The 144,179-nt window shown below is 38.8% G+C and overlaps 1 protein-coding gene and 1 long non-coding RNA gene across 3 annotated transcripts; both read right to left on the bottom strand.

The window, feature by feature from the left end:
* Positions 1 to 45,431: 45,431 nt before the first annotated feature.
* Positions 45,432 to 70,518, bottom strand: LOC118494984. Of its 2 annotated transcripts, XM_036000981.1 has the most exons (6): positions 70,231 to 70,518; positions 67,055 to 67,272; positions 66,455 to 66,542; positions 65,927 to 66,356; positions 65,611 to 65,770; positions 45,432 to 45,644 (listed from the first exon to the last, which is right to left on the bottom strand). In XM_036000981.1, exons 2-6 carry the CDS (start codon positions 67,065 to 67,067, stop codon positions 45,514 to 45,516), a joined length of 822 nt encoding a protein of 273 aa, XP_035856874.1. In that variant the 5' UTR covers positions 67,068 to 67,272; positions 70,231 to 70,518; the 3' UTR covers positions 45,432 to 45,513. The 2 variants fall into 2 exon arrangements, 1 of the variants encoding a protein (XP_035856874.1); XR_004897216.1 differs by lacking the exons at positions 65,611 to 65,770; positions 65,927 to 66,356; positions 66,455 to 66,542; positions 70,231 to 70,518 and having other exon boundaries at positions 45,544 to 45,644; positions 67,055 to 68,877.
* Positions 70,519 to 72,834: 2,316 nt separating this feature from the next.
* LOC118494985 lies at positions 72,835 to 89,262 on the bottom strand. The gene is made up of 3 exons (XR_004897217.1): positions 88,969 to 89,262; positions 84,224 to 84,228; positions 72,835 to 72,845 (listed from the first exon to the last, which is right to left on the bottom strand). It is a non-coding gene; the product is annotated as an uncharacterized LOC118494985 (long non-coding RNA).
* Between the last annotated feature and the right edge of the window lie 54,917 nt (positions 89,263 to 144,179).

Here is a 144,179-nt window from a genome sequence, read left to right as displayed (position 1 = left end):
TTAGAGGTCCAAAGCAACGAATCATTTGTGGATAGTGCTCCAAATAGTGATGTTTTGGTAGGAGCTTAATGTGTGGAAAGAGTTCAATATAGCGCTGTCTGTGATCATAGATTCTGGCCTCAAGATATGCAACAGTCTCCTCTGTATGAACAGGAGCCACAATCAACTCAACTATGTCCTTAAGATCTATAATTACCTGCCATGCTGGCTCACCTTCTGGCAAAATGTGTCCAATCAGCAAGGGAAGAAATCTGAGCAAGGCCCAATTTTCATGTGCGTTGCCACCTATAGTGTTGCTAGTTTTGAAAAAGCGTGATACTGGATGGGGGCGATTGGTTTTGTCCCCCCATTTGTATGGAAATGTCTGGATCAATTTGTTAAGGCCCTCAAGAGTGAAGTATTTTTTGGAAATCAATAAACTGATACAGCGTGCTAGTTCGACTGGAACAACACCCTCAAAGAGGTCGTGCACAATATCGGGAGGATAGCCAGTGCTTACATGAAAATGGGAAAGGTGGTCTGTTAAAACACACTGTTTTTTGACACCACAGCAAATAGTTGCATTTTTCTGAGCAGACTGGACATGAACATCATGGAGGTCTCGGGTTCTCAGTTTGAAAGCACCTGATTTGACATCTTTAGTCTGAAACTCCGATTTGTCTCCAGTACAAAACCTGCATATGGACCCACCAGAAAAACTCTCAACAAATCCACCTATTCCATGGGCTCCAAGATTGTCAGCGCTTACACACTGAACAGTACCTTTGACAAACTGACCAAGCTGAGAAATAAAGACACCATGCTGTTCTAATGTACCCAAATCTTGCAAGAGAGGCTCTAAAACTTTTTCATAGCCATAGGCCTTGACATCATCTGATTTGCATAGAACAGCCAAATAGATTGAGGTTAGTGTTGAATGGGAACCTGGTGGCAAATTACCTAAAACCCAGTAGACACCACAGAGTTTGTGTTTCTTTCGAGATGTCCCGAGAGGGTTACAAATCTCAAAATCATCCACATAAAGATTGACTGCTATTCTCAAACCTTCAGCCGACAGAAAATGATTTTGTTTATAGTACTCACCATCTCTTATGGTTCTGTACTCTTGGTGAACAGATAATAGCTGGTTTTGTTGAGTTTTAAGGTGTTCAAGGACAGCTTTATGAGAGAGCAAATGCTGCAAAGATTGTAATATAGGGATGTATTGAAATGTCCTATTCCTCTGGGCATCTAATATGTGCTCAATTGGCTCTAAAACACCAAAATGAGAGGTATAGTACTGTGCACGTTTATACGCAGTAGCAAGAGGGCCATCCTTTGCAATAGCTATGCCCAATGGATTGGATTTGCATAGAACAGTGGAAACCTCATCCACTACTGACTCTTCAACTTGTAATTTATGACTCTGGAATACATCAGAAACAATAGATTTTGTGACAGGCAAAGATGCTGTACTTAAAATGTAGTGAAGTTCAGAAAGAACCTCATCAATAACCGCCTTTGGAATGTGTACAATATTTTCCAACTTCAATAAAATGCAACCAATTTTCTCATCAATACAATTTGGCCTGTACAATTCTGCAGCATCACCACAACTTAATGTTTCATTTTCATTATCTGCATCCACAGACTCTGTAGGCCCATCTGCACAATTGATTGATTGACGCAACTGACTTGTACTGATGACATTGGCTTTAAAATCTTTCAATGAATGTTGGTTATGTTTCCTGTTTTTGTGTGTGTTGAATGTACTATAAACATTAGTTTTAAATGTGCATCCTACAAACATACAAGGAACCGTTTCATCATGCCTGAGATGTCCATTTATGTGTTGGAAAAAAGCTCTTTCAGTTGCTAGTTCTCTGCATGAACACACATGACACTGGAATGTAGACCCTTCTACTGGGTTTGGAAATTGATGTTTTCCATGACTTTTGTATGTGTGATTTAATAGCTTACTCCATGTATTAAAGGTACAGGGTCAATCTGTGTATGGACATGGATAGCGATAACTGCCCCTAAAGTGCCAATGAGCCTGCCTAAAATGTTGCAACAACAAATACCTGCTAGCTAATTCCAAACTGCATTCTTTGCACTGCCACATTCATAATCCTAAAAAGGAGAATAAAGAGAATTAGCACATACCACATTGAACAAATTACAATGATGCAAATCAGCTTGTGCTAGCATTGAGAAAGTAGTCTTTTACTTACCATCCCTAGGAGGTTGCCACAAGCTGCTTTACAACGTAAACTGCAAAAGATAAGATACATACATTAGAGGTGTGAGCAATGGAGAAAATACTCAGGCAATGTATCCAAATAAAAGTAATTATTAATTATGGTCAAACACAGTTCATAGGTGCTATACTTCAACCTACAATATGGTCCTATGATTTCTGTGATGCAGAAAACTCAGATGGAATCTGAGAATTTAATAATAAAAATAGAATCAACTGTTAAGACTCAATATTGTGGAATGCCAAAATGTAGCAGAAATTGTTAAATAATACAACTGTAAATGTAAGCCGACTGACAGACTAACAATTTCACAGCTACACTTTTCTTCTGCTCCAACCGCCTGCCCATCAGCACAGAGGCAAAGTGCAGAGCAAGCTTATCATTGTGCCTTTAAAAAAGGTCAGCACCAACAAGGTCAAAGTTGAAATAATTTGAATTTTAAGCGCAGCGCTTGGCGGCAGTTCTAAACGGTGTGCGACACAAAGGGTAGCGCTTCCTCACCGCTCTCCCCATAGGAAACTTAACCCTTGTGTTGTCTTCCCGTCAACCTTGAAAAAAAAATACGTTTTTCACAGTTTGTTTCTGCTTTTTCCAACGTTTCAAATTGTTAAATTTTTCTTCTACACATTTTCAGCGCTTATTTCTACGTCCCATATGTTCTGATATAAAACAAACATTGAAAACTTGTCAGTGTGACCCGAAGTCAACACTAGAGTTAAGACACAGACACCGGATCAACTGTAGGCGAGCCACTTAACTGCACCTGCCGAGCCACAAACCCCTATGACGCACACTTTCGTTGCCGCCGTAAATGACACGCCAGAAAATACGCAGCTGCCCAGTGTGCAGCCCGGGCTCGGCAGGCTACCATAACTAGTATACCTACAGCCTAAATGCATAATCACACGTAGGAGCCATAGACATTAAACTAACGTTACGTGGCATTGACCGCTTCAGTCCGTGGCTGCTTGACGCCGCCATATTGGACACACACACACACACACTCACTCACTCCCTTTTACTTTTGTCTACAGGCCAGTTTTGCCCGGTCCAATATTGCGGCGACGAAGAGCAACAAATAGCTTAACCAAAGCAGTCAATGTGTGGCCTCTAACGCTATATGTCAATAAACAGTAACATTAAAAGTCTAAAATTAGCACTACCTAGCTAGCCACCAACTCCCTTCAACTTTGAAGAGTGAAATTCGGCTCGCTTAACTGTTCCACACATTTCGGTCAGTAATACGAAATTAACGTTATTTGACAGTTAGATACTTTCTAATCTACTACAGAAAACGAACACTTACCAAGTAGTGGATTTTCTCCTTTTATTTTGCAGCGTCCTCCAAACGTTACCTTCGCGTTGCAGCCGGAGGATGAAGAGATGGGCGGAAATTGAAAGAGCGCGCTGTTTTGCACATGCGCAAAGGGCTCGCTGTCTCGCACATGCGCAAAGGGCGGTCCCGTATGACACTTTTTTTTTGGCGATCTAACGTAAATCAATCTCTTAGGTGGAGCTATTAATACATTTTTAGTTAAACCACTTAAATGTGTATACATATGATCTTAAATAGATATATTTAAATAAAGCAAATTATATTTAAATGTGTCACCTCTAAGAAGGGCTTGAATCATTTTTTTGAGTGCAATGCCAAAAATAGTACTTGTCAAAAAGCCAATCAAATTGCAGCAGGGCAACAGGCAATCAGAATCACTTGGCATCAAATTTGTGCCATCAGCTTTCATGCCAAAGGCTTTGGGCATGCGTATTGATGTTTGCCCACACTCGGGGAATTGGACACAGTGAGCATGGGGCTATCACCACATAGCAGCCTCTCAACTAAGTACAACTAAAACACCATTTTAAAACTTCTTTCAAGCCACAGACGTGACATTTTTGAATAATGATAAACAATAGCAGCAACCGAGGATTTTGTATGTCATGCATTAATCCAGAATTATATTGATTTCTATGTAACGCAGTTCCATTAAAACCATGCCTGCCTCTACAATCACATAAGCATAAAATAACGTCACATTTTTTAAATCCAAACTTTAGTGGTAGTCTGAATGAGGCCTCATACATCTTAAACACTCCATCTGGCACCAAAAGTAGCAGTATTAGTTAAGAAAAGGCCCTAGGAATTAAAAACGTTCAGACTGTGTCCCCAAAGCTTTGGAATGACAATGAAAAAGTCATAAAGTCATACAATTTTAAAGGTGCTGAAGTCACAGATTACAAAATAATTGTTCCTAAAGTTCAGCTTATATGAATTTAAACGTTTGTCAGAATGTGTGTGTCGGCCTGTTGCGCACATTCATTTCCATTTCATGAGAGGATTCTTAGGAGTAGGAATTTATATTAGACTTGGCGTTTGTCCAACACTGTAAATTTGGAATGGCTTCTGGTTTTATGAATTTAGTTTATTATTATTCAATATATATATACACACACACACGCACGCACGCACGCACGCACGCACGCACGCACGCACACACACACACACACACACACACACACACACACACACACACACAGTGTATGAACCCAGATGACATTAGAATTCCTCTCACCAGCATATGGTCTGATGACGTGCTCCATAAACTGTAACATGCAGGTCATAAAAAACATAAAACATTTACACGTGTTGTTGATGACGTAGAAAAAAATGAGCGATGAAGCAACATTATTTAAATATGGCCATTTATCATCTATGACTCCTGGCTATATGCTGACACTCTGTCCAGATTATTGGTTGCAACATAGAAGCTTATCCTCAGCTTCGCCACGTTTGTTTCAACATTTCAACATGTTCCTGTCAGCAGGATACATGGCTTCTCCAAAGAGAGAAAGGACAACCAGCAATCCAGGTGCTGATGACGGTGCTGATGACAGAACAGTACAGTTATTTTCCCTGTCCCCCTCCATTAGAAGACATCATCTCTCTAAGCCCAGTTCAGACCAAAGATTTGCGACGAGACAAGTTGAAACTTGCAACTACTTGCAAAGTTGCCAGTTCACACCAATGCGACCAGACGAGATGGTGTATCATCTCCATAGCAACGACTCTTTGTACTTCCGTTCTAACTTCCGACTTCCAGGCTTTTTTGTACCTGGATATATCATTTGTTTCGTCTAAATATGAATGTGGATAACGTTAATGATATTGAGATGGTTGCATTTCTAGTGATGAAAACACGTTTTATTTCTCTGATTCACGGCTTTGTTCTAACACCGCTGGGCGCTCTCTCTCTTCAGTCTTTCTCTAGCTCACTTGACGTTACCGTGCTTTCGGTCGGTCGTTGAGGCTCCGTCTAAAACTCTGCCATTTCGACTAGCTGACTAACATAAAAACAAAATGGATTATGGGTCATTTTATTACTATAGTTGATAGCTGACTTTACCAACAGACTTCTCTATTGGCTGTTGAAACAGGAGACGTCTCTTATGTTCTAAAACCGGCCTCTGGAGACTTTACCAGCTGACTTCTCCATTCTAAAACCAGCCTCTGGAGACTTTACCAGCTGACTTCTCCATTATCTGTTAAAACAGGAGACGTCTCTTATGTTCTAAAACCAGCCTCTGGAGACTCCACCAGCTGACTTCTCTATTATCTGTTAAAACAGGTGACGTCTCTTACGTTCTAAAACCAGCCTCTGGAGACTTTACCAGCTGACTTCTCCATTATCTGTTGAAACAGGTGACATCTCTTACATTCTAAAGCCAGCCTCTGGAGACTCCACCAGCTGACTTCTCTGTTGGCTGTTGAAACAGGAGACGTCTCTTACATTCTAAAACCAGCCTCTGGAGACTCCACCAGCTGACTTCTCTGTTGGCTGTTGAAACAGGTGACATCTCTTACATTCTAAAAACCAGCCTCTGGAGACTCCACCAGCTGACTTCTCTGTTGGCTGTTGAAACAGGAGACGTCTCTTACATTCTAAAACCAGCCTCTGGAGACTCCACCAGCTGACTTCTCTGTTGGCTGTTGAAACAGCTGTGTGGTATTACAGTTTTTCATGATCGCTATGACAATTTTTTCAATACTTTTAACAACTTTCCTAAACTCTTAACGCACCAACACACCTACAACACACGATTGGCAAAACATTAAATTTCATGCTCAAAATCACACATTGTAAACTAAATTCCAACACTGATTTTCAAAATACAATAATGCACTAACACAATACACTGTGTTTACCAAAACAATGCAATCATGTGTCTAAGTCAAAAAATTCTTCCAAAACACTAACACATGTCCCAACAGGAACATTTAGTCAATCATAGAACAATGTCATACAAAACACTAACATCACATGGAATTACAGAAACTGCATTATTTTAAATGTGTCAGGTCTGCCCTTATATAATAGACAATAGTATATTGTATCGATCATAGATTGTGTTTTGGACTGCAGTTTCTCTTGAAGCCTCTGTACGTTTTTGTTTTGTTGGGTTTAGTAAATGCATGCATATTTTTTTTCTTTTTTAAAGATTATTTTTTGGGCTTTTCCGCCTTTATTTGACAGGACAGCTAGTTGAGAGAGGGGAGAGAGAGAGAGGGGGAAGACATGCAGGAAAACGTCACAAGTCGGATTTGCGTCGAGGCATAAACCTCCAAGTATATATACGCCTGCTCTACCCACTGAGCCAACCCGGCCACCATTTTGTTTCTTTTGCTGCAGAGATTCAATACAAAAACTGAATGACCCATCTCAGAGTAGCTTTATAGAATGTACGGTTTATGAAAAAAAGGAGACAGAGACAGAATTGTCCTGGTACTCCTCTTCCTCTCCCTCGTGAAGGCATTTTTCTTATTTTCTGTGTTCATCTACAGTATATTGTTCCAATAGGTCCTCTTTTACTGTACTACCATATGATCGTGTGATTGAAAGAACCTCAACACCTGAGTGTATTTCCTAGAAGGGAATCAGCTGTGATTGATTGATCTATTTGCATAACTTCAATCAGCTGTTTCTCAATAAATGCATATATAAAATGCAGGGGATATATTTGTGTTTCAATTTACAATATGATCAGCTGTTCACTTTGACTTTAGTCTATAAGTTAGGTTTAGAACATGATGTTATCTGTTCTGACATATGGTGTGAAAGCATTTGTAAATTTGGCAGTAAAGATCCATTGTTTTGGTCTTGGTGTAGCTTGTGTGTAAAAGAAGTTCAAGCATTTAAAATTTGTGTTAACTGTATGCATTTTGTGTCAAAGCAACAAAAAATGTGTTAATTCAATAGCCTACACAGACAGATGTTGTGCTAACTGTGTTAAGAGTTTAGGAAAGTTGTTAAAAGTATTGAAAAAAGTGCCATAGCGATCGTAAAAAACTGTAGTACTTTTTACTTAAGTAAAGGATGTGAATACTACAGTGCACTGTAGAAGCAGGCTACTTTACCACCCTAAGCCATGCACATTCATCGGTCATGACACAGTGCTGTTCTGCAGTCTCTAATGGGCAGTGTACAGGCGTCAAAGTACACTGATTAATTATTATGAAAGGACATAGTGTTACTGCACCTTATGAGCTACTTTTATTCCTTCTGTGTCATTCTGTTACACTGTAGCACAACAGCAGAAGAAAAACACCAACAGTTACTCTTTCTAAAGCTGAGCTGGTGCTGTCTTTGCTTTCAAGTGAAAAAAGCTCAAAGTGTGCTTTCTCTATTTTTAACCCAGTGCAACTCAGAGTCGAGGGTTTATCATTTCCATTTCCTTTGTAAGGAATTTTATTTCAGTGCTGTATTTTAGATTTTTTATTTATTTTTTGCTCCAGTTCTTCATATGTAGTATCAAAAGCCGATGTTCTCTTCAGCTTCCTGCCAAACTTTCACTTTAATTTTGCTCACTGTCTTTATAATCAGCCTTCTGCACAGTGACAGGGGCGGAGCCAGAGGTTGTAAGCATTCAGGGCTCAGCCCAGACCTGGGGGGGGGGCACTATTTTTCAAGCCATTTGATAATAGAATGCCTAAACTCTAGATAATTTGGGGACAACATAATAGCTGTCAAGGAAAAGATATATCCTGTAGAGCCTACATGCTGTTTTGTATCTCCTGTAATTGTTCTCCAACTGTCTTCATCATTCTGAAACCAGAACACAACAACTGTTGAGGATGACTCACTTTCACTCCTGCCATCTAAAGAAAAGCAAAACATGATGTTTCTATTTTGAAGTTACATAACATAGGTAAGGTAGGAATTCACAGAATGAATATTGATATTTTCTGCAGTAACAGAACTTTTGCTTCTTGATTTGCCGGTCCAGTCAGAGAGACTGAGGTGAAAATAAGTTATTTTAAAACCCCCAAAAGATTCGGGGCTTTTCTTTCAAGGGTCTTTTTATAGATTTTTTCCAATTTGATCCAATTTTAAAACAGATCACAACCCTACACTCCACCCTTTCTAAGTGTAAAAAATGAAACAAATAATAACATATATACAGTATATATATATATATATATATATATATATATATATATATATATATATATATATATATATATATACACATATGCATACACAAAGAGAAACCAGAATACTAAAAATGGTAGCGCTTTTTACAAAATGCCACATACATGAACTAAACAAATGAGACATTTGAGTACACAAAGATGGGTTAGTTCCTGGCCAGAGAAAAAAATATATACTTACATTACAGATATAATGAAAACATAAGTAAAAGAGAGCATTTCCATAATATAAGATTCTTAGCTAAAAATAAATAAATAAAAAACAACTCACGATGCGATACCATCCCAATACTTTAAAAATTATTGCGATTTCAAACATATTGCAATATTCTGCAATATATTGCAATTTATTACCTTTTTTTCCGATTTCAAATGATGTCCCCAAAAGGAAACTTTGTCAACATCTGTTTCATCTAAAATGATACATTTCTCTGTTTGTTCATCTTCAATTTTATTGCTGCAAAATGGGATAGTCAAGCAGACAAACTGACCAACACATACAGTATATAATAACAGATCCATACTTGGCATCTGTGTATCAATATAGTATTGCCACGGAAAATATTGCGATACTATACTGTATCCATTTTTTCACCCACCCCTACTGCACAGTGACATAGACAACATAGGACTGCTTGGTTTTAAGCTGACACTTTTTGTTTCTGCTAAGACAAAATTACTATTCTACATTTCAATTTGAACTTTCAAACCCACTGACAATATTCCGATGTTGGCCATTTAGCAATGTCTTGCTGTGCTTGCTGAATAACATCTCCTACAACCCTAAGCTGCCACAATGAATGCTGTCATAGAGTGCTGCACAGGATTGTGAAACCAGCCTCCTAGTAATGGTTTTCTGAATGTGCCTTCACCTCTGACTAGCTCCCTGAGTCACTCAAACACTTACACATTCATGAATATTTTCTTTTCATGCTTAAAAATCTATAAAAGTGTACAAAACACTATCAATAAATCAATCTGAAACTGTAGCTGGGGCAGTTGACACTGTTAAAACAATAACATTGGACTTGTGCATTGCAGTGCAGTTATTAATTTGAACCCAGTGTTCCTCCATTAATCAATCATGTTTCAGCAACATTCATTCCTGTTTCTTCATAGCCTGGGGTGGTCACCTGACAGGAAGTGGCTGTTCAACCCTTTTGTTTTGCTAAAGCAAGGTAAGGCAAGGCAAGGCAGCTTCATGTGTATAGCACATTTCAGCAACAGGGCAATTCAAAGTGCTTTACATGAAAACAGATTAAAAAATTTAAAACAGAGCAATTAAAACAGTTAAATATATAAAAGCAGATAAAATAGGAATTTCTCTTTATATGCTTATATAGATTGTCATACAGTGTCAACAATGCAACTTCAGTATAACAAATGAACAGTTATTTAAAGAAAGGTAACATCAAATAGATAGGTCTTCAGCCTTGATTTAAAAGAACTGAGAGTTGCAGCAGACCTGCAGTTTTCTGGGAGTTTGTTCCAGATATGTGGAGCATAAAAACTAAATGCTGCTTCCCCCTGTTTAGTTCTGACTCTGGGGACAACAAGCAGACCTGTCCCAGACGAGCTGAGAGGTCTGGGTGGGTCATAGTGTACTAGCAGATCAGAAATGTATTTTGGCCCTAAACCGTTTAGTGATTTATAAACCAGCAAAAGTATTTTGAAATCAATTCTTTGAGGCACTGGAAGCCAGTGTAGAGACTTCAGTACTGGAGTGATGTGATCCACTTTCTTGGTCTTAGTGAGGACTCGAGCAGCAGCGTTCTGAATCAGCTGCAGCTGTCTGATTGATTTTTTAGGGAGACCTGTAAAGACTCCGTTACAGTAGTCAAGTCTACTGAAGATAAAAGCATGGACAAGTTTTTCCAAGTCCTGCTGAGACATAAGTCCTTTAACCCTTGATATATTTTTAAGGTGGTAATAGGCTGACTTTGTAATTGTCTTAATGTGGCTGTTAAAATTCAGGTCTGAGTCCATGACTACACCAAGATGTCTGATGTCTGTTGTTGTTAACATTATCGTTTCAAGCTGAGTGCTGACTTTTAATCGTTCCTCTTTTGCTCCAAAAACAACCACCTCAGTTTTTTCTTCATTTAATTTAAGAAAGTTCTGGCACATCCAGTCGTTAATTTGTTCAATGCACTTAGTCAGTTGTTGTATTGGGCTATAGTCCCCTGGCAATAAGGTTATATAAATTTGTGTGTCATCCGCATAACTATGGTAACTTATTTTGTTGTTTTCCATAATTTGAGCCAGTGGAAGCATGTAGATGTTAAACAGGAGAGGCCCCAGAATGGAACCTTGGGGAACTCCGCACGTCATATTTGTATGCTCAGATGTATAATTCCCTATAGACACAAAGTAGTCCCTATTCTTTAAATAAGACTCAAACCACTTTAGTACTGAGCCAGAAATGCCAACCCAGTTTTCCAATCGGTCTAGTAATATGTCATGGTCGACCGTATCAAATGCAGCACTGAGATCAAGTAATACCAAGACTGAAATTTTGCCACTATCTGTGTTTAAGTGGATGTCATTAAATACTTTAACAAGAGCTGTCTCAGTGCTGTGGTGTGGTCGAAAACCCGACTGGAATGCATCAAAACTGTTGTTTAGTGACAAGAAAAGGTTCAGTTGTTGAGAAACCGTTTTTTCAATGATTTTACTTAAAAATGGAAGGTTTGATATCGGCCTATAGTTGCTCATTATTGACGTGTCTAGATTGTTCTTTTTTAAGAGTGGCTTAATGACTGCAGTTTTCAGGGCCTGTGGGAAGATACCTGAGAGAAGAGACGTGTTTACAATCTGTAGCCAAACAATTCAAAACATTTTTGAAAAGGCCCGTTGGTAGAATATCAAGGCAACAAGAGGAGGTTTTCAGATGTTGTATAATGTCCTCCAGGTTTTTACGGTTAATCATATGAAATTGGGTCATATTGGAATTTGAACAACACATACCCTGTACTCGATATGGAAGCACTGACTGTTTGTTTAATTTTCTGAATTTTGTCATTGAAGAAGGTGGCAAAATCATTGCAGGCCTTGGTGGATGAAAGTTCAGATGCTACTGGTACTGGAGGGTTTGTTAACCTATCGACAGTAGCAAACAAAGCACGTGAATTATTATTGTTTTTGGCAATAATGTCCGAGAAGAAGGACCGCCTTGCATTCCTCAGTTCCAAATTATAAATGCGAAGTCTCTCTTTATAGGTGTTGTAGTGGACCTGGAGATTAGTTTTTCGCCACCTGCGTTCTGCTTTTCGACACTCTCTTTTTTCTGTTCTTACCAGTATGGCATTTCACCATGGAGATCTTTTCTTACCAGAGACAGCTTTTACCTTAATGGGAGCAATGGCGTCAATAACATTTGTAATTTTACAATTGAAATTGTCTACAAGCTCAATGACTGAGACCCCAGAGAGGGTGGGTGTGGAAGAGAAAAGCTGAATGAATGTTTCACTGGTGTTGTCAGTGATATACCGTTTTCTTATTAACTTAGTTTGGACACTATTGTGCGCAGAGATAGTGCCGTTAAAGAAAACACAGGAATGATCAGAGAGAGCTGCATCAGTCACCACAACCTTGGAAATGTTCAAACCCTTTGAGATAATCAAGTCCAGAGTGTGCCCCTTGTGTGTGGGCTCCGTCACATGCTGAGTCCATAGTTCTCAAAAATACAACACAGTTCTTTGGTCCCTCTATCCTGGTGGTTGTCAACATGAATGTTGAAATCACCAGCAATAACTACACAGTCAAAGTTAATACAGATTATAGACAGCAGTTCAGTAATGTCGTCAAAGAAGGATGCACAGTATTTAGGTGGCCTGTAGATAATTAGAAATAAAGGTCGAGAGGGGGACCTTAGCTGAAGAGCTACATATTCAAAAGAAGCAAAGTTTCCATAAGCTATTTGAGTACATTGGAACGAGTCCTTAAACAAAATGGCGACTCCACCTCCTTTCTTATTCGCTATATTCTCACTCATAAAACTGAAGTTAGGGGGAGCTGACTCAATGAGAACAGCATCACTGTTATTATGGTCTAGCCAGATTTCAGTTAAAAACATAAAATCAAGATTGTGTATAATAATAAAATCATTGATTAAAAATGATTTATCCGCCAAAGACCTGACGTTTAGTAAGGCTAATGTTAGTGTGTTAAAATAATTATCTGTCTCGTTTTTTGGGACAGGCTGTGGCTGACGAGGAATGGATGCTAAATTTGCTAAGTTGGCAGTTAAGTGCTTCTTTTTCTTAATTAGCAGATTCACCATTCTTTTTCTATTACCTATCACAACATAGATTGAAGAAGAATTTAATACACAGGGCCCAGACTTGTCCTGGAAAGAGTCATGAGTGCCACTAGGCATGCAGCCTGGGCCCAGCACATATCAGTTAAAGCTTGTTTCATTCTGTACACAAGCATACTTATCAGTCTGTTGAGAAGGAGTTAGCTGCCGTCCTTGAGAGGGCAGAGGTGCCTGGCGTTTTACTTTCAATGGTTGAGTCCAAACAGGGTCAGTTTGATGCTGGGGGCGAGTGATGGGAGAAGGTAGTGGGGTAAACTTGGTTCCAGCATCTACCAGCTGCTCCATCCGGTCAGTGAACCCCAACATGTGGCAGGGGGAAACAGGGGAAAGGGTGAATGGGGAGAGTGATGGATCCTCAAAGGCGTCGGTGTTGATGAGGGGGTTTGAGGAGTGTTGGACGGGTGAAGGGGGTTGAGATTTCTCGTCTCTGCTCTGAGGTCCTCCATGGTCAAATCTTTGCTCAGGTGGGGGCTGTGGTGGATCACTGCCACACTTTGTTGTCTTCCTCTTGTGTTGCTTTATCTTGTCTCGTGTCCTTGGCTGAGGGAGTAGATGTGTGGTGCAGAAAGTAAAGTAGGCTAGAGGTGAACAGCTTTACTCCTGGCTTGTTAAGGAAAAGTCCATCTGCTTTAAAAAGATGTCTGCGGTCCCAGAAAATGTTAAAATTGTCAATGAACCGCAGAGAGTGGACGGTACATGCAGTTGAAAGCCATTTGTTCAGTGCCAACAGTCTGCTGAATCTCTCAGCTCCTATTCTGACTGGCGGTATAGGGCCACTGATAAACACCTTCACGTTTAGGGAGCTGACTGTGTTCAGCAGAATCATGAAGTCACGATTCAGCACTTCAGACTGTTGCTTTACAACATCATGTGACCCTATATGCAGTATAATGTTCTTCACAGTTGGGTGTGCTGCCATGATATCCGGGATTCTTTGGGCTAAGTCAGACACCATGTCTTTGGGAAAACAGAGAATTTTGGTGTTTTTACTGCTTTTTATGTCTTTTACAGCAGAGTCACCCACAATCAGAGTTTGGTGCCCAGTCGTTAGCTTTCCCTGTAGCTTTTTACTTTTTGAATTGCTCTCAGTCCTTACCCTGCTGTGTGACGATGAGACGCAATCCAGGTCATGTCCAGGGTCCTGCAGCAGAGGAGCAAATCTGTTATCCAGTTGCACACTCAGTTGTTGGGGAGGCACTTTGTTGCTAATTCTCCCTTTTGCAGCTGTCCACGGCTGTGTCCTACTGAGTACAGGGGTAGAAGAGGCGCTCTGCCTGGATGGTAATGCAGGCCAGCCGTTCATATCACAAATCTCAGGGCGCTGTGCCCTGCCCGTTAGTCGTCCTTCCCAGGAAAAGGATTTACTCTTAGGCTTTGCACCAAAAGAGTTCCAGGGAGGACTACCACTTGTTGATTTGTTAACCGTTCCACAGCCCTCCTGTTTGTCCGTAGTCTTGCTGGTGCTAGTTAGCCGTGTGTTGGCATGCTTCTGTCCATTGTTTTGGGTCAATGGTAAAGTGACAATCTTCTGAAGGAGTTTGTAGTAGTCCTCCATGGAGAAGGGAGGCATCTTGCTGCTAATTAGCTTTAGCTACAATCACTTTAGGACAGGCTTGAGCTATTGGTAGGCCACGCTCACGCAGAAAAATGTTGAAATATGGCAATAGCCTACTATGTCTACAAAAAATGTATAGTCCAGTGATTTATAAGTATCCAAGAGCCGCTGCTCATAGTTTCTCTCAGAGGAAAAGCAAGATTATCAGCAGAAATATGCAAGCAGAGGCAGGAGCAAGCAGCAAAGCGTCTGCACTGTAAGAAGCAGGAAGCAGTAAGCGGTGAACAGGTGAACAAGAACAAGTGAACAAGTGGTGAACAAGAACAAGAACAAGGTGAACAAGAACAAGTATTTAATAAGGAAGATTCACGATCGCTTTTTGAATGAGAAGAAAAGACATGCACTACTAACCTTATTCACTTTGTAGACAAGATGTGTGCTTGAGCTGAACACAGGAAAATATTACAACATGATTTTTCATATCACTTGGTATCCAGGGCAACTTTAAAAGAGCGTTCCTGGATTTAAGTACACACTTTGGTCATGAGCAGGCCCACACAGAAACTGCAGCCGCAGAATACCTACCACTGCTCCGCAGATTTGAAACAAATCATGAAAAAAAAAAAAAAACAACTATGAATTTTAACACATCTCCACCCCAAAAAACAGTCAACTAAATTCCGCAGATTTTCATTCTGGATCACCGCTAGTCTGGATCAGAACAGAACAGAAGTATGTTTCTATCTGTCTGTGTTGCTGTTCTCAAACTCTGTTCCCTTCAGGAAACAACCACAAACTTCGAGCTAGCGAGCTAGCGAGCTACAAATGTCAAGTTTTGAAGAAGATTTGGATCATTCAACAAGACAGGTCTGCTTGGTTCTTTTGGTTAATGATTGTAAAGATTTACTAAGAATATGTTTAGGTCATTTCCTCTCTAACTGAGACGTTTTGGGACTGATTGGTGGGATTGCTGTGGACCAAGTATACAGGGAGATACACTGGTAAGAGCAAATTAAGTTGAACCATGTATCAGCTAATTTAAATAGCTCACCTTACTTTATTGTGTTAACTTCATTTAATATTGGATGAGGTATTTTCTTTTGCGGGGTGCAAATGTTCCACCAGAACAAGTTCCTTCCTGAGACTATTTAGCAGAGCCACTGTCACTGCGTCTGGAGCTTAGCACCGCCCAAGACCACTGTGATTGGTTTAAAGAAATGTAAACAACCCAGAGCTTTTTTTTTTCTCCTATCCCAGAATGCATCTGTGGTGCCAAAAATAAGCAGATTCCATTTGGGACTCAAGTCACAGCAGCATTACAGTAAAAACACTCAACCCCCCCCCCCCCCGGGGTTGGGGTTAATTCAGTGTTTCTTACTAACAAGAATAGGGAACTGTTCTACAATTGCTTCATTCATAAATCCCTCTCGAGTAAAATCATTTGATTCTGTGCATGTTATCTTGGACTGGGTGAAGTGAGCCTTGGCACTCCATGATTGGATTAGCAGACCTATGCACAGGGAGCGGTATACAGTAATACAGTCTAGAAATCTAATTTGATTTGGAATGGATCGAGGAATGTAATTTGATGTTTCTTATCTTGCTTAGTGCCAGACAGAGGAGATGTGAAGAAGAAAAAAACAGAACAGAATAGCTTATGTGAAAGCTGTATTGATCTGGTACAAATTGAACTTAGCCTATAGGCTGTTAAAAAGAGTCTTTAACGCAGTCATCCAACAGCAATAGGAGCCGTGGAGTTTACATCAGTGTTACACAGTTCTTCGCTGCTTGATTTTCCTCGAGTTGTTGAGTTGCTTGAGTTTAAGACTAGAGATAATAACGGAAGATCCTGCTCTGCTCTTGCTCAGCATCACAATTTATTGATTTTGATTATACTATAAATGTTTTGGCCCTCAGGAGTATTGCTGCTTACAACAATGATCTTGAATAGATAATGCTCTGCCCATTCTGTGGGACAATTACTCATCTGTGGGAGAGTCTCTCGAATAATCAATTTCATCACATTGTAAGGAACAACAGGAAAAGGGAGTAATGCATAGAAGCAGCTCCACAACCTTTTACAAAGTTTGCATTGCACTAAAAGAATGAAAACATTTTGTGGTTGTGGTTTTCTGTTGTGGTTTTTCCTGTTCATTATTACATTCCCTGTTTTTTTGTTTTGTGGTTGTGTATATAGACTAACCCGTGTTCTGTCTGTGTTCCTTGCATTGTTTTCCTTGTTATATCCATGTGTTATGCTTCAGTTTCCTGTTTTACTTTGTTGTATCTGATCTGTTTCTCCTGTGTCATGTCTTGTTTAGTCTATATACACAACGTTCCACTTCTGGGATTGCTCCGTTGCCGCCGGAAATTTCATCGGATTTCACTCTTTTCATCCCTTTGTGTTGTAATTCTAACCTCTGGTGGATTTCTGAGGACTATGGTTAAAGGAGAATTCCGGTCAATTTCAACATGTAGCTCTGTTGTTTGGAAATTTTGAGTGCTGGCAGTAGCAAAAAAAACGAAAACAATCAGTGCTGCCTACACCGTGTTATCCTCCTGCTAGCATTAGCATCCGAACAGGCTTAAACAGGGCAAGTTTTAAACGTGTTTTAAGCCTCTAAACATGTTCGAAATGTCATTACAAGAGCCTCCCCATGTGCAGTGATTCCTTCCGAGGGAACACAGCGAATCTGACTGCAGTAGATGTGACAGAAAGGCATAAAAGTTGTGTTAATCCAGCCAGTGCACATACCTCTGTTTATTTCCTGTTTGCCGGTCAAGTCCACACTTGTCAATTATCAAACTCATACAATCCAATATTCCAGTCAAATTTGCTGTGTTCCCTCAGAAGGAATCACTGCACATGGGTAGGCACTTGTAATGACATTTTGAGCATGTTTAGAGGCTAAAAGCACGTTTAAAACCTGCCCTGTTTAGCTTAGTTTAACAGAGCTACGTGTTGAAATCGACCGGAATTCTCCTTTAACTGCTCCTCAGATCTCTGCAGGGTAAATCCAGACAGCTAGCTAGACTATCTGTCCAATCTGAGTTTTCTGTTGCACCACTAAAACTACTTTTGAACGTACACATGTTCCACCCAGGCGCATAGTCAGTAATGCCAGGGCGGCACTGGCCCGCCCACTTTACTCACTGGCCCATCCAGTAAGGTGACCAGATTTCTGAGACAAAATCCGGGGACATTTTCAGCTCAGAAGCGTAAATACCTCAAAAACAGATAATGCTTTTATCTTTGTAAACTTAAAACGGGGACACTGCCCCAGGGACGTCATTAGACCTAGAGCTGCTTGTGCCCCAATAAGCCCCCCTAGGGGGGTCCATGGGCATGCTCCCCTGTAAGAAAATTGTGTCTATTTTAACATTTAAATGCATCAATCTGGTGCACTTTGAAAAGAAATTCAGAGGTTAGACTTGATTATTCTTATCTATGGATGGAAATATTTGTGCTGTAGCCTGAACTATTTTGCACTTCAGAATTTTAACCATGCACACACAGGTGGAATAGTTTTTTCTTCATATTTTTGCATTAACATCACTAGGAAGCATACCAGTAGAAATATATAAGTAAGTGGGATTGTCTGGAATCTGGCAATGTAATAACCATTATGGTGGAATACACTGGCTAAGCAATTTCCAAAAAATATCTGTGCTGACATAAATAGTTTACATGAGATTAAATTATAAAGTTGGAGAACACGTAGAACTTTTGTTTGCAATTTCAAAACCGGATTACTCAGGAACCGCTTGTTGTACTGATGCATGTGTTGAGTGAAGAGTTTGTGAGATATTTCACAGAGAGTGATGGGTGTGCAGAGATTTGTGCAGAATGCAAATATGATAATATTTCATGTAAGTTCAATGTTAATTTTCTTGCAAACCATTTGTCACAGCAAGGGGGTTAACACTTTAGCATGCACTATATCTGTGTCACATTCTCATTAGGGGCTAAAGGTCTGATCCTAGAACCGCCCCTGCTGCTACTTCATACTTTACTCCACTACACCTCAGAGTGAAATGTAATGTTTACTGCACTACATTTATCTGACAGCTTTTGCTTTATTGCTTCACACCTAGGCTTGTTTCTGCAACAGCTCATTGAGTATCGTATACAATTAAAACTATTGAGAAAATATTTTCATTTGACTTTGGTCCAGTATTAAGAGAGATCGCTGCAGTCGGCAGCGGAGAAACAAGACAATTGTCCAGCTTGTATTTACGTTCATAAAAGTGCTCGTTTTGCCGCTGACAGGCTCAGATTAATATTCTAAGTGTCAGACAACATTATGGAAAGGATTTCTAAGGAGGTGGACCTTTCTGTTAAAGAGTAAGATCCTTTTTTTTAAACATAAAAAGTCAGCGAAATTGCGTTCGTTTAACCCACCAGACTCCATGTAAATAAACAGTAATTTTAGCATCGTAAAATATAGGCACTCTAAAACATCTCTGAGCTCTGAGCAGTGCTTGCTCTGGCTGTCTTGAGCCTGCGCATGTATGGTGCACGACTATACGTTTGGTCAATGTTTTCTTTCTTTCATTCCAATTTAGGGTCTGTCAGTCACAGTGAAAACCGGGGACAGCTCCAGTCGGGGACAGGTCACCGAAACCGGGGACTGTCCCAGGAAACCGGGGACGTCTGGTCACCCTACCATTCAGCCAAGTTTGATCAAAATACGTTTTGTTATGAAAAATATTCAAATGTATGTAAAAATGAAATATTAACAGAACTAGCTGTGTGTGTTTAATGTGTCTTCTCTTCTGATTAAAACGAAACTGTTTAAACCATAGAATAAGGATCAAACAATTAGCCTTGAAACGTAGGTGTGCAAAAGGCTCAAGTGCTGTGAGCATGGACAGAGCATGGACAGCGAGTGTTCGTTCAGGCCACGCCCCCTTTTCCTAACATCTTGAGACATGCCCTGGCTTGCAGAGGGCTGTCAGTTGAGTTTCAGTTTATCAGTTAAGTTTCAGTTGGTGTTTGTGTGAGTCAGTGACCACAAGTAAGTTACAATTATATTATATAGATAAGTTAATATTAGCAATTTATTATCGAGTTAACAGTAAGTGACAGCCTTTATCTCCATTGTATAGCTTTATGGCATTCTTATTGTAGTTTCTGTTTTCAGGACATGTTGAGCACTGTATATTTAAGTAACTAGGGAGTCATTAGCCTCAATTGTGTTTATGTTAGTTAACATTGATGTTTATTTCTGTTTCCTATAGAACCACACCTACACTGTAAAGTGCACAAGATATAGTGCCTGTGCATCTGTATTTGAAAGTATATATTAAAACCTTCAAAGAATATCCCTGCCTTCCGTGTCCTGACTAGACACCCCATATCGGTGACTAATTCCATAACCAGTAAGAGTCCCCATTACAGTAGGTGGTTGCTATAGTAACAACAGGCAGACTCTCCGCACTGCCTTCAGCAGCTAACGTTAGCTAGCTGGCTTTTTAGACAATGTACCATGGATGTGTTAAGCAATGTTCTGTTAAAAGTTACCGCGACAACAATGGCTTCTCTTTAACGTGATATGGACAGTTTTCTTGGATGGAGTACAGTGTAAATAAGGACAAGCTTTACTGAAGCATGTGCAGACATATCAGCCAGAGAGTGTTTTTGAGTGCTGGCCCTCACAGAGGTAGCATTAAGTAAAAAGTGTTTCATGCTTCTTGCGTTATTATTTACCTAACCTAGTAACCTTCTATTAAGTAAGAAATGGTGAACACTGATGATGGCTTCTAGCTGAAACGTGTTTGTGTTTTGCTCACATTAAATAAGAAGATAACTTATCTGTGAGTGGCATCATTTTTAGTTTTCTTTGATCCTGTCACTTAACAATGGTTAATTTTTTTGTGCTGTGCAGAGTCAATGCTGCTGATTCTGCCGGTGCAAATATATTTTAGCCTGAATAGGTTAAAATCGATAGGTTTTTGTCTTATTGTTGTGTACAAACTTGTTAGATCAAGCTTTGTTGGTTGAGCATGTTGTAGACAGTACTGCTATTGCCGTTGTAATGCAGTATATGCTGGAAGGTAAAATTGTTGCAGTTTTTTCCAGTTTGTCCTTTTTGCTACTTCTACGTCTTTTTGAAAATGGCCCACTCACTTTTGTACTGGCCCGCCCAAAATACTATTTCTGCTTACGCCACAAATTCCTTCCTGAGGCTATTTTGCAGCTGGGTGAAAGACGTGCCACTCATTTTCTTCTGTCCCTGGGGTTTGATAACTTTGAAAGTGTGAAAATTTCATAATAAAGTTATAATTTACTTTAAAATATATTTTTCTTTGGGGCCCCTATCTTTGAAATGCCTCATTTTATTAAGTTTTTAGATAATATTGAGAGAATAAGGGCAGAATTGTCTAAATGGTGTAACCATAAAAATGCAGCACCAAGAATATAAGTATAGTCATGTGACATGATGTGATGTCAAACAGAAGGACCCCTGAAGGCCCCAACTGCCCCAGGCCAAGGTTAGTAACTCTCTAAAATCTGACAAAATAAAGCATTTTCAGGTCATGGTCAGATATGATTAGAATACATGTCAAATGGTATGACGTCAGTAAAATGTTAATAAATATAAATGATCATAAAATATTCAAATTAATATGAATAAAATAGTTTTAAATATTAAAACCAAGGTCAAGTGTTTACATAGTCGTCCACAATAATGCCTGAAAATTTTGGTTTCAATTTGAAATGTCCAGTGGTGTAACCGCATTAAACCATTGTACCTACTCTACTTTTGTAATGTTTATTTTATATATATATATATATATATATATATATATATATATATATATATATATATATATATATATATATATTATATTATTTTTTATGTGTTATGAAAAAAATCTATTAGTGTTCACATTTATTAAAATACCTAAATCATTTTACTCCATGACTTTTCATTCAATTTCATGTGTCAACTGCTTGTCGTTCTCTGTACAGATAGTATGGTCAGTTGGTATAACCAATAAATGTCAATTGGCGTAAACAATGTTTCTCATAAAAATCTGATATTGCACAAAAAAGTTACTATGAATATGATTTTAGCACTCTACTACATTGTACAAATGATATTTAAAATGATTTTAAACCAACTGACCCAAGAATAGAGAGGAAACATTAATGTCTACAGCATACTGAATTGCTCAGTACAACAAAAACCCATATTATCTAAGTTTAGAAATAAAATATTTTAAATATACTTTGAGATAATATTTCATAATAAATAACTCATTTTCATCAGTACACTTGCATAACTTCTAGGAGCGTAAATTATTTAATACTTGTCACACTTTTGTGGTTACACCATTTGACAATTTAAGGGGACTGTGATTCTTTAATTGGTTAACAATGGTAGAAATGTCTTATAAAATACTATGACACAAACAGAAATGCAAACTATACATTTAAACAAACATCTAACATGTTGTTTTAACAAGTTCAAAGCATAGTTTTGATTTGAACATCACTCTACAACATAATTGTCACTGACCCAGCGGCCCGCGGCTCCGTTCAGTGCTTAGCACCGCCCATGACGATTGTGATTGATTTACAGAAATGCCATTAAACCACAGCCAGACCCTCCTCAGCAGCGCTGTGGAGGAAGGTCTGACAATGGGAGTCTTGTTTGACTTCCTGCATTGTGTGTTTTCCCGCCTTTGTGATCTTCCCCGCCCCGTTGCAAAATAGTCGTGCAACAGAAAACTCAGATTGGACAGATAGTCTAGCTAGCTGTCTGGATTTACCCTGCAGAGAACGCCAACACAAAGAAAGCCGAAGGAAATGGAAAAGACATGCATCCGGCAGAATTTCCTGCAGTACTGGAGCAATCCCGGAAGTGGAACGTGAAGGATATAGACTACCTGTCCCTCATTACTACCCTCGTTACCCTGTGTATTTAGTCTCTGTGCTTTATTTGTCTGCTGTTTGATCGTCGTCATTCCTTCCAGTTTTCTACCTGCTAGCCATTTCTATTTAATGTACCTTCGAAACCTTACGTTGCCTCCTCGTCTGCATTTTTGGGTCCAAGCCTGCACCAATTTTGACATAGTTGACCAATTGATTAGTCGATCAACAGAAAAGGTATCGCCAACTATTTTGATGATCGATTAATCGTTAAAGTCATTTTTAATGCAAAATGCTATGCTATTTTCAGCCTCTCAAATGTGGATATTTCCTGATTCCTCTGTTTTATATCATATTAAACACAATATCTTTGGGTTTTGGACTGGCATAACAAGACATTTAAAGACATTTCCTTGGACTTTTTCACTATTTTCAGAGATTTCATAGACCAAACAATTAATGGAGAAAATAATTGGCAGATTAATCAGAAATGAATCGTTAGTTGCAGCCCTAGAAAACATCTGCCTGTGAGCTTTCATACTGTAAGTCATTCAAACTGGTGCAATCTCATAAATCCCATCTTGAGAGATGTCTCAGACTTTTTCAAGATCGACAGGATATTCTCCAGCGCACCTGCATCTAAGAAACTTTACTCTAAAAAATTTTTTAGAGATGAAAAACAGACATATGAATCGGAAATGCTTTCCAGATAAGCATCATCTTGGTCATAATCATCCCCCGTCTTTAAGGCCGTGTTCAGACTTCCTGCGTCGGCCATCCGACGGTCCGGCAAAAATGCAGGTTTTTCCATCCACTCATTCATTCTGCCTTTATCGCTGCCACAACAAAGTTTTAATGCACTATGAGGGTAAAGAAACAAAACACAAACAGTGAACTGTCCAGGAGTTTGTGTAATAGCTGCAATTCCTGCAACAACAAAACACTCGCTATGTCTCACTCGTCTCTCTTCTTTGTCTCACTCCTGTGAAAAAAAGATTCCTTCAAGTGTGGTCGGAAACGTCGAAATCTATAACCGATCTGACGGAAAACAGTAATTGTGAAATATAAGGTCTACTTGTGCAACGTTAGGGGGGTTTAAGAACACAACGGGAGGTCACACAGAAGGGCTGTTTCATTGACACTCCCCCCGCCCCGCCGCACCACCCTGCGGCAAATCGCAGAATTACAATTTTTGGTCTGAATGCCCCGTAATGAGACCTCAGATTACACATCTCTCTCTCCTCTGTGCTATGTGAGTGTAAATAAAAAGGTCACTGAGCAAGAGCTGCAGCAACATCAGAGTCTGTCTGGCTCTTTTATGCACATCAGAAACTTGTACAGCATAAAACAACGTTCATGAGGATGATGTGTGCTGCCATCCACACCTGAGGTGTTGCTTGTTAGTCAGTCACTCATTCTGTCAGTTACCTGCTATTGTGCTAATTAGCTCATCAACCACTCAGTCAGCCATGTGACAAATTAGTCATTCTGTCAATCATTTAAGTCCCTTTCACACAAAATAAATATAACTGTGCTGGCAACTTCATATGTTGGTCTCAAAAAGTATACAGGGTTAGGGAGGTATTAATAGCCCGTATTGTTCTGCCTTCTTAAAATATCAATGCAATGCGAGAGAGAGCATCTTTAGCTTCTGTAATGTACTGTATGCTTTACTGAAATATGCGGACAGGGTATAGTTTCAAAAAATGTGATTAAAATTGTTCAGGCATTTGATTTGGTTGGTGTAAAGTGGTTGCTACTTAGCAAGCGTGATTATCCAGAATCATGTGGCATGGACCTGTAGAGGACTGTTAACCTAAACCTATAGGTTTTGTAAATTTTTTTGCCAACTGAGATAGAAACACACACCTCCTTCTATAATATGACTCGCTAGTTGGAGTGCCATGGTAGGAGTGTTTACAGTGCATGTCACAAAACTGCCACGCCACTAGTGGGATTCCTGCCATTCCCCTCTTTCGCCCCGTTTTCTGTCAAGCTGTCCAATAAATGTGAAAACTGCAAAAATAATTCTTAGAAACAATATATATATATATATATATATATATATATATATATATATATATATATATATATATATATATTAGGGCTGTCAAAATAACGCGTTCATTTCGATTAATTAATCTGAGAAAAAAAAATGACGCGTTAAAAAAAATAACGCTGATTAATCCATTCCATATTGAGGTTTGACCCGGAGCCGTTCTAGCCACCATTGGACTGTAAAATGAAGGAGGGAGACCAGAATGTGCTGCCTGGATCATTAACTGGAACATTTACTTATAAAAATCTTCTTCCTGCCAACCCTGGCTACTAAAATCTGGAGCCACTGATATGTCTACTCTTCTCTCTGATGCTCTGAAACAGACGATACAGGCAACACAAACACCGCTGCATGTGACGCTAGTTAACACTATACTCAACAGCAGCTAATGTTAGCCTACCGCTAGCTAGTTAACACTATACTCAACAGCAGCTAACGTTAGCCTACCGCTAGCTAGTTAACACTAACTTGACAGCAGCTAACATTAGCCTACCACTAGCTAGTTAACACTATACTCAACAGCAGCTAATGTTAGCCTACCACTAGCTAGTTAACACTATACTCAACAGCAGCTAACGTTAGCCTACCGCTAGCTAGTTAACACTATACTCGACAGCAGCTAACGTTAGCCTACCACTAGCTAGTTAACACTATACTTGACAGCAGCTAACGTTAGCCTACCACTAGCTAGTTAACACTATACTCAACAGCAGCTAACGTTAGCCTACCGCTAGCTAGTTAACACTATACTCGACAGCAGCTAACGTTAGCCTACCACTAGCTAGTTAACACTATACTTGACAGCAGCTAACGTTAGCCTACCACTAGCTAGTTAACACTATACTCAACAGCAGCTAACGTTAGCCTACCGCTAGCTAGTTAACACTATACTTGACAGCAGCTAACGTTAGCCTACTGCTAGCTAGTTAACACTATACTCAACAGCAGCTAACGTTAGCCTACCACTACCAAGTAGCTGGATTAAACACAGTTAAAATGCTGACAGCTAACGCTAAACGGTGTAAAGTGTGACTGTGTTTTACTGTAGAGCAGGGGTTCTCAACCTTTTGCAAGCTGGGCCCCCCCAAAGCTGGTTCATTGCAGTTGGGCCCCCCCTTCCCGGCGCCACCCCCACTACACCACCTTGCATAGATAGATAGATAGATAGATAGATAGATAGATAGATAGATAGATAGCCCTAGGCTAGGCTATTACTTTTAGGCCCACACTATTGTTATTATTATTATTATTATTATTATTGTCATCAGTAGCGGTAGGTAGGCCTATTATCATTACTAGGCTATTGTTAGAATTGGCAGTAGCACCAGACTTCTAATGTGAGCTTACAGGCATTATTATTATTATTATTATTATTATTATTATGAGTAGTAGTAGGCCTATTATCATTACTAGGCTATTGCTATAATTGGGAATTGGCACCAGACCTCTGATATGAATTCATGCTTTATTACTGTTATTATTACTAGTCCTAACAGTAGGCAGATCATCTCTATTTTCTCCAGAAGCTTGCAGGTAGCTGATGTTAATGTGAGACCTGAGCCAGGTATGATTCATCGTACCTTCAAAGCTTTTTTGCAGCTGGTGGTGCGTCGGTTGCCTTGTTGGTCCTCACTAGAAATCTCTCTATTTTTGTTTGGTTTTGAAATAATTTGGATGTGGATTAGTTGTGTTTTCAATAAGTTGAGGCTATGATGTAACGATGTGTGCGTGTGTGCAGCCTGGACGCGGAGTGGTGTGTGTCTCCTCTCTGCAGGTTGGGACTGCTGCGGCGAGGCTACTGAGAGACTGACCGCCTGTGAGCAGTATTGCCAACTCTTTTCCAATGAAAGTCGCTAGCACCAGCTCCAAAAGTCGCTAAAAGTCGCTAGATGACGTCATACGCTCATTTGCATATTTTTGACGTCATTACGCAATCATTTGTATAAAGCTTAGTGGTTTTGTCAGCAAGGTAGATAAAAAGAAATAGAACTCTTTAGCCAAATAATCACAAATTCAATACATGACTTTATTTTACCTTATAATTATTACTTAGGTAGCCTATCTTTGAAGTAAAAAAAATTTATTCTACAAAGGGAGGGAAAAAGATCGATAAAGAATTCTCAAAGAAGGCTGGCTTGCCCAGGGCCAGGCCAGCTCAGCTGAGTCTTTCTCCCGTCGCGTCCCGCTGTCTCTCCTACCTACACCAGCACCCGCACACCCTGTCCTCCCCCCCCCTTCTACCTACCTGCACACTGTGCGCAGTGCTGCTACACATGAGGAGAGAGGGGAGAAGCTGCTCCGCTGCTCCTCAAGTCACAGAACAGAAGGCGGCTACAGGAGAGAAATACCTCGCATGCTCGCTGGACAATACTAATAGATTTGTCGCTAGTCGCTTTTTTGAAAAAAAGTTGCTAAGGGGGTCTGAAAAGTCGCTAAATCTAGCGACAAAGTCGCTAAGTTGGCAACACTGCCTATGAGGGCTTTTGGACGGGGGAGGGGCTCACAGCAGCACCCGCTGCTCGTTGAGCACATAACTGCTGAGTGATACGTGTTTTCGAGTCTCCAAACACCACAAAAGTCTCCAATAACACCAGTAAAAGTCGCTAGATTTGTCGCTAGTCACTTTTGACAAAAAAAGTCGCCAGGAGGATGACTTGTTTTACAGTTGTGTGGAGGCTCCACACAGAGCTTTCTCCGTAGCCTACGTAAGTGGCCTGATGTTTATACTTGTGCACTGGTGTGTGCGTGAGCCGGCATGTGTGTGTGGTAGGGGGAGAAGTGAGAGAGTGACGGCGTTTAGCTTTAGAGCGAGTACCGACTCTAGAGTCATAGTGAGAGAAACTAAGTGTCTCCTCTGTTCTTTCTGACCACGGTGGGAAATCTGGAGCAGGAGAAGTTAATTATCTCCTTGAGTTCATGTTGTTTATGGAGGAGAACCAGGAAATGAGTCGGGGAGGAAATGCAACGCTACCCAGCCACGACCGAGCGACGTGTAGTTTCATTACATTACGTGATTTTTTTTTTTTTCTCCCATCCTGTAGCCTACTCGCGCCCCCCCAGGAGAGTGTCCGCGCCCCCCCAGGGGGGCGGGCCCCACCGGTTGAGAACCACTGCTGTAGAGGATTCAATACCGGTATGTAACAATCTGCAGCTGCTGTCGGAGAAACAACACAGACGGTGCGTTCAATGAAACTGGTAAACTACAGCCTCGTGGTGCATTTGAAGTTATTGTAAATGTCCCTTTCCCATCTGGTGGTTGTTTTTGTCGGTCAACAGCAATTTACTAGTGAAATAAGTTATTGTTATTGTTATACATTATTATTGAATCATTTAATTTTGACCATATGGCCTTAGCAATATACAAGCCGTTCTTTAATGTCACCAACTGTTGTTTAGTACCTTTTTCTTTTTCTTTTCTTTTTTTCTTTTCTTAAAAAGTATCGGTTCAGGCACCGTTAATTATGTATGCGATTAATTTCGATTAATTAATCACAGAGTATGTAATTAATTAGATTACATTTTTAAACGATTGACAGCCCTAATATATATATATATATATATATATATATATATATATTGCCGTGAAAGAGGCAAAGCAGCGGGTGTGGGAGAAGTTCGGAGAAGACAGGAGGACTAGGACTTTCGGTCGGCAACAAGGTGCTTCTGGAAAAGCGTTAGCCACCTCAGGAGGGGGAAGCGGGGAACTATCCAAGCTGTGTACAATAAGGATGGGACGCTGTTGACCTCACGGTGGAAGGAGCACTTTGAGGAACTCCTAAATCCGACTAATACGCCCTCTATGGTAGAGGCAGAGCTGGAGGATGATGGGGGATTGTCGTCAATTTCCCTGGTGGAAGTTGCTGAGGTAGTTAAACAACTCCACAGTGGCAAAGCCCCAGGGATTGATGAGATCTGTCCAGAAATGCTTAAAGCTCTGGGTGTGGAGGGGTTGTCTTGGTTGACACGCCTCTTCAACATTGCGTGGAAGTCTGGGACGGTGCCTAAGGAGTGGCAGACCGGGGAGGTGGTTCCCCTTTTCAAAAAGGGGGACCAGAGGGTGTGTGCCAATTACAGGGGTATCACACTTTTCAGCCTCCCCAGTAAAGTCTACTCCAAGGTGCTGGAAAGGAGGGTTCGGTCGATAGTCGAACCTCAGGTTGAAGAGGAACAATGCGGATTCCGTCCTGGTCGTGGAACAACGGACCAGATCTTTACTCTCACAAGGATCCTGGAGGGAGCCTGGGAGTATGCACAACCGGTCTACATGTGCTTTGTGGATCTGGAGAAGGCGTATGACCGGGTCCCCCGGGAGATACTGTGGGAGGTGCTCGTTTCAGGTGAGAGTTGGCCTCCGCCAGGGCTGCGCTTTGTCACCAATCCTGTTTGTAGTATTTATGGACAGGATATCGAGGCGTAGTCGGGGTGGAGAGGGGTTGCAGTTCGGTGAGCTGGGGATCTCATCGCTGCTCTTTGCAGATGATGTGGTCCTGATGGCATCATCGGCCTGTGACCTTCAGCACTCTGGATCGGTTCGCAGCCGAGTGTGAAGCGGCTGGGATGAGGATCAGCACCTCTAAATCGGAGGCCATGGTTCTCAGCAGGAAACCGATGGAGTGCCTTCTCCAGGTAGGGAATGAGTCCTTACCCCAAGTGAAGGAGTTCAGCGGGTGCGGTATTACATTCAATTTATCGCACCGTTGTGACGAAAAGAGAGCTGAGCCAGAAGGCAAAGCTCTCGATTTACCGGTCAGTTTTCGTTCCTACCCTCACCTATGGTCATGAAGGCTGGGTCATGACCGACAGAACGAGATCCAGGGTACAAGTGGCCGAAATGGGTTTCCTCAGGAGGGTGGCTGGCGTCTCCCTTAGAGATAGGGTGAGAAGCTCAGTCATCCGTGAGGAACTCGGAGTAGAGCCGCTGCTCCTTCGCGTCGAAAGGAGCCAGTTGAGGTGGTTCGGGCATCTGGTAAGGATGTATGTATGTAAGTAGTATGTATGTAAGCAGCATTCTGGTAGCATCCCGGGGACTTTTGAGAAGTGGGGCATGGAGTTGACTGCTCCTCATTTGCATGAAGTTAAATCCAGGCTACTTTATGCAAATCAGGGGCGTCCACCTCACAAAAACTCACATAAGTTGCCTGTTTTCTTTGCTTGTCACTGGTCATTGAAGAGAAACTGATAACTGCTAGTGGCGAGCCCACCAAGCTTCCAATGCAGTGAAAACGCCACTGTGGACACGTACCATGACTGACTGACAGACATTCTGCCCTTTTCTTTCCTGTCAAGACTAAATTGTTGAGATAACACGCCAACCATCATGTCCACCTTTTGGTCTAAGTCAGTTTGTCATTGTCCGTTTTGAGGCTGAAGACGGGTGCTGCTATGCAACCAAAAATCTAATAAATAAATTATGGCCAGAGGCAGTTTATCAAATAACTTCAGTCATAACCATTTTTTCATTGGTGATTCCCTAAAAATGGGCTGCACTGTATCATTTCATTTTATTTATTTTATGTATTTATTAGCAGTTGTCAAGAAACAAGAGTCAGCAGCCCTGTGATCTTGGCACAACAGTGCTTTGAGCTAAATGCTAATGGCAGCATTCTAACACGCTCACAATAACATTGTGAGCATGTATAATGTTTACCATGTTTAATGTCTTAGTTTGGTGTTTTAGCATGCTAACATTTTGTAATTAGCTCTAAAACTTAAGGTAGAACTAAAGGTAATGTCATTAGCTTTGCAGGTAGTATAGTATAGTGTAGTATAGTACAGGAGTCTTCATCTTATTTAGGCCAGGGACCCCTTAGCTGAAAGGGAGACAGGGCTACTACATATATTGTAAGTATTCATGTAATTTAAATGTGCCCAAGGACTGCAAAGGACCTGAAGTACTGAGAGAAGAAATAGGTTTGGAGGTTTATAGAACTTAGCTGCTTACAGCACACATCACTCTTGGCTCTAAGCCTGCCAGTAGTAGTGTGGTCATTTGTTTTGTGCTACATATACCATAACCAGGATGTTGTTCTGAGAGGGGCGAAGCAACATGAGATGAAATACCACAGAAATAGGATCAGTTCACCGTGATCTGAGCACTGCTCTTGCCAAGAAGCAAGCTCCATTTAATCCAGTGAATGGTGTCCTTTGTGTAAAAAGGAGTGCTTTCCCATGAACACAACCTTGTATCTATGGGAAAGCACACTGTGATGTAAAAAATCCTACTTGAAGAGGAGAGCAAAATGTCTGAGTCACCAAAAGAGAGGCGAATACTTTTTTATAAAAAAGTGCATAGCTGCTGATTAGTTTAGTTTTGGATAAGCTACCCTCCATGTGAAACATATTGGATTCATGATACTACTTTCTTTTTCAGATCCACAGGATAGTGGAATGTGGATACAAATAAACACCTAACACATATCTACACTGTTTGAATAAAAGAAGATGTTATCTGTTAATTGTATGGGAGGTTCCTATGTAGAGAAGAAACTTTAATATCTGAGACTAAATCATCTAAATGTACCATGAGAGCCATTTGACTGAGACAAAACACATGCCTAATTGTATTTTGTAACATATATAAAATGTGAAGAGTGGCGTGACTTTTCCACTAGGTGGGGCTATGACCCTATAGGTAGCTACGTGTATTTTGGCCGTTTCTGTATTCTCAAACATTAGTATTTTGAAAGTATTTCTCATGTCACAGAAACCACTGAGAGAGAACTTTGTGTTTGATGTTATTATCATATCATATTTTTGTTCTGGTGCTCTGCACAGATCTGACACCTGCCCGCCCGTCTGTTCTCATCCCCGGCTCTTGACGACCAACACGTTGAAATTTTTTTAAAATTTGGACCCAGAAAAACAAAAAGTTGCATGGTCGACAGGAAGACAACAAAAGGGTTAAACAAATTGTGGAATACACAAAGTAATCATTGACAGCTATTACATTGACAGGTACTATAAGAATCTAATAAGTATCGAGTATAGACTTTAATTTCTTCTCCCAACACATAGATCTTACTGCATCATTATTGACTGGCCTATATTTTAATATCAGTGGGTCTTCAAAAGCATCTCTGGAGTCTCTGTTGGAAACATACTTTGCATGAATCAATATAGTATTAACTTTTAGATGAAGGGCAGAAAACCTTACCTTGGAAAGTCAACAATTCATTATGAAAGAAAAATCATCTGTTATAGAATAATACTGGCTACTGGTACTCTGATCCTGGTGTTATTTGGGATGCTCTAATGAGCTAAGGGACCGTTCGGTATTTATGGAATGGACCACCGGAGGAAAATAGGGGAGGGTCATGTCTTTTTATATTTTGCTGAGGGGAGGGTCATCCAACATTTTTTAGTCTGGGTGGGGGGGGCCACCCAACTTTTTTATTCATGAAAAGAGCAAAATTTCAAAGTGGCTTGTTTGGTGCATATTTATCCATGTAGCTCTCAGTCTCGGCCCCCTAGCAGATGGTCTGACCGCATACGCGGAGTTTGCTGGGGGGGCAGGAGGAGCACTGCCCCCCTGGTGGCTCAAACGGGCAAATATCTTAAATAACACACAACAACTAAATGGTGATAGGTAATACATCTGATTTCATATACTGCTTTGGTAAAAAAAAAATGATTACCTGGCTGACGATGGGAGCAGCAGGACGCAAAAAACGAAAATTACTGTTGCACTAGTCTGGACATCTTGCCGTGCCAACCTTGCAATAAAGGTTTCCTAAATGCCATCTATATATATATGTGATGTCAGCTTACTAATTGATTGCGGGTTTTGTGTAGATTTGGACTTTTATACATTTATTCCACTTTGTTTAAATGGTGAAGTGGAGAGGCCTCGTAGGTGACGCTCGTATAGGCCTTGCTGGATACACCGTGACTCCGTTTATGGATCTACTGATCACTGTGGATTACTTTTTTTTTTTGTGTCACTGGATTACGGCAAAATGCGGATCTTTTTTCTCAACGTGTCTTAATGTTTTATGGTGTGACTGCGCTTGGTTTCTGCGTTTGGAGAGGCATCTCAACAGACTGTAGGTGTCACGGTTTAAACTGAATTGAACCCAAATGCAGACCATAACACCGAGCCAGAGAAGGTTTAACAGGTTTATTATAAAGTTAAATTGTTCAGGTTTCCAACAATAGGGGAAGAGCAGGTCCAGGTCTACAGAGAGGGTAACAGTTCCAGAGTTCTGAGCAGGAGTGGTACCGTACTGTCCTAGTGTCCGTGGTGAATCCAAATGTGACGTCCAGTAGTGGAAAGCAGGATGGTGGTGGCAGGAGTGATACCGTACTGTCCTAATGTCCGTGGTGAGTCCAAATGTGACGTCCAGTAGTGGAAAGCAGGATGGTGGTGGCAGGAGTGAAGCGGAGGCAGGAGTCGGGTTCCGATAATCTGTAGCACAGGAGAAAATATAAGTTGAACAGGCCAAAAACACGAAGGGCAAAATAAGCAGGTTGAGTCAGCAGCGAGACTAACATGGTAATCTTGACTATGATCTGACGATGAGTGGCAAGGTTGACCGGGTATTTAAGGCTGAGGTGATTATGGTGAATGAGCTGCAGCTGGAACCCTGACTCCCGCACACCAGACTTCACTCCTGTAATTAAGAACAGACAGAGGGGAGGGGAAGAGCAGAGAGAGAGCTACCTAGCAGCAGTAGGCCTAACAGTAGGTCCAACACTGATTGTTCACCGTTACATTTTAGTTGAATTTAAGTGTCTGTCTGTTGCGTTCCAAAACAGCCGTGCCGCGATTGGATTTCATAAGGGCAAATTGTTAAATTGTTACAATGTAACTTGTGTTTTGGAATATAATGTTCAGCTTCGGCAGCTTTACCTATGTGCTAAAATATACAATCCCGATAGTGACGAGTCCATAGCAACCAGTGTTGAATTGGTTATATCCCAGCGTCCTTTGCTGAATAGTCTCAATGTTTTATTGTTTTATTTCATATGAATACTAGTTTACTAGAGGAGTAACTTAGTATTTGAAGTAATGCAGTAATGCATGAAGTGTGCATTTAGTTTCCATGCTTATTGTGTTTCCATAACAATGTTAGTGAGTAAATCTACTGAAATGGCCACCACACCATAACAGAGGAGTGGGATGTGTAAGATGAGAATGCAGAGGTTAACTCCTGTACATCATGGCTGTGAAAATCTAATGGCATCTGTACTTCTTTGCTAAGTGCAAACTTGCATGTGAGGGGAGGGTCATTCCTTTTTTTTCAAATCGTTTTGGAGGGTCATGGGAAAATTATCACTGACGAGGGGAGGGTCATGTCTCTTTAGTTTAGAGGCCACAAAACTCCTCCGTGGCCCCTTAATTAAATAACGAACGGTCCCTAATAATCCAATATTGCTCATGTCAGCATTCAAAAGAAATGTCACATTGACTAAACTGTTAAAACACAAAAAAGCCTGTTAATGAAAGGATAAACTTGGTGTAATTCTATATTTTTCTTATTGTCAACCCCGAGTCCACTATTATCTATAGACATATAATACTATAGACAACAGTTCAAAAATATATAATTTGATCAAAGTAATTGGATAAAACAGCTGGGCGCTGTAGTGTGCAGCAAACATTACTCAAACTGAAGCAAACATGGGCATTTGTTGGGGACTATTTTTCCGCTGCGGATTAATACACATATGGCACTTATAGTGAATAAGGGCATCAGGACAGTGTATGTGGGATTGACTCAAAATAAAATACAGTTTGTGTTCATCACAATGAAAGAACATGTTACCCAGTGTGGTCCCCTCCACCTGTTTTTATGCACATTTTCTGATTTTAATCTTAGAATAATGGAAGTGGTCACTGCTAGCCACAGTAAGTTTTGTCCTACCTATTGTTGCTGTTGCTGTTGTGATCTGATAATGTTGTCCTGTTATGTGTTAGATGCTCTGGCCCTGTCTTCGCTAGGTCTCATCTGTAAAATAGGTTTTAATCTCAATGTGATCTCCTAATTAAATAATGGTTATATATTTTTATTTGAACATTTGAAATATTGCAAAACGTGTTTATGCTTGGCTGAGGCGAAAAAGTTGATATATCGATAAAGAGTGCAATGGAAACAGACTCAGTGAATAAATAATGACTTACATGAAGCATGTGACTTAAATATTACACAAGCTTTCACTGTAGGAGAATTTGCATTTCCTAGGATGGCAAAGGCATGTCCAGCCTAGTCTCGCTTTGCCAGACCTTCCTCCACAGCGCTGCAAAGGAAGGTCTGGCTAGTCCACACAGCATTCTGGGATGAGAGAACAACGTGCTCTGGTTAATTGGCATTTCTTTAAACTGATCACAATCGTGCTGGGCGGGGCTAAGCTCCAGACGGAGCCACAATGCCTCCGCTAAATAGTCTCAGGAAGGAACTTGTTTTGGTGGAACGTGTACGTTCAAAAGTAGTTTTAGTCATGCAACAGAAAACTCAGATAGGACAGATAGTCTAGCTAGCTGTCTGGATTTACCCTGCAGAGATCTGAGGAGCAGTTAACTATAGTCCTTGGGAAGCCCAAGGTAACGGATATCCGGTCTAAACGATCGAAATCCGGCAAAATTTGTCGGCAACGGAGCAAAACCAAACCAATCCAACCAACGAAGGCAATGAGTACTAGACATTCAGAGGCAGAGTAGGGCTGGTCATTCCATTGCTGTCCTAGGAAACCCAAATTTGCGTCCTGGAGAGACAAACTAATACAGCATTATCCTTTATCACCAATGATGCCCATTCTTCTGATTTCTATTAAACAATTCAGCGGTCTTAAATATCAACATTTAAGATAGATAGATGTTCAACCTGAGCCTAGCTTCAGGCTCAGGTTGAACATGTGCCCCACTCTCCCAGATCACCTGTGCGGGATAGTGGGGCACATGTTCAACCTGAGCCTGAAGCTAGGGAGGGTGCCACAGCTCTGGAAGACATCCTGCTTGGTGCCTGTGCCAAAGACCCCGCATTTCAAGGATCTCAACAGCTACAGGCCAGTGGCACTGACATCCCACCTGATGAAGACCCTGGAAAGGCTGGTCCTGGTCCATCTCCGCCCCCTGGTGAGCACATCCATGGACCCACTTCAGTTTGCCTATCAACCTGGCACTAGGGTGGATGATGCTATCATATAGTGATGGTCAAATGAAGGTTGATGAACCACTGTCTTTATTTTCTGAGCTCACTAGATGGCGCTCTCTGTTTAAAGAAAAAGGTTAAAGGAATGGCAATTCAGTGTGTTTTCAACCCTTTGTTGAACAGAGAGCGCCATCTAGTGAGCTCAGAAAATAAAGACAGTGGTTCACCAAGCTTCATTTGGCCATCTCTACTATCATATACCTTCTCCACAAATCTCTCTCCCACCTGGAAAAGGCTGGAAGCACTGTGAGAATCATGTTCTATGATTTCTCCAGCATTTTCAACACCATCCAGCCAACGCTTCTGAGGGAAAAGTTGGAGCGGACAGGGGTGGACCTCCACCTCACTGGATGGATATTGGACTACCTCACCAACCGACCTCAGTTTGTGAGGACACAGGGCTGTGTGTCTGACACAGTTGTCTGCAGCACAGGGGCCCCACAAGGAACTGTTCTGGCCCCATTCATGTTCACCCTCTTCACTGCAGACCTCACATACCACTCAGGAAACTGCCACCTACAAAAGTTCTCTGATGACCACGCTGTTGTTGGCCGTATCACAGATGAGGACGACAGGGAGTACAGAGAACTTAACCAAGACTTTGTGGACTGGTGCCAGCAGAACCACCTCCAGATCAATGCAGGGAAAACCAAGGAGCTGGTGGTGGATTTCTGCAGGAGCAAACAATCTTCACCTCTGCCGGTGAACATCCTGGGTATGGACATCGATATGGTTAAATCATATAAGTACCTGAACAATAAACTGGACTGGACTGACAACACCACAGCACTTTACAAAAAAGGCCAGAGCAGACTGTATCAGCTGAGGAGACTCAGGTCTTTTGAGGTGCAGGGGGCACTCCTGAGGACATTTTATGACTCTGTGGTGGCATCAGCCATTCACTATGGAGTGGTCTGCTGGGGCAGTGGCATTGCAGTGGCAGACAGGAAAAGACTGACAGGCTGACTAAGAAGGCCAGCTCTGTTCTTGGTTGCCCCCTTGACGCCGTGGAGGTGGTGGGAGAAAGGAGGATAGTGGCTAAATTATCCTCCATGATGGACGACTCCTCCCACCCCATGCAGGACACTCTGTCAGCACTCAACAGCTCCTTCAGTGACAGACTGCTGCACGCGCGTTGCGTCACGGAGAGATACCGCAGGTCTTTCTTGCCTGCTGCTGTCAGACTCTACAATCAGCACTGCTCTCAGTAGACCACATGGACAAAATACACACACCAGGACTGATAAAACATAAGCCATACAATAAAACATGTGACTTTGCAGTTACTGTAAATACATTTTACTTTTACTTATTACTATTTACTATTAACTGTGCAATTACTGTAAATACATTTTACTATTTTCATATTTACTCTATTTAATATTTATTATTGTTGTGTGTTAACGTGTGTCCTCTACTTTCCTCTTATCCCTCGCTGCTGCAACAGTGTGAATATCCCCATTGTGGGATTAAACATTTTTTGAAATATCTTAGCTTAGGTGCTGCCTCTTCCCATTATTGAGATCTAGCCCTGATTCTACAACTGAAATTTGGTCTTCTACTGTATGTTTATCACAGAAGAGGTGCTGCAACTATATTTTAAGACTATATTTGAGATTGCCAGTGCACTCAAACTTGATATGAAGAATTCAAAGACAAAGTCTGTTTTTGAAAACAAGGAATCCATTCATAGACCTCATTAAGAGTGACAACTGACAACTTGGATTACTGTGTGTAATAAATTCAACAGCAATACCCAATGTAGCTGTATAATAAATCCTGTTATTAATACAGGTACTGTACACTTACATGTTAGCAGCGGCTCTAGGGATGACAGTGTGGCCAGTGGTCGTTTGGTCCGGTTGATCCACCACTTTGGTCCACACTGAAATATGTAAACACCTAAAAGTTGGCTTGCCATGATCTTTGTGCAGACACAAGGGGAAACTATTATTATTATTATTATAATATTGTTTTAATGATGTTATGACTTGTAATAATGTTTTCTCAGTTTTCCGGTGCTTTCCTGACTTTGACTAGTGCCATCACCGTGACATTTCAATTTGTCCAATAGTTTGGTTTTTGACAAAATACTTGCAAAACTAAAGTCTTGTTTTTAGTGCTAGTTAGCAAATCTAAGCATCCAAACACTCTAAACTCTTAAACTAAGATGGTGAACATGGTAAACATTACACTTGCTTACCATCAGCATATTAGCATTTAGCTCAAAGAGCCAGTGAAAATATGTACTGTATGCCAGTGTTCAGTTGCTGTGGATGTACATCATTGTAACATTTGGTCTCTCCATGGTAACATATCTCATTACCTTGCATACTTTTCACAAATATATGGAATGGCATCCTAATGACGTATTCATTATTATAGTATGTATGCATTCGCACATGCCAAGCTTACCCCTTTGTGTGCACAATACAGTGCTATGCAAATTCATAGTTCCACTAAGTAAAGCAAGGGAGAAAGAGGTGTGTGTGTGTGTGTGTGTGTGTGTGTGTGTGTGAGAGAGAGAGAGAGAGAGAGAGAGTGAGAGACAGCAATCAGCCAGCCAGCCAAACAGGAAGGTGTGTGGGTCCAACAGTTCCCCGGCTGTGTGGAGACATTGTGGAGCTGCCCAGCACGGTCACTCTGAACAGATGGGTCTGGTGGGGAGCACCGGAAGATTTTTGGAGAGAGTAGTCCTGATGTTCATCGATAGCTGAATCAACCACTGAGGGGGGCTTGACATAGAAAAAGACCAGAGAATCTGGGGACATGGCAAAATATAAGATATGTGTGTGTCTTTGTCTGTGTGTGAAGTAACGGGGGAAAATGGTCACATTTGGTTTTTTTCACGTTTGCCATGTTTTAGCTGTGGAACAGCTGGCCATGATTATGAAGAAGCAATTATGATCTGTCTGACTGAGCACATCACTGCAAGTGCCTTCAACCAACAAAATTAGTTTTAGTCCTAACGGAGGGAGTGACACAGCACTCCTCATGGTAGTAACAGGTGGTATGTGAATTTCCCACAAATTCATTGTTCACTGTACATCCATCAGTCATTCAGTGATAGTGAGGTACCACAACAAGACTGCCACCCCCGACAGAAGAAATATGGAAGGAATAAACATAATTTAAATCAAAAGGTTCATAGACGTGACGGCATTAGCAATAGTATACAATATTCAGCCTGTGATTCCCCATGAGGAGAGTGGGCCTTATGTAACACAGTTCAACTCTTTAGCAAGTGTTGCTACAGTTGTAACAGAGAACAGATAAAAAAGTGATTAAAAATGGCTTGAGGAGCAGCCCAGGAGAAATTAATTAGGTTGGTTATGAATTAAGAGCATCAAACTGTGTCCAATTCCCATATGGATTCATTTGAAATGTTTCAATGTGTTCCTTCCACCCACACCCTTTCCAAAAATAAAAAACAGCACATTTAGAAAGCACTCTACGGCTTCTCTTAAGGCCCGGACACACAGAGCCGATAATCGGCCGTGGGACAGTCTGGCGAGGTCAGTGACTCGAGTCTGTTCGGTGTGTTCCGTGCCGTCGTCCGTCCGAGGAGCCGTCGTCCTTCATTTTGGCCGATTTGACATTTATAATTGGTGGGGTGGGCACTGCCGGCAGTCAGACTCAAATAACCCATCTGATTGGTGGAGAGCTAACCAGGAAACGGGGAGCAGAATGAGTGTGACTAGAGTCTCTCAAAATCTGATGAAAATCTTTTAAATTGACCTTTGTTTGCTGAAATGAAGACAACTGACAACTTCAGCAACTGCACGGCCTATTTCTGTCTTAAAATGATTTCAGAAACACGTTTCGGTGAACTATTTTAGTCCAATATGAGATTGTATTCTGAACGAGCCGCCATGACAGTCTGTCTTTGAATTTCCGGAGAAACCAGACCCACGTGACGCTTTCATCCAATCAGCTGCTGGTTTTCATTTTTAGGCGACAATACAGATTAGCGCCGCCTGCTGTTATGGAGACATATTACGTCTCGTCTCTTTGGTGTGTTCTGAGGCTCTTTTTTAACCAACTTGGGGAGACTGATCAGCCCAACTCCCTTTTCTGCCGATGGTCGGCCATCTGGTCTGTGTGTCTGCAGCTTTAAAGGTGACATATTATGCTTTTCCGTATTTTCTGTCATATCTATAATGTTATAATGTCGGATTTTCATGTTAAACGTGGCCAAAACAAATTATTAAACATCATTATAGAACTCAAATAATGAGGTAAACGTATTTCAGAGAAATCCCCATGTCCTAAAATGTTCTGATTTCCAACTGGTCCAAAAGTTTTTTCTACTCTCGGCTTGGTGTCTCGTAACACTTGGCCAGCCTTCTATTATTGCTCATCTGCTCTAGGCAGGAACTTCTAGTGTTTTTTAAGCTGCTGTGTTAACATTTTCGCATGTAGCTACCCTACTAACACAGAATGTTTAGGGAACGTTGGGGAACGATAGTTTCTGGTTCCCTAAAGGTTAGTTCAAACCAAACCAAAAACTAATGTTTAGGGAACGTTCCCTCAGGGTTATAACGTTCCCTAAACGTTAAGGGAACCAACCAACTGAAAACATTCTCCTGTGGTTGCACTGTACCTCCACACAACGTTCCCGTTTGGTTGTTTTTGGTTGTTCTGAGTGCGGTTTTGAAATGATTATTTATACCAGCTCCATTTAAGTTTTTGAAGTAGCATATAAAAGGTTTGCAGTCACTTGATTTAGATTCACTCAAAAATGATTGGTCTTATAAAATCTAAGTAAGATAAACAGCATAGCAAGAGAATATATTTATTTTTAGGCTGATATTAACTTTGCTAAAAACAATACTTTTGTACTTGATTTCGTTTTTTAACTGTATTAGGTGAAAATACTTCAAACTAGAATCTATCAATAGAACGATTTTCACAACTAAGAAAATTCACTTCTTTCATTTCACTTCTAACAAGTGACTCCGTTCAGTGTACAAATCCAACCGTTGCACCCCCACGCCAGTAGGGGGAAGACTGTGTTGGATGACCTACTTTCTTTAACTGTCTATGGACCTATACGCGGCTTCAACATCTCACGAAAAACTAAGTGAAATACGTTACAGTTTCATGATGTTGTGGTTGTAATGTAAGGGTTTGGGGTTTAATCTTAAGCCCTTTCCCTCGTAGGGGTTTGTTATATTCCGGTTTTGATCAGGTTTTGAACAACTCACTTTAGCTTTGTTTTCCCCTCGTTGCCATCTTGCCAGTCAGTTGTTAAAACCTTTCTTTTTAGTAAACTCTGGGTACACAAACAATGTTCTCAATGCTGAGTTCATGTGTAGAGCCCCTGGTAATACTTGGAGAAAAGTCTCATGTTGTGTCGAGCCTTCTTAGTGTTTTAAAAATAGTGATTTTGATGCGGTCATAGTAGTGCCCCTAGCACTCCCATTCAAAAGTCCTAAATATGATTTTAAACGAAAGTTTGACTCGGGTACATTCACAAAAAGACCATAGGTTGCATTTTGGCGAGAGTTAAGCTTTAAATGGACTGCAGATACTGTATATATTGCGCTTTGTTTAAGTCTTTGTTTGCTGTGCTGCTGTGCACGACGTGAGCTCGGCGGCCATCTTGCAACGCACTTTGGGCAGTTATCGGCAAGCTATTTTTCTATTTAAGTGAATGGGGAAGCATACAGGAAGGGACGGAATATGTGTAGGCTACACAGCTGCCTACTGGCTTTACAAACTAACCACATGCATTTCTATGGATGCTGTATCTCCCCATTAGAAAGTCTCTGGGCGACAATGAAAAACTCCTGAGAAATCCTGTCACATACAATGTTTACATACATTCAAATATTCTTTTTGCAATCAGTACCAATTATATGGTCTTTTATTTCAGATGAATCTGTTCCACAAGCAAGAAAGCATTCCAGGACGGAGCATGTGTCTGGAAGCCCTGTCCGGAAGTTAACATTTATGCATGCATTTAAGAAACCAGAGTCATATAGGGTCGATTGTAACGCAAGCTCTGCCTGTCACTTCATCTTGGGACCCGGTTGAAGGTACAGTGGCTTTGAATTTTCCATCTCCAATTCAATACAATTTAATGACAAGGAACTTGAGAGTAACTTAACTTTTTTGTTGTTGTAAACAGCAGAACTCGTCACACAGGAGACAGAAATGAGAGGTAAGAAGACTCACTTAAGTTGTTAACATATGCAAGTATATAATGTATTACAACTAAAACTAATACTATTAATTTTTCCATAGCCATGAGGTCAACCATTACCCGCATGGCACAGCAGATGGATGCATTTAAGGAGAAGATGGATGAGCTGCTCATGCTCTTAAGGAGCTCCCAGTCACCTCCCTCTGCTCCAGACGATGACATGTTGCTGTCGCCCTGCTCGATAGTCACTGAGCTGCATGAGTTCAACATGAGTCTCGGTAACAAAATGGTAATTAAGTGACCATAGTCCTGCCCTACCCTGCCCTAAGATTAACACTATATAATTGCATAAATTCAAATATCATTATAACTGAACTGACTTCTCTTACAAAATGAGATTGTACAAGCTCTCCACTTTGTTCTACATGTATAATTTGTATTTCTATATGTTTTACAGCAACTTTTCCTGACAACCTTTGGAGGTTCGACCGTAGGTACTGCCATCTGTTGCATGCTACTGCAAGTGGCAACCAATGACGTTCTAAAACCGTATAGCCTGCGGGGCAGAAGAGGCAAAGAAGGCCTTCCAGGACCTGACAATCTGCAGGGTTATAACAGGCAGGTGTTATCTTATTGTTTACATCAGTATTATGCTTAGCTTGGCTGATAAGAGGTTTTCATTTGACGCTGACTTCAGCAGACCCCACAGTGCCCCCCCACCCCCACCCCACAATATCCAACAGCCCAGTGTCAAAGGTGGACTCAATCAAGTTTCTGGGCTCCATACTTTCCCAGGACCTGAAGTGGGAGTCCAACATCAACGCCATCCTTAAAAAGGCTCAGCAGAGGATGTACTTTCCTATGGCAACTGCAGAAGCATGGCCTACCACAAGAGCTATTGGCCATCTTCTACACTGCTGCCATCCTCCTGCCTCGTCCCCTCTGGCAGGCGCTACAGATCCCTGCACACAAACACAACCAGACACAAGAACAGCTTCTTTCCCACTGTCATCACTATCCTGAACTGCTGATAAGTGGGGTCATCCCCTCTTTGGCCACTCACCTACACATGACATACTTTATCATTCCAATATGCATCTTGCACACTACATTTGCACTATTACTTTGCACTCTACTCCATGTGTACTTGTATTGATATTATTTGTATAGTTGTATTTTTTGTATATTGGGTTATATGCCTATATGTATATTGTTGTGTCTATTGTACAGTATGTGTCTATATGGCCAATAAAACTGATTCTGATTATATATATTTTTTAATTTTTGGTACCATGGTTGTTAAACTTTTTTAAAGGTTAGGGAATGTAAAAAAGAACGTTATGGGAACGTTCCCTAAAGGTTAACCGTTAAGAAAATGTTCCATGGGAACCAAAACCTAACCAAAACCATAACCTTCAGGGAATGTTCCCTTCTGTGAACCATAAATTGTTAGCTGGCAGTAAAAGATGTTATCTAGCTTTTATATTTGAGGGTAGAAAGTGTTGCTACATTCCAGTACAATTTAACATTAGTCTGGTCAAGCTCGGGCATATTTCAAATAACTGTACACAATTGGATAGTCCTTCAACCAATCAGACCAACGCTCCGGGTGACGTAGTAGCGACAGCAATGTAAACAAGAAGCTGCTTGGTCGCTTCTCTATTGTCATCGTGTTAAACCTGCCAATAGCGCGCCAGGTGGATAAGCCAGTTTGTGATTGGTCCACGCAAAATTGTAATGGAAGCAGGAGAGATAAAAGTACAGGTTTCCAGCCTGAGCTGCAGGGAGAAATCAAATTGCCGGCAGATCGGGCCAGGGTTACCCAGTCTAATCTAACATTAGCCTACTGCTTACTATTAAGTAGCTGCATGCTAACGCGAGATAGCTGTAATCTTGGCTGCCAATGTTGTTAATTTCTCCCCAATTTCGGGTTGCATTACTGCTGAAACATATCCGATTGGGTAGTATGGTGATGGCGCAGTGGATATGACACATGGTGTGCGAGACTCGGGTTTGATTCCCACTGTGATACATCAACCAATGTGTCCCTGAGCAAGACACTTAACTCCTAGTTGCTCCAGAGGCGTGCAACCTCTGACACACACACACACACACACACATATATATATATAGCAATTGTAAGTCGCTTTGGATAAAAGCGTCAGCTAAATGACATGTAATATAATGTAGAAGCCTTTATCTGCGATTTTTGATGGTTGTTTGTTTAGAAGTCTTTATTGGTGATTTTTTATGGTACAAAGTATTGCTCTATACTCCGTTGCAGTCAGTCTCCAGCTGCAATGAGTAAAACAACAGTGGAGCGGAGATTCCAGGAGACTCAGAGATGTGGAAACACGCTGGCCAATCAGAGCAGACTGGGCTTTTTCGGGAGGGGGGGCTTAAAGAGACTCATACAGAGGTTGAGTACAGGAGCAGCCACCATGGGCAATATGAGAAAGTGTTTTTTGAACATTAAAGTATGTAAACATGTTCTAGTACAAACACAGAATACAAGTATGAAACTGAAAATGCTATATCATAGTTCACCCTTAATCTAAAAAAAAGGTCTTGGTTTTAGTAATGGGAGAAAAAAACAAGTCTGCAGTCATGTTGGTGGCTCACAAGGATTATGCACAGCAGTGCTTTGAGCTAAATGCTAGCATGGGCAACAGCGCAAGCTTCATCTTAGTTTAGTGTGTTAATTAGCACTTAACCACTGTTAGCATGCTAGCATTTGCTAATTAGCACTTATTCCATCCATCCAAATCCATTTATGGCAATCTGTCCAGTAGTTATTGAGTCATTTCAATCTTAACAATAACATGTCTGCTGCTGGGACTAGATCAAAAGTTAGGGTACCACCAAAAAGAAGGTTGAAGAAAACTGAGGCACTTGATAGGCTCAAGTTTAAAAAGCCTTTAATATCTTCTTGGCTCTAAAGTCATTCCCAGCCAACATTTTTATGTGGGGCCCATGTGGGTAAAAAGTGGGCAGAATCATGGGCCCCAGGTGGGATTGTCAGATCACACCCATATGGGATTGTCCGCGGGTTCCATGTTGGCCCTAAGCCAATTGCCCATGTGGGTTTAAGGCAGGATTACACCAGGTTTTAGATGGGCCCCAGCTGGGCAAAACAGACAGGACCCATCTTGGTCCCAGCTTTAAGTCCTATGTGGGGTCTACATGGGGACAGTATGAGTTGAAATATGGGTTGGAAGTGGGATTGTCCGTGGGTTCCATGTTGGCCCCAAGCCAATTGCCCATGTGGGTTTAAAGCGGGATTACACCAGGTTTTAGGTAGGCCCCAGCTGGGCAAGATATGCTTTAAAAAATCCTAATTGAGTACTGAGTACAGTTTGAATAAACATCCAACCTAGAGCTGCAATAATTCATTTAAAAAAATAAATTATTAATCACCAACCAGTTTGAGTCAGGCTCTATATAATTAAAAAATGGCCACATTCTCTGATTTCAACTTTTTATTTACGAATATTTTGCTGATAACAGACAAAATGATCAACAGATTCATTGGTAATGAAAATAATTGTTACAGAAAAACAATGTCACAGTGTGTCGACATTTTGCCTTGTAACTGAGTAATATTTTAACAGTTTAACTGTACTTGTACGTGAATACAAATTTTCTGCACTCACTCATATTGCACCACTGCTCAGTAGTGTTTAATTTGGCACTGGCTGTCTGGATGCCCTTCGTCCTCCTCTGTCTCTTGCCCCAGTGAACCATTTCGACAGTGCCCTCTCTGCCTCCTGCTGGTTCACCTGTGCCGTCAATGAATTCTTCTTAAGAGCCTCTGTAAAACAAATTTGGTTGACAGTATGATAATAAAATATTAAAAACATATTCTCTTTAAACAGCATTTAGAATTAAACAATGGCCAACTTCAGGGCCATATTGGCAAAAGTATGAAGGATATGATGGACCATCGTTATGGATTTTTAGCACAAGAAAATATTTATGAAGTACTTGAACTTAACAAAACATTTTATTACTCCCTCATAATCATAATTAATATATAATAGCTTTGTGAGGTGTGTACAAATAATCATAAAATAAAATTATGCACATTTTTTCACATTAAAATGCCAAAATGCACTAAAAGCAATAACTGATACACGAGGCTTCAATGGTACAATGCAGGCTTCAGATTTTAAATGCCAATAGAACCAGCATTATTTGGGTAAAAATGTTGCTATTTATATGTTGATTTAAGCTTATTTAGTATTAAAAAGAGCAGTTCTCAAAATAGTGCAGTCCAGGACAAAGAGATTCCTTGCATTTTCATCTCGTGAGACATTTTTCCTCTAATTTACTTTTACCGTGCTCAATACCTTACTGGTGCGTACAGTGGCAGTTCTACATTGAATTACACCCTGGGCGAGACCCCCCCCCCCAACAACATAAGTGAAAGAGAAAATTATATTTCTCAATTGCACAAATCCTTCATTAGAGCATTTGAAAAACACACTTAACAGAATCCAGTTATGTAACTATTGCAATTACAACAGGAAACACACTTTTTAAGGTGAACAATCTCCACAATGAACACAATTCTGCAGAAAATATGACAGTATAGGTTATCAGAACTTAAAATAAATATACACTATATACATAAATGTGCCAACAATATATACAATAATAAAAGATTTAACAAGATTAATAAATTAATAAAACGGTGTACAACAAGCTCTCTCTCTCTCTCTCTCTCTCTCTCTCTCTCTCTCTCTCTCTCTCTCTCTATATATATATATATATATATATATATATATATATAATTTCAAGAGGTCCTGTGCTTTAATTTGAAGAGAGTCATGAGTTTTTGTCTGCCAATGCAGATAGAAAAGCTATAATTCTGGTTAAGAAAGTTTGCATGATGTGCAACGTTTATATAGGCTACTAATGTAATCATACAGTAAATCATGCCTACGTCTTTTATATAGACTACTAATGTAATCATACAGTAAAGCATGCCTACGTCTTTTATATAGGCTACTAATGTAATCATACAGTAAAGCATACCTACGTCTTTTATATAGGCTACTAATGTAATCATACAGTAAAGCATACCTACGTCTTTTATAGACTACTAATGCAATCATACAGTAAAGCATACCTAGGTCTTTTATATAGGCTACTAATGTAATCATACAGTAAAGCATACCTACGTCTTTTATATAGGCTACTAATGTAATCATACAGTAAATCATGCCTACGTCTTTTATATAGACTACTAATGCAATCATACAGTAAAGCATGCCTACGTCTTTTATATAGGCTACTAATGCAATCATACAGTAAAGCATACCTACGTCTTTTATAGACTACTAATGTAATCATACAGTAAAGCATACCTACGTCTTTTATATAGGCTACTAATGTAATCATACAGTAAAGCATACCTACGTCTTTTATAGACTACTAATGTAATCATACAGTAAAGCATGCCTACGTCTTTTATATAGGCTACTAATGTAATCATACAGTAAAGCATGCCTACGTCTTTTATATAGGCTACTAATGCAATCATACAGTAAAGCATGCCTACGTCTTTTATATAGGCTACTAATATAATCATACAGTAAAGCATACCTACGTCTTTTATAGACTACTAATGCAATCATACAGTAAAGCATACCTAGGTCTTTTATATAGGCTACTAATGTAATCATACAGTAAAGCATACCTACGTCTTTTATATAGGCTACTAATGTAATCATACAGTAAATCATGCCTACGTCTTTTATATAGACTACTAATGCAATCATACAGTAAAGCATGCCTACGTCTTTTATAGACTACTAATGTAATCATACAGTAAAGCATACCTACGTCTTTTATATAGGCTACTAATGTAATCATACAGTAAAGCATACCTACGTCTTTTATATAGGCTACTAATGTAATCATACAGTAAAGCATACCTAGGTCTTTTATATAGGCTACTAATGCAATCATACAGTAAAGCATACCTAGGTCTTTTATATAGACTACTAATGGAATCATACAGTAAATCATGCCTACGTCTTTTATATAGACTACTAATGTAATCATACAGTAAAGCATACCTACGTCTTTTATATAGGCTACTAATGTAATCATACAGTAAAGCATACCTACGTCTTTTATATAGGCTACTAATGCAATCATACAGTAAAGCATGCCTACGTCTTTTATATAGGCTACTAATGCAATCATACAGTAAAGCATACCTAGGTCTTTTATATAGGCTACTAATGTAATCATACAGTAAAGCATACCTAGGTCTTTTATATAGGCTACTAATGTAATCATACAGTAAAGCATGCCTACGTCTTTTATATAGGCTACTAATGTAATCATACAGTAAAGCATACCTACGTCTTTTATATAGACTACTAATGTAATCATACAGTAAAGCATGCCTACGTCTTTTATATAGGCTACTAATGTAATCATACAGTAAAGCATACCTAAGTCTTTTATATAGACTACTAATGTAATCATACAGTAAAGCATACCTACATCTTTTATATAGACTACTAATGTAATCATACAGTAAAGCATGCCTACGTCTTTTATATAGACTACTAATGTAATCATACAGTAAAGCATGCCTACACTGTAAAAAAAAAAATCGTAAAAAAACGGTAAAAAGTCTGGCAGCAAAGTTGCCAAACACTTACCGTCAAATTACAGTAAAAAACCTTACATTATTTTACAGAAAAATTCTTTTTTTAAATACAGAAATTTCCTGTAAATATTTTCTGTATTTTTACAGTCTAACTATTGTAGAATTAAAACAAATTCTTGTTATAAAACATTTCTAGAATGTTAAACAACTGTATAAATCTTTATCAAAACTAAGAAATATTGCAGAAATACCTTAAAATTACATAATTTAAATGAAAACTGCTGTTTTCATACGGTTTTCTTTGGTAAATTCACAAGATTATTCAATCCATCCACAAGAACTCCCTGTTAAAGTACAGATTCCTGGATGTAAAACACATAAAAATTATGTAAAATGACTTTCAAATACCCTCCTTTAGGCATTTATTTTATGATTATCCAATCTATTTACGGTAAATTCCTGTTTAATACTGTACAAAAAAGAGAAGATAATGGGATAATACCTTCCAGAAACATTGTAATAATAGTCATTACTTTATATAAACAATATTTGAGAGTATTTACAAGCAACTCTCCAATATATCTACATACTTTTACCATTAATGTATGTTGTTTACTTTAAATAAACATTCATTTATAGTTATAAAAGGCAACTCTCCAATATATTTACATACCTTTACCATTAATATACGAGGTTTACTTTATAAATACACAAGCAAATATCCAATATATACACATAGTTTTACCATTATTGTATGGGTGTTCACTTTATATAAACATTATTTGCCCGTAATAACAAGCAACTATCCAGTATATCTACAGACTGTACCTCATTATTGTATGGGGGCTTACTTTATATAAACTGTTCTTTATAGTAATTACAAATAACTATCCAATATATATATATACTTTTACCATTATTGTACGGGGTTTACTTTATATAAACATAGTTTTATAGTAATTTAGAAGCAACTCTCCAATATATCTACATACCTTTACTATTAATATATGAGGTTACTTTATATAAACATTGTTTTATAGTAACTTAAAAGCAACTATCTGGTATATCTACAGACTTTTCCTCATTGAAGTAGGGGGTTTACTTTATATAAACATTATTTGACAGTAATAACAAGCAACTCTCCATTATATGTACATACATGTTTATTTTATATAAACTTCATTTGACAGTAATAACAAGCAACACCAATATATCTACAGACTTTTCTTAAAGTGCATGGGATTTACTTCATAAACATTATTTGACAGTAATTACTATTACTAACCAATATATGTTCACAACTTCCTCATTAGTAAATGGGGTTTTGAATGTACAAAAACCAAAAGGGCTATGTAAAAGTGCAATTGCATCAACTACTTTTACACGCAATAAATATATAATTTTTTCTGCTGACATTTTACAGCATTGTCCAATCCATTCACTGAAGATCCCTATTTGAGATGTATGAGATTTTAAGATGTATCATAACCAGAAAGTATTATAGAATGACCATTTACTGCATGCTTTACAAAGAAATGCACTATTTAAACAGTGCTATCCTTAAAGTTCACATATGAATAAACTTATGGGAGCAAAAACTGTCTGGTACATTGAATTATAGCAAAAGGGGAACTATGGGCAATTTGGGAATTCATACATGTGTGTTAAAAATGTCAGTGAACATGAACAACTCTCTCCAAAATCTAAAAACTCAAATTTGTGATGTCATCTGATATAATGTCTGGAGCTTTTCCAAAAACAATGAATTGAGAAATATTTGAAAGATGACACTGAGATCACCCAGGGGGATGTTCAGAGGTAACGGGTAGAGTTTCTGTTTCAGAAATAAAATGCTAACATAGAATAAACCTCATTTGGTTTTTTTTTATTCTACAAAATTAGTTTCACATTCATTGTCTATGAAGCAGCTTAGTAACCTGATGACATCATAGTTTGAGTCTTACATTTCTGGTTTGTGGCTTCGCCAGAGAGTAGCTCTTAATCAAAAATATCAGAGGTGAGATTAAAGACCATTGCACACCAGGGACGATTATTTCGCATGTCAATATATTTTTTCGAACTGTTGTTTTTGTCACAAGTAGTGTTTACTTATGAGGATCACCAAACAACAACACGGAGGCTGCTGTCCCAACTACAGACTGTACGTCAGCAAACTTTATTACTCCTTTCAACCTTTACAATGGCAGCGTATGCCAGAAACATTCTTTCCGTTTTTACCTTTCACAATAAGCCCGAGACATATACTACTATATACATAGTATACTATATACCAGACTACACTGTTTTGCAGAGGGAATTCAATTGAGTATTAACTGTATACTCAATTAGAGTTAGAGGAAACTCAATAAATAGCTTACAGTAGCTTAGTGTTACAGCTTTTCCTGGGACGTATCTGAAGTTAACCCCCGTCCCTCCACTCAGCAGCCTGGAAACCAGACAGGACACCTTTTGGTGCTTTTGAGGAGCTGCTGCATTTATTTGTTGTCAAACTGCAGAATCTAGCTGCTGTACAATCACTTCATATCTTCACCACTAAACGTTAACTCTCCTATGCTCCGACTGCTCTCTCTTTCTCGTCCGCTCACACCACATCTTCCGTCACTTTCTCGCTCTCTTCAGCATCTGTCCTACTGACATTGTAGATGAGCTGGTGTGTATATCCAAACCTTATATTGAAAACTGTCACAAATTTCCATTGCTGCCGGTGTGAATAGTTTTGATGTGAAATATTCACAGGCGATTATTTTGCATATTGGCGTCGCTTATTCGTCACGCCCCCAGTGTGTAACGGTCTTAAGTCACACATGTGCAAGTCACAAATCTTAACCTTCACCGTCTTGAACAAGTCCCAAGTCACTGTGTTTAGACTCAAGTAAGGCTGTACCAACAAAAAGGGGTGTAACAATGTTACAAATCCAAATCCGGTTCGTTTTATTTACAAGCACAGACCAGGTAAAGCAACCGTTAACAATGCAGGGGCCCATTTCAGGAAGGAGGTTTAACAAACTCTGAGTGTAACCCTGATATCTGAGTTGATTTACCCTGAGATGGGAAACTGAGTTTTCAGTTTCAGGCAGCATGAATGGAGCCATGATACTACGATTCACCATGGTAACAACCACAAACAAACTGGTGGGCAGAAATACTGCACATACAGCGAGTTTGAACATGTATTTAGTTAAAAAAGCAACACAGCGGCTGCTTTAAAAGAGAGAATTTGCGTGGGAGAAAATTGCTGCTAGAGTAAATGCGTTAGTTCCAATATAGTGTATTAATATCATATTTAATCATAAGTATAATATTACTGGTGAAATGGTATTGAACCTATAATCTATAAAAGTCCTAGGCCTACTAATCCCATTCTGAGGCTGCAGCACCATCATCAACAGAACTATAATTCATAATCTTATATTTCAAAGGGTTTACATCATTTACCTGCAATAATTCACGTCATCCACAAGCGACAGCAGTTGGCCGGGACGAGGCAGCCGGCAGCTGCCTTCAACCTCCTACCTAACAGTCGGCTCTATCGCCTAGTTTTTATTAGTTTTTATTATACTAATAAAGTGTTTTTAAAACCAAAGATACATTTTTTACGTGTAAGTAAGTATTAGCCTCACGCTAATTTATCAAGACTAGGCCTACCGGCTAAACTAACGCTAGCTTCATGGCAACCTCTACACCTGGCGAGTCCCCACTCCACCTCAGGATTTCCTCGTTGTTTAATAATACAAACAAAGAAATTGCTGACCTCAGGGAAGATGTTCGTCGGCTTTCCGAGGACTTAAAAACCAAAGATGCTTTGTTAACCGCCTGCTTGGACGTGGCTCATAATCAGTCGCTCCGGATCTCATCTCTCTCGGCGGCCTTCCAGGATACCGCGCCATGGGACCCAGCTGCCTGCCCACGCCCATCGTCCTGCTCGACACCGGTTATCAAGCCACCCTGGACTGAGGTGGTTTGCGGCCGAAAGAGAGCCTCGGGTAGGGCTCCATCGCCTCCTGCCCTCAGCCTCTCCAACCGCTTCAATGCCTTGTCGGAGTCGGAGCCGGTAGCGGCCAATGCGGCTCACCGTCTCGCCCCGCTTCAAAGCAGACTGACCAGCCGTCGTCACGGAAGACGATTGCTACCGCGCGGCGAAAGCTTCTGAGGGATGCGGTAGTCAGACGGTCCGGTGGCCTACACTGCCTGGATCGGCCAAATGACAACGTTCCTCAAAAACAATCTCCACAACCGAACGGTAAGCATTCTTCCTCTTCTTTTCCCTGCCCATCTGAAACCGACACTGACTGTTTTGCTCCCGTCACCGGCTACCCACACCCCCCCACTCCTCGTCCGCTCTTCCCCCTAACCACAGTAATTATTGGGGACTCCATCACTAGAGACCTACGGTTTCATAATGCTGTCACACACTGTTTTCCCGGAGCCAAAGTTGCAGACATCCTGGCTAAAGTTATGGACCTGATACCCTCATTTCCGACCTCTATCAAACGCATCGTGGTCCATTGTGGACATAACGACATGTCCACTCGGATTCAGGAGTGTGAGCGCACAAGGCGAGACTTTACCACTCTCATTGAGGCTTTAAAAAGCACTGGGAAGTCGGTTTTTATTTCGGGCCCACTTCCATCTCTAGGTCGCGGATCATGCCTCTTTAGTAGACTACTCTCCCTTAACACCTGGCTCCAGCTCACATGCAGCATTCACAAGATAGGTTTTATTGACAACTTCAATCTGTTTTGGGAACGTGGCTCCCTGTTCAGCAGGGATGGGATTCATCCCAATACACGCGGAAGCCAGATGCTACGTGGAAATTTGCACCACGCCCTGCATACCCAGACCTCTGATTGACTGTTTACATCCCGTAAACACTCCCACAAGCACACTGACCAGACACACTCTCCCAAAGTCAATAATCAGAGATACAGCACTACACGCCCCTCTGTGCTCCCTTCAGAGCAATCACCCATTCATAATCCCATAACCACCGTGTCTGTCCCCCGACTGAGACCGTTTAAACAAAACACTAACAAAAGAGGTGCTATACTAAACAACCTAATTGGAATTAAAACAACCACTGCAACGATAGAACAGAATAGGAAAATCAAATGTGGACTATTAAATATTAGATCTCTGTCATCGAAAGCAATATTGGTAAACGAATTGATATCAGATAACCACATTGATTTATTCTGCCTCACCGAAACCTGGCTGGGCCATGACGAATATGTTAGTTTAAACGAAGCCACTCCTCCCAGTCATAATAATACCCAAATTCCACGAGGCTCAGGCCGAGGAGGGGGAGTTGCAGCCATATTTGACTCGAGCCTGTTAATTAATCCTAAACCTAAACTAAATTATAATTCGTTTGAAAGCCTTGTTCTTAATCTTCAGCATCCAACATGGAAAACAGTACAGCTAATTATATTCGTTGTTGTTTACCGAGCACCAGGTCCATATTCTGAGTTTTTATCTGAATTCTCAGAGTTTTTATCATGCGTAGTCCTTCAATCAGACAAAGTACTTATTGTAGGTGATTTTAATATCCATGTGGACGTTGACAGCAGTAGCCTTAGTACTGCTTTCAATTCACTGCTAGATTCTATTGGTTTCAGTCAGAGGGTGTATAAGCCCACGCACTGTTTTAACCACACCCTCGACCTTGTGCTAGAATATGGCATCAAAATTGACGATTTAATAGTATTTCCGCAGAATCCTTTATTATCAGACCATTCTTTAATAACTTTCGAATTCCTACTACCAGACTATACGAAATTAAATAAAAGTTTCTACACTAGATGCTTATCTGACAGTGCTATAGCTAAATTTAAGGAAGATATTCCAACAGCACTTAACTCAATGTCATGCCTTAATATAACAGAGGACCGTTATGTTAACTTTAGTCCCTCCCAACTTGATAACTTTGTAGACGGTGCTACGGCCTGCCTACGGACTACTTTAGACTCTGTTGCTCCTATCAAAAAGAAGATGATGAAGGAAAGGAAACTAGCACCTTGGTATAACTCCCAAACTTGCAAATTAAAACAAATCTCACGAAAACTTGAAAGTAAATGGTGTTCCACCAAACTGGAAGAATCTCGTGTGGATTGGCAAGATAGTCTAAAAAATTATAGGAGGGCCCTCAGAAATGCCAGATCAGACTATTACTCAATACTAATAGAAGAAAATAAGAACAACCCAAAGTTTCTTTTCAGCACTGTAGCCAGGCTGACAAAGAGTCATAGCTCTGTTGAGCCATCTATTCCTATAGCTCTGAGCAGTGATGACTTCATGACCTTTTTTAATGATAAAATTATAACAATTAGAGAAAAAATTCATCACCTTCTGCCCACAGCTTCTAACGGCTCACCATTGGGCGCAGGAGGGCTAGAGAGAACGATAAGACCTGATACTTATTTAGACGGCTTTTATCCTTTAGACCTCCAACAATTAATGTTAAAGGTCTCTTCAGCTAAGCCAACTACCTGTCTCTTAGACCCCATCCCAACGAGGCTACTTAAAGAAGCACTACCCGTGGTCAATACCACATTACTAGATATGATCAATATGTCCTTATTAACGGGTCACGTACCGCAGTCTTTTAAAGTAGCTGTGATAAAACCTATTCTGAAAAAACCCACCCTCGACCCTGAGGTCTTAGCCAACTATAGACCTATATCTAACCTCCCGTTTCTCTCCAAAATCCTTGAGAAGGTAGTTGCTAATCAATTGTGTGACTTTCTGCATAGAAATAGTCTATTTGAAGACTTTCAGTCAGGATTTAGAATGCATCATAGCACAGAGACGGCACTGGTGAAAATCACTAACGATCTTCTAACTGCTGCTGACAAAGGACTTGTCTCCATACTTGTCTTATTGGATCTTAGTGCTGCATTCGACACTATTGACCATACCATCCTCTTACAGAGACTGGAACATTTAGTTGGCATTAAAGGAATCGCACTAAGCTGGTTTAAGTCCTATTTTACTGAGCGATCCCAATTTGTTAATATTAACGATAAACCATCCAAATACGCTAAAGTTAGCCATGGCGTTCCTCAAGGCTCAGTGCTTGGACCAATTCTATTCTCTTTATATATGCTTCCTCTAGGGAATATTATTAGGAAACACTCAATTAACTTTCACTGTTACGCAGACGACACCCAATTATATCTGTCAATTAAGCCAGACGAAAGCGGTCAGTTAGCTAAACTTCAAACGTGCATTAAAGATATAAAATCCTGGATGACCCACAATTTTCTGATGTTAAACTCAAACAAAACGGAAGTTATTGTGCTGGGACCCAAGCACCACCGAACTTCATTATCTAAATACATAGCTACCCTAGATGGTATTGCCCTGGCCTCCAGCACTACTGTCAGAAATCTAGGAGTCATTTTTGACCAGGATCTATCCTTTAACGCCCACTTAAAACAAACCTCAAGAACGGCCTTTTTCCATCTTCGTAACATTGCCAAAATCAGGAACATCCTCTCGCAAAACGATGCAGAAAAACTAGTCCATGCATTCGTTACTTCCCGGCTGGACTACTGTAATTCTTTACTGTCAGGCTGCTCAAATAAGTCTCTCAAGACCCTCCAGCTGATCCAGAATGCTGCAGCACGTGTTCTGACAAGAACTAACAAAAGAGATCACATTTCTCCTGTATTAGCTTCTCTGCATTGGCTTCCTGTAAAATCCAGGATTGAATTTAAAATCCTTCTCCTGACCTACAAAGCACTAAATGGTCAAGCACCATTATACATAGAAGAGCTCTTAGTACCTTATTGTCCCACTAGAGCACTGCGTTCCCAGAACTCAGAGCTACTTGTGGTTCCTAGAGTCTCTAAAAGTAGAGTGGGAGCCAGAGCCTTCAGCTATCAGGCTCCTCTCCTGTGGAACCAGCTCCCAACTTGGGTTCGGGGGGCTGACACCATCGCCACATTTAAGAATAAACTGAAAACCATCATCTTTGATAAAGCTTATAGCTAGGGAGTGAGGAGTTGCAGCATAGTAGAGTAGAGTAGAGGGAGGCAGGAAGTACAAGCCCGTTCCGGCAGGGGAGAGTACGAGCCCAGTCCAGGGCCCCTCTCTTTAGCCTGCCTCTCTTAGTTATGCTATTATAACTCTAGACTGCTGTGGGAAGCTCCTTCCAAGGACACAATGAGCCGCTCCCTCTTCTCTCTTTTCACTTGTCTCCTTTTGTGTGCATCTTAGTCCCAGAAATGCTTGTTACTAACCTAGCTCTGGGGAGTTTTCTCCCCGGAGTCCCTTTGCTTCTTCTTCACCCAGAACATCGCCTTGGAATTGGGTGGCACCTACACCGGGGTCCTGGGTGCAGCTGACGCTATGGACTTACTACACCCTGCTACGCTCTGCGATTCCCCGCAGTGTCCGACTGCGTCCTGCCGCGTCCACCCAGGCTGCTGTGCCACACTACACCCCGTAACGCCCTGCTGTGCCCTACTATGACATGAACTACTACGACTACCATTGTGATCACTGTTTCACTATCTTTATTATGACTATTATTGCCACCATTCACCACTCCCCCAACTGGTGCCGTCAGACACCGCCTACCAAGAGTCTGGGTCTGTCCGAGGTTTCTTCCTAACAAAAAAGGGAGTTTTTCCTTGCCACTGTCGCAATAGCTACTGCTAATGCTTGCTCTTGAGGCAACCACTGTAATAGTTGGGGCTTCGTAAACTACAGAGTTTGGTCTAGACCTACTCTATCTGTAAAGTGTCTCGAGATAACTCTTGTTATGATTTGATACTATAAATAAAATTGAATTGAATTGAATACTGTGGAACTCTTTTTTAATGGCTCTTACTGGTTTGTGTCCAGGGAACACTACACAAACGTTTAAAAAAACGTTTCAGAGTGAGTCCCACTCTTCTGACGGTGCTTTGCTACAGTAGCTCTACTAATATGCTCCGCATCACCAATGTTGTAAAGAAAACTGTTGTTTGCAAAAAAATGTAATGTGACACAAATAATGTGCTGGGATGTAGAGCATGTCCACGATGGGTGACGTTAGTGATATGAGGATGATAAGGTTATGTAAGCTACATAACTGATAGACTGGGAAGAAAAAAACGGTACCGCTCAAATAGGTATTTATCTGGAAATTAAAATGCGTCGGGGCCTCAATATCATCTCCTGACGTATGTTTAACTCCCTGCAAAGTAATACAGCTTCTACATCACCGGGATCGTCGACAAAAGGACATTGCATGTTTTGAGAAAAAAAAAGTTTTATAATCTGCCTAACATGGTTAATAAACCAACCCTGTTTTTTTATTCATGCCGATAACAAACTGCGCTAAAATGCGCCTGATACAGACTGCAATTATGAATGATGAAATGAAAGAGAGCTGTGTCAGGGGGAGGAGACTGAAAGAAGAAAACCTGTTCCCGACTAGGTTAGGTTCACAGAGTCCGAGGTTAGGTTACTCTCGGAAAACCCAGAATTACCCTCATCTCAGGGTTAACAAACTCAGAGTTTTCACTAAACCTGCTTTCTGAAATGGACCTGTCATTCGGTACCTCCATTAGCTGTATGTGTGTTTGTGAACTCCTTTGCTGCCTCCTTCTTAGCCTCTGCTGGGCTCCCTCTTGCTCTGGGCTATCCTTTTCTCAGCCATCTGATGCACGAGTCTTCAACTTCACCCAGGCTATTCAGACCGTAAAGCAGGTTCTCAGGCTGGCTGTGGGAGAGCTGTCTGGTCTGTTGATCCTTGTCAAACTGAACACAGAATGAGAGCCATAACATGGGTGAGAAAGATGTGGTAAGGTACAGATGATAACGTGTGATACTGTAGGGTGAACATCTATTTACTTTAGCTTTCTTTATCTTCTTGATCTTCTTATCTTGGTATTCTTTCTTCCATCTTGCCTAAACAAGGATTAAAGAATTAGGGTGAGATTTGAACATTACTGTAACAGTAGTATACATAGATTTATTTGTGGAGGCTTGCCAGCATTGACCACCAGGTATTTATTTATTTTGATTTACAGCAAAAATTAAACTTAAAATACATATTTAATTACAGACTGAGTGCAATTGTCTGGAGCAGGTAGCCTATATCTTATTTCTGAGTTTGTTCAATTCCCTGTCCATTTATTTTTATGTGGAAAGCGGGAATGGAAATATTCTCTCTGGAAAGACAGAATGGTAATGTTAAGTTGGACACACTGAATCATGAGTGAAAATAACGATCACGTTCAAATTAAGATGTTGTGGTCCACAAAGCAGACGCTCCGTTTAATGTCAAGTTGTAACTTGTTGTTGTTACAACGTGTGGTTCACTGTTCATAAAGTAGAACCAACGTAAAGTTAGTCAGCTGAGATAGCTTATGTAAACTTGAGGCATAACCTAGCTAGGTGGTAACGTTAAACGGCGGTTAGTTAACAGTAATGTTAACTACTAGCGTTAGGAGCAACGGAGCGTTATAACGTTTCTTTAATTACTAGTATTAGCTAGTACCCAGCAAATCAAGCTGACCTGCTAAACTGTCTAACTGTCTAGTTAACTGTTATATATTTAGCTAGCTAGCTAGCTAAAATTACGATTGGTGCATGGTTCACATTCAGGGCTAACATTACATAAGGACAGTCTTAATGTAACGTTAGCTAACGCCAGACACACTTTGATAAGGCACATAAACGGCAAATGCTAACGTTATCCCTGCTGACATTTTAAAATTGTGAAACGTATGCAAGTGTTATCTTAACTCGTGTCCAGTTGATATCTCGTGAGGAAACTGCATGTACATAAAAAGAAAAGTATTACTTTACCTTAAGTGAAAGCTGAATGTGAATCATCGTGGAGAAGTCCTGACTCCTGCGTTACATTATTATCCACACTGTCTCTGCGTCGAGATGAGTTTGACGTTAGCACAGCCCCCCATGAAGTCAAACAATATCATTGGTCAAGATCGTCTCTGCCCCATGATTCATCCAATGATTGTGCAACATTCAATTATTTGAATCTGCGCGCACTTTACTGAAGCACATAGCCTAGACTAAAGAGACCATTTCTGTTTACATTTCTGTTTTTTCAACCATTTTAAGGTCTTACATCGCTTCACGCCCTGATTATCAATGTTCACGTTGATGCTAGAAGCCTTGGTTGAACTGTTGAGCCCTAGCATCCCTTCCCAGTCTTTCACACATTGCATGTATTGCTAAATTGAAAAAAAATATATTGCACACCAATGTAAAGCTTTATTCATACTGTGTCCTCCCTGTCTTTATTCACCGTATATTACCTCAGCCCATGAAAAACTCTTTGTTCCCTTTGACCTGTAGAAAGTGGGGAGAGGCAACATGATTTGAGGGAGCAGTAGACTGCACAATGACCTTGCATTTTGTTGAACACTGTGACTCACTTTGGGTCTTAATATTAAGAAAAATTGTTTTAACAATAATTTCAACTTCATAAGGAAAAGAACATGTATGCTACATATTCTATTTGAAGTACACCAAATACATTAAAAAGAGGTCTGTCCCGCATGCATATTAGTTTCTGACTGTGGGGAATTGGGAAAAACAGTAAAAACGTCCCCAAATTTCTGAATTGCTTATTTTCATAACATTCACTGAGCCTTGCCTAAAACAGTTTGGAGTTTGTATCGGATGACTCCAACGTTTTTAAAGTGGATTAACAGCCTTTTATGAAAAGCCTACTCCTTCAGTTTTGAAATGAATTTCTCAAATAAGCATAATGTTGCAGATGTCCATACTGTTTGTCGGTAGGCATGACTTTCATAGGAGGGGACACACTTTAAAAACGTTGGAGTCGTCCAATACAAACTCCAAACTGTTTTAGGCAAGGCTCAGTGAATGTTATGAAAATAAGCAATTCAGAAATTTCATACTGTGTCCACTCTGGCTTTTGATGTTTGTTCCTGTCTATGTCATGCAAACAGCTCAGAGCATGAGCTTCCCCCTTATGTGGGGTAGAATGAATATTCATGCATGTCCGGTACCTTAAATGCCTCACCAAGACCTCGGTGATCTGACCACCCCTGCCTCTGAAATTACAATACAATTTCCATTGACTTGCAATGGTTACACAGGCATTGATGCACATATTGGGCAATGTGTGTTTCATTAAGGTGTAACATTAATAAGTTAAATGGATTGCCTGTGCCACAGCTATGCTACACTTTTATAAGGGGTGGAAAATCATGCTCTGAGCTGTTTGCATGACATAGACAGGAACAAACATCAGAAGCCAGAGTGGACACAGTATGAGACATCACCGCAGACATCAGCAAAGTAAGCAGTCAATGGAAAAAGATGTTGGGCCATGAATCTGAAATAGGCCCATGGCCTCCACGGAAGTGAAATGAGGCAAGAACATCAGATGCCCCCTAAAATATTAGGATGGTGAAGATGTAGGCTTACCCAGGCTGTAGGCTGCCTGGCTCTCTGTGTACTGTATCGTCATCCTGTAGGCCTATAGGGTTGTGGGCCTATGTGATGTGAACTGTGGCTGCACGATTCTTTTGTCAACTAATTCACCAGACCAAAACATGATTATATAGTGATGAGCATATCACAGACTTGGACTAAAATAGACATCATGTACATCCAAGGCCTGTAGTTTAGGTTGACTCTTGTCTCTTATGCATTCCCATAACTGAAGCTATGGCTTTGTTTCCACAGATATTTAGGTGAAAGAATGTTTATTTTTACAAAGACAGATCTAAATACAGCATCTTTGTCACCAGTGGTGATTTGGTGCAGTAGTCCTATAGCTTTTTAAGCTTGTGTGCTGCCAAGTTGTTTTACTGTTTGTATTACCATAAATATGCTTGCAAAATACTACAGTAGTGTAGTTTCTAATATAATTACATTGATCCAACTATAATTGAGAACAATTGCTTGTGGGTTTTTGCTGTGGAGTTGTTGAGGCCATGCAGTGAGGGTTCACGTCAGCCTCATTCAATGCATTAAACGGGTATGGCTGGTCCTACCTGTCTCAGTACCTCTGTTAACCCCTCTTCAAATAACTGCAAAGCTAAATACAAGTCCTACTCTATTGCTAGAATTTAGTAGACTTGCATTAAGAGACACTGGCCAGGATGAAGTTTGACAGCGATTAAAACACTAACACACAGTATGAGACCACATTGAATAAGCTAAAATGGACCCCTATACATTATACCAATATTTACCCTCTGAAGAGTCTCTGATGCATATATTGGATAGTTAATTGTAAATATTGTCAAATATTTTTACAAAGTAAACACACAGTACATTAATGGGATAAGTCTGTAGATATATTGAATAGTTGCTTTTAATCACTATAAAGTATTGTTTGTATGAAGTAAACCTGATATATTAATGATTAAAGTACAGTATATTAGATAGTTTCTTTTTAACACTATACAATATTGTTTATATAAAGTAAACCCTTGTACATTTATGGGGAAAAGCCTGTAGACATAATGAAGAGTTGATTGTAACGTTTATATAAAGTAATGACTATAAAATAATGGTTCTGCAAGTTATTATCACATATTGTTTTTTGTACAGTAGAAAACCAGTATTAAACAGGAATTTACTGTAAATTGATTGGATAACCATGTAAAATAAATGCCTAAAGCTTTTAAGATACTATTAAGGGGCTGTCAAATAGGGTAATTTTACATTAATTTGACATGTAAATAACTATAAATTAATGTTTATTTAAAGTAAACAACATACATTAATGGTAAAAGTATGTAGATATATTGGAGAGTTGCTTGTAAATACTCTCAAATATTGTTTATATAAAGTAATGACTATTATTACAATGTTTCTGGAAGGTATTATCCCATTATCTTCTCTTTTTTGTACAGTAAAAACACAGTATTAAACAGGAATTTACCGTAAATAGATTGGATAATCATAAAATAAACGCCTAAAGGAGGGTATTTGAAAGTCATTTTACATAATTTTTATGTGTTTTACATCCAGGAATCTGTACTTTAACAGGGAGTTCTTGTGGATGGATTGAATAATCTTGTGAATTTACCAAAGAAAACCGTATGAAAACAGCAGTTTTCATTTAAATTATGTAATTTTTGTAATGTTTGTACAGATTTATACATTTGTTTAACATTCTAAATATGTTTTTTGATTACAATTCTTTTTAAATCTACAGTAGTTGGACTGTGAAAATACAGAAAATGTACAGTAGATATCTGTATTTTAAAAATAAATTCTTTGTAGAATAACATAAGGTTTTTTACTGTCATTTCACGGTAAGTGTTTGGCAACTTTTGCTGCCAGACTTTTTACCGTTTTTTCACGATTGTTTTTTAACGTTTCTTTACATTAAATTTAAGGTTTAACAGTAAAAAACCAGAAAGAGGCCTCAATTTTACACACCGTAAAATTATGTTTTTTTTTTTGTCTTTTTACATAAAATTCAATGTAATTTAACTTTCAAGACCATTAAGCAATGGAATTATCCTGTTAAACAACTATATTATCTCATTATATCAATTTACAGACTAAAACCTTAAATTAATGGGGTTTTTTTTTAAATAAAAGTATTTTTCTGTATTTCTCTGGCATTAACACTTAATGTAGAAAAAACGGAAAAAATCCGTAAAATTATACAGTGAATTCCAGTGAAATAACTTTTTTTTTTTACAGTGTACGTCTTTTATATAGGCTACTAATGTAATCATACAGTAAAGCATACCTAGGTCTTTTATATAGGCTACTAATGTAATCATACAGTAAAGCACACCTAGGTCTTTTATATAGGCTACTAATGTAATCATACAGTAAAGCATACCTAGGTCTTTTATGTAGGCTACTAATGTAATTAGAGTTGGGCATCGAGAACCGATTCCTACTTGGAATCGTTTCAAAAATTACGATTCCAGTAGAATCGTTTCTTTATTGGAATCGTTTGGAATCGTTTGGAGGATTTGGTTTCAAATCTGATCATGGGTTCCAAATTTAACATGCGCAAGTTTTGGTTTCCGTAGCAGCCAGGCGCTTGTTGTGTTGCAGCCATGGAGCACAGTAAGCGGCGCTCTAGTGTGGCTTTATTTTATGTTGAAAAAGCCCGGTAAAACTGCAACCCACTATTGAATCAAAATAAAACTTTCCTCTTATTTGTGAAATAAGCATGTGACCCGTTTCAACTCCACCCCTCAAAGAATCGGAATCGAGAATCGATAAGAACCGGAATCGAAAGGAAGAATCGCAATTGGTCCGCCGTTACAGACTAGTCCATTTCATTGTGAAAGTAGGGGGTGCAAGCAGGGCGCTTGCAGTGCAGTGGGCGGCAATCTGCCAATTCCCCACACAGTGAAATGATAGATAATAGAAAACTGCTTCGCGGAGCAGAAGATTTTTTTTTTTTTCAAGTGCTCGTTGCGCCCCCCCCATGACTCATGATAAAATGCCGCCCCAGGTGGCTGCCCGGGTCACCCGTGCCAAAAACCGCCACTGGGTGCGTAGTCCAAAAAAATGCAAGTCCATAAAATAAAGTGAGGACCGCACACAGATACAGGGATTAAAGCAAGAAAAAATCATTTCACTGAAAAAAAATGTCAGGCCATATCATCTTCCCCAGCCACACTTTTTTTCTGCCGTAAAGGTCGCTTCCCATAGGTTTTTATGGGCTGTTCAGCCCAACAGCTCTTCTGTTCTCTAACATAGCGTTCAAGTTGTAAGAAGGCTTTAACCTACACAATCTAAATACTTAAGACCAAGAGCATTTTTAAAGGAAAAGGGTGATTTTGAACAGCTTTTCTATTGTCAGTTTGCTTTGATGTAAAGTTTTCAATCTATTAAGCTTAAGACTTTTATAAAAAAAATCAACCATCTACATAACTTTTCAGTGCATGTTTTTATTTATCTTACACACCCAATGCTGAGAGGGAGTCTAACATTTTGATATAGGCCTAATGTCTATCCAACTTAAAAAAACAACATTTCTATTCTGCCCCTCAACAGATAGCATCTCTGTGCTTTGTCCTCTGGTTGATTCAGTAGCACACAATAGACTCTGCAGGTTACAGGTTAAACTTAAGTTTACTTAAGTACTGTACTTAACGACAATTATGAGATACTTGTACTTGAGTATTCCTATGTGTTGCTACTTTATTTTTCCACTCCACTACATCTCAGATGGAAATATTGTACTTTCTACTCCACTACATTTATTTGACAGCTTTAGTTACTTTTCAGATGAAGATTTGACATAAAAGAATATATTTTAATATTCTATTCTATTCTTTTGTTTAAATTCTCTGCTCTTTCCTTTTCTTTTAAGATTTGCTATGCACTTGAAAGATGCTATATAAATAAAGTGTATTATTATTTAAAATACAACATTTGATACACTTACAGTATATAGTATGATGCAATTGAGTATTTTCAGATGGCAGTATTTTTCTGCTTTTACTTAAGTAGCCTAAAAAGGATCTGAGAAACTGTTACTTTCACCACTGTGTGACTGAAATCGCTGCAGTGTGGTCAACGGTCATCTCGGGGTTCAGTAGAAATGCATCCATAGATCTATTTTTGTGTCACGTTTCTTGTGAGACTCACATGTACTGTGTTGCAACTCGCATCACGTCGTATTACTGCACTTTTCTGAAAACAGGCCAGTGGGTGTAGCAAAGGTGGAGACAGGTTCACCTGCACTTTAGCGAAGTGTGTGGAGTTTGACATCAGACACAGCACCGTGATGACAGCCTTCCCTGCTTTCTTCACAGCCACTGTGTCTGTCCTGCAGTGGTATGACTGCAAGACAGACGCTTTTTACAAATGTGATTAAAAAAAACCCTGCGGACCTCGACTCCTTGGGTCTAGGGGCACTGCCGCAGAGGAAATGCGCCCGGTGAAAAAATAATCTGCTTCAGCTGAATTTTATTACACTTTTTATTCGCACATGTGCCCCTAAATACATTTTACAATTCGCACACATCTATTTTTAGTCTCAAATACGAGTGAAACACTTGAACTGTCGAGCCCTGCACAACAAAAGCGCACATTGCAATTTCTTTCCTCTCATTTTTCAGGGCAACGGAGAACTTTAATCCCTGCAGATGGAATGTTCTTCAACAAATGATTTTCATTAGTTGAAGAACTTCTCTAATTTACCTACCATACACAACGTTGAAAAGACACAAGTCCTTAAACTTCTTTTTCCCGTGACGGCCAAACATGTTATAGTCCAATGCCAGCTCGTTTGACAGAATGTATTTCATCATTCGCCTCGTTGCATCATCTACATTTGTGCCCCCTATATCTGCCACCATGGCAACCTAGGGATGAGAGCCAAAAGGAGAAAAAAAGGCTTACATTAACTGAAGTTGCAGCCTTTGTGTAATTTACTGTAATGTAATACATATTTTTATTTTGTAGACTAATGCAAATCAATTTGGAAAAAAGTAAAAAAAATAAATAAAAAAAAAACTTACAACAGCAGACATTAGACTGCGGTCTCCCAGTTGCTCCTCAAGCGCCTCAACATCTGCTTGAGTTTGCAGCGGGAAGACCACACCATCAGGAACCTCCATCACTGATGTATCTTGCTTCTTCAGCAGGACATTTAGCATCTTACCATGAACCTTCTGGGTCTCCTTAATTTCTTCGACAATTGAAAGAAGTTTAGAGAACATGGCTTCACAACTGGGGCTTGCAAACCTCTGGGCAGTGGGGCTGGCGATCTGCTGGACAGTGGAACTGGTGACTCGCTGGGCAGTGGGGATGGTGATCCGGCTGGTCATTTTATTTGCTGCTGGCCAAAGGAGTTTTTCTGGGGGAGTGGGTGGAAGTTCGTCCTCTGAATCACAATGCTCACTTGATTCTAGTTGCTTGCTCTGACTCTGGAAGAGTTTTGACCTTGCCATAGAGAGGTTAATATGAAGATATATAAGGTAAACCATACCTACTGCCTCTGTATTACGGAAATGACTTTTAACCTGTATTCCCCCACAAACACCTACTTTCTCTTTTTCAAGCCATCTTCAGTGTCTGTCAGGTCTGATGTATACTCAGCTTGATGTAGCTTTACCCTGGCCTCCGCATAAGTAGCTGTAAAATACAATGGCCACTGTAAAATACAATCACGGCTGTAAATGCGCAAAGTCATGGTCAGGAATTCACTTGATAAAAGTGTGACGGCTTTTAAACAAGTCAGTCTTCCTCTTCCTCTGCTGTCACACAGACATGAGCTGCAGAGAGAATCACAGTGCATCTGTATGTAGCAGTATTAATTGAAAAAAACATGCACATACAGTATACATAATATGAAGCAGATGTCTAATCTGCAGAGGGATAGTGTGGTTGCATGTATCCAACCAAACAAGAGCACACCTACAATATCACATGTGTGAGGACTGAAATCAATTTAATTGAATGAATCAAGTTTGGTGTGATCCTGCTTGTTTGGAATGATGATCTGCGGCTACACCAGCCCTTGACCAATTAGCTCAGAGAATCCTGTAGAGAAAAATCAACACACAAAAGACTGAGTTGGGGATCACAGGGGCTTTAAATTAAGTAAAGGAGATAGAGCAGTAGTTAATGAGGAAAATTAAAGTTACCTGCATTTCCCATCACACGCACATTACACAGAATCCAGTTTTGAGCTGGTGGTGTGCCCTCTTTCACGGCCTTGGTCACATTGAGCAATGTGGCTGGTGGCCACCAGCATCATTTTCCGTCAGTGCCCTCGAACCACTCTGATGGAATGATGTCCACCTTCTTGCAGCCATCAGAGTCAATTTCATCCACAAACTCCACTACACTGAATGAGGGCATCCTGCAAAGTTCATCATGTTATGTGTTGTGTAGCTGAGGCAAAGCCACAAACATTTTCTGAAGAGGCAATAACAGCAGTGGTTTTGTGAAGTCTGTTACTGGAGCACTGGCAAGCTGACCAGACAGTTTTGATAGTAAACAAACTCCAAGACATGTCGAATCAATGGGGTAGTTGAAAAAACACGCCCCTGTCGCAAAAGGTGCATACACTACATGTGTTTCTGCAGTGGAATGCACAATATTCCTCACAATTGCCACTCTGCCCCCCAGTTCAAAACAATTGGAACCACTGGAGTTTGAAGATTGTGTCTTTGAGTTTATACATCTTATATTGAACACCCTGATGCATGGAAAAATCTGTTGGCAGTGGTCCAGATGCATGGGGCTGTTTCAGTTCAACACCTTCAGGCATGTCTTTCGACATGTGAGGAAATAATTGCCTTTCATAGACACGTCTGACAATTTGTTGCACAGGACCCTGTGGTCTTCTCACCATTTTTTTCAACTGTCCTAAATAATTCTCAAAAGGAAAACATGAAACTGAATCCAGAGGGCCATATTTTTCAGCATCATCTGCTAAATGTATAAGATTGTGTGTATTGTTAACCAGAAATTTAGTCTCATATATCTTAGCAAAGTTGGTAACAAAGAATCTTAACAATTTTCTGGCAAAACCACAGACCTCTCTGCACAGAGGAGAAAGAAGTATTCTCATAGCACATGACAAAACCAGGAAGTTTTTGTAATGTGGATTGGGCAATCTTTTAAAAAGCACAACTGGCCCTGTATATAATAAGAACTGCCTGAATTCTGTAGCCTTCCACTGGCTGTACTCAGACAAAGAACTTGGCTTTCTGGAGAAGCTCCGGGGTAAGCTTTGTCTACACAGTTTCAAGTGATCAGAGATGGCGGAAAGGACAGAAGATGGAACCCGACATGGCAATGGCCCCTTAAACCACAGAGCAATCAATTTACGCACAATGCCCAAGCAAATTAAATGCATGTAGTCCAGAGGAAAAGCAGAAACCATACCAATGCCTAGCCCCTGGAGAGGTGATTTAGAGTGACGGTGGTCTTCATCAGACATTTGTTCAAACTGAGTGTCTGTCCTCAGGCTGAAATCCATGTCTGGAAACACAACTCTATTGTCAACATAAATGCCATACTGTGTGCAACGCTCACAAGAACTATAGCCACCATGACCTTTGATACATTTAAAAAAAAGCTCTTGCTGGAGTGTCACAAATAAAAGCATCTGGAAGTGCGACATTGTACTGTTTCCCACTTAACATTACACCAGTTGTTGTGATGGCTTTTACATCTTCAATAAAATCATGCATGTAGTCGTTCACAGATTCAGGTTTACAGGGACCTGCATATACACCTATGATAAACACTTTTGCTTGGTAGTTCAACTATTTAACCTAAAATAGGCCACAGCTGCATATTAGAGCTCCGTGAAAGAGGCAGCCCATCAACATTCACACGAATAGTCAATGTGTCTGTTGTCAGTTCATGCTCATTTGCCATTTTCAGTTCTGACAGTATTGCACTTGCAAGCCCAAAGTGGTAGTAACTTCCCTGTCCCATCTCTTTGACCATACAATCTTTCACTGTACCGAGGAGAGTTCTGGGATCCTTGGGTACATCCAGACCTAGCTCCAGTATTAGTCCGAGTATTGCTAGTAACTCTGACAGTGCAGAATGAGACACCTGGCGGTTAGCTGCCCATTCAGCTAGTTTCCTCTTCGCATCAGAGTGGGGTTCTTCTTCAGTAAAATCACAGGCAGGATCTTCATCACAGTCACTACACATGTACAAGTCATCAACATCACTATCAAAGTCCAACTGCAGATTTATAGCCTCATCAGCATTGTTCTCCATATATTCCTCAACCTGCACATCCAGATCCACTGTCTGCATTTCTTGGTCCACCACCTGCACTTCTTGATCCACTGACTGCACTGCCTGGTCCACAGCATGATCTGCCTGGTCCACCGCCAGCACTGCCTGGTCCACAGCATGATCTGCCTGGTCCACAGTCTCCATGGCAAGGGTCATTAAATGCTGCTGCACTCTTTGATTATCCTCCTCCTTGTCCTTGAATTGCCATGGAAGTAATCCATTTCCTACAATACACAGGAGACAATAGTGTTTCCCACATGTAAAATGGCTTGTACTACATCATCATTTTGTTCGATTGGTTTGAGGAAACTGGTAGGCCTCCCATGTAAACAAAGCCCACTAAACAAAAATAAAATGTAAACTGTAGGTCTAATAATCTAAAATCAAATTCAACTCTTAGCCTTCTTTGAGGTGGTTCAACTTAACATCACTAAGTGGGAAACTTAAAAGAAAACTACCCACAACTCAGTGGCTGAAATATTTTGTGTTTATTTCACAAGGAAATCTGGTTTTATATTCCAAAAATGGCATTAAAAAGATAAACTTATTTTTGAAATTAATTGAAATATAATAGTTATGATCAGGACTTCAGTTGGTGAAAAGATCTGACTCAATATAAGTGGAAAAAATATTCATAAATAATATTTTTACAGCACTTTTAGGAGGAGAACATGTTTTCAGAGAGGGATCTCTACATTACTTTTTTTACAGGGGTGCACAAGGGTTAATATTATTTCAGAAGTAAGCTTAAACAAACAAAACTATTCTATCTAATGTAATCCAATTTTGTGGCCATCAATCAAAACACTAGCACTGGGAAGTCTGCTGACCCTGTTCTTTCCTTCCTCATCTTACACACACACATGCTTACAGAATGAATGAAACTGAGCAGAGGGAGGCAGCGACTGTCCACCATCATGCACTTCACGTGGCTCTACTACAATTTTTGAGCTTGCAAGTGCAATAATATCAGAACTGAAAATGCCCAATGAGCATGAACTGACAACAGATACATCATGCATATATGGCAAACTATTACATTTAAATTACTTACGTGGCAAAGAAGAACACTTTCTAACAGTGTTTGAACAACTGACTGTGATCTGGACAAATCTAAATGTGACAGGAAGACAATGGTTGAGAGAAGTCAACAGGAGGCACTTTTTATAATTTATGTTTTTGCACAGGTAAATACTGTGTGGTTAACATTCACCCACCAAATTTCAGGTTAAATTCACAATTTTAACACACTTATATAGCCAGCCTAGAAATAGAACAATGGGAGAGTTCTTATTTTGTTTGGATTTGTCATATTTTTTCTTAGTAATTATGTCAGGTGCATTCACACGTTAACTGATAAGACTATAATTAAACTCCTTGGCAGCTACATTAAGTTGTTAATTAATGGCACTCTCATAAATAATAGCTAGGATGAACACTGATAGGCCTAGATGTAATATTGCAGAATAATGCTTCTGGACTTGAACTAAACTGAATGATTAGTTTTAACAAAGGGCCAGCATGGCTGTTAGATGTCAGTCTAGTTCAATTGTCAGAACTATCCATTAAATCACTCTTTCTCAAAACTTTTTCCCGGGGACCCATTCATAATGGGCCTTATCTATAAATCATGAGAAAAGCAAATTTGTGCAGAAATTGAACATTCCTGACCATTTAGTGCCATTTCCACACCATATTATATTAACTTGAATAAGTAAACGAGCGATTTTGAAGAAATATATGTTTGATAAATCACAACTTTGTTTCATGCACGTGAAACACTTAATAAAAAGTGAATGTATTGTGTTTGGGGATTATTTGCAGCAGCGCTGTTGATTGCATAAGGCCGGTTACACACTGGATGCGTCGCGCGAGCGTGGCGTTTCTGTTGCGTCTCAGAAGCGTGGCGGCTGCGTGGATTTTTCTGTGTCCTACACACCAGAAGTGTGTCTGACGCGGTGCTGCTGCTGCTGCTAGGTACAGGGAGGGCTGATCTCAGGACGTAGCGCCGACACATTCAAACTCTGAAAAATGGGTAAGTGGGCTGTCTGTTTATAACAACTTTGTGTAGCTGTATATATAGCCTCTCTGATGTTGGAACTCAGAACACACACTACGTTGTTATTGTAGCCTATCCTCCCCTTTATATATCGGCTTGTTCCACGTATGGGGAGAGAGTTGTTAAACATAAATATATAGCCTACTGATTTGATTAAAGCAAGACAACGTCGGCAGTATTGACTGTAAAATATGTTACAGAATATTTCGTTCTGTATGACAGGTGCAATATTTGAAAATCTTTTCTCTGAAATTTTTTATTACATTTACATCTACATTGATGTCAAAACCTAGAGACTTTCAAACATCAAGATGTCATTTATTAATATGCATTCGTGTCTAAATGACATATAAACATATTTTCCTATTCTATTTTGCCTGGAAACGCTTCCAACACGCTCGCGTCTCGCGTGAAAAATAGGCGTCGGTTCTATTTCTAGCAGGCACGCGTCTCACGCAGGCAGTGTGTAAGCTCTAACCTGTTAACATGGGAGCCGAAATATAAACGGACACGCCACGCGGCTGACACACTCGCGCGACGCATCCAGTGTGTAACCGGCCTAACTTTTGGGGAGACGCTATCATTGCTCCACAGCGGGACCCGCAACACACATTATGAAGTAGCTACACAAACAAGATCCCAGTAATAAAATGGAGCCTTCTTGTGTTTGTACTGAGAAAGACAGCATTTTCTTAAAATGCATACCTGATCTCTCAGGAAAAACAGCAGCTGAAAAACGGATATAGCTTAAACAATTAATTTTATGTAACACTACTTCATCACAGCTTGTTTTGTACAATATTACCAAATGTCTTTTAACTCATTCACACAAAACTAAAATGAAAAAAGCAGCAGAGGCAACAAAAAGAGCCGCCAGATGTGGCTGCTGAGCTAATTCAGCTTGCATTTTTGTATTCGAAATTGTTTAAAATACTGCCTCGAAATTGTACTGCCTTGAAATTGTTTATTCTGCCTTTGATTTCGAGAGGGGCTGTATAAAACCAGTAACGTTATGTCGACTAATTAGGTTGATTAGGCCTAACTACTAACATTACCTAAAGTTAGCTAAAACTAGGGCTGGGAAAAAAATCGATTTGATTTAAAAATCGAGTTGGTAGGTCAAATCGATTCATATTTTCAAAAAATCGATTTTTTTGATTTTATTTTCTCCCCCTCTTCAGTATAGCGTACATACATTTTGCATTCGCCAAATCTTCCTTCAGGGTTTCCGTAGCACACTCCCTGCGGCGCAGCCCTCTGGCTCATTTTCCTTGCAAAGAATGTTTAAAATGCAATTACATTTTTTGTTGTTTTATTAGCTCAATCCAAATGCAGTATAAATAATTTGGATGTTTAACAATCTTTGTTGCACACTGCACAGTGACTTTTCAGTTAGACAAAGGGTTTGCCTTTGCAATTTTGTTTATGTTGATTTAATTAAATACAATAAATATATATTTTTAAAATATACTTACAGTTCACAGTTATTTTGTTTAAAATGGAAGAAGAAGAAAATCGAATCAAATCGTAAATCGAGTTTTTTATAAAAAAATCACAGATTTTTTTAGGGAAAAAAATCGCCCAGCTCTAACTAAAACACTCAACATTAGCTGAGTTCAAACAAGCATTTTTGCAAATTCCCCAGTGTCTTAGCTCACAATACTTCAATAGTAATGATGGTTTAATACAAGAATTTTACATAATTTTACATAATAGAGAGACAGGTATGCTACTCACCAGTGTTGAAAGTGCGCTGCTGCTGAAAAATAATAACTCATTTTTATTTAAAAATAGACTTTATTAATATTTTTTTTATTCAGTATATATATATATATATATATATATATATATATATATATAAATTATTCTTATTTTTTTTTTTTTTTTATTTTTATTTTGTTTTATTCTTCTCTTAGTAAGGTAATACAATTATTACTGTGAAAATCTATAGGCTATCCAGTGGCTTAAGGATATGCTGTTGTAGACAATTGTCAGCTTCAACCTGCCTGGCCATTCCATTCCATTCCGCTTCTGCCCCACAGAACTGCAGCTGCTTACTTGTGTTGTGTGTTTTTTTCCCCACAATGTGTGATAGATGTGTCAAAGGTAAGAGAGCACTAAAATTCTCAAACCATTCACCAGCAATCTGTCTACAGTTTGATCAGGTCTGTGCCAACCACAGAGCCAGCTCTCTTTACAAGCCTGTCCAACCACAAGCCACCTCCTGAACATGCCACAGCATACAAGATAATGCTGATGACAATGCTGTCATGTTGTTTTGCAAGTTCGACTGTTGACTGTATGAATACAGAGCAATCCAGTCTCACACCAGTGGCAGTCGGTCCAAAAAAGATTGAGGCACATTTCACCTTGTTACAGCATACCTGACTTTTGCTGCTTTCATGTCTACAGTCACAGAGTTATTAAAGAGACAGAGAAAATATAGCCTGTAGATTTTAATCAGGGTTTATACCCTGTTTTATTCTGAACTGAGAATGTTTCACATGTCCATGTATCATCATGTCTGTATTTACGTTAATTATGATTATAAAAGATAGTCCACCAATGTTTAACTGGGATTTTGATGTTTTTAAGATGCAAACAATAAATGCAACAGAGTTCAGCAGAAAAAAAAACACATCAAAAAACAACAAAGCATTAGAAAGCTGTCTAACCTTTGGACAGTATAGCACTACTTGAACACCCTTTGTGCTCTAAAAAAAAGGAAAATGTTTCTCCAATACATACATGCATCAAATTTGGTTTGCTAAATCCTGGGGCCAAGAGTGTGTACCCAAAATTTGGGGTCCGAACTGCAGCCCTTTACATTTTTACAAAATTTGTGCAAATTAGGGGTGAGCATAACTGTAGAAAATACAAAAAATAAAATTACTAAAGCAAAATGGGCCCCAAATATTATTATCAAGTTCCACCCCATGCCGACTTTGCCCAATTAGGTCCCTTGTGGGGCCCATAGAGTAGGCCCACATGGGCTTCCCATGTGGGCCGCATGTTACAGAACCCACATGGGGCCCACACACCTTGCCTACTTCCAGCCAATGCCCACTTAGCCCACTCTTATCCCTTACAGGGCCCACACGGTCAGCCCACATGGGCTTCCTACGTGGGTCCATGGTGAAGGAACCATATGGGGCCCAAGAAATGATACCCAGTTCCACCCCATGCCCACCCTGCCCACTTATATCCCCTATAGGGCCCCTAGAGTTGGCCCACATGGGCTTTCCATGTGGGGCTCATGTTACTGACACAATATGGGTCCCAGACAATGTTACCCAGTTCCACCCCATGCCGACTTTGCCCAATTAGGTCCCTTGTGGGGCCCATAGAGTAGGCCCACATGGGTTTCACATGTGGGGCGCATGTTACAGAACCCACATGGGGCCCACACTCGATTGTCACATTCGATTAGCATAAAAACATATCCCAGAGAATGGTCGACTTAGTACCCATGTGTTATTAACCTATAGGTTCATTTTGCACCGGAATTGTCCTTTAACCCAGGCTTTCTTCTTCAGCCTCTGTGCGTGCTCCCTCAGCACTGCGGAGGAAGGTCTGGCTAGTCCACACAGCATTCCAGGAAGGGAGAAAAACGTGCTCTGGTTTATTGGCATTTCTTTAAACCAATCACAATCATCTTGGGCGGTGCTAAGCTCCGGACAGAGCCACGGTGCCTCTGCTAAATAATCTCAGGAAGGAACTTGTTTTGGTGGAACATGTGTACGTTCAAAAGTAGTTTCTGAGGAGCAGTTAACTAAGAAAGCAGAAGTTAACCGACATCCGGCCGAAATGAGGGACATCTGGCCGAAATGAGGGACATCCGGCCGAAATGAGGGACATCCGGCCGAAATGAGGGACATCCGGCGGAATTTCCGGCAGCACCTACACAATTCTGGAAAAAGGTCTTAGTCTTGAATATTGCAGCAAAAAGCAACACTACTGCTGCAAATAAGGCAAGAGAGGAATGCTGGCAGAAAATTTCCATTGTGTAAATTCACAAGTTAATGTATGTATTCAACAGTTTATTTCTAAGGTAACAGCTGCTCATGCTACAGCTCTGACACTTTAAACTTGATGCAGCAAATTTAAACGTTTTAAAGAATTAGGTCTGACACGGTCCCACAATGAAGGAGACATGGAAATCACTTTACTATTTTCTATTAGCTGCAATATACTATCAGTGTAAAACGGACTTCAGCAAATCAGGACCAAGCATAAAAACATCATCCAAAGTGATAATGTTATGGTCTGAAGGAATTATACCACATTTTATATGCAACTAAACGTCTTGCTGATTAATAATATAGTGAACTATTAATGCATGATTTATAGAAGCTTCTTTTAGAGCCAGCATGGGCAAATGGCCAGAGAGCAACAGCAGCCTTCTGAATAAAATAAAACAGTAGCCTATTCTTACTCAGGTTTTCTAGTTTGCATTTATGTTTTCCCCCAGCTGAGAATCTGTATCGCTCAAAGATTTAATGTTGACTATAGACTGATGCTATTTCCATAGGAGGTTATTAGTGGACAACGCTTTTTAGTAGGGCTGCTCGATTATGGAAAAAATCACAATCACAGTTATTTTTGGTCATCATCGAAATCACGATTATTTAACATGATTACTAATTGACTTTTGAAAAGATGTTGGATTTATTAAACTTAAATCAACAGTGAAAACACCTTGAACTCTTGAAATTTTCCTTAATACTTTTCCCGTATAAGTTTTAAATTGCACTTCAGAACACAAGAGAAATTAAGAGTTTACTTGCAAAATGTAATGTGCAAAAAAATTAGGAGCCAAAATCAAAATCGCGATCAAAATTCAATTGATTGCACAGCCCTACTTTTTAGCCAGTTTCAAACCGAAACTCAGAACAAAAACTGATCCCGAACAGGTTAGCTGACCGTGCAGCATAAGATACGGTGGGGATCTAGCCAAGTTGAAAGAGAGCTACCTTCTTACAAAGAAAACTCTGGCTTTAGACTAAACATAACTCACTACCCCACCAATCTCGCGTCATAGTACAGCCCTCTGGTCCCTTGGCTATGGCGACACAATCTCTCCCAAACCTCTTCACTCTCTGCCATGTGATCTTAACTTTCCCGCTGCACATGTGTCCACCGTTCAGCTTTAACCCAGAATACTTTAGGGTCCAGTTGTGCTCACTCTCATCTGCCACACCATGATCAATTGGAAGCCATCAGCTATCCCCCCCCCCCTCCCCAGGGACTACTCTTATCTGTCCAGCTTCAGGCTCTTTACTCACCAACTAGCAGCCGCAGAGGAGCCCTCTTCACCAGGCCCGCCCCGCTCTAAGAACTCTGAATTAATGAGTGTGCAGCAAGCTGTATGAAGAGTAAAACACTTGCTGCTGGCCCCGCAGAAAGGTGGTCGTCATCTTTTTAATCACAACTTGACATTACATGGCAGGAGGTGAGTCACTTCCTTTGGTAGCATCCAGTAGCCGGTGAGCTCAGAAATTACACCTATTACCCTGATGTTTCAGGAGACCTTTGAGAGTCCTTTCACAATGGAGTGATGCACATTAAGTTATTTTTAGAAGACAATGACGTCCGCACAATGAGGCTACAACTACAGTAGTCCATATCGAAGACGTTTCATTTCCGGGATTGCTCCGTTGCTGCCGGCAGTTCCGCCAGATGTCCCTCATTTCGGCCGGATGTCCGTCACCTTCAGCTTTGGCATTTTAAACTCCTGTGGATTTCTGAGGACTATGGTTAACTGCTACTCAGATCTCTGCAGGGTAAATCCAGACAGCTCGCTAGACCGGGAGTTGTAATTCCACTGTTTGGCCACTAAGATCTAATAAGACAAGTAAGGACTTGTCTCCATACTTGTCTTATTAGATCTTAGTGCTGCTTTCAACACTATTGACCATTCCATCATGTTACAGAGACTGGAACATGTAGTTGGCATTAAAGGAATCGCACTAAGCTGGTTTAAGTCCTATTTCTCTGATCGATCTCAATTTGTTAATATCAACGATAAATCCTCCAAGTACGCTAAAGTTAGCCATGGCGTTCCTCAAGGCTCAGTGCTTGGACCAATTCTATTCTCCTTATATATGCTTCCTCTAGGCAATATTATTAGGAAACATTCAATTAACTTTCACTGCTATGCAGATGACACTCAATTATACTTATCAATCAAGCCAGATGAAACCAGTCAGTTAGCTAAACTTCAAGTGTGCATTAAAGATATAACAACTTGGATGACGTACAATTTTCTGATGTTAAACTCAAACAAAACTGAAGTGATTGTGTTGGGCTCCAAACACCTCCGAACTTCATTATCTAAAGATATAGCTATTCTGGATGGTTTTGCCCTGGCCTCCAGCACTACTGTTAGAAATCTAGGAGTTATTTTTGATCAGGATTTATCCTTCAACGCCCATCTAAAACAAACCTCAAGAACAGCCTTTTTTCATCTTCATAACATTGCCAAAATATCCTGTCGCAAAACGATGCGGAAAAACTAGTCCATGCATTTGTTACCTCTAGGCTGGACTACCGTAATTCCTTACTATCAGGATGCTCAAATAAGTCCCTTAGGACTCTCCAGCTGATCCAGAATGCTGCAGCACGTGTTCTGACAAGAACTAAGAAAAGAGATCATATTTCTCCTGTATTAGCTTCTCTTCATTGGCTTCCTGTAAAATCCAGGATTGAATTTAAAATCCTTCTCCTGACCTACAAAGCTCTAAATGGTCTAACACCATCATATCTAGAAGAGCTCTTAGTACCTTATTGTCCCACTAGAGCACTGCGCTCCCAGAATGCAGAGTTACTTGTGGTTCCTAGAGTCTCTAAAAGTAGGATGAGAGCCAGAGCCTTCAGCTATCAGGCTCCTCTCCTGTGGAACCAGCTCCCAGTCTGGGTTCGGGGGGCAGACACTGTCACCACATTTAATAATAAACTGAAAACACTCCTCTTTGATAAAGCATATAGTTAGGGAGTGAGGAGATCCAGAAATGCTTGTTACTAATCTAGCTTTTCCCAGCGTTTTTCGTTGGATCTGGATGGCACCTAGAACTTGGTTTCAGCTGTTGCCGTGGTCCTGCTTCAGTTCACCCTGCTACGCTCCACGGTGCCCTGCTGCATCCTGCTGAACCTGCTACATCCAGCCATGCCCTGCTGTGCCACGCTATATACTGCAACGCCCTGCAGTGCCCTGCTATGACATAACAGCTACTATGACTACTATTTCTTAGTCACTGTTCCATTATCTTTATTGTGACTATTATTTCCACTGTTCAGCACATTCCCAACCGGCATCGTCAGACACCGTCTACCAAGAGCCTGGGTCTGGCCGAGGTTTCTTCCTAAAAGAAGTTTTTCTCATTACTGAGGTTTCTTCCTAAAAGTTTTTCTCATTACTGAGGTTTCTTCCTAAAAGGGAGTTTTTCCTCGCCACTGTCGCACTGAATCGCACTGAATGCTTGCTCTAGGAGGAACTACTTGAATTGTTGGGGCTTTATAAATTAAAAAAAAAAGTGTGGTCTAGACCTACTCTATCTGTAAAGTGTCTCGAGATAACTCTTGTTATGATTTGAAACTATAAATAAAATTGAATTGAAAATTGAATTATGTCAAATTGGCTTCAAATCTCGGTAATCTTCCTGGGGGCATTGTGCCAATTCAATTCAGTTCAGTTCAATTTTATTGATAGTGTCAAATCACAACAGGAATTAAAGCAAGCAGCGATGAACGGATCCTCGCCCCTCCCAGCACGTCGGGGGTACCGGCGGGATGCCCGGGCAATTTACTTCAAATGTTGCGCACGGCCTCAGCAGAGCTTGGGGAACAGCTGTGCCGAGTTTCCTCTGATTCACAATAACAGTTGCCGAGATACGCAACACCTCCTGTTTCGACACCCGCCTACAGGAAGTTGGTCCTCTATAACTTGCACATTGTTTTAGCTATCAAAATTCTTTTGATAACTTTTTGTAATGAGGGACCGAGTCTATATGGAAATTTCCATGCAGATTGGACTCATGCCCCAGGAGGAGTTAGAAAAAGTAGGTTTCCCATTTATCACAATGTGGCTAATTAATAAAAAAAAATTAAACAGCGCCATCTAATGGCCAATTCACTCAAAATTGGATGCATGGATGCTCAACCCCCTATGAGGAACGACTGTGTCAACTTTCGTGATCATCGGAATAACTGTGGCCAAGATACGCAACTTCCTGTTTTGACAGCCACCTACAGGAAGTTGGTCCCCCCTAACTTTCACATTTCTTCAACTATCAAAGTTATTTTGATAACATTTCGTCATGAGGGTCCACAGATAGTACCTGCAAAGTTTCGTGAAGATCAGAATCACCGTCTAGGAGGAGTTAGAAAGAATGTCAAATACATGAAAAATGCATAAATTAAAAATGGCTGCCCTCCGGTTGGGTGGAGCTAATGAAGGTAAATTGGAAATATGCCCGCAGTGATTAGAACAATATGTGTAGTAAATCTGGTGAATAGCGGAGAAACTTTGTCCAAGTTAAGGCTTTCCAGGCATTAGGGGGCGCTATGGAGACCATTTACAGGTATGGGCCAAATCACTGTACAGTCTTGCAAAGCTCCCAGGTGTTTATGTGGCCGCCAATTTTTGTGAGTTATCGTATATATTGAGGCCGTCAAAAATGTGCCCAAGGGCTAAACCAATTAGGGGGCGCTATAGAGCAACCATACCACTCCCAAGCCTAAATGTAAATTCAGATCAAAGAATGTACTATTCTGCACATGGCTGCACAATTTTGAGCGTTTTGGTGCATCCTAAAGGCCTCAAACACCTGTTCGTAAAATGAAAAATTTTCGTTTTTCGAGTTTTCGTGCATTCTAACCCCCTCAAAAATGTGATGAAGGACTCAGAAAAATAATAATCCTTACAGAAACAATAGGTCCCTTGCACTTTCAGTACAAGGCACTTTCATGCTCGGGCCCTAATTATCTCAGGACACTTTACAGATAGAGTTGGTCTGGACCACATCCTATAATTTACAAAAACTAACAATTCCCCCCATGAGAGCAAGCATTTGGTGCGACAGTGGTGAGCAAAAACTTCCCTTTAGGCAGAAACCTCGGACAGACCCGGCAGGCCGCCATCTGCCACTGCCGGTTGGGACACAGAGACACTGATATACAGAAATATGATTCATAATAATTATTGTAATTGGTAGGATGAACAGTAGCAATTATAGTACCAATAAACTAGGGCTCTCAAACGATAAAATTTTCTTAATCGCGATTAATCGTTGAATTTCTATAGTTAATCGCGATTAATCGCATGTTTTATCACATGATTAAAATTCTATTATTTTGCATTTCAGAACTGTTTTTGAGTACATATTAACAATGGAAAGCCATTCTTACCAGTGTATCTTGATTGGGAATCAAATGAACGCAAAGAAAGTAACTTTATGAACTTTATTTTAAGATTTGTATTTGTCTGTTATATATTTAATCTAGTCACACATTTGAATTTAACAACAACTTTGAATGCACCATGAGGCTGCCAGTTTCATTGAACGCACCATCTGTGTTTTTCCGACAACAGCAGCTACAGATTGTTACATCCTGGTGTTGAATCCTCTACAATGAAACACAGTCAAACTTTACACCGTTTAGCGTTAGCTGTCAGCATTTTAACCGTATTTAATCCAGCTACTAGCTAGCAGTAGGCTAACGTTAGCTGCTGTTGAGTATAGTGTTAACTAGCTAGCGGTAGGCCAACGTTAGCTGCTGTCGAGTATAGTGTTAACTAGCTAGCGGTAGGCTAACGTTAGCTGCTGTCTAGTATAGTGTTAACTAGCTAGCGGTAGGCTAACGTTAGCTTCTGTTGAGTATAGTGTTAACTAGCGTCACGTGCAGCAATGTTTCTGTTTCCTGTAACGTCTGTTTCAGAGCATTAGAGAGAAGTGCAGACATATCAGTGGCTCCAGATTGAGGCACCGAAATCGGCGTTGCTATTCCTGCAGTAGCAGGATGTGTTACGAGGAAGTACGGCAAAATAGTAGCCTGTTAGGCACGACGCAAAGCCGAGGGAAGTTAAAATAAATTAATAAATGGCGGCATGCAATTAATACGATTAAAAAAAATTAACGCATTATGCTTGACCCTTAATCGCATCGCGATTAATGCGTTAATGCTGACAGCCCTACAATAAACATAATATAACTATGACTAGAAATAATAGTAGTAGCAGGGACCTGCCACGGTAAATACTCTCTGGCTTAGTAGCACACGTAAATGGAATGGAGCCATCAGCATGTCATTAGTTCCACCTTTGTTTGACAAGTCACATGTCTTCAGCAAGAAAGGTGAGAAAGTAGTTATTATTCCTGTACAGGTTGCCACAACTTTTTTGACAAGGTTATCTCCAAGTGTTTTGGCAGAAGGTATTTAGAATGGAGGAATCTCTGTAGCAGTGTGTACTGCACATCTTTTAGATGTCAGTCATTTGTACTTTTCAGCCTTGAAGAACAGCTTTAATTTGTCAGTTCAGCCATTATCTGTTTGAGGCTTTTACAGGATGGTTAAAGCAACCACTGTCCTCTCACAGATTGCTGTCCCCTCTGTCCAACATCAAACTTGTTCATACTACTACAGACATTAGATCATTTACGTAACGTTAAGTAAAAGTACTAATACCACACTTTAAAAATATGATGTTATAAGTAAAATTCCTGCATACTTGCATTGTCCTTAAAAGTAAGTAAGTACTCAATGCAGAAAAATCCTCACATTTTAGGAACTGGAAACGATCAAAACAGACGATTTTTCAAGCAATTTCACTGTTGCAGACTACTTTCCTCATTAAACTCAGTCCAAGTCAGTCTTTTTCCCTTCTTGAGTGGCCTTTCTTATGGTCTGTAATGAATCATATGGGTTTGGGGTCAAATTTTATAAACAGTCTTTTTCCCGTCTTGAATAAAATGTGTTTGATATTATCCTAAGTTTTAAGTCTTGGTAGTGTAGTTAATTCATGTGAACATGACAACAGCCAATGGGTGCTCTCCCTCCAGCACCAAACAGGAAGCAGCAAACAGCTAGAGCCAGTATTGTTCATGGTTGCTATGGCGCCGCACTAAGCTAAACGCTAAAGAGGGAAAGTTGGCTTTCTTCTACCCTTCTGAAGTGCGTCATCCAACAGGAGTTTTACCGGTGGATAAACTGCTGCCATTCATCTGCATGTACAGCAGAACAGAAAATCAGCAAACTTTCCCTTAAGTTACCAGCTAACACTAGCAGTAGCTAGCTAGCTTGGTTAAAATTTTCAAAACGAATCTAGTTGTAGTCTTGCAATATGTGACCCTGAAGATCCCCAGTCTTTACATATTATTGACAGTCTTTGACGTTAGATGGTGTCAGACTTTAGTCTTTTCTAAGTCTGTTCAAAGTCTAGTGTATGGTACAGAGATGGGGACTTGAGTCTGAGACTCGGACTTGAGTCGCACTTAAAGGTCCAATATGTAATACTGACAGCTAGGCAAGGCAAAGCAAGGCAAGACAGCTTTATTTGTATAGCACATTTCAGCAACAGGGCAATTCAAAGTGCTTTACATGAAAACATTAAAGAGCAGTTAGAAAAATGATTAAAAAAAAACCAAAGCAAATTAAAATATCAAAGTGCAGGTAAAAATGATTAAAAAAAAATATAAATAATTCTCCGACCACAGGTCCTTATATCACACCCGCGTTGGAGAAATTCTCAAAAATATGTCCGTTATCTGTTCAAGAAATTAAAAGAACTGAGAGATAAAATACGTGAATAAAAGTTACAGTGCAGTATAAGAAATTAAACATTAAAGAGCAGTTATAGAATGTCATACAGTGTCATCAATGCAACTTCAGTGTAACAAATGAACAGTTATTTAAAGAAAGGCAACATCAAAAAGATAGGTCTTTGTGTTTAGTAAGGCTAATGTTAGTGTGTTAAAATAATTATGTCTCGTTTTTTGGGACAGGCTGTGGCTGACGAGGAATGGATGCTAAATATGCTAAGTTGGCAGTTAAGTGCTTCTTTTTCTTACTTAGCGGATTCACCATTCTTTTTCTATTACCTATCACAACATAGATTGACGAAGAATTTAATACACAGGGCCCAGACTTGTCCTGGAAAGAGTCATGAGTGCCACTAGGCATGCAGCCTGGGCCCAGCACATATCAGTTAAAGCTTGTTTCATTCTGTACACAAGCATACTTATCAATCTGGGGAGAAGGAGCTAGCTGCCGTCCTGGAGGGGGCAGAGGTGCCTGGTGTTTTACTTTCAGTGGTTCAGTCAAAACAGGGTCAGTTTGATGCTGGGGGCGAATGATGGGAGAAGGTAGTGGGGCAAACTTGGTTCCAGCATCTACCACCTGCTCCTGTTACGGGCAGCTCTCTCTCTGTCCTGTCTGGGATGTCCTTTCCCTGTGTGTCTGTTTGTGTTTGTGTTTTGTCTGCGTTTGTTTCTGTGTGGAGTGCTGGAGGCGTGGTCCGAGATCTAGGTCAAGGGGCGTGGCCGCTTCAACCCTGCTCAGCCGATCTTCGCAGCTGCAGCTCATCATCCACAATCACCAGCAATATTTAACCCGGGCTGATCTTCCTGTCGGCGCCAGTTTGTTAACTACAACCCATGTGGTAACTTGGCTCTAAGCCCTGAAGTATTCTAGTTTTGCCTTTTGATTCCCTGCTGAAACTTACCCTGTGTCTCTCTAGTTTTCGCTCAGCCCTGCTGCAATCTCCACGGCATCTGCATGCTCCCAGTCTCACCTGCCTGCCTCCGTCTTCACTTCAGGAAACCACCAGTGATCCCGCCTCAGCCTGTCTCCTCTCGTGTCCTGAAACTGCCTGGACCCCTCCACGTCGGCTCGCCTCCACCTTGGACCAGTCAGGAGCTTCCCGGCTTTGAAACCATCGTCTGTGTTTCTCGGAGTACCTGTAGCTCTATTAAACCTTTTAAAACTGCTCTACTGTGTCTGTGTGTAATCTCTGCGTTCTGGGCCGAAGCAAACACTTAACAGAACGAACTGGCCATGGACCCTGCAGAGATTTCACATGCAACGGACGAAGACGGCATTTTTCGTGCCATTAAAAACCAAGGAGCTTTGTTAGGGCAGCACGACCAATTAATACACAAATTACTCGAGACTAATCAGCAATTGTGCAATCAAGTGACTCAGCTATCAACTCAAATTGCCACTCTGTCTCTTCCCAGTGCACCCAGTTTTTCACCTCTCCCCACTCCTTCCTCTCAGTCTGCTTCCTCTGCCATGGACTCCGCTTCATTCACCCGGGAACCCCCAGTGACACCACCGGAGCCATTTTCTGGGGAACTGAACAAATGCAGAGGATTCCTGCTCCAATGCGGACTCATCTTCCAGCAGAAGCCGTTGTCGTTTGCCTCGGAATCATCCAAGGTACATTACGCGCTGGGGTTACTAAGGGGAAAGGCTCTAGTTTGGGCAGAGGCTATGTGTTCGAATCAACATCTCACCAGTCTAACTTTTTCTGATTTTTCCACACGGTTAACCACCGTTTTTGACCATCCTGATTATGTTGGCAATGCTTCCAAAAGACTGTTGGCGCTCAGCCAGGGTACTGAGAGTGTGGCGGAGTACTCCATAGATTTTTGGACATTAGCAGCTGACTCTAAGTGGAACGAGGAAGCACTGCAGGGAGTGTTTGTGCACGGTTTGAACCCTTTAATTAAAGATGAGCTTGCTCTTCGCGATGAACCCAGTAACCTGCACAGTTTCGTTTCTCTAGCCATTAAAATCGACAACAGGCTCCGGGAGAGGAAACGGGAGGAGAACGGACCCACACATGTTCCGGCTCGGACATCCAAGGCATCAAGGTCCTGTTCCTCAAGTACCTGTCGAGAGCTCTCGGCTGCACCAGTCCCCGCCACGAGGAATGTGGAGGAACCCATGTAATTGGGTCGGGCTCGGTTACCCCCAGCTGAACGCTGGCGCCGCCGACAGGCAGGTGAGTGCCTGTACTGTGGTAATTCCTCCCACTTCCTCGCTAGTTGTCCAGTACGCCCAAAAGAAGAGGCTCGTTAGTGAGAGTGGGAACACTAGCGAGCCCTGTCCCAGAAATTGATCCCACATCTCCTCGCTTATCTCTTCCTGCAACCCTCCAATTTGGTTCACTCTCATTACCACTATCAGCCCTTATTGATTCGGGGGGCAGAGGACAATTTCATTGATTCAAACCTGGTTAAACAAGCTAACATTCCCCTCGTATCGCTTCCAGCTCCCATCAATGTGGCTACTATTGACCGCCAATTACTCCATCCATCCATCCATCCATCCATCCATCTTCGTCCGCTTATCCGGTCTCGGGTCGCGGGGGTAGCAGCTCCAGCAGGGGACCCCAAACTTCCCTTTCCCGAGCCACATTAACCAGCTCCGACTGGGGGATCCCGAGGTGTTCCCAGGCCAGGTTGGAGATATAATCCCTCCACCTAGTCCTGGGTCTTCCCCGAGGCCTCCTCCCAGCTGGACGTGCCTGGAACACCTCCCTAGGGAGGCGCCCAGGGGGCATCCTTACCAGATGCCCGAACCACCTCAACTGGCTCCTTTCCACGCAAAGGAGCAGCAGCTCTACTCCGAGCTCCTCACGGATGACTGAGCTTCTCACCCTATCTCTAAGGGAGACACCAGCCACCCTCCTGAGGAAACCCATTTTGGCCGCTTGTACCCTGGATCTCGTTCTTTCGGTCATGACCCAACCTTCATGACCATAGGTGAGGGTAGGAACGAAAACTGACCGGTAGATCGAGAGCTTTGCCTTCTGGCTCAGCTCTCTTTTCATCACAACGGTGCGATAAATTGAATGTAATACTGCACCCGCTGCGCAGATTCTCCGACCAATCTCCCGCTCCATTGTTCCCTCACTCGCGAACAAGACTCCAAGGTACTTGAACTCCTTCACTTGGGGTAAGGACTCATTCCCTACCTGGAGAAGGCACTCCATCGGTTTCCTGCTGAGAACCATGGCCTCCGATTTAGAGGTGCTGATCCTCATCCCTGCCGCTTCACACTCGGCTGCGAACCGATCCAGTGAGTGCTGAAGGTCACAGACCGATGATGCCATCAGGACCACATCATCTGCAAAGAGCAGCGATGAGATCCCCAGCCCACCGAACTGCAACCCCTCTCCACCCCGACTACGCCTCGATATCCTGTCCATAAATACTACAAACAGGATTGGTGACAAAGTGCAGCCCTGGCGGAGGCCAACTCTCACCTGAAACGAGTCCGACTTACTGCCGAGAACCCGGACACAGCTCTCGCTTTGGTTGTACAGAGATTGGATGGCCCTGAGAAGGGACCCCCTCACCCCATACTCCCGCAGCACCTCCCACAGTGTCTCCCGGGGGACCCGGTCATACGCCTTCTCCAGATCCACAAAGCACATGTAGACCGGTTGGGCATACTCCCAGGCTCCCTCCAGGATCCTTGCGAGAGTAAAGATCTGGTCCGTTGTTCCACGACCAGGACGGAATCCGCATTGTTCCTCTTCAACCTGAGGTTCGACTATCGACCGAACCCTCCTTTCCAGCACCTTGGAGAAGACTTTACCGGGGAGGCTGAGAAGTGTGATACCCCTATAATTGGCACACACCCTCTGGTCCCCCTTTTTGAAAAGGGGAACCACCACCCCGGTCTGCCACTCCTTAGGCACCGTCCCAGACTTCCACGCAATGTTGAAGAGGCGTGTCAACCAAGACAACCCCTCCACACCCAGAGCTTTAAGCATTTCTGGACGGATCTCATCAATCCCTGGGGCTTTGCCACTGTGGAGTTGTTTAACTACCTCAGCAACTTCCACCAGGGAAATTGACGACAATCCCCCATCATCCTCCAGCTCTGCCTCTACCATAGAGGGCGTATTAGTCGGATTTAGGAGTTCCTCAAAGTGCTCCTTCCACTGCCCTATTACCTCCTCAGTTGAGGTCAACAGCGTCCCATCCTTACTGTACACAGCTTGGATGGTTCCCCGCTTCCCCCTCCTGAGGTGGTGAACGGTTTTCCAGAAGCACCTTGGTGCCGACCGAAAGTCCTTCTCCATGTCTTCTCCGAACTTCTCCCACACCCGCTGCTTTGCCTCTTTCACGGCAGAGGCACCATCATATAGTCCTAAAAAAGATTTTGTCATTGCAGGGATTCTCAGTCTGTCTCATTTATGTTAGACTTTAATGTATGCAGCTGAATAGAGCTTTAATGTTTGACTTTATACCTGCTCTCCTCTGTCTTTCTTTTTGTAGTCAGAGACTTTGATTTTCTCTCTTCGCCAGGTAACCTGTAGGAAAGAGTTTGAAAATAAAGATTTGATTTGTTCGGCTTCTCTTTGAACTGGTTATGCAATGAACAAAAACACATCATCAACAAAAATCTCTAAGACAGACTCATGAATTCCTCAGAAATGCATTTTATATTTACTGTACACTGATATGGCTTTGTGTGAAATAAGGTGCATAAACATAATCACATTTTACATCTACATGCGTAATTGAAATTATGTCTTTTCATGTTTCAGTATTGTGATGTCTGCCCTTTCACCACTGTCTTGAATGAAATGTATTTTGCACAAACCTCATATTGGTTATGTGTTCAAAATTGGTGGATTGTAATTTGTTACGTATGTGCAAGACACTCAGCACTTTATCGATTTTTTATTATTTTATTTGGTCTCTCTTTATCGTACTTTATCGTCTTTATTCAGTTCATATTTCAAATATTTTTTCTTGTATACTTCTGGATCTCACACTTTCCCATATGCCTTTGTATTGTGCTCACTCTATCATTGATGACTGGCAGTATGAATGTGTGTATATGTTTCGAGGTGGACTGTAGAAAACTCAATTGCACATGCGGGATAAATAAAGCTATCTATATCTGTGTCATTTCAAGGCATGTGTTACATTATGCTAAATTAGACCTGTTTATCTCTCACCTGCTATTCTTTTTGGTGTGCATGCTGTGTTGTGAAACGGCACACAATGAATGCACTATGGATGCTCAGCTCCAAAGATGTTTCCGTTCGTCTACCTCTTCAACCCTGGCTCTTTGAAGTGTGAGCCTTTTCTTTGCCGAACTTTTGAGTTGGAGACACGAGAGAAAAGGGTTTTCCTTCGCTCTCTTTCTTTCTGCACTAATTACCTACAGAAGAACATGGTTTCCTTTCACCATCATGTCTCATAGTTGTATATGTTGCAGTTGTTACATGAAGTCCTAATCATAAAGCCCAGAGCCAATTAAGCCTCATGAAGCCTATACTTCATCTAAAGAGACCTTTATCTGTGCTCTTTTTGCTCCTTCATCCTCACTAAAAAAAGAATGTATTAATATTTTAAGAAATGAAATGACAGGACTATGTGGTTATAGGTTTGTTAGTGGTTACAGCTGGGCAGATCATTCCTGTACCTCCAGGGCTATCACCAGAGGCCCAATGACAGGGATGGACTGACAATCTGTGCATTCGGGAAAAGTCCAGAAAAACAGTCTAATAAAGCAATATTAACAGCCAACAGCAGGGGGCGCTAATACGATCACTTATATTCTACGTGTAAAAAAAACTGAGGAAGAAGAGTAGGCCTACTAGTCTGGCTGACAATAGCTAGTAGAAAACCTAAGGAGAAAGGTGGATGGGAAAAATTTAAAGAAAAGAGGGCCAAGTCTCTCGAGACTGATGCAGCAAAATGCAAAAACATCATGATTACGAAAATGATCGTGCCATTTAGTGCTGTCAAACTTAACGTGTTTAATAATTTCTGTTAGGTTAATTTGAAACATTAAACGCGTTAGAAATTAATCGCGAGTTGACCGTGATTTCACTTGGTTGTATATGAGAGGTTGTAGTGAGCTCACTGTTGCTGCTAGGATGAAGACTATGGTAGTGAATTAAACAGGAAAACATCCGGCATGGTACCACTCTACACGTGCTAACAAACAGGGAAGGGGGCTAAATAATTTAACCAAAAGTTTAACCAAAAAATCCAAGCTTGCACTTTCAGTCTGTCTTCCATCAGAGCAGGGCCGTGCAGAGACCTTTTGAGGGGCAGGGGCTCAAATTCAAAAAGGGGCATATGGAACAAGATTTGCTAACAATATACAGTAGGCGCGCCTGGCAGGAAGCCTGGTCATCATGTGATATGAAGGTTTAGGTCGTTTTATCTAGCTAATTATTATTGTTAAATATTATTCTTAAACGGACCACTTGTGGGCCATCGTCAAAGAAAAAAGGTGAAAAAAAAATCTGGACAAAAAAAGGGCACTTTGGCCTTGAGGGGCAAAAGGGGCAGGTGCTCAAGCACCCATAGCCCCCCCCCCCCTCTGCACGTTCATGCATCAGAGTGCACTTTTTCCTTGTCTTTCATATTTGTGTTGACTATTGTGGAACTGGGCCCCGTTTCAGAAAGCAGGTTTAGTGAAAACTCTGAGTTAGTTAACCCTGAGATGAGGGAAACTCTGGGTTTCTGTTTCAGAAAGAGAGGTAACTTAACCTCAGAGTCAGTTACTATGGTAACTTCACCTCAGAGTCAGTTACTATGGTAACTTCACCTCAGAGTCAGTTACTATGGTAACTTCACCTCAGAGTCAGTTACTATGGTAACTTAACCTCAGAGTCAGTTACTATGGTAACTGAGCCAGTGACCCTAACCTGGTCGGGAGCAGGTTTTCTTCTCTCAGTCTCCTCCCTCTGACGCAGCCCTCTTTCATTTCCTCATTAATTAATTAATTCATTCATTCATTCAGTCTGTATCAGGCTCATTTTAGACCAGTTTGTTATCTGCATGAATAAAAAAAACAGTGTTGGTTTATGTTAGACTATAGGCTAAAACCTGTTTTGCCTATCACATCCTTGGCTTAGGCTACACATTTCTTCTCACTCTGCCTGTTACACAGGTAGCTTGTGAGAGAAGTTTCTCTGTACTGAAGTACATTAAGAATCGCTTAAGCAGAAATTCTCAGGGGAAAACACCTGGAAACATTCATGTTAATGGCCACAGAGAAGGACATCCTCATGTCCCTTGACAATGACCTTATAATAGACAGAGTTGCTGAGAATAGTGCCCTTCTCAAGAAACTTTTACTTCCAACATTAAATTTGCTTATGTTATATTTGAATAGTTATAAGTTATAGTATATAGTAACTAATACTCTGTGTAGATTTTGTATAGGCCTACAATATATCTAATCCCCATGTTCAGGTACAGCAAGTAGCCTACTTTATCTCTGAAAGTGTTGTCAGTAATACTCTGTACTGTTTTTTAATTACAAGTTTGTGTAATGTGGGGTTTCTGTAGCCAGTGACATTTCATTATTTGTATTTTATTTTCAATGCAGATGTAATGGCATTGTACATTTTTTGTTTTTATTTGAAGGCTGAGGCTTCATTACAGTTTTTCTTGATTGCTTTGATGCAGTAGTCAACTCAAACTCCACATTTTTCAAAACCGTTACCACACAGGCCAAAACAGTGGCACTCATGGTCAAAATGACACATTTTGTTTGCAAAAGGCTCTAACCGTGCCAAAACATTTAAAATATGCAACAAAAGCTAATTTTGCCTTCAAACAACACAACTTGCAAACAAGTGTATGAGCTCTTCCAATCAACCATTACACAGTGGACACCAACATACTAAATACAGCACTCAGTGTGTATCAGTGCACCATTGCTTGTCACTGTAGCCTATTAGCTATTAGCTTTCATGCCAGGGACATTTGTTGACAAATTTACCTTCTTGCAAAGAATTGGATCCAAGAAATTTTATTGATTCCATTGATTCTTATTTTCAAACTGTGGCTGAAAACTGAAAAACTGTAAATATTAGAGTTGAGCCGGATACTCGACTGAAACGAGTATCCGGTACAGATAAAGCACTTTTGCCGAGTACGAGTATTATACGAGTAATACGAGTCAATATCTGTGCTCGGATTGAATAAAAATCCTCATTGGATAGTTGACTGTGTCTGCGTTCTGTGATAGGCTAGTCGTCACAGCGTCCCCCCCCTACACACACATACAGATGTATTGCGTTGTTGTGTCCCGGCTCTGCTCACTCACACAGAATCTCTCTCTCTCTCTCTCTCTCTCTCTCTCTCTCTCTCTCTCTCTCTCGGGTCTTTTCCGTTAACGTTTAGGGTTTCTTCAGCTTCAGGTTTGTTTTTTACTTCAGTTTGTAGTACTTACTTATTAACCAGTAGAGTTCTGGTAAACGTGGGGTTTGTTCAGACGTGGTGCTTGGTAGAATGCGACTCGCGTTGCGTCTCTGCCTGTTGGAGATTTTTTTTCTTTTTTAAACCGTCAGCTGGCTCTAAACAGATCTGAAAAACAGCGTCGGACTATTTGATCTGTAGAACACAGTCCCCCCCGCCTCTCTCTCTTTCTCTCTCTCTCTGTCTCTCTCTTACACACACACACACACACACACACACACACACACAGTGGAAAAAAAAAAAAAAAAAAAATCACACTGATCATAAAAAATTAAAAGTTAAAAAAAGAAAGTTATGTTGAGTATGAAAACTCTTGTTCATTACATTTTACTTCATAATTGCAACCGCATGTGTTGTATTCATTGTTCTTGTTCTGTATATAGTTTATCGTGATCAAAACCATTGATCTGAAGCTCAATGCTGATGCTGTCATGGAAATAGTTTTCTAATCAGCAATAAATATAACAATTTCTGATCAACCCATATCAATTGCATGCTTAAAATAACATACCGGTTAAAGCCCCGCCCATTTCAAGACAAACCGACCCACTTCCGGGTTAAATCCCGCCCACTTCCGGGTTAGGCCCCGCCCAGTCCGAGTACAGATACAGATACAGATAATTCATATGGTTAACAGATACAGATACAGATAATGCTGTACTCGCTCATCCCTAGTAAATATTACACAAAATACATGTAAACCAAAATAAAATCTATTACAGTATAAGAAATTAGGAAAATAAAAATAAAATCTCTTACAGTAAAGTATAAACATCTATTACTGTAGAGTATACGAAATAGCCACTATTGATACTCAGTCTCTTCTGTCTTGATGATGGCCATGATTGATAACGTGATCAATAACAGCTGCCCAAATTTCATCAGAAACCTGAGCCCTTCCAACTATACCTCCACCTCGCACTCGGACTCCTCTTCCTCGGACCCCTCTACCTCTTCCTCTCACTCTCATCTGCCTTTGACCTCTTCCATCCATGTTGGCAGAGAACACAGAGGCTGCACCTTTAAGGCCTGCAAACTGACCTCTAATTGAAGATTTGTGTGAAGGAGTGTCCAACAGGTGCTTCAGTGATGTCATACTGATGGAGGTAGTTTCTAATAGTTAGGAACAGATGGTTTCTGTTTGGTTACCAAAGCTAAAACAATGGAGTTTGGACTGCTGGAATGACATCCGTGTTAACTGTTCTGCTAAAGGGTGGGGAAAATGTGTCAATCCAATGAGAAAGGGTTAACATGTTTGCAAGAGGTGTCTTCTGCTCTGCTGAGACAGTGATGATGAAAACCGAGTGGATCCCAGTTTCTTTAAGCAAGTCAAAGCAATCAAGAAAAACTGTAATAAACACAACCCCAATTATCACCATTGGTTTTGAGATGTTACTTGCTATGAATACCTTGTCTGATAGGCTACAGTATTGTGGCATAGTATCAGGACATCCTGGCTAGTGTCTGTCGCGCACGGCTAGGGGCGAATGGCCGGATGATTGTCCTATTTGGGAGAAAGTCCAGGGCTGTTTTTTAGCCCCAGCTCGCCCAGGTGAAAAGTCCTGTGCTGTTTGACCCATCCACCACCCTGACCAGCCTCCCTACGTGGATTTTTGGCTTTTTATACTACTCCCTATCATTTTCGTGGTGTGACCACGAAATATGCTTCCCATTGAAATACATTACTTCACATTTTTGTGCTGGCCACCACGTAAAAAAACGAGAAAAACGTCCCTGTGAACACGTATCAATAGATTAAAAATAACGTGACATTTACACAAACTGCCATGAGACCGGGCTGGAAATTTCCCTTGCCTAATTTATACAGAATCAAATCGGAAATGTAATCTAATCAGGACCTGGTGAATCAGAATCTGGAAATCATTTGCGATATATTGCAATTTATTACATTACGTGCACGCTGACGGCCACCCCTGCTGACCACACCAGGAAAAAACCTCCACTGCACCATCTAGTGGACTAAAAAAGCAGTTGATTTTGTTATTCTAGTACCAAAAAGTTAAATTCTCATTTTTATAATAAAAGATCGATTGAAAGATCGGTGTCCGTGTATCGATTCAGTATTGCCAGGGATAATATCGCGATACTATGCTGTATTGATTTTCAATCCCTTTTTTTTTTCAATTTTTCATGTTAGTGTCTGTAAGTGCTATCAAATGCTAATGAACATGGAAATTTCATGAGATCTTGGGAGCATTTTTATAATTATAGTAAGGTTTATTTAACTGACCACAAAATGTGATTATATGTTTTACGTATTACATACAGAATATGTTTTATAAGTGATATTTTATTTCTTCTTAGGTATAAAATAAATCTTAGTAAACATGACAAGCGGGACAAGAACCCCGGTCTCCAGGGTGAAAGTCCTGTGTTGTTTGACTCATCTACCACCCTAACCAACCTCCCCTGGCGGAATTTGGGGCTTTCATACTACTCGCTACGTTGTCGCTCTTAATACTACGTCATCTTCAAGCTCTGCGTAGCTGCTGCTCTGCTCAGTGCGTTCTACACACACGTTGAAGGGTGATGTTTTGTGTCGTATCTCGTATTTGTGTTGGAATTTTAAACTCCGGTGGATTTCTGAGGACTATGGTTAACTGCTCCTCAGATCTCTGCAGGGTAAATCCAGACAGCTAGCTAGACTATCTGTCCAATCTCAGTTTTCTCTCACACAACTATTTTACAGCAGCTCCGTCTGGAGCTTAGCGCCACCCAAGACAATTGTGATTGGTTTAAAGAAATAATAATAATATATAAACCAGAACACATTTTTCTCCCATCCCAGAATGCTGTGTGGACTAGCCAGACCCTCCTCTGCTCCGCAGCATGTTGATTGTCTGGCAAAGCGAGAACCTCTCTTTTAACTTAACCATAGTTTGTTTGCCATAACCACAATCTTTCCCTAAACATAACCATACTGTTAGGTTTGAATGATGAACAGAACCCAAATGCAGACAGAACGCAGAGTCAGGATTGTGAATTAACAAGTACTCAAGTTTCCGGGGGGTGGGGGGGAGAAGCAAGTCCAGGTTTCCAGGGTGGAGAACAGGTCTGGAGGATTCTGGGAAGAAGCGGGTCCATCAGAGGAAGACAGTAGGCCGGCTAGTGGTGGGGTCCAGTGGTGGTGGTTCTGGTCCGGTGGATGGCAGGAGAGAAGCGGTAGCAGGAGTCAGGTTCCAATAGTAGCTGAAGCACAAGAGACTATGGTCACCTTGACTATTATCTGACGCAGAGTGGAGGGTTCACCCGGTATATGAAGCAGAGGTTGATTGTGGTTGATGAGAGGCAGCTGGAACCCTGACTCCCTCACACCAGACTCCACTCCTGTAATTAGGACAGACAGAGGGGAGGGAGAGAGGAGAGACAGAGAAGCTACCTAGGAGCAGCAGGCCTAACACATACTTTGTCGCCGGACTACACCATTTTGTAAACATAGCCATACTGAGAAATTCAGAGAGAGTTGTGTGGAGCTGATAGTCTTAATTAGCTTTGTAGCAACTCATATGGCAATGGCTTGAATGTAACGGACGTTCATTAATATAAAATAGTTGCGCACTATGGCATTAATTACAAATGGACAAGTTTTCTAATTAAAATATGTAGCTTTAATCTGCACCTGCTACAATAGTATAAAGGAAGTGCTAAATGCGCTAGTTGGATTTTTAGCCCTGGCGTAGTTACTCTTTTACATCAATCCAAACATTTTAGATGTAGTTTTGTCGATTGTGTGAAAAAGCAGGCAGAAAGTAAATGTCAGAAAAGAAATCAGCCTAACCTATGTCTCCAAAACTTTTTTTAATGTTCTGAAAACTAACTCCACCAGCTTCCTCTATTTTTGTCTAAAGTAGTGGACTTTATTTTGTTAAAAAATATCACCACCACTTCACCACCCATAGGGCCCTTGGTACAGACCACAGCCCAGTTTTGGAGCACAGCCAGCCCATGGGACACCTGATCTGGGCACTAACGAAGATCATTAGCCCTTTCAACTACATCAGTATGGCAGTCTCTCACCACTTGCCTGTCCTCCTCCTTTCTTACAGGTGTTCACACAGTTTAACACATGCCATATGAATCTATCTGAAAATGGAACAGCAGAATAGAATAAAAACGAATACACTTTATTGTCCCCGAAGGGAAATATGCCTTGGGCATAGTGCTACAATCTGTTGCTTCACAACACAAACATGTCACAGAGAAACCATTCTAAAATCGACATGAAATCAACATAAAATCAACAGAAGATCAACATAAGACATCTTAGGACATGAAGGAAGGACACATATGACCAGGGTGCAATGTGCTGGGGGGATGCGTAGCATTTCCCCTTTCAGGTCTACATATCCCTGCCTCTGCTGAATAATTTTTATCCCCGTTGGAGACAAAATGTAACCCCCCTCAAAGTGATCAATGCTACTTCACCAATAGCCATTATATTAATTATAAACCTAACATAGAAGTAGCCTATTTTAAACTAAGTAAAGTAACGTGAACAGTCTATAATGCCATAGAACGATAAAATCTGAGCAGCAGCTGCTGGTTGTATTTAGCCTCTGCAGAGCTCCGGGACGCCGGATACCAGCAGCAGTTGTTTAACCGCCAACAGGTGACTGTGAGCCGGGTACAGGCACCGCCAGATGATGGTCCTTTCAGGGACCCTGGTAGTGGAGATTAGACAGAAAAAGTGAGCCTCATGCTGTGATGACAGTTAAGTTAAGTTTAGACACCAAAACGACTAGGTAAGTTTAGGAAAAAGGTGGTGGTTTGGATTAAAACACTTGAGGAAAGAACAAGTGTTTCCTGGGTGAAAGTATTTTGTTTTCATTTTGAGATTATGTTCCATTGAATATTGAAGTTCATAAATAAGTGTTTTGGCATGGCTGGTCGAGTGGCACTTTATCCATGGTATTGGAAGGGGGATTTAATTCTTGCATGTTTTGTTTTGTTGTACATGATCAAAAAACAACAGGTCCAGTACCACAGCCACTGGCATCTCTGCAATTAAGGGTCTTGGTCAAGGGCTTTTCAATGCTACAGAATGGGAAGAAAGAATAATTACTTTCCCCCAAAACAGATCATCCGGTCTGGCAATTCTAACCCATGACAACTGCAGAAGCACTGCCCTGCATTTCTAAGCTCAAGGCTCTGTTCCATATATGACATATTTTAGAGACAGAGCTCTGGTGTAAACCCTGTGTTTGCGTGTGAGTGTCTATCCCTTCTTTGTGTCTCGATACTGAGGCAACGGCAGCTAATGAAGCAGCAGCAGGAAGTACCAAAGCAGTGCATTGACAGCCAGAAGGCAGAGGAGCAAAATCATTGCCAACGCTGAGCAGATCCGACAGAAGAAACAACTGGACTAGGTAGAGAAACAGACAGAGAGAGGTACAGAGATGGAGACCGGGGAAATAAAGAGAGGACTGTGTGTAAAGGGGGGTTTCCTTGCTTCAGTGAGCTAACTGGCTGCACTGACTGCTACAGGGATGAAAGAGACCAAAATCTGGGTCCGCTTTAAGCTCATTAAACACAGAGCCAGCCGAAGCTGAAAGGCCTCTGCGACTTTGCTAACCCTACACCAAGTAAAACCCAGCTGTCTGAATACAGCTCTCAATTTCAGAATGCTGAATTCTATGTTACCAGTGATGGGAGTAACGCATTAAAAAAGTAATGTATTTCTTTTTGCTGTAACGCAGTAATAGAATGCATTACTAATAACATTTCGGTAATATTATACCTGTTACAATCTCAGTAACGTGAGTCACAATGCATTAAACCCGAAATGAAGTGGTGATTTGTTAAGAATTCACCAACACCGCGAAACATTTCGGCACAGAAAAAAAAGTCTGAGAGTAAAAGAGTAACGTTATCTGGTGCTTCGATGGTTGAGATGACCGCTAGAATGATTCTACATTTGCGAGATGGACATACCTAGGCCTAGATGGAATTATTACGCTGCTTTGAAACGAGGTGCTGTCTCGTCACTGTTCCCGTTCAGAGCCAGAACCAGAGACGGTACAGACAACACCTGTGTCCCAAAAGGTAATGGCACGTCAGCACAGATAGCCATGTGTCTGAGCAACTGACAGATATAAACATGTTCGGGACATATTGTCTGGCTTGCTACACGTAAATATTAGCGTTACATTTATCAGTGGTGGAAATACTATACCATACTTCAATACAATAAGGGAGATACTATTAATTCTCCTACTTTATACTGTCAAGTAGGCCTATTGTACATTTACTTAACTATTTATTTTTTAGCTTTACCATGCAGATTCAGATCAATTATACAAAATATTATGAATAAATAATTATGATGTATTAAAGTGGATAAAGATGAGACTGTTGATCCGGTGTTGAAATTCACAAGCTACCTGCCAAGTCATAGCCTATACTTCCGCGGTTATTTTGGTGAAAGTAACTCAAAAGGAACGCAAAAGTAGTGTATTACAATTCAGAGACAGTAATATTGTAATATAACTAATTATTGTTGTGATGTTATTATTTAGTGGCAGTGGCAGCAGCGTACCAGATGGTGATGGAGGATGTTGAGGATGGACTCGATGATGACAGTGTAGTGGTCTGTGGTTAGTTCACTTCTGTAATAACAAGACAGTCAGTGGAGTGTCTGTTATCTAAACTGCTAAAGGTAGTTGAACCGGTGGAGTGAAGATAACGTAGTTGGTACTGGTTACAAATGGGCTCGGTAATGAACGACATGCTAACGGAGTGACAGATTCAGTGTTTTTTTTTTTTTTTTTTAGCTGAGCTGGACCAGAGAATATTCAGTTAAAACAGATCAGTGATGCTGTTTTGCCCTCATTGTTCTCTGGAACAATGAAGGCAGAGAACAGGGAACACACACTTAATACACTTGGGAGGAAGGGATAATGAGGGACAGTTGAAACTAATCAAGACAGGGTAGTAAATAGGCTCGTTGGAGATGAGCTGCGCCTCGCCTATAAAGTGGACGAGAGCAGGCGGCAACAGCTGCAGGGGGTGGTGACAAAAATCTGCGGTCAAGTGGGACAGTTTCCAGCCGATTCCAGCAGCCTTCAGTCTGAACAGGAAGTCACAAAAACACTCACATCCTGTTAGGTCCAGTTCCAATTTATTTAAATGTTATCAGATCCATATATCAGCTTGTACACAGTCTCCAGTTGTTTTTATTATGACAGAGTAACTGTTACAACTGTTACAGACTGGAGATGATCTGTTACTGATGATAATAATAACAGACTGGAGATGATCTGATGTTAATAATAACAGACTGGAGATGATCTGTTACTGATGATAATAATAACAGATTGGAGATGATCTGATGATAATAATAACAGACTGGAGATGATCTGTTACTGATGATAATAATAACAGACTGGAGATGATCTGTTACTGATGATAATAATAACAGACTGGAGATGATCTGTTACTGATGATAATAACAGACTGGAGATGATCTGATGATAATAATAACAGACTGGAGATGATCTGATGATAATAATAACAGACTGGAGATGATCTGTTACTGATGATAATAATAACAGACTGGAGATGATCTGTTACTGATGATAATAATAACAGACTGGAGATGATCTGATGTTAATAATAACAGACTGGAGATGATCTGTTACTGATGTTAATAATAACAGACTGGAGATGATCTGATGATAATAATAACAGACTGGAGATGATCTGTTACTGATGATAATAATAACAGATTGGAGATGATCTGATGATAATAATAACAGACTGGAGATGATCTGTTACTGATGATAATAATAACAGACTGGAGATGATCTGTTACTGATGATAATAATAACAGACTGGAGATGATCTGTTACTGATGATAATAATAACAGACTGGAGATGATCTGATGATAATAATAACAGACTGGAGATGATCTGTTACTGACGTTAATAATAACAGACTGGAGTTGATCTGATGATAATAATAACAGACTGGAGATGATCTGTTACTGATGATAATAATAACAGACTGGAGATGATCTGTTACTGATGATAATAATAACAGACTGGAGTTGATCTGATGATAATAATAACAGACTGGAGATGATCTGATGATAATAATAACAGACTGGAGATGATCTGATGATAATAATAACAGACTGGAGATGATCTGTTACTGATGATAATAATAACAGACTGGAGATGATCTGATGATAATAATAACAGACTGGAGATGATCTGTTACTGATGTTAATAATAACAGACTGGAGATGATCTGTTACTGATGATAATAATAACAGACTGGAGATGATCTGATGATAATAATAACAGACTGGAGATGATCTGATGATAATAATAACAGACTGGAGATGATCTGTTACTGATGATAATAATAACAAACTGGAGATGATCTGTTACTGATGATAATAATAACAGACTGGAGATGATCTGTTACTGATGATAATAATAACAGACTGGAGATGATCTGTTACTGATGATAATAATAACAGACTGGAGATGATCTGATGATAATAATAACAGACTGGAGATGATCTGTTACTGATGATAATAATAACAGACTGGAGATGATCTGATGATAATAATAACAGACTGGAGATGATCTGTTACTGATGATAATAATAACAGACTGGAGATGATCTGATGTTAATAATAACAGACTGGAGATGATCTGTTACCGATGATAATAATAACAGACTGGAGATGATCTGATGATAATAATAACAGACTGGAGATGATCTGATGATAATAATAACAGACTGGAGATGATCTGTTACTGATGTTAATAATAACAGACTGGAGATGATCTGTTACTGATGATAATAATAACAGACTGGAGATAATGTGATGATAATAATAACAGACTGGAGATGATCTGTTACTGATGATAATAATAACAGACTGGAGATGATCTGATGATAATAATAAAAGACTGGAGATGATCTGTTACTGATGATAATAATAACAGACTGGAGATGATCTGATGATAATAATAACAGACTGGAGATGATCTGTTACTGATGATAATAATAACAAAATGGAGATGATCTGTTACTGATGATAATAATAACAGACTGGAGATGATCTGTTACTGATGATAATAATAACAGACTGGAGATGATCTGTTACTGATGATAATAATAACAGACTGGAGATGATCTGATGATAATAATAACAGACTGGAGATGATCTGTTACTGATGATAATAATAACAGACTGGAGATGATCTGTTACTGACGTTAATAATAACAGACTGGAGTTGATCTGATGATAATAATAACAGACTGGAGATGATCTGATGATAATAATAACAGACTGGAGATGATCTGTTACTGACGTTAATAATAACAGACTGGAGTTGATCTGATGATAATAATAACAGACTGGAGATGATCTGTTACTGATGATAATAATAACAGACTGGAGATGATCTGTTACTGATGATAATAATAACAGACTGGAGATGATCTGATGATAATAATAACAGACTGGAGATGATCTGTTACTGATGATAATAATAACAGACTGGAGATGATCTGATGTTAATAATAACAGACTGGAGATGATCTGATGATAATAATAACAGACTGGAGATGATCTGATGATAATAATAACAGACTTGAGATGATCTGTTACTGATGATAATAATAACAGACTGGAGATGATCTGATGATAATAATAACAGACTGGAGATGATCTGTTACTGATGATAATAATAACAGACTGGAGATGATCTGATGATAATAATAACAGACTGGAGATGATCTGATGATAATAATAACAGACTGGAGATGATCTGTTACTGATGATAATAATAACAGATTGGAGATGATCTGATGATAATAATAACAGACTGGAGATGATCTGTTACTGATGATAATAATAACAGACTGGAGATGATCTGTTACTGATGTTAATAATAACAGACTGGAGATGATCTGTTACTGATGATAATAATAACAGACTGGAGATGATCTGATGATAATAATAACAGACTGGAGATGATCTGTTACTGACGTTAATAATAACAGACTGGAGTTGATCTGATGATAATAATAACAGACTGGAGATGATCTGTTACTGATGATAATAATAACAGACTGGAGATGATCTGTTACTGATGATAATAATAACAGACTGGAGTTGATCTGATGATAATAATAACAGACTGGAGATGATCTGATGATAATAATAACAGACTGGAGATGATCTGATGATAATAATAACAGACTGGAGATGATCTGTTACTGATGATAATAATAACAGACTGGAGATGATCTGATGATAATAATAACAGACTGGAGATGATCTGTTACTGATGATAATAATAACAGACTGGAGATGATCTGATGTTAATAATAACAGACTGGAGATGATCTGTTACTGATGTTAATAATAACAGACTGGAGATGATCTGTTACTGATGATAATAATAACAGACTGGAGATGATCTGATGATAATAATAACAGACTGGAGATGATCTGATGATAATAATAACAGACTGGAGATGATCTGTTACTGATGATAATAATAACAGACTGGAGATGATCTGTTACTGATGATAATAATAACAGACTGGAGATGATCTGATGATAATAATAACAGACTGGAGATGATCTGATGATAATAATAACAGACTGGAGATGATCTGTTACTGATGATAATAATAACAGACTGGAGATGATCTGATGTTAATAATAACAGACTGGAGATGATCTGATGATAATAATAACAGACTGGAGATGATCTGATGATAATAATAACAGACTTGAGATGATCTGTTACTGATGATAATAATAACAGACTGGAGATGATCTGATGATAATAATAACAGACTGGAGATGATCTGTTACTGACGTTAATAATAACAGACTGGAGTTGATCTGATGATAATAATAACAGACTGGAGATGATCTGTTACTGATGATAATAATAACAGACTGGAGATGATCTGTTACTGATGATAATAATAACAGACTGGAGATGATCTGATGATAATAATAACAGACTGGAGATGATCTGTTACTGATGATAATAATAACAGACTGGAGATGATCTGATGTTAATAATAACAGACTGGAGATGATCTGATGATAATAATAACAGACTGGAGATGATCTGATGATAATAATAACAGACTTGAGATGATCTGTTACTGATGATAATAATAACAGACTGGAGATGATCTGATGATAATAATAACAGACTGGAGATGATCTGTTACTGATGATAATAATAACAGACTGGAGATGATCTGATGATAATAATAACAGACTGGAGATGATCTGATGATAATAATAACAGACTGGAGATGATCTGTTACTGATGATAATAATAACAGATTGGAGATGATCTGATGATAATAATAACAGACTGGAGATGATCTGTTACTGATGATAATAATAACAGACTGGAGATGATCTGTTACTGATGATAATAATAACAGACTGGAGATGATCTGTTACTGATGATAATAATAACAGACTGGAGATGATCTGATGATAATAATAACAGACTGGAGATGATCTGTTACTGACGTTAATAATAACAGACTGGAGTTGATCTGATGATAATAATAACAGACTGGAGATGATCTGTTACTGATGATAATAATAACAGACTGGAGATGATCTGTTACTGATGATAATAATAACAGACTGGAGTTGATCTGATGATAATAATAACAGACTGGAGATGATCTGATGATAATAATAACAGACTGGAGATGATCTGATGATAATAATAACAGACTGGAGATGATCTGTTACTGATGATAATAATAACAGACTGGAGATGATCTGATGATAATAATAACAGACTGGAGATGATCTGTTACTGATGATAATAATAACAGACTGGAGATGATCTGATGTTAATAATAACAGACTGGAGATGATCTGTTACTGATGTTAATAATAACAGACTGGAGATGATCTGTTACTGATGATAATAATAACAGACTGGAGATGATCTGATGATAATAATAACAGACTGGAGATGATCTGATGATAATAATAACAGACTGGAGATGATCTGTTACTGATGATAATAATAACAGACTGGAGATGATCTGTTACTGATGATAATAATAACAGACTGGAGATGATCTGATGATAATAATAACAGACTGGAGATGATCTGATGATAATAATAACAGACTGGAGATGATCTGTTACTGATGATAATAATAACAGACTGGAGATGATCTGATGTTAATAATAACAGACTGGAGATGATCTGATGATAATAATAACAGACTGGAGATGATCTGATGATAATAATAACAGACTTGAGATGATCTGTTACTGATGATAATAATAACAGACTGGAGATGATCTGATGATAATAATAACAGACTGGAGATGATCTGTTACTGATGATAATAATAACAGACTGGAGATGATCTGTTACTGACGTTAATAATAACAGACTGGAGTTGATCTGATGATAATAATAACAGACTGGAGATGATCTGATGATAATAATAACAGACTGGAGATGATCTGTTACTGACGTTAATAATAACAGACTGGAGTTGATCTGATGATAATAATAACAGACTGGAGATGATCTGTTACTGATGATAATAATAACAGACTGGAGATGATCTGATGATAATAATAACAGACTGGAGATGATCTGTTACTGATGATAATAATAACAGACTGGAGATGATCTGATGTTAATAATAACAGACTGGAGATGATCTGATGATAATAATAACAGACTGGAGATGATCTGATGATAATAATAACAGACTTGAGATGATCTGTTACTGATGATAATAATAACAGACTGGAGATAATGTGATGATAATAATAACAGACTGGAGATGATCTGTTACTGATGATAATAATAACAGACTGGAGATGATCTGATGATAATAATAAAAGACTGGAGATGATCTGTTACTGATGATAATAATAACAGACTGGAGATGATCTGATGATAATAATAACAGACTGGAGATGATCTGTTACTGATGATAATAATAACAAAATGGAGATGATCTGTTACTGATGATAATAATAACAGACTGGAGATGATCTGTTACTGATGATAATAATAACAGACTGGAGATAATGTGATGATAATAATAACAGACTGGAGTTGATCTGATGATAATAATAACAGACTGGAGATGATCTGATGATAATAATAACAGACTGGAGATAATGTGATGATAATAATAACAGACTGGAGATGATCTGTTACTGATGTTAATAATAACAGACTGGAGATGATCTGTTACTGATGATAATAATAACAGACTGGAGTTGATCTGATGATAATAATAACAGACTGGAGTTGATCTGATGATAATAATAACAGACTGGAGATAATGTGATGATAATAATAACAGACTGGAGATGATCTGTTACTGATGATAATAATAACAGACTGGAGATGATCTGATGATAATAATAACAGACTGGAGATGATCTGATGATAATAATAACAGACTGGAGATGATCTGATGATAATAATAACAGACTGGAGATGATCTGTTACTGATGTTAATAATAACAGACTGGAGATGATCTGTTACTGATGATAATAATAACAGACTGGAGATGATCTGTTACTGATGTTAATAATAACAGACTGGAGATGATCTGTTACTGATGATAATAATAACAGACTGGAGATGATCTGTTACTGATGATAATAATAACAGACTGGAGATGATCTGTTACTGATGATGATAATAATAACAGACTGGAGATGATCTGATGATAATAATAACAGACTGGAGATGATCTGTTACTGATGTTAATAATAACAGACTGGAGATGATCTGTTACTGATGATAATAATAACAGACTGGAGATAATGTGATGATAATAATAACAGACTGGAGTTGATCTGATGATAATAATAACAGACTGGAGATGATCTGATGATAATAATAACAGACTGGAGATAATGTGATGATAATAATAACAGACTGGAGATGATCTGTTACTGATGTTAATAATAACAGACTGGAGATGATCTGTTACTGATGATAATAATAACAGACTGGAGTTGATCTGATGATAATAATAACAGACTGGAGTTGATCTGATGATAATAATAACAGACTGGAGATTATGTGATGATAATAATAACAGACTGGAGATGATCTGTTACTGATGATAATAATAACAGACTGGAGATGATCTGATGATAATAATAACAGACTGGAGATGATCTGTTACTGACGATAATAATAACAGACTGGAGATGATCTGATGATAATAATAACAGACTGGAGATGATCTGTTACTGACGTTAATAATAACAGACTGGAGTTGATCTGATGATAATAATAACAGACTGGAGATGATCTGATGATAATAATAACAGACTGGAGATGATCTGTTACTGACGTTAATAATAACAGACTGGAGTTGATCTGATGATAATAATAACAGACTGGAGATGATCTGATGATAATAATAACAGACTGGAGATGATCTGATGATAATAATAACAGACTGGAGATGATCTGTTGCTGATGATAATAAAAGCAGACTGGAGATGATCTGATGATAATAATAACAGACTGGAGATGATCTGTTACTGATGATAATAATAACAGACTGGAGATGATCTGTTACTGATGATAATAATAACAGACTGGAGATGATCTGATGATAATAATAACAGACTGGAGATGATCTGATGTTAATAATAACAGACTGGAGATGATCTGTTACTGACGTTAATAATAACAGACTGGAGTTGATCTGATGATAATAATAACAGACTGGAGATGATCTGTTACTGATGATAATAATAACAGACTGGAGATGATCTGTTACTGATGATAATAATAACAGACTGGAGATGATCTGATGAAAATAATAACAGACTGGAGAAAAAATCTGTTGCTGACGATAATAATAACAGACTGGAGATGATCTGATGATAATAATAACAGACTGGAGATGATCTGTTACTGATGATAATAATAACAGACTGGAGATTATCTGATGATAATAATAACAGACTGGAGATGATCTGTTACTGATGATAATAATAACAGACTGGAGATGATCTGATGTTAATAATAACAGACTGGAGATGATCTGTTACTGACGTTAATAATAACAGACTGGAGATGATCTGATGATAATAATAACAGACTGGAGATGATCTGTTACTGATGATAATAATAACAGACTGGAGATGATCTGATGTTAATAATAACAGACTGGAGATGATCTGATGATAATAATAACAGACTGGAGATGATCTGATGATAATAATAACAGACTTGAGATGATCTGTTACTGATGATAATAATAACAGACTGGAGATAATGTGATGATAATAATAACAGACTGGAGATGATCTGTTACTGATGATAATAATAACAGACTGGAGATGATCTGATGATAATAATAAAAGACTGGAGATGATCTGTTACTGATGATAATAATAACAGACTGGAGATGATCTGATGATAATAATAACAGACTGGAGATGATCTGTTACTGATGATAATAATAACAAAATGGAGATGATCTGTTACTGATGATAATAATAACAGACTGGAGATGATCTGTTACTGATGATAATAATAACAGACTGGAGATAATGTGATGATAATAATAACAGACTGGAGTTGATCTGATGATAATAATAACAGACTGGAGATGATCTGATGATAATAATAACAGACTGGAGATAATGTGATGATAATAATAACAGACTGGAGATGATCTGTTACTGATGTTAATAATAACAGACTGGAGATGATCTGTTACTGATGATAATAATAACAGACTGGAGTTGATCTGATGATAATAATAACAGACTGGAGTTGATCTGATGATAATAATAACAGACTGGAGATAATGTGATGATAATAATAACAGACTGGAGATGATCTGTTACTGATGATAATAATAACAGACTGGAGATGATCTGATGATAATAATAACAGACTGGAGATGATCTGATGATAATAATAACAGACTGGAGATGATCTGATGATAATAATAACAGACTGGAGATGATCTGTTACTGATGTTAATAATAACAGACTGGAGATGATCTGTTACTGATGATAATAATAACAGACTGGAGATGATCTGTTACTGATGTTAATAATAACAGACTGGAGATGATCTGTTACTGATGATAATAATAACAGACTGGAGATGATCTGTTACTGATGATAATAATAACAGACTGGAGATGATCTGTTACTGATGATAATAATAACAGACTGGAGATGATCTGATGATAATAATAACAGACTGGAGATGATCTGTTACTGATGTTAATAATAACAGACTGGAGATGATCTGTTACTGATGATAATAATAACAGACTGGAGATAATGTGATGATAATAATAACAGACTGGAGTTGATCTGATGATAATAATAACAGACTGGAGATGATCTGATGATAATAATAACAGACTGGAGATAATGTGATGATAATAATAACAGACTGGAGATGATCTGTTACTGATGTTAATAATAACAGACTGGAGATGATCTGTTACTGATGATAATAATAACAGACTGGAGTTGATCTGATGATAATAATAACAGACTGGAGTTGATCTGATGATAATAATAACAGACTGGAGATTATGTGATGATAATAATAACAGACTGGAGATGATCTGTTACTGATGATAATAATAACAGACTGGAGATGATCTGATGATAATAATAACAGACTGGAGATGATCTGTTACTGACGATAATAATAACAGACTGGAGATGATCTGATGATAATAATAACAGACTGGAGATGATCTGTTACTGACGTTAATAATAACAGACTGGAGTTGATCTGATGATAATAATAACAGACTGGAGATGATCTGATGATAATAATAACAGACTGGAGATGATCTGTTACTGACGTTAATAATAACAGACTGGAGTTGATCTGATGATAATAATAACAGACTGGAGATGATCTGATGATAATAATAACAGACTGGAGATGATCTGATGATAATAATAACAGACTGGAGATGATCTGTTGCTGATGATAATAAAAGCAGACTGGAGATGATCTGATGATAATAATAACAGACTGGAGATGATCTGTTACTGATGATAATAATAACAGACTGGAGATGATCTGTTACTGATGATAATAATAACAGACTGGAGATGATCTGATGATAATAATAACAGACTGGAGATGATCTGATGTTAATAATAACAGACTGGAGATGATCTGTTACTGACGTTAATAATAACAGACTGGAGTTGATCTGATGATAATAATAACAGACTGGAGATGATCTGTTACTGATGATAATAATAACAGACTGGAGATGATCTGTTACTGATGATAATAATAACAGACTGGAGATGATCTGATGAAAATAATAACAGACTGGAGAAAAAATCTGTTGCTGACGATAATAATAACAGACTGGAGATGATCTGATGATAATAATAACAGACTGGAGATGATCTGTTACTGATGATAATAATAACAGACTGGAGATTATCTGATGATAATAATAACAGACTGGAGATGATCTGTTACTGATGATAATAATAACAGACTGGAGATGATCTGATGTTAATAATAACAGACTGGAGATGATCTGTTACTGACGTTAATAATAACAGACTGGAGTTGATCTGATGATAATAATAACAGACTGGAGATGATCTGATGATAATAATAACAGACTGGAGATGATCTGTTACTGACGTTAATAATAACAGACTGGAGTTGATCTGATGATAATAATAACAGACTGGAGATGATCTGTTACTGATGTTAATAATAACAGACTGGAGATGATCTGTTACTGATGATAATAATAACAGACTGGAGATGATCTGATGATAATAATAACAGACTGGAGATGATCTGATGATAATAATAACAGACTGGAGATGATCTGTTACTGATGATAATAATAACAAACTGGAGATGATCTGTTACTGATGATAATAATAACAGACTGGAGATGATCTGATGATAATAATAACAGACTGGAGATGATCTGTTACTAATGTTAATAATAACAGACTGGAGATGATCTGTTACTGATGATAATAATAACAGACTGCAGATGATCTGTTACTGATGATAATAATAACAGACTGGAGATGATCTGTTACTGATGATAATAATAACAGACTGGAGATGATCTGATGATAATAATAACAGACTGGAGATGATCTGTTACTGATGATAATAATAACAGACTGGAGATGATCTGTTACTGATGATAATAATAACAGACTGGAGATGATCTGTTACTGATGATGATAATAATAACAGACTGGAGATGATCTGATGATAATAATAACAGACTGGAGATGATCTGTTACTGATGTTAATAATAACAGACTGGAGATGATCTGTTACTGATGATAATAATAACAGACTGGAGATAATGTGATGATAATAATAACAGACTGGAGTTGATCTGATGATAATAATAACAGACTGGAGATGATCTGATGATAATAATAACAGACTGGAGATAATGTGATGATAATAATAACAGACTGGAGATGATCTGTTACTGATGTTAATAATAACAGACTGGAGATGATCTGTTACTGATGATAATAATAACAGACTGGAGTTGATCTGATGATAATAATAACAGACTGGAGTTGATCTGATGATAATAATAACAGACTGGAGATGATGTGATGATAATAATAACAGACTGGAGATGATCTGTTACTGATGATAATAATAACAGACTGGAGATGATCTGATGATAATAATAACAGACTGGAGATGATCTGTTACTGACGATAATAATAACAGACTGGAGATGATCTGATGATAATAATAACAGACTGGAGATGATCTGTTACTGACGTTAATAATAACAGACTGGAGTTGATCTGATGATAATAATAACAGACTGGAGATGATCTGATGATAATAATAACAGACTGGAGATGATCTGTTACTGACGTTAATAATAACAGACTGGAGTTGATCTGATGATAATAATAACAGACTGGAGATGATCTGATGATAATAATAACAGACTGGAGATGATCTGATGATAATAATAACAGACTGGAGATGATCTGTTGCTGATGATAATAAAAGCAGACTGGAGATGATCTGATGATAATAATAACAGACTGGAGATGATCTGTTACTGATGATAATAATAACAGACTGGAGATGATCTGTTACTGATGATAATAATAACAGACTGGAGATGATCTGATGATAATAATAACAGACTGGAGATGATCTGATGTTAATAATAACAGACTGGAGATGATCTGTTACTGACGTTAATAATAACAGACTGGAGTTGATCTGATGATAATAATAACAGACTGGAGATGATCTGTTACTGATGATAATAATAACAGACTGGAGATGATCTGATGATAATAATAACAGACTGGAGATGATCTGTTACTGATGTTAATAATAACAGACTGGAGATGATCTGTTACTGATGATAATAATAACAGACTGGAGATGATCTGATGATAATAATAACAGACTGGAGATGATCTGATGTTAATAATAACAGACTGGAGATGATCTGTTACTGATGTTAATAATAACAGACTGGAGATGATCTGTTACTGATGATAATAATAACAGACTGGAGATGATCTGATGATAATAATAACAGACTGGAGATGATCTGATGTTAATAATAACAGACTGGAGATGATCTGTTACTGATGTTAATAATAACAGACTGGAGATGATCTGTTACTGATGATAATAATAACAGACTGCAGATGATCTGTTACTGATGATAATAATAACAGACTGGAGATGATCTGTTACTGATGATAATAATAACAGACTGGAGATGATCTGATGATAATAATAACAGACTGGAGATGATCTGTTACTGATGATAATAATAACAGACTGGAGATGATCTGATGATAATAATAACAGACTGGAGATGATCTGTTACTGACGTTAATAATAACAGACTGGAGTTGATCTGATGATAATAATAACAGACTGGAGATGATCTGATGATAATAATAACAGACTGGAGATGATCTGATGATAATAATAACAGACTGGAGATGATCTGTTGCTGATGATAATAAAAGCAGACTGGAGATGATCTGTTGCTGATGATAATAAAAGCAGACTGGAGATGATCTGTTGCTGATGATAATAATAACAGACTGGAGATGATCTGATGATAATAATAACAGACTGGAGATGATCTGATGATAATAATAACAGACTGGAGATGATCTGTTACTGATGATAATAATAACAGACTGGAGATGATCTGATGATAATAATAACAGACTGGAGATGATCTGATGATAATAATAACAGACTGGAGATGATCTGATGATAATAATAACAGACTGGAGATGATCTGTTACTGATGTAATAATAACAGACTGGAGATGATCTGTTACTGATGATAATAATAACAGACTGGAGATGATCTGTTACTGATGTTAATAATAACAGACTGGAGATGATCTGTTACTGATGATAATAATAACAGACTGGAGATGATCTGTTACTGATGATAATAATAACAGACTGGAGATGATCTGTTACTGATGATAATAATAACAGACTGGAGATGATCTGATGATAATAATAACAGACTGGAGATGATCTGTTACTGATGTAATAATAACAGACTGGAGATGATCTGTTACTGATGATAATAATAACAGACTGGAGATAATGTGATGATAATAATAACAGACTGGAGTTGATCTGATGATAATAATAACAGACTGGAGATGATCTGATGATAATAATAACAGACTGGAGATGATGTGATGATAATAATAACAGACTGGAGATGATCTGTTACTGATGTTAATAATAACAGACTGGAGATGATCTGTTACTGATGATAATAATAACAGACTGGAGTTGATCTGATGATAATAATAACAGACTGGAGTTGATCTGATGATAATAATAACAGACTGAAGATTATGTGATGATAATAATAACAGACTGGAGATGATCTGTTACTGATGATAATAATAACAGACTGGAGATGATCTGATGATAATAATAACAGACTGGAGATGATCTGTTACTGACGATAATAATAACAGACTGGAGATGATCTGATGATAATAATAACAGACTGGAGATGATCTGTTACTGACGTTAATAATAACAGACTGGAGTTGATCTGATGATAATAATAACAGACTGGAGATGATCTGATGATAATAATAACAGACTGGAGATGATCTGATGATAATAATAACAGACTGGAGATGATCTGTTGCTGATGATAATAAAAGCAGACTGGAGATGATCTGATGATAATAATAACAGACTGGAGATGATCTGTTACTGATGATAATAATAACAGACTGGAGATGATCTGTTACTGATGATAATAATAACAGACTGGAGATGATCTGATGATAATAATAACAGACTGGAGATGATCTGATGTTAATAATAACAGACTGGAGATGATCTGTTACTGACGTTAATAATAACAGACTGGAGTTGATCTGATGATAATAATAACAGACTGGAGATGATCTGTTACTGATGATAATAATAACAGACTGGAGATGATCTGTTACTGATGATAATAATAACAGACTGGAGATGATCTGATGATAATAATAACAGACTGGAGATGATCTGTTACTGATGATAATAATAACAGACTGGAGATGATCTGATGATAATAATAACAGACTGGAGATGATCTGTTACTGATGATAATAATAACAGACTGGAGATGATCTGATGTTAATAATAACAGACTGGAGATGATCTGTTACTGACGTTAATAATAACAGACTGGAGTTGATCTGATGATAATAATAACAGACTGGAGATGATCTGATGATAATAATAACAGACTGGAGATGATCTGTTACTGACGTTAATAATAACAGACTGGAGTTGATCTGATGATAATAATAACAGACTGGAGATGATCTGTTACTGATGATAATAATAACAGACTGGAGATGATCTGATGTTAATAATAACAGACTGGAGATGATCTGTTACTGATGTTAATAATAACAGACTGGAGATGATCTGTTACTGATGATAATAATAACAGACTGGAGATGATCTGATGATAATAATAACAGACTGGAGATGATCTGATGTTAATAATAACAGACTGGAGATGATCTGTTACTAATGTTAATAATAACAGACTGGAGATGATCTGTTACTGATGATAATAATAACAGACTGGAGATGATCTGATGATAATAATAACAGACTGGAGATGATCTGATGTTAATAATAACAGACTGGAGATGATCTGTTACTGACGTTAATAATAACAGACTGGAGTTGATCTGATGATAATAATAACAGACTGGAGATGATCTGTTACTGATGATAATAATAACAGACTGGAGATGATCTGTTACTGATGATAATAATAACAGACTGGAGATGATCTGATGATAATAATAACAGACTGGAGATGATCTGTTACTGATGATAATAATAACAGACTGGAGATGATCTGATGATAATAATAACAGACTGGAGATGATCTGTTACTGATGATAATAATAACAGACTGGAGATGATCTGATGTTAATAATAACAGACTGGAGATGATCTGTTACTGACGTTAATAATAAAAGACTGGAGTTGATCTGATGATAATAATAACAGACTGGAGATGATCTGATGATAATAATAACAGACTGGAGATGATCTGTTACTGATGATAATAATAACAGACTGGAGATGATCTGATGATAATAATAACAGACTGGAGATGATCTGTTACTGATGTTAATAATAACAGACTGGAGATGATCTGTTACTGATGATAATAATAACAGACTGGAGATGATCTGATGATAATAATAACAGACTGGAGATGATCTGATGTTAATAATAACAGACTGGAGATGATCTGTTACTGATGTTAATAATAACAGACTGGAGATGATCTGTTACTGATGATAATAATAACAGACTGGAGAAAAAATCTGTTGCTGATGATAATAATAACAGACTGGAGATGATCTGTTACTGATGATAATAATAACAGACTGGAGATGATCTGTTACTGATGATAATAATAACAGACTGGAGATGATCTGTTACTGATGATAATAATAACAGACTGGAGATGATCTGATGATAATAATAACAGACTGGAGATGATCTGTTACTGATGATAATAATAACAGACTGGAGATGATCTGATGATAATAATAACAGACTGGAGATGATCTGTTACTGACGTTAATAATAACAGACTGGAGTTGATCTGATGATAATAATAACAGACTGGAGATGATCTGATGATAATAATAACAGAGTGGAGATGATCTGATGATAATAATAACAGACTGGAGATGATCTGTTGCTGATGATAATAAAAGCAGACTGGAGATGATCTGTTGCTGATGATAATAAAAGCAGACTGGAGATGATCTGTTGCTGATGATAATAATAACAGACTGGAGATGATCTGATGATAATAATAACAGACTGGAGATGATCTGATGATAATAATAACAGACTGGAGATGATCTGTTACTGATGATAATAATAACAGACTGGAGATGATCTGATGATAATAATAACAGACTGGAGATGATCTGATGATAATAATAACAGACTGGAGATGATCTGTTACTGATGTTAATAATAACAGACTGGAGATGATCTGTTACTGATGATAATAATAACAGACTGGAGATGATCTGTTACTGATGTTAATAATAACAGACTGGAGATGATCTGTTACTGATGATAATAATAACAGACTGGAGATGATCTGTTACTGATGATAATAATAACAGACTGGAGATGATCTGTTACTGATGATAATAATAACAGACTGGAGATGATCTGATGATAATAATAACAGACTGGAGATGATCTGTTACTGATGTTAATAATAACAGACTGGAGATGATCTGTTACTGATGATAATAATAACAGACTGGAGATAATGTGATGATAATAATAACAGACTGGAGATGATCTGATGATAATAATAACAGACTGGAGATGATCTGATGATAATAATAACAGACTGGAGATAATGTGATGATAATAATAACAGACTGGAGATGATCTGTTACTGATGATAATAATAACAGACTGGAGTTGATCTGATGATAATAATAACAGACTGGAGTTGATCTGATGATAATAATAACAGACTGGAGATAATGTGATGATAATAATAACAGACTGGAGATGATCTGTTACTGATGATAATAATAACAGACTGGAGATGATCTGATGATAATAATAACAGACTGGAGATGATCTGTTACTGACGATAATAATAACAGACTGGAGATGATCTGATGATAATAATAACAGACTGGAGATGATCTGTTACTGACGTTAATAATAACAGACTGGAGTTGATCTGATGATAATAATAACAGACTGGAGATGATCTGATGATAATAATAACAGACTGGAGATGATCTGATGATAATAATAACAGACTGGAGATGATCTGTTGCTGATGATAATAATAACAGACTGGAGATGATCTGATGATAATAATAACAGACTGGAGATGATCTGTTACTGACGTTAATAATAACAGACTGGAGTTGATCTGATGATAATAATAACAGACTGGCGATGATCTGATGATAATAATAACAGACTGGAGATGATCTGTTACTGACGTTAATAATAACAGACTGGAGTTGATCTGATGATAACAATAGACTGGAGATGATCTGATGATAATAATAGACTGGAGATGATCTGATGATAATAATAACAGACTGGAGATGATCTGTTGCTGATGATAATAAAAGCAGACTGGAGATGATCTGATGATAATAATAACAGACTGGAGATGATCTGTTACTGATGATAATAATAACAGACTGGAGATGATCTGTTACTGATGATAATAATAACAGACTGGAGATGATCTGATGATAATAATAACAGACTGGAGATGATCTGATGTTAATAATAACAGACTGGAGATGATCTGTTACTGACGTTAATAATAACAGACTGGAGTTGATCTGATGATAATAATAACAGACTGGAGATGATCTGTTACTGATGATAATAATAACAGACTGGAGATGATCTGTTACTGATGATAATAACAACAGACTGGAGATGATCTGATGATAATAATAACAGACTGGAGATGATCTGTTACTGATGATAATAATAACAGACTGGAGATGATCTGATGATAATAATAACAGACTGGAGATGATCTGTTACTGATGATAATAATAACAGACTGGAGATGATCTGATGATAATAATAACAGACTGGAGATGATCTGTTACTGACGTTAATAATAACAGACTGGAGTTGATCTGATGATAATAATAACAGACTGGAGATGATCTGATGATAATAATAACAGACTGGAGATGATCTGTTACTGACGTTAATAATAACAGACTGGAGATGATCTGATGATAATAATAACAGACTGGAGATGATCTGTTACTGATGATAATAATAACAGACTGGAGATGATCTGATGATAATAATAACAGACTGGAGATGATCTGTTACTGATGTTAATAATAACAGACTGGAGATGATCTGTTACTGATGATAATAATAACAGACTGGAGATGATCTGATGATAATAATAACAGACTGGAGATGATCTGATGTTAATAATAACAGACTGGAGATGATCTGTTACTGATGTTAATAATAACAGACTGGAGATGATCTGTTACTGATGATAATAATAACAGACTGCAGATGATCTGTTACTGATGATAATAATAACAGACTGGAGATGATCTGTTACTGATGATAATAATAACAGACTGGAGATGATCTGATGATAATAATAACAGACTGGAGATGATCTGTTACTGATGATAATAATAACAGACTGGAGATGATCTGATGATAATAATAACAGACTGGAGATGATCTGTTACTGACGTTAATAATAACAGACTGGAGTTGATCTGATGATAATAATAACAGACTGGAGATGATCTGATGATAATAATAACAGACTGGAGATGATCTGATGATAATAATAACAGACTGGAGATGATCTGTTGCTGATGATAATAAAAGCAGACTGGAGATGATCTGTTGCTGATGATAATAAAAGCAGACTGGAGATGATCTGTTGCTGATGATAATAATAACAGACTGGAGATGATCTGATGATAATAATAACAGACTGGAGATGATCTGATGATAATAATAACAGACTGGAGATGATCTGTTACTGATGATAATAATAACAGACTGGAGATGATCTGATGATAATAATAACAGACTGGAGATGATCTGATGATAATAATAACAGACTGGAGATGATCTGATGATAATAATAACAGACTGGAGATGATCTGTTACTGATGTAATAATAACAGACTGGAGATGATCTGTTACTGATGATAATAATAACAGACTGGAGATGATCTGTTACTGATGTTAATAATAACAGACTGGAGATGATCTGTTACTGATGATAATAATAACAGACTGGAGATGATCTGTTACTGATGATAATAATAACAGACTGGAGATGATCTGTTACTGATGATAATAATAACAGACTGGAGATGATCTGATGATAATAATAACAGACTGGAGATGATCTGTTACTGATGTTAATAATAACAGACTGGAGATGATCTGTTACTGATGATAATAATAACAGACTGGAGATAATGTGATGATAATAATAACAGACTGGAGTTGATCTGATGATAATAATAACAGACTGGAGATGATCTGATGATAATAATAACAGACTGGAGATAATGTGATGATAATAATAACAGACTGGAGATGATCTGTTACTGATGTTAATAATAACAGACTGGAGATGATCTGTTACTGATGATAATAATAACAGACTGGAGTTGATCTGATGATAATAATAACAGACTGGAGTTGATCTGATGATAATAATAACAGACTGGAGATTATGTGATGATAATAATAACAGACTGGAGATGATCTGTTACTGATGATAATAATAACAGACTGGAGATGATCTGATGATAATAATAACAGACTGGAGATGATCTGTTACTGACGATAATAATAACAGACTGGAGATGATCTGATGATAATAATAACAGACTGGAGATGATCTGTTACTGACGTTAATAATAACAGACTGGAGTTGATCTGATGATAATAATAACAGACTGGAGATGATCTGATGATAATAATAACAGACTGGAGATGATCTGTTACTGACGTTAATAATAACAGACTGGAGTTGATCTGATGATAATAATAACAGACTGGAGATGATCTGATGATAATAATAACAGACTGGAGATGATCTGATGATAATAATAACAGACTGGAGATGATCTGTTGCTGATGATAATAAAAGCAGACTGGAGATGATCTGATGATAATAATAACAGACTGGAGATGATCTGTTACTGATGATAATAATAACAGACTGGAGATGATCTGATGATAATAATAACAGACTGGAGATGATCTGATGTTAATAATAACAGACTGGAGATGATCTGTTACTGACGTTAATAATAACAGACTGGAGTGATCTGATGATAATAATAACAGACTGGAGATGATCTGTTACTGATGTTAATAATAACAGACTGGAGATGATCTGTTACTGATGATAATAATAACAGACTGGAGATGATCTGATGATAATAATAACAGACTGGAGAAAAAATCTGTTGCTGACGATAATAATAACAGACTGGAGATGATCTGATGATAATAATAACAGACTGAAGATGATCTGTTACTGATGATAATAATAACAGACTGGAGATGATCTGATGATAATAATAACAGACTGGAGATGATCTGTTACTGATGATAATAATAACAGACTGGAGATGATCTGATGTTAATAATAACAGACTGGAGATGATCTGTTACTGACGTTAATAATAACAGACTGGAGTTGATCTGATGATAATAATAACAGACTGGAGATGATCTGATGATAATAATAACAGACTGGAGATGATCTGTTACTGACGTTAATAATAACAGACTGGAGTTGATCTGATGATAATAATAACAGACTGGAGATGATCTGTTACTGATGTAATAATAACAGACTGGAGATGATCTGTTACTGATGATAATAATAACAGACTGGAGATGATCTGATGATAATAATAACAGACTGGAGATGATCTGATGATAATAATAACAGACTGGAGATGATCTGTTACTGATGATAATAATAACAGACTGGAGATGATCTGTTACTGATGATAATAATAACAGACTGGAGTTGATCTGATGATAATAATAACAGACTGGAGTTGATCTGATGATAATAATAACAGACTGGAGATGATGTGATGATAATAATAACAGACTGGAGATGATCTGTTACTGATGATAATAATAACAGACTGGAGATGATCTGATGATAATAATAACAGACTGGAGATGATCTGTTACTGACGATAATAATAACAGACTGGAGATGATCTGATGATAATAATAACAGACTGGAGATGATCTGTTACTGACGTTAATAATAACAGACTGGAGTTGATCTGATGATAATAATAACAGACTGGAGATGATCTGATGATAATAATAACAGACTGGAGATGATCTGTTACTGACGTTAATAATAACAGACTGGAGTTGATCTGATGATAATAATAACAGACTGGAGATGATCTGATGATAATAATAACAGACTGGAGATGATCTGATGATAATAATAACAGACTGGAGATGATCTGTTGCTGATGATAATAAAAGCAGACTGGAGATGATCTGATGATAATAATAACAGACTGGAGATGATCTGTTACTGATGATAATAATAACAGACTGGAGATGATCTGTTACTGATGATAATAATAACAGACTGGAGATGATCTGATGATAATAATAACAGACTGGAGATGATCTGATGTTAATAATAACAGACTGGAGATGATCTGTTACTGACGTTAATAATAACAGACTGGAGTTGATCTGATGATAATAATAACAGACTGGAGATGATCTGTTACTGATGATAATAATAACAGACTGGAGATGATCTGTTACTGATGATAATAATAACAGACTGGAGATGATCTGATGAAAATAATAACAGACTGGAGAAAAAATGTGTTGCTGACGATAATAATAACAGACTGGAGATGATCTGATGATAATAATAACAGACTGGAGATGATCTGTTACTGATGATAATAATAACAGACTGGAGATGATCTGATGATAATAATAACAGACTGGAGATGATCTGTTACTGATGATAATAATAACAGACTGGAGATGATCTGATGTTAATAATAACAGACTGGAGTTGATCTGATGATAATAATAACAGACTGGAGATGATCTGATGATAATAATAACAGACTGGAGATGATCTGTTACTGACGTTAATAATAACAGACTGGAGTTGATCTGATGATAATAATAACAGACTGGAGATGATCTGTTACTGATGTTAATAATAACAGACTGGAGATGATCTGTTACTGATGATAATAATAACAGACTGGAGATGATCTGATGATAATAATAACAGACTGGAGATGATCTGATGATAATAATAACAGACTGGAGATGATCTGTTACTGATGATAATAATAACAAACTGGAGATGATCTGTTACTGATGATAATAATAACAGACTGGAGATGATCTGATGTTAATAATAACAGACTGGAGATGATCTGTTACTAATGTTAATAATAACAGACTGGAGATGATCTGTTACTGATGATAATAATAACAGACTGCAGATGATCTGTTACTGATGATAATAATAACAGACTGGAGATGATCTGTTACTGATGATAATAATAACAGACTGGAGATGATCTGATGATAATAATAACAGACTGGAGATGATCTGATACTGATGATAATAATAACAGACTGGAGATGATCTGTTACTGATGATAATAATAACAGACTGGAGATGATCTGTTACTGATGATAATAATAACAGACTGGAGATGATCTGATGATAATAATAACAGACTGGAGATGATCTGTTACTGATGTTAATAATAACAGACTGGAGATGATCTGTTACTGATGATAATAATAACAGACTGGAGATAATGTGATGATAATAATAACAGACTGGAGTTGATCTGATGATAATAATAACAGACTGGAGATGATCTGATGATAATAATAACAGACTGGAGATAATGTGATGATAATAATAACAGACTGGAGATGATCTGTTACTGATGTTAATAATAACAGACTGGAGATGATCTGTTACTGATGATAATAATAACAGACTGGAGTTGATCTGATGATAATAATAACAGACTGGAGTTGATCTGATGATAATAATAACAGACTGGAGATGATCTGATGATAATAATAACAGACTGGAGATGATCTGATGATAATAATAACAGACTGGAGATGATCTGTTACTGACGTTAATAATAACAGACTGGAGTTGATCTGATGATAATAATAACAGACTGGCGATGATCTGATGATAATAATAACAGACTGGAGATGATCTGTTACTGACGTTAATAATAACAGACTGGAGTTGATCTGATGATAACAATAGACTGGAGATGATCTGATGATAATAATAGACTGGAGATGATCTGATGATAATAATAACAGACTGGAGATGATCTGTTGCTGATGATAATAAAAGCAGACTGGAGATGATCTGATGATAATAATAACAGACTGGAGATGATCTGTTACTGATGATAATAATAACAGACTGGAGATGATCTGTTACTGATGATAATAATAACAGACTGGAGATGATCTGATGATAATAATAACAGACTGGAGATGATCTGATGTTAATAATAACAGACTGGAGATGATCTGTTACTGACGTTAATAATAACAGACTGGAGTTGATCTGATGATAATAATAACAGACTGGAGATGATCTGTTACTGATGATAATAATAACAGACTGGAGATGATCTGTTACTGATGATAATAATAACAGACTGGAGATGATCTGATGAAAATAATAACAGACTGGAGAAAAAATCTGTTGCTGACGATAATAATAACAGACTGGAGATGATCTGATGATAATAATAACAGACTGGAGATGATCTGTTACTGATGATAATAATAACAGACTGGAGATGATCTGATGATAATAATAACAGACTGGAGATGATCTGTTACTGATGATAATAATAACAGACTGGAGATGATCTGATGTTAATAATAACAGACTGGAGATGATCTGTTACTGATGTTAATAATAACAGACTGGAGATGATCTGTTACTGATGATAATAATAACAGACTGGAGATGATCTGATGATAATAATAACAGACTGGAGATGATCTGATGTTAATAATAACAGACTGGAGATGATCTGTTACTGATGTTAATAATAACAGACTGGAGATGATCTGTTACTGATGATAATAATAACAGACTGCAGATGATCTGTTACTGATGATAATAATAACAGACTGGAGATGATCTGTTACTGATGATAATAATAACAGACTGGAGATGATCTGATGATAATAATAACAGACTGGAGATGATCTGTTACTGATGATAATAATAACAGACTGGAGATGATCTGATGTTAATAATAACAGACTGGAGATGATCTGTTACTGATGATAATAATAACAGACTGGAGATGATCTGTTACTGATGTTAATAATAACAGACTGGAGATGATCTGTTACTGATGATAATAATAACAGACTGGAGATGATCTGTTACTGATGATAATAATAACAGACTGGAGATGATCTGTTACTGATGATAATAATAACAGACTGGAGATGATCTGATGATAATAATAACAGACTGGAGATGATCTGTTACTGATGTTAATAATAACAGACTGGAGATGATCTGTTACTGATGATAATAATAACAGACTGGAGATAATGTGATGATAATAATAACAGACTGGAGTTGATCTGATGATAATAATAACAGACTGGAGATGATCTGATGATAATAATAACAGACTGGAGATAATGTGATGATAATAATAACAGACTGGAGATGATCTGTTACTGATGTTAATAATAACAGACTGGAGATGATCTGTTACTGATGATAATAATAACAGACTGGAGTTGATCTGATGATAATAATAACAGACTGGAGTTGATCTGATGATAATAATAACAGACTGAAGATTATGTGATGATAATAATAACAGACTGGAGATGATCTGTTACTGATGATAATAATAACAGACTGGAGATGATCTGATGATAATAATAACAGACTGGAGATGATCTGTTACTGACGATAATAATAACAGACTGGAGATGATCTGATGATAATAATAACAGACTGGAGATGATCTGTTACTGACGTTAATAATAACAGACTGGAGTTGATCTGATGATAATAATAACAGACTGGAGATGATCTGATGATAATAATAACAGACTGGAGATGATCTGTTACTGACGTTAATAATAACAGACTGGAGTTGATCTGATGATAATAATAACAGACTGGAGATGATCTGATGATAATAATAACAGACTGGAGATGATCTGATGATAATAATAACAGACTGGAGATGATCTGTTGCTGATGATAATAAAAGCAGACTGGAGATGATCTGATGATAATAATAACAGACTGGAGATGATCTGTTACTGATGATAATAATAACAGACTGGAGATGATCTGATGATAATAATAACAGACTGGAGATGATCTGATGTTAATAATAACAGACTGGAGATGATCTGTTACTGACGTTAATAATAACAGACTGGAGTTGATCTGATGATAATAATAACAGACTGGAGATGATCTGTTACTGATGATAATAATAACAGACTGGAGATGATCTGTTACTGATGATAATAATAACAGACTGGAGATGATCTGATGAAAATAATAACAGACTGGAGAAAAAATCTGTTGCTGACGATAATAATAACAGACTGGAGATGATCTGATGATAATAATAACAGACTGGAGATGATCTGTTACTGATGATAATAATAACAGACTGGAGATGATCTGATGATAATAATAACAGACTGGAGATGATCTGTTACTGATGATAATAATAACAGACTGGAGATGATCTGATGTTAATAATAACAGACTGGAGATGATCTGTTACTGACGTTAATAATAACAGACTGGAGTTGATCTGATGATAATAATAACAGACTGGAGATGATCTGATGATAATAATAACAGACTGGAGATGATCTGTTACTGACGTTAATAATAACAGACTGGAGTTGATCTGATGATAATAATAACAGACTGGAGATGATCTGTTACTGATGTTAATAATAACAGACTGGAGATGATCTGTTACTGATGATAATAATAACAGACTGGAGATGATCTGATGATAATAATAACAGACTGGAGATGATCTGATGATAATAATAACAGACTGGAGATGATCTGTTACTGATGATAATAATAACAAACTGGAGATGATCTGTTACTGATGATAATAATAACAGACTGGAGTTGATCTGATGATAATAATAACAGACTGGAGTTGATCTGATGATAATAATAACAGACTGGAGATAATGTGATGATAATAATAACAGACTGGAGATGATCTGTTACTGATGATAATAATAACAGACTGGAGATGATCTGATGATAATAATAACAGACTGGAGATGATCTGTTACTGACGATAATAATAACAGACTGGAGATGATCTGATGATAATAATAACAGACTGGAGATGATCTGTTACTGACGTTAATAATAACAGACTGGAGTTGATCTGATGATAATAATAACAGACTGGAGATGATCTGATGATAATAATAACAGACTGGAGATGATCTGTTACTGACGTTAATAATAACAGACTGGAGTTGATCTGATGATAATAATAACAGACTGGAGATGATCTGATGATAATAATAACAGACTGGAGATGATCTGATGATAATAATAACAGACTGGAGATGATCTGTTGCTGATGATAATAAAAGCAGACTGGAGATGATCTGATGATAATAATAACAGACTGGAGATGATCTGTTACTGATGATAATAATAACAGACTGGAGATGATCTGTTACTGATGATAATAATAACAGACTGGAGATGATCTGATGATAATAATAACAGACTGGAGATGATCTGATGTTAATAATAACAGACTGGAGATGATCTGTTACTGACGTTAATAATAACAGACTGGAGTTGATCTGATGATAATAATAACAGACTGGAGATGATCTGTTACTGATGATAATAATAACAGACTGGAGATGATCTGTTACTGATGATAATAATAACAGACTGGAGATGATCTGATGAAAATAATAACAGACTGGAGAAAAAATCTGTTGCTGACGATAATAATAACAGACTGGAGATGATCTGATGATAATAATAACAGACTGGAGATGATCTGTTACTGATGATAATAATAACAGACTGGAGATGATCTGATGATAATAATAACAGACTGGAGATGATCTGTTACTGATGATAATAATAACAGACTGGAGATGATCTGATGTTAATAATAACAGACTGGAGTTGATCTGATGATAATAATAACAGACTGGAGATGATCTGATGATAATAATAACAGACTGGAGATGATCTGTTACTGACGTTAATAATAACAGACTGGAGTTGATCTGATGATAATAATAACAGACTGGAGATGATCTGTTACTGATGTTAATAATAACAGACTGGAGATGATCTGTTACTGATGATAATAATAACAGACTGGAGATGATCTGATGATAATAATAACAGACTGGAGATGATCTGATGATAATAATAACAGACTGGAGATGATCTGTTACTGATGATAATAATAACAGACTGGAGATGATCTGTTACTGATGATAATAATAACAGACTGGAGATGATCTGATGTTAATAATAACAGACTGGAGATGATCTGTTACTGATGTTAATAATAACAGACTGGAGATGATCTGTTACTGATGATAATAATAACAGACTGCAGATGATCTGTTACTGATGATAATAATAACAGACTGGAGATGATCTGTTACTGATGATAATAATAACAGACTGGAGATGATCTGATGATAATAATAACAGACTGGAGATGATCTGATACTGATGATAATAATAACAGACTGGAGATGATCTGTTACTGATGATAATAATAACAGACTGGAGATGATCTGTTACTGATGATAATAATAACAGACTGGAGATGATCTGATGATAATAATAACAGACTGGAGATGATCTGTTACTGATGTTAATAATAACAGACTGGAGATGATCTGTTACTGATGATAATAATAACAGACTGGAGATAATGTGATGATAATAATAACAGACTGGAGTTGATCTGATGATAATAATAACAGACTGGAGATGATCTGATGATAATAATAACAGACTGGAGATAATGTGATGATAATAATAACAGACTGGAGATGATCTGTTACTGATGTTAATAATAACAGACTGGAGATGATCTGTTACTGATGATAATAATAACAGACTGGAGTTGATCTGATGATAATAATAACAGACTGGAGTTGATCTGATGATAATAATAACAGACTGGAGATGATCTGATGATAATAATAACAGACTGGAGATGATCTGATGATAATAATAACAGACTGGAGATGATCTGTTACTGACGTTAATAATAACAGACTGGAGTTGATCTGATGATAATAATAACAGACTGGCGATGATCTGATGATAATAATAACAGACTGGAGATGATCTGTTACTGACGTTAATAATAACAGACTGGAGTGATCTGATGATAACAATAGACTGGAGATGATCTGATGATAATAATAGACTGGAGATGATCTGATGATAATAATAACAGACTGGAGATGATCTGTTGCTGATGATAATAAAAGCAGACTGGAGATGATCTGATGATAATAATAACAGACTGGAGATGATCTGTTACTGATGATAATAATAACAGACTGGAGATGATCTGTTACTGATGATAATAATAACAGACTGGAGATGATCTGATGATAATAATAACAGACTGGAGATGATCTGTTGTTAATAATAACAGACTGGAGATGATCTGTTACTGATGATAATAATAACAGACTGGAGATGATCTGATGATAATAATAACAGACTGGAGATGATCTGTTACTGATGATAATAATAACAGACTGGAGATGATCTGTTACTGATGATAATAATAACAGACTGGAGATGATCTGATGAAAATAATAACAGACTGGAGAAAAAATCTGTTGCTGACGATAATAATAACAGACTGGAGATGATCTGATGATAATAATAACAGACTGGAGATGATCTGTTACTGATGATAATAATAACAGACTGGAGATGATCTGATGATAATAATAACAGACTGGAGATGATCTGTTACTGATGATAATAATAACAGACTGGAGATGATCTGATGATAATAATAACAGACTGGAGATGATCTGTTACTGATGTTAATAATAACAGACTGGAGATGATCTGTTACTGATGATAATAATAACAGACTGGAGATGATCTGATGATAATAATAACAGACTGGAGATGATCTGATGATAATAATAACAGACTGGAGATGATCTGTTACTGACGTTAATAATAACAGACTGGAGTTGATCTGTTACTGATGATAATAATAACAGACTGGAGATGATCTGTTACTGATGATAATAATAACAGACTGGAGATGATCTGATGATAATAATAACAGACTGGAGATGATCTGATGATAATAATAACAGACTGGAGATGATCTGTTACTGATGATAATAATAACAGACTGGAGATGATCTGATGATAATAATAACAGACTGGAGATGATCTGTTACTGATGTAATAATAACAGACTGGAGATGATCTGTTACTGATGATAATAATAACAGACTGGAGATGATCTGATGATAATAATAACAGACTGGAGATGATCTGTTACTGATGATAATAATAACAGACTGGAGATGATCTGTACTGATGATAATAATAACAGACTGGAGATGATCTGATGATAATAATAACAGACTGGAGATGATCTGTACTGATGTTAATAATAACAGACTGGAGATGATCTGTTACTGATGATAATAATAACAGACTGGAGTTGATCTGATGATAATAATAACAGACTGGAGATGATCTGTACTGATGATAATAATAACAGACTGGAGATGATCTGATGATAATAATAACAGACTGGAGATGATCTGATGATAATAATAACAGACTGGAGATGATCTGTTACTGATGATAATAATAACAGACTGGAGATGATCTGATGATAATAATAACAGACTGGAGATGATCTGATGATAATAATAACAGACTGGAGATGATCTGTTACTGAGTAATAATAACAGACTGGAGTTGATCTGATGATAATAATAACAGACTGGAGTTGATCTGATGATAATAATAACAGACTGGAGATGATCTGATGATAATAATAACAGACTGGAGATGATCTGTTACTGACGATAATAATAACAGACTGGAGATGATCTGATGATAATAATAACAGACTGGAGATGATCTGTTACTGACGTTAATAATAACAGACTGGAGTTGATCTGATGATAATAATAACAGACTGGAGATGATCTGATGATAATAATAACAGACTGGAGATGATCTGTTACTGACGTTAATAATAACAGACTGGAGTTGATCTGATGATAATAATAACAGACTGGAGATGATCTGATGATAATAATAACAGACTGGAGATGATCTGATGATAATAATAACAGACTGGAGATGATCTGATGATAATAATAACAGACTGGAGATGATCTGATGATAATAATAACAGACTGGAGATGATCTGTTACTGATGATAATAATAACAGACTGGAGATGATCTGATGATGATAATAATAACAGACTGGAGATGATCTGTTACTGATGATAATAATAACAGACTGGAGATGATCTGTTACTGATGATAATAATAACAGACTGGAGATGATCTGATGATAATAATAACAGACTGGAGATGATCTGTTACTGATGATAATAATAACAGACTGGAGATGATCTGATGATAATAATAACAGACTGGAGATGATCTGTTACTGATGATAATAATAACAGACTGGAGATGATCTGATGATAATAATAACAGACTGGAGATGATCTGTTACTGATGATAATAATAACAGACTGGAGATGATCTGATGATAATAATAACAGACTGGAGATGATCTGTTACTGAGTAATAATAACAGACTGGAGTTGATCTGATGATAGTAATAACAGACTGGAGATGATCTGTTACTGACGATAATAATAACAGACTGGAGATGATCTGATGATAATAATAACAGACTGGAGATGATCTGTTACTGACGTTAATAATAACAGACTGGAGTTGATCTGATGATAATAATAACAGACTGGAGATGATCTGATGATAATAATAACAGACTGGAGATGATCTGTTACTGATGATAATAATAACAGACTGGAGATGATCTGATGATAATAATAACAGACTGGAGATGATCTGATGATAATAATAACAGACTGGAGATGATCTGTTACTGATGATAATAATAACAGACTGGAGATGATCTGTTACTGATGATAATAATAACAGACTGGAGATGATCTGATGATAATAATAACAGACTGGAGATGATCTGTTACTGATGATAATAATAACAGACTGGAGATGATCTGATGATAATAATAACAGACTGGAGATGATCTGATGATAATAATAACAGACTGGAGATGATCTGTTACTGATGATAATAATAACAGACTGGAGATGATCTGATGATAATAATAACAGACTGGAGATGATCTGTTACTGATGATAATAATAACAGACTGGAGATGATCTGATGATAATAATAACAGACTGGAGATGATCTGTTACTGATGATAATAATAACAGACTGGAGATGATCTGATGTTAATAATAACAGACTGGAGATGATCTGATGATAATAATAACAGACTGGAGATGATCTGTTACTGATGATAATAATAACAGACTGGAGATGATCTGATGATAATAATAACAGACTGGAGATGATCTGTTACTGATGATAATAATAACAGACTGGAGATGATCTGATGATAATAATAACAGACTGGAGATGATCTGTTACTGATGTTAATAATAACAGACTGGAGATGATCTGTTACTGATGATAATAATAACAGACTGCAGATGATCTGTTACTGATGATAATAATAACAGACTGGAGATGATCTGTTACTGATGATAATAATAACAGACTGGAGATGATCTGATGATAATAATAACAGACTGGAGATGATCTGTTACTGATGATAATAATAACAGACTGGAGATGATCTGATGATAATAATAACAGACTGGAGATGATCTGTTACTGACGTTAATAATAACAGACTGGAGATGATCTGATGATAATAATAACAGACTGGAGATGATCTGTTACTGACGTTAATAATAACAGACTGGAGTTGATCTGATGATAATAATAACAGAGTGGAGATGATCTGATGATAATAATAACAGACTGGAGATGATCTGTTGCTGATGATAATAAAAGCAGACTGGAGATGATCTGTTGCTGATGATAATAAAAGCAGACTGGAGATGATCTGTTGCTGATGATAATAATAACAGACTGGAGATGATCTGATGATAATAATAACAGACTGGAGATGATCTGATGATAATAATAACAGACTGGAGATGATCTGTTACTGATGATAATAATAACAGACTGGAGATGATCTGATGATAATAATAACAGACTGGAGATGATCTGATGATAATAATAACAGACTGGAGATGATCTGATGATAATAATAACAGACTGGAGATGATCTGTTACTGATGTTAATAATAACAGACTGGAGATGATCTGTTACTGATGATAATAATAACAGACTGGAGATGATCTGTTACTGATGTTAATAATAACAGACTGGAGATGATCTGTTACTGATGATAATAATAACAGACTGGAGATGATCTGTTACTGATGATAATAATAACAGACTGGAGATGATCTGTTACTGATGATAATAATAACAGACTGGAGATGATCTGATGATAATAATAACAGACTGGAGATGATCTGTTACTGATGTTAATAATAACAGACTGGAGATGATCTGTTACTGATGATAATAATAACAGACTGGAGATAATGTGATGATAATAATAACAGACTGGAGTTGATCTGATGATAATAATAACAGACTGGAGATGATCTGATGATAATAATAACAGACTGGAGATAATGTGATGATAATAATAACAGACTGGAGATGATCTGTTACTGATGTTAATAATAACAGACTGGAGATGATCTGTTACTGATGATAATAATAACAGACTGGAGTTGATCTGATGATAATAATAACAGACTGGAGTTGATCTGATGATAATAATAACAGACTGGAGATAATGTGATGATAATAATAACAGACTGGAGATGATCTGTTACTGATGATAATAATAACAGACTGGAGATGATCTGATGATAATAATAACAGACTGGAGATGATCTGTTACTGACGATAATAATAACAGACTGGAGATGATCTGATGATAATAACAGACTGGAGATGATCTGTTACTGACGTTAATAATAACAGACTGGAGTTGATCTGATGATAATAATAACAGACTGGAGATGATCTGATGATAATAATAACAGACTGGAGATGATCTGTTACTGACGTTAATAATAACAGACTGGAGTTGATCTGATGATAATAATAACAGACTGGAGATGATCTGATGATAATAATAACAGACTGGAGATGATCTGTTACTGATGATAATAATAACAGACTGGAGTTGATCTGATGATAATAATAACAGACTGGAGATGATCTGATGATAATAATAACAGACTGGAGATGATCTGATGATAATAATAACAGACTGGAGATGATCTGTTACTGATGATAATAATAACAGACTGGAGATGATCTGTTACTGATGATAATAATAACAGACTGGAGATGATCTGTTACTGATGATAATAATATCAGACTGGAGATTATCTGATGATAATAATAACAGACTGGAGATGATCTGTTACTGATGATAATAATAACAGACTGGAGATGATCTGATGATAATAATAACAGACTGGAGATGATCTGTTACTGACGTTAATAATAACAGACTGGAGTTGATCTGATGATAATAATAACAGACTGGAGATGATCTGATGATAATAATAACAGACTGGAGATGATCTGTTACTGACGTTAATAATAACAGACTGGAGTTGATCTGATGATAATAATAACAGACTGGAGATGATCTGATGATAATAATAACAGACTGGAGATGATCTGTTACTGACGTTAATAATAACAGACTGGAGATGATCTGATGATAATAATAACAGACTGGAGATGATCTGATGATAATAATAACAGACTGGAGATGATCTGTTGCTGATGATAATAAAAGCAGACTGGAGATGATCTGATGATAATAATAACAGACTGGAGATGATCTGATGATAATAATAACAGACTGGAGATTATCTGTTACTGATGATAATAATAACAGACTGGAGATGATCTGATGTTAATAATAACAGACTGGAGATAATCTGTTACTGATGATAATAATAACAGACTGGAGATGATCTGATGATAATAATAACAGACTGGAGATGATCTGATGATAATAATAACAGACTGGAGATGATCTGATCATAATAATAACAGACTGGAGATAATCTGTTACTGATGATAATAATAACAGACTGGAGATGATCTGATGATAATAATAACAGACTGGAGATGATCTGATGATAATAATAACAGACTGGAGATGATCTGATGATAATAATAACAGACTGGAGATGATCTGATGTTAATAATAACAGACTGGAGATGATCTGTTACTGATGTTAATAATAACAGACTGGAGATAATCTGTTACTGATGTTAATAAACAACAGACTGTAGATGGCATATACCTATAAATCAGATTATTAGCAATTAAAATCCCTCCAATTCAAATATATTGTTGATTCAGTTCTGAACTAATCAGCTGTTAGATCAGCTGAGAGCCAGGTGTTTCCCATCATGCCCTGGGTCTTGCAGTCGGTGGAAAGCAAATGTGCTGCCTGGGTCTCAAACCTGCGGCCGCCTTGATCTCGTGAGGTTATCGTTGCCCACACGCGCATGACGTCAGATCAAGTCGGGATCAAGTCGGACACATCTAACCAGCATGCACTGGGTGATCGCTGGTGTTCGATTCTACGCAGGCCTGACTCATGTCCATCGAGCCTTTTAACACAGGTGGGAAAGACAAGGACCTGATGTGAAATATCTGAAACGAGACAAGAGGCAAGTTTACAAAACAGGAAGTAATGACTGATAAATAGAATAACTAAATTACCAGTCCAGGATTTGATACTCAGCATGTCTGCTGAACATGCAACTATGTGCAGTTTGTCTGCATGCAAGCATAGCATTTAACACATATGATGAATAAAGTTTCCATTAAAAAAATAATGATGAATAAATATATACTTGCGTTTAAAGCGGCAGTTCTTTCATTCTATCACTATTAAGGATATTCTTCTCAAAATCACCGGCTTTTAAAATCAAGACAACTGACTAAAATAACTGAAAATGTGGTCTCTATTTTACCTGTAATTAGTACCAGGTTAATAATAATAACTTTCTTTATATAGCACCTTTCAAAACTATGTTAAAAAGGGCTTCACAAACAAGGACAAGTAAAATGCATCACACAGTTATTTCTAGGAATCCTAGGAAATAACATACATGTGTTTTTTCTTTATCAAATCAGGTGAAGTTATGAGACCACTTCTGTAAGTTCACTTTTATTGTTAAATTACCAACATCAATACACTACATATAATTTCTGTGAGTTCCTGTAACACAGTGGGATAATGGGAGTGTAAGAGCAGTAAAGATGATTTAGAGGAAGACAAAGCTACTGAGGCAGGGAAAGACAGACTACAGACACAAACAGGTTTGAATTAAGGATAAAGAACGCACAAAAATAAAAAAAAAACAAGATAAGATAATAATATAAAGACTTAGTTGTCAATGAGATGATATGCTAGAAAGACAGAGAGCCCATCCAGCTCAGACCCATGGTGGCTTCATTTAAATCCAAACTCTATCGTCCCTCCAACTTCTGGGTTATTTCTGTAGCAGGAATATTGCTATATAACCTTTCAGACTGCAGTCAGCCCCCAGCCGCTTTAATAAATAATCAATGAGCCTGAATTATGCACTAATAAAAAGGCTTCTCATTTTGGATTATTTTATTATTAAAGTTTAGATATTTTAAAGTTTTCTCTGGCACTCATGGTAGATGTTATGGCCACACTTGGCACATGCTGATTCAAGTCAAGTCAATTTAATTTATATAACTCAATATCATACAGTCTGTATCAGCATGCAACACCATCTGTCCTTTGACCCTCGCTTCAGATAAGGAAAAAAAACTCCCCATACAAACCCATTACACTGGGGGGGAAATGGAAGAAACCTCAGACATGCAGACAAGCATGGCCAGACATGCAACAGATGCCGTGTGTACAGAATAGATCAATGTAATAAAATTACAATATAGACAATCCATTTGACAAAATAATACATAGAATGTAAACATTGGCCCAGGACTATAGTCTTGCATTACCAGACCTTCCTCCACAGTGCTGCAGAGGAGGGTCTAGCTAGTCCACACAGCATTCTAGGATGGGAGAAAAATGTGCTCTGGTTTGTTGCCATTTCTTTAAACCAATCCCAATCGTCTTGGAGGTTCTAAGTGCCGAGCACAATGAAGGTGCCTCTGCTAAATGTTTACGTTCAAAAGTAGTTTTAGTCGTGCAACAGAAAACTCAGATTGGACAGATAGTCTAGCTAGCTATCTGGATTTACCCTGCAGAGATCTGAGAAGCAGTTAACCATAGTCCTCACAAATCCACCAGAGGTTAGAACACCAACACAAAGAAAGAGGAAGGGGACGGACATGCGGCCGAAATGAGGGAACAGCGGAATTTTCGGCGGCACTTGAACAATCCGGTAAATGAAATGTTGTCAATATAGATTAGCAGGACTATAACTACTAGGCTTTAATTATACTTTGTACATTGAGACTGACCTGCCAAGATTAAACAACTAATTGAAAGGCAAAAAGTTGAGTTTTGAGTTTGGATTTAAAAGGGCCTCAACAGAATCAGACTGATGTCTGATGTTCATTACAAGTGGGCACGATAGGAAAAGACCCTGTGGCCCGCTGACTTCTTTTTAACTCTGGGACAGATGGGAAATTTAGGTTTATGGAGATCAGCCAGGTAGTAGAGGGGTGTGCCCATTTACAATTTTGTAAGTCATCAGAAGCACCTTAAAGTCTGATCTGACATGGATAGGGAACCAATAAAGGGAAGCTAAACATTTTATAATCTGGTCAAATTTTCTAGTTTTAGTTAAAATTCTTACTGTAGCGTTCTGAACAATTTATAGACTTCAAGTACTAGCGCATGGCAGGCCTAACAACAAAACGTTACAATAATCCAGTCTGGATGATACAAAAGCTTGATTTAGGATCTCTGCATCAGCAATGGATAAAAAAGACCTGATTTTAGCTATGTTGCGATGAAAGAAGGCAATCTTGGCGATATCTTTGATGTGCTGATTAAAAGAGAGGGTAAATCAAACGTAAGACCAAGATTCTTAACTAAGTAACTTAACAAAACCGCGGAGCCCGTTGAGCGGGACTAAATGTTGGACTATCTTTAAGTCGTTGGTGAGAGCTTTGCAAAATAAAAGGCTACAAGACAAACGGTGAGCTGACCATGTTGCTGTCGGACTAATAAGTAATATTAGCTGGCTTACTATTGTAACAGGTGGGATCTTGCGTTGTGTTATGGAGAGACACCACAGGCCAGTTTTCCCAGTTGAGTGGTTTTATTTTGGTAATAGACAAACAGTGCGGTCACTGGACTGTTCTTGGCAATCCACGGCAATGATGACACTAGATATATGGAAACACTCATTACCATACACAAACACATAATGCTTAGTAGATGGCTAGCCTACATGCCGTTGTTCTTAGAACAGAAATTAATTTGTAAATCAACAATTACACTTCGTCTGTTAATATTTAACCTCCTGTAGGTACATTCAATTGTAAATGTAAATGGACTGTATTTATATAGCGCTTTTCTAGTCTTAACGACTACTCAAAGCGTTTTAACATAGTACAGGAACCATTCACCATTCACACACTGTAGCCGATGCTGCCATATAAGGTCATCAGATAAACATTCACACACATTCACACTCTGATGGTGCAGCATCGGGAGCAATTTTGGGTTCAGTGTCTTGCCCAAGGACACTTCGACATGGGACTGTAGGGCCAGGGATCGAACCACCAACCTTCTGATTGGTAGGCGATCACTCTAGCCACAAATGCCCAACTTTTTTCAATTACGCTATGTTGTGTGTTGTTGCACTTCCGTGATGTTTAGCTGTGTTCTTTTGAAGGTTTTTACTCAACTAGTTTTTGACCATGAGTAATGTAATCATAACAAATTTACAGCTGTCCATATTTACGACAGCGGTGCATAAGTGATTTGCACTCTGAAACTGTAGGGGTGCCAAATCACTAATTTTATGCAATGTTACTTGAAGCAGGAAAAATAGCATGCTTTGGCAGCGGACAGAGCACAATTGTAATTTGTTACACAGTCGTGCCACGAGAGGTAGAAAACATCCTGTTTGGATTTACACATTTGTGTTTCCAATCTTCTGCAGGCATGCTTAAGAGCACGTTTCATTATTAAACCACAATCCAGACCTCTTTGACGGTCTAGTTTTAGAAATAAGAGGCCAACAGGCCAATAATAAGGGTCAACAGATACTTTTTTCCCCCCTAGCCCATCTTTCAGAGCACTCACAACAATAGCTATACGACAACACTGTTTGGATAACTTAAGGCTGCTTTACTTTCATACCTTAGTAGCACATTATACTATTTAATTATGGTGTATATGTGTAGTCATTTGCACTCACAGTCTATTGCAGATGCAAGTAGGCACCTATTTCAGTAGAAAAGTTGAGTTTGACATTTTTAATAAGTAACGTCTTAACGTGTGAAATGGGTTCAAAAACAAACTGTAGTCAGTGACGTGTTTTCAGTCTTTTATTCTATCCTGAAAATATCCGTCAATCTCAGCTGCGAGAAGCATTCCCTCGTTAATTAAAAAGTGCTTCTTTAAACATGGTGGCACATTTGGCTGTCAGCTGAAGTGGACTTGTAGGAATTTCATAATGACATGATATGAATGGAGCAAAACCTTGCAGCTTTTCTGCATCCTCTGTCATTGTACATCCCATCCCAAAGAGATTGTGTAATCGCCAAACAGCTTTGTGTGTCTAAGTAGATGCATGTTTGTGCGTTTTCTCCCCAAGCTGACCAACCCACTCTCGACATCTCTCCCAGCCTTAATCAGCGCTAATGGTGGAGCTAAAAGAACCATACAGAACACACCATATGCTGCTCCCAGTAATAGGCTCATTAGGTACCAGCCTACTTAGTCTCTGTCTTGAATGGAAATGCTAAAATATCATGGACAGCCACTGAATAATAATAATAATAATAATAATAATAATAATGCAATTTTAATGACATTTGAAGATATCTTTTTAATGTATGACAGTCGGGATTCCTGCACTCTCATTCTTAGAAGAAATGATAAACAATTGTAATAAGAGGGGTTTGATTTCATCAATGTATAACTGACTTGCATCTGGCTCTAAAGAAACATCGATAGTTAGACTTGAGACATGGAGGGCGGTCTTAAAAGAGGGCATTTCAGAAACGATTGGAAGAAAACGTGACATATCTCAGAAAAAAACAGCAAACTCTAATTTAAAGCTACTCCAATATAATTGGCTGATGCAGACAGGGTTGTTGAACATTTTATTTGCAATGAAAATTGACGCCTAACCCCTAAATGCCCCCAACAAGCAAGTTTGTAGTTGTCTTGCATGTTTTACATAGCCATTGGTGTGTGAGTAGGTGAACTAACTGAATCTGTGATAGACAGGACTTCCTTAATCCTCTGCCCCTTCACTCCTCCTTTGCTCTTGAAGATCTGCATCAGCTTGTCTGAGAAGTGGTCCAGTTGTGACATGAACTTTGACTGCAGTGGCTTGGTGGTGATCCGCATAAACTCTGCATTTACCTGACAAATAAAGAAATAAAGAATTTTTTTAAAAAAATGTTATAATTACCACCATTTTGGCTCTATGGGGGAGCTCAATGTCTGATTTTACATAGTACAGTCTGCATGTGTGGGTGTGGCATGCATGTGTATGTGTGTGGTAGAACAGAAAAAAAGACAGCACACCAGCAGCGCCGGTGTTGTGCTGAGTTGTGCATGGCTGCGTGCACCTTGTGGGATGTTCCAATCATTTATCACCATTGATGAACCACAAAGATTATTAAATCATTTTTAAACAGAAGCCTAGTTAGAATAGACCCGCGAGGAACTGCAACGTGAATGCAGTTGTTAGCGGACATGCACAACTCAGCACAAGACTGGTGAATGGCAGGCGAGCAGAGAGAAAATTGTTAACAATAAGGCCAGCGACAGACTGGCTGCGTGGCGTGAGCGTGGCGTTTCTGTTGCATGTCAGGTGCGTGGCAGCTGCGTGGTGTTTTCTATGTCTTTACACACCAGAAACGTGTCTGATGCAGCGCTGCTGCTGCTAGCCTTGTCTGTACACGTGTTGGGAATTCGTAGGTGTACAGATCCAATTATTGGCAAATTATCAAAGATGTTTTATCAATATTAATAAAGTTATGAATATGGTTATTAATAACTTTATCAAATCAACAAACAATCAAAACGGGTATTCTGTATACTGTGGTATTCCTTTAAAATACAGATCTTAATTAATTTGATTCATTTATCTGGTATTTTCTAAAGGAACAAAGGGAAGGAAGAAACTGAGCACTGACCTGTGTTCAACCAGCAATTATTACAGTAAGTACACAAATAATCACAGACAACTGCTAAATAAAGTATAGTAGAATTTATTAACTTCAAAATTATCAATGGCCAATCAATAATCCTTTGATCAATTAAAACCAATATATGTTTCTTTTAAGTAGCTACAATAAAACAAAGCCAAAACAAAACCAGCACGTGATGTGATCTGTGTGTGTGTGTGTGTGTGTGTGTGTGCAGCCCGGTCTCACGGCAGTTCGTGTAAATGTGACGTTATTTTAATCTATTGATACGTGTTCACGGAGACATTTTTGTCAGTTTTTACGTGGTGGCCAGCACAAAAATGTGAAGAAATGTATTTTAATGGGAAGCATATTTCGTGTCCACAGCACGAAAATGGTAGGGAGTAATATAAAAAGCCGAAAATCCACGTAGGGAGGTAGGTTGGGGTGGTGGATGGGTCAAACAACACAGGACTTTCACCCGGGCGAGCAGGGATTGCGTCCCGCGTGTGGCGCTTTGTTTCCCGGGGATGGCGTCCCCGCGTGTGGCGTTTTGTCCAGCGTGTTACTGTCCCGTAAGGTTTTTCCTAAATCCAACCTCCGCCATCCCGTTATTGTGGCGTGTCCCCAGCGGGCCGCCTCGCGGGCGACTCCCGGCTTATGGAGCGTCCTTTTCGGCCGCCTCCCGGCCATCTCCCGGTGCCCTTTCCCCGAGAAAATAACGTGACATTTACACATAAAAAACGAGAAAAACGTCTCTGTGAACAAATATCAATGGATTGAGAATAACGTGACATTTACACGAACTGCCGTGAGACTGGGTTGGTGTGTGAGAGAGAGAGTGCGAGGAGGAGGGGTGATGAAACCCGGGGGTTGCTAGGCTACGTCCCAGATTAGCCATTAGCTCATTGAAGCTAGGCTAGGTGTTAGCTGCACAAAAGCTATTTAGCCTCAAGAGGGCTAGTCAGTTAGCTCTCAGACTAATGCCGTGTTCTATTTACCTCGGAACTCGGAAGCCGGAGCTGGGAATGACATCATACCCGAGTTGAATGCGTTCCATTTAAAAGTCGGATTGTCATTGTTTACATTAGCTCTAGCCCGGTTAGCTATTGTTAGCAATACCAGTTGATAACAACGCATTACGCCGTTTTTTGTGCATGCAAACAGCGTAACATGTCCACAGATAGAAGTTGACCATGTCTGTGTGAACGACTGATTTAGTGACACAAATAAGACAGAAGTGCTTATAATAACTTTATGTTACCGCAGCTTTCACAACTGTTGATACAGGGGGCAGCCATGTTGGATTTTGAACTCGGGCTACTGCGAGGTTGTCCGAGTTCCGAGCTTGGAAATCTGAGGTCAGAGGGTGTGTTTCCGACTTTGACCTCGGAAAATCCAAGTTCCGAGGTAAATAGAACGCGGCATAATGTGTGGTTGACAAGAGGGACTGGAGGGACACACTAAACTAGCTACTTCTCTATGTGCTAGCTGTGTAGCTATTCGACATACGTGACTCGCTGTTGGCCAGCTGTTCACTTGGGCATGTGTATATCCGTACATGTGTGTGTGTGTGTGTGTGTGTGTGTGTGTGTGTGTGTGTGCGTGCATGTGTGTGCGTGCGTGTGTTAGTGATAGAGGAAAGGAAGCCTCTTAGGAAAGGAAAGACACTTTGAAAAACCTGATTTTCTCACTCAGTACAATAACTAAAACTCTGTGAAAGGGGAGTTAGCAGGTAGCAATTACAGTTTTAACAAGCTAGCTGCAATATTCAACACAACATATCAACAATGCACCGTGATCAGAGTACATTCACAGAAATAGATTTGACGCAGCAGTGACAATCATAGATTAATAAATCACACGCACAACAGTAGCGTTTATCAATCGATCACATTAATGGTAAACAACACACAGAAAAAAAAAGGTGCTAACTGGAACCAAAAATGGTTCTTTAGAGTGATGCCATAGAAGAACCATTTTCAGTTCCACAAAGAACCTTTTAACAAGAGGTTCATTAAAGAACCATTTCTGTAAATGGTTCTCTAAAGAACCCTCAAAGGTGCTTCAAAGAACCATCACAAAATGGTTCTTCAAAGAACCATATTCAAAATTGGTTCTTTAATGAAACATTTTCAAGAAAGTTCTTTGTGGAGTGTGGTGTCTTAAATAGTAATGCTGTGATGCTGTATGAAGAGGAATCCGCCGACACTGTTCTTGATTATAAAAAGGTTTATTACAAGCAAAGATTCAGCATCAATTTTACAAACTCCTGCAGAGAGCTTGGAGAACGACCAACCCAAATTCTTCCAAAAAGTCGTTCTGCCTTTTCTTTGTGTGAACAACATATATATCCTATGCATTGTATCAACATAGGACGTGATATGTGTGAGTATATGATTCGACCACAGAACTGGCCAATCAAGGCCTGTTATCTGGCACAACTCCAAAAAAGGTCTCTTCTGTCTTGGGGGGACCTCTGCTCATGTTAACAATTTCCAGATGTTCTCAGTAAATGTAGAGTAAAGTTCATGCATCCTCCTTATACCAAAGTGTATAGAAAGTTATAGAATGTCAATATACCACAGGAGCCAACTGGTTCAATAAAGAACCTCTTTTAAATGGTTCTTCAGAATAAATGGTTCTTTGTTCATTTTAAATGTTATTCTGGGTAGATTTAAAAACAAGAAAAATAGATGCGTATATTTGGCTATTTGACAATTTTATTGTTGACCATATTTAATTCAATTACATTACAAAAAAATTTGAAAAATTTAACAAATGTTACACAATAACAATACAAGTAGATCCAACCAGGCAATCTGATTGGCCAAACATTCAGAACAACAACATTACAGAGTTGAATCAAAACCTGGTTTTGAACATTTGTATTAATTAAATTAATCAGGAACCAGAGTGAAACTAACATATTTATATAGTGATTCACAACACTGGGAGTTCTGGGTTCCCCAGGGTCCTGACTGCCATGTCACAAAGTTCCCCTGGTGTCCGCCATTTGGTGAAGTAACTGCCATGGCAGCAAGGACACTGGGGAACCCTGAGTTCCCTGTCATGAGGGTGACAAATGTAAGTTTTTAAAAATGAGGTTATTGACGTGTGAGGAGGATTTCTGGTCACAATAAAAACACTTTGAAATGAGTTATGACTATGAAATTTGGATGTGTTGTCCAGTGGAGAGTGCTCTACTAAACCAAGCTGGTTCCAGATAGATAGTAGTAGTCTGTTCCTAAAAGAAATGACAGTGAGGAAACTGGGGAAGTTCCCATTCACTCTATGACAGCTGTTAAGTATTGCACTGGATATCTATGTAATTTAATAAAGCGTGATACTTTGAACATTTTCAAACTCAAAGGTGGGCCTGTGTTAAGAACACCTGACCAGTTTGGTGTTCATAGCTTCATGTTTAGGCTAAGCGTGCTCAGTATTATAGTTGTGTCATTTTAAGTAAAAAAGGAACTTGTATTCAACACATACCAATATTGAACATTTGAAAACACACTAAAAGATAATTAATCTTAACATCTACTAAAATAGAACATCTAATAATACAAAATTAATCTTAACCAATCTATAAAAACACAATAACACAACTATTTACGTGTGTGTGTGTGTGGGGGGCTGCAAGTCTTTTGTGCCACGCGATACGCTGCCCTTCTCGCCCTCTCTGAAATCCTCTTGGACAGGAGGGGTTGAGCCTCTAGGGGAGTCAGCGCCACCATCAGCCTGCCGTACTGGCTCGTCCTGAGGGCCTTCTCTGGTGTCTGTTGAGGAAACACAAAACACAGAGTGAGTCTTTAATGTACATATCTTAAGAGTTTTACTTACATTTTGCAGCCTCGCCATAAACTCCCTCTGCTCTTCCAGTCCCGAGGTCCCTGACTCCTGGTAGGGGACAGGGGTTTCATCCTTGGAACTGGAGGAGTACTCAGGCTTGCGGGACCTCTTCCTGGTGGTGGTGGAGGAGGAGGCTCCTGGTGACTCTGGTGATGGCACGGTGTGGGTGAGGGCCTGGTGGAAATGCTCCCTCATCCTCTTTGACTGGGCCACGTTCAGGCTGAGGGCGTAGAAGCAGTCAGCTGTGGCCGTGTTGTTGTACATAAAGGTGGCCACCATCTTCCGCTGCTCGGCAGGCAGGTTGTTCTTGGCCTTAAAACAGTAGAAGAGAAAATATTAATACTGTTAGTTAAGCCAGCAGAGTTAAATGAAAAGTAATTAGTTATTAGTTAATGAAATCCAGCATGAACAGATAAGTGACTGAGGAGAACTCACATGAGCAAACACAGCTGTCCTCAGGTCAGTGAAGTTGGGGGACCTTTTAAGGCCCATCTCCGCCCACGCTACCTGCAGGTGGTGCAAGATGTTTTAGCATGGGCCCTTCCCAGCCGTGACAAAAACCAGCTGGTTTGGTGGCTTGGTGGCCGCCCGCAGCTCCAGCCACCTCTCCAGCCAGCGAAACTTGTCAGTCTCCAAGAGTCTTGTATTCCCTGACAGAAAACAGACAGACTCTTTCAGAGGAGACATTAACAAAAACAACAGACTCACAAGCAGTGATGACAACAGGACACAAGTCGAGACTTTAATACATACAGAGATCACAAAATCCCCTGTGCAGCACACTCACCACATCCATCGCATTCAGGCGAGACTGGCAGGTAGGGTTTCCCGAAAGTATTCGAGGAACTCCTGTATGTTCCTCGGTTGAAATCTGCCGTGGTGATGGTCTGGCCTACGGACTGGAGGTGGGCTGGGTATCTGCAGAAACATAGGCTTTGAGTCAGTCACTGTTCACAGCAGGCGTGTGTCATAGCCACTTCACAATAATTGTTTTGGAAAGTCACACTTA

This window comes from Sander lucioperca, chromosome 4 (genome assembly GCF_008315115.2).
Source record: "Sander lucioperca isolate FBNREF2018 chromosome 4, SLUC_FBN_1.2, whole genome shotgun sequence".
NCBI classification, from domain to species: domain Eukaryota; kingdom Metazoa; phylum Chordata; class Actinopteri; order Perciformes; family Percidae; genus Sander; species Sander lucioperca.
This window is presented reverse-complemented; position numbering and strand designations above follow the sequence as displayed.

Excerpts from the sequence above, each read along its gene's own strand:
- LOC118494984 (XM_036000981.1), bottom strand. Across the intron at positions 66,357-66,454 it reads GATGGCTTGAAAAAGAGAAA|GGCAAGGTCAAAACTCTTCC; the intron begins GTAGGTGTTTGT and ends TAACCTCTCTAT. Across the intron at positions 65,771-65,926 it reads GCAGTCTAATGTCTGCTGTT|GTTGCCATGGTGGCAGATAT; the intron begins GTAAGTTTTTTT and ends TCTCATCCCTAG.